We start from the raw sequence: 103,969 nt of genomic DNA on the forward strand, positions 1-103,969 counted from the left end.
TGTCATAGCTCTGTCACTGTCTCCATCTGTCGGTGTGAAGAAATAATGCTCTTGACTTCACATGCAAGTGAATTGTGCTCCAAAGGCATTTTCTTCAGTTTGAAGATGCTAAAACGTCAGCTTTTGGAGACAGAGTGGGGGCGGGGGGGGGGGGACTTTTAGTCATATTAGAGAGTTACTTAAAATTTATATATATTGTAGATATATTGGTTTGGTGCATGCCTTTAATCCCAGTACTCAGGAGGCAGAGTCAGACAGATTTGTTTGAGTTCCAGGACAGCCAGAGCTACATAGTGAGATCCTGTCTTGAGAAAAACAAAACCCTAAAATTAAATATATTAACCATACTAGATTCTTTATTTTATTCTTTAGAAAATATGATCATCTTGCCTTTTTTGCATCATAATGAGATCAGCTTCACAGCACCAAAAATATTTTAATAGCAAGAAATCTCCAAAATCATGACAGTCTTTGCACATTGAGATTCTTGACTTTTACATCATTGCTTCTGACTTGCTAATGAAGAGCTCAATATAGCTTCTGATGCATTCCAGATATTCTGGGTGGTGACTGGCTAGAAGATTACTGACATCACAACATACAGCTGTTGGTTTCTATTGTCTCTTAGTCCTCAGTAAGTGCCTTATTCTGCTTCTGGTGCCTGACTAATCGTGTGTGTGTGTGTGTGTGTGTGTGTGTGTGTGTGTGTGTTCGTTCATCTCTGTAGAGGAACAATGCAGAGCATCAGTGTATAGACACTATGGAAAATGTACCTTCAGTAACTCTGTACGATGAAGCAAATGTCAGGACAATGAAGGTATGTGATTCTGAACTCATTTGTTAAATACATATGAAAGGTAATCAAAAAGATAAATTATTATGTTTGTTTACTTAGTACCATAATTTTTATTAGTGGATATATGCAATAAAATCCAAAATTAGGGCATTTAAATATATTTATTTTTACAAAGATCTGTGTGGATTTAGATAGGTAAGAGTTATGTACTTCTCTGCAGTAATGCCAGTTCCTCCCTACACCTCAGATTTTCAAACAAATTTTTATATCGTGTGGATAGAGTGGTTTACCTCTGTGCTGATTTGTATTTATATATAGCAAAACAAATTGTCAGTTGAAAAAACATGTCTTGTTCAATTCCATTTTAAAACGAACATGTTACATGGCTTGTTCAATTTTTTAAATTTCCTTATTGAACAAATACAGTGTGAATGAGATCCTGGTTGGAAATGAAGAAACTGAGCACCTTAACTTTCAAAACTCATGTTAATATTTGTGCCCTTGGTTGGGGAGATGTAGGTAATTTTTAAAGTACTTAGAAAAAAAACCTACATCTGTCTTTCCTGTGATTGGCATAATGAAATAACATGTTACAAAAAAGAGGAGAAATGCCAGTCTATCTCTAATTCTTGAAATTATCCGATGTCTGAAAACTTTGACATCCACCTTTGTTTTCTGGTTCCTCAAAACTGGACTCTTACCTCCTGGGTTATGCTGTTAATGACAGAATGTCCCCAGGTATATAATTGGCTTATGTATAAAATTTTATAGGTAATTTTTTAAGAGTTTACTTGCTTTTTACCTGGCATTGGTTGAAATTTCATGAAGATTTGCAATTGCTATGGTATTTTTAAACATCTTCCCTTGTATAACATTTCTTTTGTTCTTAAGAAGTAACTCATTTGTTTTAGAGAATAGGTAAATCACTAAATGGTTGTTTATAAATATCATTTTTCTTCCTCTTTTTGTTTCTCCAGTTCTCAACTCTGTTTGTAATTAGGTTCATAAATACACTAGTACCTATTATTTAACTAGACTTTCATCAGATGTATCATTTCAACCTCATGCTCAGAAAATACCACTGCTTCTTTTTAAGCTTCAGGTTTTTTAAATTTTACATTGAAAACTTCAGAAAGAATAAAAGTTAAAATGAGCAGTACTTACCTTATATTCTTAACTGCTCTCACCCAAGCATCCTAGTCACTTTTAATCTAATCCCCGCCCCTGTTCCTTTGGGTGTCTTGTCCAGGGCTCTGGGCCTCTTGTCTTACATGCATCTCCCCGTAGTCTTCCATCTTCTTCCTCACTTTGTCTCAGTCAGTTGTCCATCTACTCGGTGGCTTGTCCTTCCCCTCTGATCCTGTATTAATTTCTTCTCTCCTGTTCTCCCCTCTCTTCCCCTAGCATTCACTGCTTTTCCTTTTCTTTCTCTTTCCCTCCCTGTCCCTTTCTTTTAGTCTCTGGTCTGTCTTTCTGGTGACCTGTGTCTGAGTGTGTGCTTCTACCTTTCTCCCCACCCTCTTCCGGGTCTCACCTGTTTGTCTGCACTTCTTCTGTCATTGCCATGTCTATAGCTCCTGCCTCCACTCCTGGGCTTGGGGTCTTTGTTTCCATTCCTCCCTCCCTGGCTTTCTCCCACTGCTTCAGTTTTCATTGGATGTAGATGTGCAGTTGATTTTATCCGTTATTGTTGTTGCTGTTTGGTCAGCAGCAGTTACTAGTTACATTTTAAGTTAAATTCTGTTCTCTTGCAAACTAGTTGGTAAAGAGTTATGATCCTAAGGTTATATATTTAAAATAAACAGACTTTTAGTCATTGTTCAACTTTCTTTTAGAACTTCATGCTTGAGACATTGTAATTAGATTGAAGTTATTACATACTGAGGATATTTTTGAATACTTTGTCTTCCCAAGTTGTACATGGGTAGGTCTTTAAGAGATGGAGGTTTTTCTCTTAGATGTTTTTTTTTCTATTAAATTTTCAGGTTTATAAAAAGTAATTAAAGTCAAGACACTATAGTTAATTCCCTCTTCATAATAGTGTTATCGGTTATGAATAAACTTGTATCTTTCAATGCCTTTATGACCTTTTTATATCATTTTAAATGCTGCTTTGACATATTACACTCCCCTCCCTGCTGCCGGAATCTAGCACTTATTACTTCTATATTCTTTTAATGACTCTACTGCTTTGTTAATGTCTCTGCTATATGATTAGATCTTTGATATGGGACATATGAAGTGCAGGTGAAATTAGACCAAAAAAAAAAAATCATTGTCTCTGTAAACCTTATCACTGCTCTATAGCTAACCAATACTCATTTCAATTGATTTGTGTTAATTTTGCTACAGAATACAGCCTCACCATTCCTAATCCCCAAATCCAAAATGCAAAATAATCTTTCTGAGCAAAATGATCCCATAAAGAAAATTCTACACTTCATCTCGTGTAAAAATCAAAATGAAAGGAACACTAAAAATATAAATAAAACTACCTTCAGGCTAGGTAGGTAGGTCAGTTAGGTAGGTAGGTATGAAGAAAGAGTGAGTGAGAGAGAAAGAGAGACGGAGACAGAGAGCACGCCTATTGGGTATGTGTGGTTGGTTGGTTGGATAGACATACATATATGCACATGTATTCAGGTGCCCAAAAAGTCCAGAAAAGGGTGTCAGAGTACCAGGAGTTGGAATTACAGTCAGTCATGATGAGCCACTTGATAATGGATGCTGGGAACGGAACGTAGGTTCTCTGCAAAAGCAGCAAATATTCTTAATCTCCAAGCCATCTCTCCAGCTCCAAAATATTATATATATATATTATACAAAACACTGCTGATCTCTAACAATTTGGACAATTTTATTTACTCCCTAAATTCCTCTAAGTCAAAGTTCTACAAAAAATAAAACAGTAAATTCAGTGGAGTAAAAGAAGCTCAATTAATATCTCAGTACGCAACCCTACATTCTCACTTGAGTAGAGCAGGTTTATATGCATATAAGTATATATTTCTTGGTTCTTGGTTCTCCAGATGCTTATATGTGACTAGCATATTATATTTTTATATATATATATTTTGCAAGATAGGGTTTCTCTATATATTTCAAACTGGCTGTCCTGTCATAACATTCTAAGTGCTAGGATTACAGATAGGCACCAACAGCTCTTATTTTATACATGCATGTTATAAAATGGTATGCATTATATAGTATATAAATATGTCATGTTAAATTATGTATAAATCTGATACTTATACAACTAAATGACATTTTATTATGTAATATACATATTTTTTAATGTATTTGTATATCTGTATGTAGCTCATATAAATCTATGGCTATACATTTATATAATATACATGCAGGAAATAAAAAACAAAGTTTGGTAAGATTTATGTAGTGCTTGTGAGGAACCATGAACCCCTAAAATCATGTGGACTCTGAATCTGCATGTGAGTGGAAACCTCTGTGCAAGTGCTCTGGTGGACTAGGAAGCCCTTGGTTTTAGTGTGGTTTTCAAGAATTTGTAATGGTCTAAGAATTGCCACTTTACCTGGTCTATAAATTGGTGTTCAGTCTGTCATTTTTAACTTCTTCTTTTCAAATGCTCCAGAGTGTGTGGCTGATGCCTACACTAGCAGACACTCCCACAGATGCCACACACTGTGATTTTCAAGCGGTTTTTGTTGTTTAGCAAAGCAGGGTCTTATGTAGTCCAAATGGGCCTTGATCTCTATGTGTAAGTTAAGGTGACTTTCAACTCTGATTTTCCTTCCTCCTCCTCCTTAACCACACCCAGTTTATTCAGTGCCTGGGAATGGAATGCAGTCAACAAACTTGAGCTACATCCCCTACCCAGACATGTCTTCAAAATAAACAGAGACCTATGATCACTGAGCATATGGTATCTTAGACTTCCACAACACAGGGTCACCCCGGGGAAATAACAACATTTTATATTGTCTCAGTACTTTTACAGTACTGTAGACCATGAGCAACAACAAAAATTGAACAACAGATGAAACAGTTATAAAATAACACAAAAGAAATTTACCAAGTATTGACAACAAAACCGAGGTGTAGCTAGAAACAGTAAAGGGAAGTCATTTAAAAATGTGAAACATTACACTCTTTCCATTCATTCAGCTTGCAGCCATGGGAAACTGAGCCAATATGACAGCAGTGTAGGTACTTTGGAGGGACTCTACAGGTTTTCCAGCTTCTCCTGCTTAGTCTGTCATGTGATGGATCCTCTAGCTACAGTGGGCAGCTGCTCATTGTCTGCTCTCAGCAGCATCCCTCACATAGTAAGGTTGTTTGTACTTCCCAGTACTCAGAGCTTTATAGTGTATGACGGTGGGTGATGGCAATAGAAAGAAAACACCTATTCTACCAAAGAGCTGTTTTTAAGCTATTTGTTACTAAATATAAACTGCAAAAGAAGAAACAAAACCTTTTGAGGCCCCCACCCCATGTAATCCTTAGAGATGCTGCCTTCAGCAAAGGCTGTGGTCTTTTTGTTAGAAAGAATATAATTGGCGGAGCAGCGCCCCGAGATCCCGTGTCTGTCTAGCTTCAACAGTGTTTGGACGGAGCAGACCCGGGGACTCCCTTTGTTAGCTCCCAGCACCTTTCACTATCTCCAGTCGCCAAAGTGGAGGCTGCAGTGAACCGCCTGGTCAGCTTGCACCTGCGGGCCTCCAACACCTACCTCTCTTTGGGCTGCTATTTTGACCAGGATGACGTGGCCCTGAAGGGTGTAGGCCACTTCTTCCGCGAATTGGCCGAGGAGAAGCGCGAGGGCGCTCAGCGGCTGCTCAAGATGCAGGACAATTGAGGGGGCCGTGCACTACTCCAGGATGAGCAGAAGCCATCTCAAGATGAGTGGGGTAAATCCCAGGAGGCCATGGAAGCTGCCTTGGCCCTGGAGAAGAGCCTGAACCAGGCCCTCTTGGATCTTCATGCCCTGGCTTCTGCTGGCACAGATCCTCATCTCTGTTGACTTCCTGGAAAATCCTGGATGAGGAGGTGAAGCTCATCAAGAAGATGGGCACCCACCTGACGAACCTCCACAGGGTGGCTGGGCTGCAGCCAGCACAGACTGGTGTGCCCCCGCCATCTCTGGGCGAGTACCTCTTCGAGAGGCTCACTCTCAAGCATGACTAGGAGGCGTCACCTTCCAAGGGGCTCCCTCCTCTGCTCTGCACCAGCCAGCCTCAGGACCTTCACCTGAACCTCTAGGCAGCTTTGTAAGCGCTCTGGAGCCCCTCCCAAGTCTTGGGACCAAGTAAAAATAAAGCATTTTGAAATAGAAAAAAGAAAAGAAAGGGAAAAAAAGAATATAGTTGGCAATTTAAGTAACACATTAAATGTTATAAAACAAGGTATTTGCTAGTTGTTTCATATTTAGTTAAGATTCTGTAAAAGAAATATCCTACACCAGAAAGAAACAGTATCATGTTAGATAATAGGAAGTTCCACATGTTGGTAAATTTTATTAAGCCACCAAAGAACCAATGAGTGGATTAGATAAATGTGCCAAAAGCTTAGTATGAACTTTGTAAGACTATGATGGCAAATCTTTGTATCTTTGAAACACTCTCAAAGGGTTTTTCATTGTGACCTTGAAATGCCAGTCATGGGTAAAGGGTGTAAAAAGATAACTTCATTCTCAGTACAAAAAGAACTATTAAGGGAAAGAGAATTTTTAAATTTTGAAATATCACATCATCAGAGTCTAGCTAAATTATCATACAAAGTTGAGTGTTTACAGTTGCAGATTAGCATAAAACAGATGTACATATTAATAGCATGAGAAATGGTTGACTAACGAAACAGTAATCCAGGTATGGTGCCTCATGCCTTTAATTCCAGCAGAAGAAGGGAGGGAGAAGATTGAGATTGATTATACTGATAATGGTGGTAATCTTTTATATATAATGCTGTGAGCCTTCAAGCATCAGTTAAGCATAAGAGGAGACTAGCCTAGTGTCTGTCCTGAATCAGCTTCTTAAACTGCTCAGAGGCCCACATGAGTCACCTCACAGGAATAAACTTACCAGGTCCACCATGAATGAAAAAGACATTTCCATTATTCTAGAAATACCAGGTAAAAAGCCAGCCAAATTATTCATTATAATACTTGTTTCTAATAACTTGATAAAATATAATGTCCTTTATTAGGGAAATAATAAACTACTCTCATTTATGAGATAACTCTGAGATTAAGACTGGATAATTAGCTGGGCATTGGTGATGCACATCTTAAACTTGGGAGGTAGGAGCATGTGGATCTCTAGGATGGAGGTCAGCCTGGTCTATATAGTGGGTTCAGGACATCAGAGCTACACAGAAGAAACCTTGTCTCGAAAAACAAAAAAACAAAAAACAACAAAAAAAAAAGACTGGATAAACAGATGTCTCACTCACTGATGAGTTCTCTCTAGCTGGTTCTGTACCTTAAAGCATCTCCAAATAAATACTATAGTATTATAATTTATGAGATGAATCTGAATCAACTCAAACTCAGTATGGAAACAGAAGAAAATATGTGTTCTCTCTTTCATTCTGATTATCTTGAGCTCTCCTCTCACTTTATCTACAACTGTCCAAGAATCTGAATCTCAGGAATATTCTTCATTGTTGTTTATTTCTTGAAGTTTAGTTAGATGGTGAGGCTAGTCTTTTTTTTTTTTTTTTTTACCCCATATAGTATTTAAAGGAGAGGTTACTATCTGCCAAAAGATCTCTTCACAGCCTGGTTTATTTTAGGCCTGCATTTAGAACAGACATTGCAGTCTCGCAGTAAGTTGTGTTTTAATAGGTTCAGACTTAAGCCAGAGACATTCTGCCATAACTGTTAGCAGAGATGTATTAGGAAGTGATTAACTTACCTTTCATTATATTATCCTTTGCCTTCATCTGCTAATAGCTAAACTCTTTCCACAAAATTCTCCATGTTCTCTGCAATAAATAGCCAGCACTGGGATTGCAAGTATGCCCTTTCATACTTGACATTTACCTGTCAAAAAAAGCCATCACTTATCTCTCCCATGCTCATGGACTTCCCTGCTCCCAGCTTGGAATTCCTACATAACCCTGCCATTTCGGCCATGTTTCCTTTACTTTTGTCTTCCTCTTTTCTCTCTTATGGCCATGTTTACTCTACTACTTTCTATACCAGCTCTGACTCTGCCAAGTACTTCTGGTTGTACTCTCCCTCAAATCTGCAATAATAATCTTCTCCTCAACCATACCTTGGAACAGTCGTGTCCTCACTTTATACATCTGGGGCTGAAACCTCTGGGTGGGGCATAAATGGACTTCCAAGAGGCCCAGCCTTCCAACTAAACCAAGTTGCTGATTTGACTCTCCTAATGAAAGTGGTGTAGCAAAGAAATGGCCGCTCTGTATGGGAAAAGTTCATTGCAAACTGCCAAGGCTGCGTTTCTCAGGAAAGCAGAGAGGAGTAACTGGGAAACATCTTGAGAATGGGCATCTGGAGAGAGGGAGCCTGTTAGCTGGGGCAGGAGGCTTTGTAGGGACTAAGGAAGCCTATAGGCTGGCATGGGCCTTGAAATGATGGTGGGCACCATAGGCATGTATTAATGGAAGAGCCATTTGTCCCTTTTGCTAGAGATAAGGAGAATGACGCCTTTTGGAAAGTGGGAACTAGTTTCCCAAGTCCCTGAGGGAATGCTGACTTTTGTCTAAATGCTAAAGTGGATTTCTTTGGGAATGTTAAGTGGATTATTACAGCCTTTATTCTTTTAAAGCTCCAAGATATACTCTTGTTATCCTGAATTACAGTCTTAAATCCATAATTGTGTTCTAGGTAAATCCATAGCTTTTGGAATTTTGAGTGATTCCTGAAGGAAGAGCTGCCATCTTCCCTGCTTCACTAACCTTTTGGTTTGTATAGTTAATACATCTCAGAATTATAAGTATTCTGACCATGGTTTAAGACAAGAAAGTAATACAACCATCAACAATAGCTTTTTAATTTCTAAATTACTATGGAGTATTCCATTTTCCTGTTCTGGTTGGTTTTTTTGTTTTTGTTATTTTTTTTAATGTTTTTTTGTTTGTTTTCATTTTAGGCCACTGAAAGGTATGATATATTTGATCCAAGACAGTCCATTTCAGCCCAAGAATCTACAGTGGTGACAAGGACATGGGACTCCTCCCGCCAGATTACTGTTGGTTCAATACAATTGACATCCTGGCTGACAACTGTGAAAAGGAACCTTGGGTTATTTTATTTTATTTTTGTGGAACACCACAATCCCAGATTCATAGGACACATCAGGTAATGTTCTTCAATTTCTTTGTGTAGCCAGTGTTCTTTACAGTTCATTCATAAAGAAATGGAAGGGTCTGAATATCTTCCTTAGATAACTGACCTTCTCTCTGCTTTGCAACCTGAATTGTTTTCAGAATGAGCCAGTGAACTTCTGGTTTGGGATCAATTACAGAAGGCGTTCTGGTTGCTTGCTAGAGTACCCTAGAAAATTGCCAAACTTACCTTACTTCAGGTCTCTGGTGGGTCAGCCCCTCCCTCTCACAAGTGCTGGACTGCCACCCTGCCTAAATAAGAGGTGGTTTTGTTTTTACGTTTTCAGTTCAGATTAGTCTATGGTTTTACAAATTATTTCTTTTTTAGCTTTCAAATGTGCTTACTTGTATTTAACTGTTAAAGCTTTTATGAGTGGGGGACCCGTTTAATTTTCCAGCTTGTTAAAGAGAAGACAAGACAAGTTTACTGGTATTATTATTTTTTTTTCAAACCGACTTTCTTATGAAAACTGTCAAAAGTATAGTAAGGTTGAAAGAATTTTACAGTGGGTTCATAAACCAACCACTCCTTGATTTTTGTAGTTACTATTTTTCATACCTTTTTGACCCACTTTCCGAGTGTCTCTACCTCTAGCTTTTGCTTAATCTCTGATACATTCCTGTTCCTGATATCTGGGATGAAATTCCTACTTTTTCTCTTAAATTCACTGCTTATATTAAATATGCTAATGTCTGTGATCTCTCAGAAAGTCATTTCATTCATTCATTCATTCATTCATTCATTCATTCATTCATTCATTCAATTCTTCTCTTATATATTACATCCCGACTGCAGTTTCCCCTTTCTCCATCTCCCCTCAGAAAAAAACAGGCCTCCCAGGGACATCAACCGAACACGGCATACATGGTATGCTACAATAAGACCAGGCTGGAAGGAGGAAAAGGGTCCCATAGTAGGCAAAAGCGTCAGTGACTTCCCCCACTCCCACATGAACACCAAGTCACTCAGCATGACATACATGCAGAGGACCGAAATCAAACCCTACAGGCTCCCCAATCTCTATGAGCCCCCATGAGTCCTGGTCATTGATTCTCAGAAAGTTCATTTGCTAGAGTGTATGATTATATGTGTTGTTAGGCATTGAATCACATGAGTCAAAAGATGTTAATGCTTTATTTATATTATAAAACAGAATTGTTAACCCTGACTCACAAATATGCTTTGTATAAAATGTTACTTTTTTATTCTTTTAATTAAATCAGGGCAATTTTTTTGTTTTTCTTTTCTTTTTGTTTTGTTTTGTTTTTATTGTTGTTGTTTGTTTTTCAAGACAGGATTTCTTTGATGCCCTGGCTGTCTTGCAACTGCTCTGTAGCCAGGCTAGCCTCGTACTTACAGGGACCTACCTGCCTCTGCCTCCTGAATGCTGGGATTTAGGGCATGAGCCACCACTGCCCAGCCAGGGCAAGTTTTAAAGCTTGGAATTTTCGGAATCTAGGTGTAAACTGTGACAGGAAGATACATTTACTGTTTGGCAATAGTGAATACTCAGAGTACAGAAGGATGTGGGACAATGTAGATGGTATTCCTTAAAGAAAGATACTTTAGGGGCTGGAGAAATGGCTCAGCGGTTAGGAGCACTGCTTGCTCTTCCAAAGGTCCTGAGTTCAATTCCCAGCAACCACATGGTGGCTCACAACCATCTGCAATGAGATCTGGTGCCCTCTTCTGGCCTGCAGGCAAACATGCAGCCAGAACACTCTATACATAATAAATAAAGAAAGAAAGAAATAAAGAAATAAATATACTTTAATGTTATACTTGAGTCATTATTTAGCCATCACTTCCCATCTTGATCTGGCTCAGGTCTCTTCTCATTATATTGTAACATTTTAAGGAACATCTACCCCATAATATTATAATCCTTAAAGGTAGGAATTTTGCTTTTGTTTATGTGCGTTCAGCATTATTCTTGGAAGATAAAAGTCACTTAGTTACTATTATGTAGTAACTGAATGTAAAGAATGTTTGAAACTAAATTAAGATTACTTTTCTTTCTTGCCAAGGCTTCAAGTTCCCTGTAGAATTCTAAAATAACCTTTGCTAATGAGGATGTCTGATATTGTTATAATAAAAGATGAAACTGAAACAATGAAGGATTTGGAGGCAGAAGTGAAAGATACAACCAGAGTTGAAAATCTTATTAAATCAGAAAACTATGGGAAGATTTTGGCAGAGAAGAATGAACATTGTATTGACAACAATATTGATTTGCAGGTAAGCAGCTTTCTCCATGGCTATAAATACCTAATATTCATTGTTTAAGTGTGCTTCTTTTCATATGGAACTCACTTTTCACATTATTTTATTTATTTGTTTATTTTCTTTTTGGTTTTAGTTTTTTGAGACAGGGTTTTTCTGTGTAGCTCTGGCTGTACTTGAACTCACTCTGTAGACCAGGGTGGCCTCAATCTCAGATCCACCAGCCTCTGCCTCCTGAGTAAAGATGTGGGCCACCACCGCCCAGCCACTTTTCACAATTCTAAAAGGGCAAGTTGACTTTTGGGTATATATTTACTAACTTATTTTTGAGTTATCTGGACCAATAGATATGGACCAAGTCTTAGGTCTTGGATTCACTGATATGGTTCACATGATATGATTCTTTACATGTGTGTGTAGCCAGTATGTTTTTATTGGCTTTCTACCTTTACATTTCACTCTTCCTGTACTGAAATTGATCAGAATTTAACCTAAGAGCTCTTAGAGGAGAGATAAATATAGTGATCAAACCTGCAGAAGATCTACTGGCAAAAACATGGTTTCTCATCCATCAGCCATTTCTGAGTAAAGAAGCTTGTGGAGAAGGGGCAGATGTTACTTAGTACTTTTGTTGCTGTGCATGCATGATAATTTAGAACCAGTCATTGAGACGGTTTTTAATTCTAGGCAGAGATTGGAAGCTTAAATTTGAGGAAATGACTGGACCCCTGGCTTACTTAGCCCTTAGGTGTACCTTTCCATGATTTGTCTAGTATGGCAGTCCCAAGGTAGCTGGATGAATTATGTGGCAGCTCAGGTGTCCCAGAGAGAATGTTCTAAGTAAGAAATAAGAACACTAAATAAGGCTTGAATCATGGCTCATATCTAAGAACCTCCTTGTCACCCTCTTTTATTGAGATATACAGATGATGCTGGCCTAGAGGAAGGGTGCTTGGAACCTGTCTATCAAATAGGAAAGAGTTTCTATTCATTTGAAGTCTACCACTCAAACATTCTAAAATGCCATCTTCAACATTAATGCCTCATTTACTGCCTTAGCTTTTCCAGGCTGTGACAGATACCTGAGAACAACAACTTAAATGAGGAAACATTTATTTTGACTCGTTTTCAGAGGTTTCGGTGTTTGGCTGGCTCCAATGTCTTTAGGCCTGTAGCAAGCAGGAGTACAGAGAGAAGAAAAGCATGGTGGAAAGCTCTTCACTTCTTGTCAGCCACTAAGCAGAAAGAGGTTAACATAAAGCAGCCTTGGCCAAGATACACCCTTCAAACGCACACCTATTGCAACCTGCTCCCTCCAGCTAGACTCCATCCCCCACAGTTCCTCACCTTACAACAGATGATCTGAGTTTTATGTTTTATGTCAGTAGACTGAGAAACTCGTTAGGATAGAGCCCTTACAGTCGACGTCATGGACACTCCTAGAAGTGTACCTTATTGACATCCTGGGTATCTCAAGCCATTAAAATTGAAAATTCAGATTAACCATCAGGAACTGGGGAGGTGCTCAATTGGCTAAGTGTCTCCTGCACAAACCATGAGGACCTAAGCTCATGTCTCCAGCACCATTGTAAAAGCCAAGTATGGAGGCATGTGTCTGTACTCCTGGTGCTTAGGCAGTGTGAAAGCACATAAGGAAACCCCTAGAGCTTGCTGGCTAGCAAGTTTGCCCAGTTCATTGAGAGGCCCTGACTCACAAAGTAAGGTGGAAAGCATAGAGCACCTGACCTTCGCTGTTGACATTCATGTGTGCATGTACATGCAATACACACACACACAGAGGTACTCATCATACTTATGAATAGAGAATAAATAGCCATGCATATAGGCAAAACATACATACATATTCATAACTTTTTAATTAAAAAATGACTTCAAACTAGGTGGTAGTGGCGCACGCCTTTAATCCCAGAACTCGGGATGCAGAGCCAGGTGGATCTCTGAATTCGAGGTCAGCCTGGGCTACAGAGTGAGTTCCAGGAAAGGCACAAAGCTACACAGAGAAACCCTGTCTCGGAAAAACCTAAAAAAAAAAAAAAAAAAAAAAAAAGACTTCACTGCACTCTCTGTTCTGCATCTAATGTACATTCTTATGGTCATGCTTATCAATAAGTGATTAACTCATTTCTGCCATGTCTGTGTTTGCTCTGAGAAATAATCTAAGAAACATTCGTGAACCACACCAAGGCTCAGTTAGACTGCAGGAAATTTTCAGTCCTGTGGTTTTGCATGTACTAGGCAAGCACTCTACCGCCTCAAAACCAACACAAATATTTATTAAGAGACTGTTTATTCTTTGTACTTAATGACCATATTGTTTGCCATATGTGCTATATAGTTTATTGGCTTTAAAGAGGGATTCCTTTTATTTTAATTCACCAAAGTCTATAAACTGTATCTTCAACTGTTTCCTTAAAAGTTATTCAGTATAAGAATGCTGACTTTTTTTCTTTTTCTTTACTTTTAAGACCAGGATACCTTCATTAAAGGAACCTGGCAAAAGACTTATTACAGTTGAAATAACTTGTTGAAGTAATAGGAAAACTAGAAAGTAATCTATTCTGTTTATATTAAACATCAGTACGAAATAATGGCTCTGTTTTAAGAAGAGTGGTTGGGCTAGAGAGATGCCACAGCTATTAAAGGCTAGGCTCACAACCAAAAATAAAAGAAGAGTGGTTCATTGTCTGTCTTAAGATGTTCACTATAAAACCAGCCTAAGCTACATAGTGAGACCTGTTTTAAAACAATAGTATGGCAATTCCCACATTTTATTATTAACAGTTAGGGGGTAGAAGAGTTTTTTGTTAACACATAGTGTTATGGTACCTGAAGAGAAAAACTTAGAGCCCCGAATAAGTCAACAGCTAATGGGACTGTCCCAAGCAGATTAGTGGGAAGGAGCCTGACCTCCACTTGGTTTGAGTTTTTAAAGGCAATTGTGACGTGTACAGAAAGACAGCTCTGGATATCTGTAACAAGTAAGCATTGTTACAGAACCATCAAGATAGCAGTTAAATGGATAGGCAGTTAACCTTTAGCTTAGGGCTCGTTGTATAGGAGTTTAGGGCTGGTCCAGAGACCAGTTTTATCCAAGATAGTTTTAGCACTGAAGTATTTTCAGGAATTCTTTCATGAGGTGGCATAACTATAGTTCAGTAGCATACTATAATAGGCCTGTTTTCAGGGTGTATAATTTTAGCTGATGTGTATGTTTTTTTTTTCTCCACATATAGTATCAATTACACTAGGCAGTTAGTTCAGTTTGTTTCTGTAGTAAACCATTTGATGTGACTCTGACATTGTGCTTCTCTGAATTACTTGCAATGCTTTCTTTCAAAGGGTTTGAGAGAACAGAAGCCAGACATGGTCAGAAATCCAAAGTAGGAGGATGTGGTGTTCCAGGTCATCTTGGCTACATTTGAAGTTTAAATCTAGCATAGGCTAATCCTTTTCTTTTTTTTTTTTTAAGTGAAAGATGTTATGAATTTTCCATTGATAGTTTTTTTTTTAGACTTATTTATTTATTTATTATGTATACAGGAGAGGGTGCCAGATCTCATTACAGATGGTTGTGAGCCACCATGTGGGTGCTGGGAATTGAACTCAGGAACTCTGGAAGATCAGTCGGTGCTCTTAACCTCTAAGCCATCTCTCCAGCCCCCTAGGCTCATTCTTTTTCAGGGAAAAGAAAAAGCAAAACACATCAGGGCATCCCTGAGAGTGGTAGAATAGGCAACAGATTTCTTAACTGATGAAACAAATGCAAAGTACATTTGCCATGTCAGGTCCAAAAGAAACTGTTAACATACCAAAGCACAGGCTGGCTCTCAGGGTCTCTCAGTGTCACAAGTGCCTTTTAACAGAGTCCATGCTGGCATCCTGGCTCTTTTCAGCTCCTGGATTTTACTTCTCTGGCTTCTCATTCCATTTCAACGCTACTATCTCAGCTATATATGTTCCTTTGTCTTTCTCTCCTTCTCTCTTTGCCCCCTCTCTCTTGCTTTGTTCCCTCTCTCTTGCCTCTCTCCATCTCCTTTTCTTGAACTCTCTCTCTCTTTTTTTTTTTCCAGAGCTGAGGACTGAACCTAGGTCCCTTCATGAAAAAAGTTGAATTTCATCTCAATTGAGTGATATTGGATTGGCAGTTAGTTGATGCTAGCACACAATATACACATGAAGGTTACTTGGCTCTTTCTCAGTTTATCTCCAAACTCTAGTAGCTGATGTCTCTTGCCAGTGTGTTTATCAGTTGAAAACTCAGAGTCCTTCAAGAATGTTCTATATTCTGCACCTTTTTGTTCGCCTAGTTTCTGTCTGCTCTTGGGTACAAACAGGATAAACTATATAAATTAGGGTTTGTCCCGTGAAGGGGAAGATGAATAGGAATCTCACAACTTAAGTAAAACATTAGCTCTCTGAACAGATGAAGATAGGTTTCTTCTGTATCCCAAGATCTAATCAATATTTATATGTATAATTCAGTCATTACTTGGTTTAAAGGGGCTTATTGGGAAATGTTATCATTTTTACTATTTTCTGCAGAGAAAATATTTTCTAGTTTCAAATAACCCTGGACTTTTGAATTATAACCTGTTTTTATGTTCAATAAAATAAATTGGAGTTTGTCTTTTGGCCTAAATTCTAATTCACTTAGTATTTCTTACTATGAGTAAGGGACTTAAAAGAGTTGCTACATTTTTACTGTCAATAAGGTTCTGCTAAAGGTAAAACAAGTGCTCCAAATAAATAAAATCCACTTTAAAAAAAATGATTGTAAATCAAACTGGAAGAATTCGTATTTAAAACCAAGTCTGGCTGCCAAACTCTCAACAGAATAAAAATAAATAAATGAAGGACATCTACTTTTATAAGCAGAAATCATTTTCTCTTCTCTGTGCTGTGTGCTGGTAAATGTGGCAGATTTTCTAGTATATATTATATTGTATATATCTTCTATTTGAAATGAAAAGAAATAAGTAATTTGATATAATAATGCCACTCTAGCACTTTATTTATATATTGATATCTTTCTTTCCTCTTGCTGCATAACAGATCAACCTAACTTAGAGAGTTGCAATGACTCCTCCTTAGGCGCTTACAGTAGACTTACTTGGGTTTTCTGCTTAAGGTTTAACAAAGCCAAAATCAAGAGGGTTAACCACCATGATCCTCTTTGGAAGAGCTTGGAAAGAATAGGCATCAAGGTGCATTCCTTTTCAGCAGACCTCAGTTCCAAAGTTGATACAAGGTCCATGTTTCCTGGGTAGCCTTTTTATCTTCTTTTATCAGTGCATTTGAATCCTTTGAATCTCTTTGACTTGACTCAACCAAAGAAAACTCAGCTTTTAAGAGGCTCATTGATGGGTCAGACTTACTCCAGTTTTAAATCTGTATCTTAGGGTCAACTGTCTAGGAGATAAGCTACTTCTGTAAAAGCCCTTCACAGCAGAGCCCAGCTTTGTGTTTCATTAAATAGAACAAGGATGGGGAATCATTCTTGGGTAATGTCTTTGGAATTCTGTCTCCCGTATCTGAATGTAATCTGTCACATACGTATGCAGCTGGAATGTGAGGTTACTGGACTACGGTTCGGAAGCTCTGAGGTTCAGTTGGACGAATTTGTAACTGATTCTGGACTATGAGACCTTAAGAGCAGTCAGGAATTGTGTCTTCTTTATTTCCATGTTTTAGATATGACTGACGGAGAGTGAAAAGCCCACTTGGCCAAGGGGAAGTGGAGAGCAAGTTGAAACTAATCCACCAACATGCAAGGAGTCCTCTTTGGCAGCACTCCCCTGTGCAAACGTAGTCAGACCATTTCCCTCCATAAGCAATAGTTCTCTTCTTCCTTCCTTCCTTCCTTTTTTTGTACCTGGCTTTCTGTGTCTTAGATTTTATTGTTAACTTGGTGATCTAGAGTCAGAATTGTAAGAAGACAGTGTTTTAATCTTTGAAGGCCTTAAGATCCAAAGTAGAGATTTTGACATTTTTGTACTCTGGCCTTTGTTTCTGTTGACCTCATACATAAGTCTTTTGGGATGTTAGTATACATAATGTCTCTCTCCATTTCTTAAAATGTGAAGCTTAGTAGCCTGAGGATTAGCTTGAATGTGTATTGTGTTTGATGCCAAATTGGCTCCCTACTACTAATGAGAATAGATGCCTGGTCCCTGCCCTATGAGGAGCTGGATTTGAAATGATAGATAAGAAGGAAGAGAAGGAAAGAGTTTAAAGTCTGTCTGAGTTACTAGCACTGTAGGCTCAAGCACAGGCTACAGCTAGTTGCTTTTGTGAGTCCTCTGGTAGTGTGACTAGTGATCTGACGGTTGTGCTAAACACCTTTATTGGAAGTCTGCCGTCCGTCTTTCTCACATGTCTACCATGGCATTGCCTTCCCCGAGACCTAGTGAGTAGCTTTCGTTACTCAATCTGGTGGTGTGTCCTTTACGTTTTACTGAAGAGGCTCAGCAGAGGAGAGGTGAAAGCAGTATAGACTCTGAGTCTTTGTACTATTCAGATGTTTCCATAGTGCGCTTGAAACTTCCCTGACGTCAGCTAATTGAAATTGCTGAGTGATTTGGTATGTCCACTTCCCCCAACATTGGTGAAAATGTTGTTATAAAATACTGAAGAAACGTACTTTATTTTGCTATGAAAAAGTCACCTTCAGAGTTCCATATTGTGTTCATTTAATACAGAAATTTGCTGATTTAAAGAAAATGCCAATCCACAGAGGGGTTTAGTAACTTCTCCCAGTGTGTGTCTGGAGGAATCAATACTCTTTCTCTGAACCATCTTTGATTTCCTTGTTTAGCAAACTCTGAGGTTTAGGTGTATGAATTAAGAAGCAAATTTTCTGTTTGAGTGTGAAATTTAATAAAATCTCTCTTATTATATATTCAGCGGCCCCCGCAGTCATTTGGACAGACAGGAAAAAGGTCTAAGGTATAGTAACTATTTGGTGTGCTGGCATGCCAAGGCCTTCCTTCATGCTTGATGAATTCTTGTTTTCATACAGCACTACATTCAGTTTAGTTTTCTCATCTTTTGTTTGGGGCAGAAAGCTTCTTTTGTTTTATTTGGGTTTTTTGTCTTGCCTAGTCGCTTTTGTGCATTGCTTTTAATTATCCTGGGCGGGGGTTTTTGTTGTTGTTGTTGTTTTTTAACTATAGAGAAAAATTACTTTCTCACCATTTGTTGGATTTGAAATTGGAATTATCCCCATTCTTGCTATTTCTATAATTTTTAAAACTAAAATTGTTTATTTTCACTTTCAAGGGGTTTTAGTGCTATTCAATGATATATCTAACTTACACATTTCATCTACTTTTTTATTCGTGGTGGAAACTAAAAAGAAATTTAGACACTCTCTAGGGGGCTTTTGAATATGCCCTAATTTATGAAATGTAGTGTTAATTTTAAATACTTCTCTTTAGTCAAGCTCAAAGTTAAAGCTAGTTCGGAGCCTTGCAGTGTGTGAAGAATCTCCACCACTCCCTGCAGCAGAGATATCACAGGAGACCCAGGTAAACAACAACAAAGCAAAACAAAAATTACTTGAAGACATGGTGGAACTGGAGACAGTCTTTGATATGAGTCAATGAAAGTTGAGTGTGAATGTATTCTTTCTTTCATTTCTGGTAAATAAAACTGATTTGATAATACTTGTTAAAATCCAGATGAGTTAGGAAAACTCTACTTCAGTCTGAGGCTTACAATAGAGATTCTTCTTTTGGGAAAACTTTTGAGATTATATGATTACCCAGGAATGTGACTTTAAGGAAGTTATAAATTAGCTGGCGGTAGTGGCACATGCCTTTCGGATCTCTGTGAGGTAGGGGCCAGCCTGGTCTACAGAGCGAGTTCCAGGATAGCCAGAGTTACACAGAGGAACCCTGTCTCAAACAAAGTAGGACAAGGAAAGTTGTAAGTTATTGTTCAAAAGTATTCACTATTAAAGTACTTTCAGTGATTATAATTATGATATAATTCCTCTTTTAATTTTGGGTTTTGGGAGTTTGTTGTATTCTTCTTGTTGCATCTCTGGGAACTGCCTATATCGTTTTTAAGGCTCTGGTTTTTCTTATGTTAGTCATAACTGCAAGTTGTCTTTGGTGCTGTCTGAATAGTGCTTTCAATTCTGCTGATGATTATCAGTGGGATAACTAGGACTGCTGGTGGGGGCTGCTGCTTCATAAGAGGGTTTAGGCAGCTTTAAGTTTCTAAGAAGCAAGACTACTAGTACTTATTTAAGAAACATTTTTTTTTAAATATTGTACATCTATTTTAAATGACATATTGTACATCTATTTTAAAATTTGAAATGTCATGTAGGAGTGGTGGGATACACCTTTAATTCTAGCACCAGAGGCAGAGACAGGTGGATCTCTTTGAGTAGGCTGTCCTGGTCTATATAGCAAGTTCAGGCCACCTAGGGGTAAACAGTGATCCCTGTCTCAAAAGAACTTTTGTCTCAAATGTTTTTGAAGCAAATATCAGTTGTACATTTGTTGATTCAAGGAAACCTTTTCTGCTTTCCCATGGTTTAAGTGATGATCTTGAAGAGACAAGTACATACTAAAGTTAGTTGTGACATGCATATAATGTGTCTTACTTTTTACAAATCACTATATTTTATTTCTAAGATGCAAGAAAAATTAAATTCTTTTTCATTGGAGCTATATAAAATAAACATATGTATGTATTTGATTGAATGCATTTAGCAATAACATTTTCCTAGCAAAGTCAGAAGTAATGTCAAAATATCTTACTGGGTATAGTTACCTTTAGAATTTTTTTTTTTTTTGGTTTTTCGAGACAGGGTTTCTCTGTGTAGCTTTGCGCCTCTTCCTGGAACTCACTTGGTAGCCCAGGCTGGCCTCGAACTCACAGAGATCCGCCTGCCTCTGCCTCCCAAGTGCTGGGATTAAAAGTGTGTGCCACCACTGCTCGGCTTAGAATCTTTTTAAGCTTAACCCTTTGGGCACTTTGTTTTATAGAATGTGATTGCCTTTGTTTTACAGAATGTGGTTGCTTCATATTAAACATTACATGGCTGGTTGTTAGTAAAGCTAGTGAGTTATGACATAGTCTGAAAGGGAAAAAAAACCAATAAAATTGTTCTTTGAAATAGCAATTTTTAAAAGTTCTCTTATGGGCTGGAAAGATGGCCTAGCAGTTCCAGTAAGGGAACCCAGATTTAATTCCCAGCACCCACATGAAGCTCAAAACCATCTTTAACTCCAGTTTCAAGGGATGTGACACCTCTTCTGTTCTCCATGGCACTAGGCATGCATGGGATGCAGAGATGCACATGCAAAACACCTAAAAATAAATGGAACAAAAATTTTAAAGGAATTTCATATTTTGTTTTTGTTTTTTTTTCTTTTTTCTTTTTTTTTTTTTTTTGGTTTTTTCGAGACAGGGTTTCTCTGTAGCTTTGTGCCTTTCCTGAAACTCACTTGGTAGCCCAGGCTGGCCTCGAACTCACAGAGATCCGCCTGGCTCTGCCTCCCAAGTGCTGGGATTAAAGGCGTGCGCCACCACCGCCCGGCTTGTTTTTGTTTTTTTTCAAGACAGTTTCTCTGTGTAACAGCCCTGGCTGTCTTGGAACTTGTTCTGTACACCAGGCTGGTCTCAAACTCAAGAGATCTGCCTTGATTAAAGGTGTGTGCCACCACTGCCCCGCTTGGCAATTTCTTTTATAAGTAAGATTAAAGAATATGGTTGTTCATGGAGTGTGTTTTGAAAGTTCCTTTCCTCACTCTGTTGACAAAGTGCTGTGCTATCTTAGCATCGTGGCATTAATGATCCAGGAAGTTAGAGGAAATAGGAAGGAGTGGCCATTCAAGAGTATATTGATACAGAGAAGTTTGTACCTTCTGAGAAAAACTATTGTGATCATTTTTTTTTTAATTTCCTTTTTATTTTACCTTATGTGAAAAATGTTGGGGGCATTGGGTCTTGTCTTAAAATACTACAGAAACCTATGTAGTAAAAATTCCTCTGAAAAATACTTATAGGATATATGTCAGCTCTTAGGATATATATTGATCACAGATTGTGTATGACATTTTAAAAAGTTACACTGTCCGTATAAGATGTCAGAATTCAGTTATTCCACTTACTATGTTTCTCTTAAACATAATTTTTTTCATTTGGTTAATAATCTCTTATTGCCTCTCTTTAATATATATATGAAACCTTTTTTTCATGTTTTAAGTTGACTAAAATGCACCTGCAAGGGACCTAGAAAATACGTGTTCTGCCATCTTTTCTCATCCTTGATACAATTTCCAACAATTTCCCTTCATAGTATGTTAATTTTTGGTGAATTAATATGGCATAAAACATTATAAAAAAGATTGAGAAGCAGTTATAAGAGAGATTTCATTCATGTGTGGTGAGAGTTTATAATGGGGAAATAACCTTAATCACAGATATTATGAATGCCATAGTAAAGAGTAAAGAAATTACAGCTTTCTGTGTACATGTTCCTATTATTTATAGTTAGAAGAGTTTATTTACATTGCCACCTTCAGCATTCAGAATGGGTTTTCTTTATGCAAGTACCTGAAAACAGGATCAGCTGATGACAAGAAACCAGCCTTCTCTACTAGAGTTGTAAAATATAGTTTGTCTTGATTAAGTAATTTAATATCTATAAATTAATATCTATGACTCAGAGGAAATAATTTAGAAGTGAAATCTGCTAGTCATTGGAAGCACCTTTTAGTCAGGGCCTAAGAGTTCAGTGTGGAGTCTTTTCTCCTACATACAATTCATTGGACTGTCCAATGATAGTAGTCAGAAGCTTCAAAGAAGGAAAACTCCTAAATGTTGTTCTAAAAATTAATTCTATAGCCATGTACAAATATCTGAAAACTGTGGGAAAAATAGAAACAGAACAAGTTTAGAAATAAATCAGAGTCCCAAATATGACATACTGTGTTTGATAAGCAAGACAGAGAAGGCAGAAAACAGCAGTTGGTCATCCTGGTAGACACTTCCAATGCATGGTGTTGACTGTATGTTCTGAGCATGATTCTGTCACTGAGCAGTATCCCCAGCCTCAGAAATTTGAACAAGAAATTTGGAAGAAACAATGAAAAAGAAAACAGTATCTAATTATCTTACTGTTTTATGTATATAACCGAAATTCTGATAGCACTTGTTTGGAAAATCATTTTGTGTGTGATGGAGAGGAAGTTTAAGAGAAATTCTGCTGGCAATAAGTTTGAGAATCCTGATGTTTGTATCCTCTTTGTTACTGACCACTTCTGCTACTACTATCCAGAAAAGTTAAGTAATGAACAAAAGTATAATTTAGTCTTTAAGACTATTCCACACTTTTACCTTTAGTTGAAATAGCCTGACCCAAATAGTTGTATATTTCTTGTAATGTTACCTGAATAAACATAGCTCAACATAATCTTTGCCTTTCAGGGTATATAAATTGATTTCCTGGTAATCTCTGCTGGCTCTAAAAATGCTTTAATGACATTATTTTCAATATAAGATTATTCTCCATTTGGTCTTTAACAGTATGGCTGCTTTATTGTTGTTACATGTTTCAGGAAGACACATAATCTTATTTGATATCTTTCTAAAATAACTGTGTAGTGATTAAAGGAGGCACAGTGATACATAAATCTCAAGTCAGAAAATAGGTGCCGTGATTTTGAAAACTTTTCTGCTTACATTTTGTCTTGTAAGAGAAAGAGAGTGTGCTTATATGGGATACTCAAAAAATTAAATTTGGGCTAGGGATGTAGCTCAGTTGGTAGAGTGCTTGTAGCATGCACAAAACCCTGGGTTCCATCCCTAGTAACACATGAATCAGATGAGACACACTTGTAATCCCAGCACTTGGGAGTTGGAGGCAAGATTAGACATTCAGGGTCATTCTCCTCTGTATAGCAAACCTAGGATACATTAGACACTATTTCAAAAATTTTGTTAATTATTTTCCTGATATTAACACGTTTCTCTTGTCATGGTTGATAATTGTGGTGAGCATCTCCACTGGAACCATAGGTCAAGAAGACCTGAGTTCTGATCTCTACGGTGTTTAGTAAATAAACATGTATTTTCTCCAGAACAATTTTAAAGGTCTGCTTTAATGGATACATTCAGATGAACATATTAGGTGTAGTTTTGGTTTTGGTTTTGAGACAGCACCTTACTATGTTCCTGGCTGAATTGGAATTCACTCTGTAGACCAGACTGATCTCAAATTCAGAGATCCACCTGCCTCTGCTTCCTGAATGCTGGGATTAAAGGCGAGCATCACCATACCTGACTGAACAAACTGTTTTCACCTTTTTTCTCAAGACACTGTTTAAGTTTCTTTTCTGTTTGTTTATCTTGAGATGGGGTTTCACTATGTCGACCAAGCTGACCTCGAATTCATGGTATTCATAGATTCGCCTGTCCCTGCCTGTGAGTGCTGTATTAAAGGCCCCATGCCACCACACCTGGCTTAAATTGATTGCTAATTTAGAAGTTTCAATTGGATAAAATGAAAATTTCTTGTCTTTTTTGTCCTTCATACAGTTTTGAGTTACTCAGGAAATGCCAATACTTAATATTGAATTAGTTTATATTTTCATGAAATAACTAATTTTTCCTTCCAACAGGAAAAAATTCAAATCCAGTTAACACAATCATTTGAAAAAGAGGAAAAGCCTTCAAAAGATGAAACAGATAAAGAAAAAGCCAGTGATAAGTTGCCCAGAAAAATGTTATCAAGAGGTTAGTAATTTATTCTTTTTTTTTTAGATAAAAGTTTAGTTTCATTATCAATAATTCTTTACCCCTTGAATAACACATGTCACATATCTATATTGAAAATGGCATAGCAGACCAGAGGGATGATGTAATATTTGCTCATCTGGTATGTCATGGGTATGTATGTTAAGATTCTCAAACCAAAAATTGTAACATAAATCTCAGTTACTAAGAAGAATGGTCATCAAAGTCCCTTTCCAGTCTCACTCATGTTCAAATGCCAGAATCATAGTTTGTGTTACATTGTTCAGTACAAAGAACTGGTGTCATATTAAGAATATTGTTGGAAACCCCAGAATGTTTATCTTCATAAAAAGTTTTAAGGATCATTGAGTACTGCAGTACAATAAAAATGTTCTTACTAGTTTATAAATGCTGTTATGTTGATCAATATTACCAGGATATTACATTTAAGGGATTAAATACACATGAATATTTGGGAAATTTTTTTAAAGCAGGCCTTTGGCACTGAATTTCAAGAATCTTAAGTAAGTAATTTTAGAACTAAAATTCTTCCAAATTAGTTTCTACTTATATACATTCAAGTGAATTAAGCTCTTTAAATTTGCTACAGATAGAAATCATTATCAAAATCATTCAGTTTTTCACCTAACTAACGTTTGAATATGAGTACATGAGGATCATTAAAGATCCGCATAAATTTAGTCTGACATTAAGTTTAAGAATGTGTATGTTCATGAAGTTATATCAGCCCATGTCATAAATATAGTGGTCATCTGCCTTTATCATAAATTTCTTTTTCCTACTTCGTCATTTTTTTTTTCTTCATGGGCATCTCATTTTACTTAAGATAGACATAATGTACAAAAGGGAAAGGGATTTGTGGTAAACAACTTTATACTGGGTTTTTGTGTTGTTGTTTTTTAGATTCCAGTCAAGAATACACTGATTCAACTGGCATAGATCTACATGAATTTTTAGTAAATACATTAAAAAACAATCCCAGGTAAAAATTAAATTTATAAGGTTTACATTGTTTCTAGAGTACCATAACCTTGTTATATATGTTTTCATTATTGAGTTCAAATATTAGGATAAGATTGTAGCTCTATGGAATATAACAGAAACATTTTAGTTTCTTAGGAATAAGATGTTGGTCTACTAAATGCAGATGTATAAATATCTTTGCATTATGCATGTTATAATAATGTGCAAATCATTCCTATTCTTTAGGAATTTTCAGAAATACAAGGTCACCAATATATTTAGACTCTGAATTGTGCTTGAGAGAGATTTAATCATGAGTGTCTTTCCGTAACATCTTCTATCCAAGTAAGAACTCTGTATACGCAACTCATTTTGAGTAAATCTTGTTCTTTCTTGTTTAGATTATAAACTTCCAATCAAAAGCTTTTTACACTGCTCATTTGAGTCAACATTTGAATTGGGAAATCCATTTTGCCTAGCATAGGAGGTGATTACTTTTAAACTTCCTGGCAGGGACCTTTAAGGACCCACAATGCACCTCATCAGCACTTTCATGGGGTAAAAGATGCCAAGGTTGAGAACCTTTTCTCCGGTTATTAGCTTAGCAGTGTGGTGTTATGTACCAGTGGAACAAAGATGAGAGGCAGTGTCAGCAGGAAGGAGCGCCTGGGAGGTGATGGGAGTAGTGCCTTTTGTCTCTCTGGGACATTGTTCAGTTGTGATTGTTGACTGTAGCTCTCATCAAATTTGCTTTGTCTACTTCTCAACTTGATTTTCAGTTTTGTACTTAGCTCCTGAAGGACATCCACCAAAATTAAAAATGGTCTCTTTTGCTATGAATTTGAAAGAAAACAAAGAAGGGTATATAGGAAGGTTTGGATGGAGGACAGGGGAGAAGGAAATGATGTAATTATATTGCAATCTCAAAGAAAATAATTTTTAAAGAGTGGTCTTACTTCAGTGATGAGACTGAAGGATCATAGGTCTGAAATGAACAAGAAGACAAGCAGTTCTGCATGACTCTTTCTTTCTTGTTTCAATTTTATTTCTTAGTACTCTCAGTAGAAAGATAGATTCATTAGTTCACTGAACAAGAAACTTATTGACATTTTATGTAAATATGAGGAAGATATTTACTGTCTCTTCTAGAGACACATGCTAATTAATTAAAGTATAATAAATATTGTAAAGGAGATTGAGCGGCTGTAAAAAACAGAAGGAAGGTCTAGGGACTGGCTCAGCAGTTAAGAGCACTGGCTCCTCTTCCAGAGGACTCAAGTTCAGTTCCCAACACCCACCCACATCAGGCAGCTCACAACTGTCTGTGACTCCAGCTTCTGGAGATCTAGCATCTTCTTCTGACCTCCGGGGGCACCCACACAGGATATATAGTCACACAATCATACACACACACACACACACACACAAAATAAAAATCTTAGAGAGAGAGAGAGAGAGTGTGTGTGTGTGCGTGTGTGCGTGTGTGCGTGTGTGCGTGTGTGTGTGTGTGTGTGTGTGTGTGTGTGTGTGTGTGTGTGTGTGTGCGCGCGCAACAGGACAAGCAGGGTATTGTCATTCATACTTGCTTTTTTATTTATTTTTGTTCTTCTAAACATAGCCCTGGCTGTCTTGGAGCTCAACTCTGTAAACTTGGTTGGCCTTGAACTCAAAAAAATCCACCTACCTCTGCCTCCATAGTGCTGGACTTAAAGGCGTGTGCCATCCTTGCCCAGCATGGTTGACATTTGTATGAGTGAGAAAGGAGGGTTTCTACAGATTACAGGTCATTGGCTACAATATGGAATCCTGTCTCACCATACAAAATGAAGCATAAACAAACAGCAAAGGACTCAACCTATGTTTTTTATTGTTATTGTTTGTTTGTTTTTCTGTCCTTGCAGATTTTGAAAACCATAGGTCATCAGGGATGTTTTAAAAGACCTGTGAATGCGGGCGGTGGTGGCGCACGCCTTTAATCCCAGCACTCGGGAGGCAGAGGCAGGTGGATCTCTGTGAGTTCGAGGCCAGCCTGGTCTCCAAAGCGAGTTCCAGGAAAGGCGCAAAGCTACACAGAGAAACCCTGTCTCGAAAAAGCAAAAAAAAAAAAAAAAAAAAAAAAAAAAAAAAAAAAAAAAGACCTGTGAATGCAACAGTGACCAATGAAAACTGTCCTCCTTGAAATGCCAGTTGTGTGAATTACTAACAGTTACTGGGCATGGCATGCTAACTTGAGTAATTACCGGATTTTAAATAGAACAAGAATGCTGTATAATGAGACTGGTGTTTCTTTTGTTTTGTTTTTGTTTTTTGAGACAGGGGTTCTCTGTGTAGTTTGGGTGCCTGTCCTGGATCTCACTCTGTAGACCAGGCTGGCCTCAAACTTCTAAGTGCTAGGATTAAAGGCATGCGCCACCACTGCCCGGCGAAATTGGTATTTTTAAAGAATACTTTTTTGGGGTACTTAGAGAGATTTCTTTGTCACAAAATACCATAAAGAAAGAGTGGCTGGAAACCATAACAAATAGAGAGGTACTACTAGGCTTGCTAGTAAAGTCCTGCAGTCTCAGCTACCCTAGAGACTGAGACACATAGATCACAAGTTCAAGGCTAGCTGGGAAGCCTTAAAATCTCAATATAGAGAAAAATTGTGAATATAACTCAGTGATAGAACACTTGACTAATATTCGTGAGCCCCAAGTTTTAATCCTTAGTATGAGGGCAGAGCTGGGGAGGCAGGTTTGAAAGGTATTCAGGAAATAATCATGTTAGGAACTGATGATTACTTGAATGTGGAATGCTACTGAGATTAGCATGCCATGTTTCTGACTGAGCTGATAGCCAGTCTCACAACTGAAAGTTAAGAGGCAGGCAACAGTAGAACAGGATGGACACTTTAAAGGCTCCAGTCATCAAGAGAACGAGTCAGCATTGTGTTACAGATTGTGAAGTCTCAGTAAAGATAAAGCTTAATAGGGATGAGTTTACCCAGAGGTATTTAAACAAATGATAAGGACAAAATTATCTTAAAACAGGTAGACATGAAGGGAAGGACTTGATCTCAAAAGCTGGCAGAAGAATCCTGAGGATATTTGGCCTAGATGTCAGCCAGAATGTTATAGAAATAATCTGCCTTCCCAGTGAGAAATCACTCTTAGAGATTAATATAAATAAAACTCTTTACTGAAAAAAAAACTTATGTCTGGCTGTGGCTAATGCCCAAAAGAAGCTCGCCTTGAAGATTTTGCTAACTTATATACAACTGAGGCTTAAGAGTTCACATATACTGTCATCCTTAAATTTCTTAGGTCCCAACCCCAGATTACACTTTAAACAGCTTAAACAGAGATGATTCTGGCTGCCTAGTTAGATGGGAGATTTACATAGCAAAGATATTTCCAAAATTATTTCTTTAGTACACCAGTGTTGTCCTTTCTGAATAGTTATTACCCAGGGTCTTCTTGCCCATCTGGTAGACTTAGGTATTTCTCCAGAGAGCTGGGGTCTTGATGGCAGGCCCTTTGTGCTGCTCCCTCGAGCTTCCTCCTAGACCAGTGGTTCTCAACTTTCCTAATACTGCAACCTCATGTTGTGGTCACTCACAACCAAAAAATCATTTTGTTGCTACTTCATAACTGTAATTTTGCTACTGTTATGAATTATAATGTAAATATCTGATATGTGACCCCTGTAAAAGGGTCATTCGACCCCAAAGGGGTCACAACCCACAAGTTGAGAACCACTGTTAGAGGCATGCTCATTGAGGATGGGTCTCATGGCTAGTCAGTCCTGGGAACAATTGTCTATATCCTGCCATTATAAATTTCGGGGTGTTTGGAGGGATGTGTTCTCTTAGCTAAATTCTGCTTTGTGTGATTTAATGTCTCCTAAGGAAGTCTATTAGGAAATCCTTTATTATATTAATTCTATTATTTTGAGTTTCTTCTACACTAAGACAACAGTTTCACAGAAGATAAAACAACTAAGAGATAAATAGATGTACCTGAAATATCCCATTAGAATGGGAAAGTAGAAAGCTGCTGGCTACCTTAACACTTTTGTCCTGCAGAACTGAGTGGATGCAGGAATAAATGGGAAGATAGGATAGACACAGCTAGTCTGAGGAACAACCAAACAAAACCCAGGGACATTTTCTATTATGTGATTCTATTTTTGTTTACAAATATAACAGCTTTTTAAATTATCTGTTTGACCTTTTTAATGTGTGGTTTAAGGCTTTTGGTATATTCACAGGTGTTTGTAGCTATCAAAGATTTTAGAGCTTTTTCTTCTCTTAAAAAAAAAAAAGAACACCCTTTATCTGTCACTGTGCTAATAGTAAAATTAATAGATTACCCCTGAATTTCTAATGTGTTTTCTGTTCCTATATTTTTCCCCTTCTGGACCATCATTTGAATCAACTTATCAAATACATGGTGTTCATTTAGTATAGTTTTCAGTGCTCACCCATATTGCAGCTTTACCTCTTCTGTATATGCAGTTTTATTTAAGCTAACGAATGGGGATATTTCATTTAATGCCTGATATAAGTTACTACTAATGTCATTGTGTTTGTAGGGATTTAATTTTTTGCTAAACGCCTAAACTCTCAAATGAAGCAGACGATTATTAATACTTGATACACAATTAAGTACAGCAGATTTCCATTAAAGGTTTCATGATTGAGTATGTCCTAGAGAATTCTAGTAAATGCTAAACATATTTTTCTATTACTGCATTTATTTACCTATTTATTATTTATTTGGTGTGTGTATGGGGGGTGTGCATTACATTGTGGCTATGTGTGGGTCACAGAACAGCTTGTCCAAGTTGGTTCTCTCCTTCCACCACATGGATCCAACCAGGTCCTTAGGCTTGGCAGCAAGCTCTTTACTTTAACCTGCTGAGCTGTTAGACTAGCACTATATTTTTATTTTTATTTTTAACTGTTCTGGGAATTGAACTTTGGGCCTCATGCACACTAAGCTGAGCTATAACCCCAGCCCTTCAGTTTCTTTCCTTTCCATCATTAAATCCTCTCATTTAATTCTCAGACTATTAAACTTTATTTAAACTGGTAAAGAATGAAGTATCTAAAATTTCTGTTGGTTGGACTGCAGAGATGGCTCAGAGGTTAAGAGCACTGACTGCTCTTCCAGAGGTCCTGAGTTCAATTCCCAGCAATCACATGGTGGCTCACAACCATCTGTAATGAGATCTGGTGCCCTCTTCTGGCCTGCAGTCATACATGCTGTATACATGATAAATAAATAAATCTTTAAAAAAATAAAATAAAATTTCTGTTGGCAAGAAATGTTTTCCATGACCTCACTAGCTACTCATTACACACTTGAAGCAAGGAACGTGAAAAAGTGTGTTTGACAGAGTTAACATTTACTGCCATAACTTTACACAGTGTTGGTTTTATAGCCACGTTTGAGTTTATTTATTTATTTTTTTTAATTTCACATGTATTGGTGTTTTGCCTACATGTATTTCTACATGAGGGTGTCAGATCCCCTGGAACTGGAGTTACAGACAGTTGTGAGCTGCCATGTGGGTACTGGGAGTTGAACCTGAGTGCTGTAGAAGAGCAGCCAGTGCTCTTAACTCCTGAACCATCTACCCAGCCCCCCATGTTTGAGTTTAATAAGTAGGAAAGTATTACAGGTAGCTATAGTGTGTAAACTAATGGAGGAAGAAGCAAGATTAATGGATTACTCTTGGTAAGAAATATTTTTTTTAAAAAGTAATTTGGGTTTGCTCACATTTAGTTTTGTGTTTTTATAAAGTACTCCTAAAAATTGCTTTGATTGGAGTAATGTTACATCACTCTATTTGTCACAAGATGCAGAAGTTTGACCAGGTGCACGAATCATTTAGTGGGAGGTCACCTGAGGAGCATTTTTGTTTTCTATTTGGTGAATTTGCCATGTTGCCTTTAAAGTTAGGGCTATCCCAATGACTAGGACACTGGAAACTCACATATTATTGCTCCTTTATTTAACTTTAAGTAGTTTTTTTGGTCATTTTGTTTGACATCCTTGTTTTTATAGGTTTAATGATAGCATGTAGTAGTTTACTTTTTAGCTTATGTCTATTATCAAAATGCTTATAACTTTATCAATTTGAAAATTTATGATCTTGAACTACTACAGTGAATAAAAAGCCAAATATGTAAAATTAAGACCTTAGGAAAAATTGCTTCTTATGTCTCTAGTACATCCTCCTAACAGTGGGGCAAGTTAGTTTAATCTAACTACAATCCATAGGCTACCATTTTAGGTAAGAAAAGCCTGACTTTCTATCGGTGGCTTATAAAATTATTAGATGTTTTTTCTCTAATTGCAGCACATTCAACCCAAAGAACATTTGAAATATCTTATTTCATATATAGAAAACCAATTTAAGTGTACTACTCATTCTTTTAAATAAACTGCTGCTTCTTAGTTTCTATCTTTAGTAAGACAGTTTATAAAAATGGAAAGATTACTGAAAGTTATATCACCTCAAAGTAATTTGACCCCAAAAGTTGAGATGAAAAAGATGATCTTCGGGGCTGAAGCAATGGCTCAGTGCTTAAGAACAGACTTCCCTACCTCCTGGTTCACACCGATGACTTCTGTCCTCCACAGGCACCAGGCACACACGTGGTGCATAAGACACACATGCAGGCAAAACACTCGCATCAGATCAAGTCAGTAAGTCTAAAAGTAAAAAGAAGACCTAACAGTTGATCAGAAGTCTGTTTCATGGGGGAGATTCTATGGAAGAAAAAGTCCTCTCTAGCTCACCAAATTTAATGGAAGAAGATTTTGTAAGGACTTTATGAAATAGTTTTACCTCATGCAAAACATAATTTGTCTAGAACCTGTATATTATATACAATCCATATATTTATATAATAACTATGATGCATGTTTTTAAAATACAAAAGTTTTAAGAGATTATAAAAGGGTGTTTGCGCAAACAGCTGAAGGAACAAGGTAGTATAAGAGGTCCTTAAGAAATGGGGTAGAACAGGAGTAGTCCACAATAATAAGAATTTTGTGAGTTCGTCTGGAAATGAAGCCTAGCTCATGTCTATCTTGTAGGAATATTGCAGAATTTGAATTCTAGGAGCAATGGGAACCTCTCACAGATTAAACCAAAGGAATGCTGTTGTTACTTGTATTCTTACAAGACTATTATTATGCATGCTGCACATAGAACAGGTTAGACCAGAACAAGGAAAATATTGAAATCCTGATTGCTAGGACACAGGAGTGTGGCAGTTGACCCAAAGAAAGCAAATAACATTTGCAGCAATAATTAACTCACTAGGAGAATTATATTGAGTATGGTGTGGGATGCAGTGATGTGTACCTGTAATCTGAGAATTCAGGAGGCTGAAGTAAGAGACTTAAATTTGAAGTAGGCAGGATTACATAATAAGACTATCTTTAAAAACAAAACACCAAGAAAATAATTTGGGCCTAAATGATACAGGTTTGCAATACCAGCTACTCAAGGCAGGGCTGAGGCAGGAAATCACAAATTCAGGAACTTTCTGGATCTCAGCTTGAATTCAAGTCCAGCCTGGACAAGTCAGTAAGATCTCGTCTTTTAAAAGAAGAGGGGAAAAGTCAGTAGGAAAAAGTGGGAGTAGAGAGATTGCTCAGTAGGTAAAGTATTTGCCACACAAACATGATCACCTACATTGGATCCCAGCACTCATGTCAAAAACCAAGCTTTAGGGGCTGCAGAGATGTTAGCTTGGTTAGGAGCAATTGGTGGAACAAGAATTTGGTTCCCAAGCCTCACTGGGCTGCTTACTGTCACCAGCCCCAGGGAATTCACTACACCTTCTGGCTTCCAAGAACCTCCACAGACTTGCATTCATACATACACATATATACAAATAAAATCTTTTTGTTGTTGTTGTTTACAAGACAGGGTTTCTCTGTGTATCCTTGTTTGTCAAGGAACTCACAGAGATCCTCCTGCCCCTGCCTCCAGAGTGCTTTGATTATAGGTGTGTGCCATCGTGTCTGGCATAAAATCTTTTTTTTTTTTTTAAATAAAAGAAAGAAAGCTGGGCATACCTGTAGTCCCAGTGCTGGGAGGTGGAGACCGGATAATCTTAGGGGCCCACAAGCCAGTCAGTCTAACAAATCTGAACTTCGGGTTTAGTGAAAGACCCTGTCTTTAAAAAAAACAAAGAGGGAGGGGGGGGGAGAAGAGAAGAGAAAAACAGTCGAGTCATCAAGAATGACAAGCCAGCTTGAAATCTGTGGGTGCGCATATATATGGGCATGCTCACAAGAGCAAGTATACATACTCTTTCTGATGCTTCCCCATCACACAGACACATAGGATGTAACCAATCTAAAGTTCTCATTCTGTCCTACCACAGTAAATAGAAGGTGGTACCATTTATTAAGATGAGGAATAGCAAAAAGAATCAGGTCAGAGGGCAAAATTGAATGTTACTAGAATTTGCATTGAAATGTACTTTTTTTTTTAATTTGGGTTTGAAATTGTTGAAATATTGTAAGCATAGTTTTCTCTTTTTTGTACAAATTATAAATGTATACGTTAACTTTTTGTTAAATAAATGAATAAAAGGTATTTATTATTCAGTTTGATGGGATTTGTTTTGCAGTACATGGGGAGGATCAAACTCAGTATTGATGCACGGACTTTTAAATGACCCAAGAAGAAGCTATCAGCTCTTGTGTTAAATTTTAGAAGGTTCTTCTCTGTAGTGTTTATTTTAGAGAACTCCTTGGGCCTTGCTTTCTTGAATTTAAAATCTTGACAATCTGTAAAGCTGTTTCTAACTAAGTTTCTGTGAGGCATTGTCTTTTGTTTCCCACGTGAACATGAATCTGCAGTGAGTAGAGGAAAACCCTAGAGCCATATTTTCAGTGTTTATGAACCAAGAGGAGCCAGGCCATGGTGGGTACATACCTTTAATCCCAGCAGGCAGAGGCAGATGGATCTCAGTGAGTTTAAGGCCTGCCTGGTTAACTGAGTGAGGTCCAGGACAACCAGGGCTGTTACACAGAGAAAAACCCTGTCTCCAAAACAACAACAAAAAAACCAAAAGACCCAGGAGGAATGATTCCATTGACTTGTTACAGCCTCACTTCCCTGACTAGATTGCTAGCCATCCAAAGGAACACATGTAGATACTTAATGGAGTACTGATTCATTTAGATGGTGAATGTCTTTGCTTCGTTTTGATTGTCTAAGATGTTTTCTCAAAATCTTAAAAATACATAATAGCAACTTAGAGAATGAGGATTAAGAATATTGGATTGCCTTAGGAGTATTTGTTACTATCAATAGCATCTCATGTTCTTTAGAGCACTATTTCTGAGGTAACATAGTTGAGCTCTTAGGATGTACACTGTCCTGTCCACTTTAATGTATGTCCACATAAAAAGTTACTAGAAAAAAAAGTCATGTTTCATTCTCTTAACTTTTCCTTTTTTAGGAAGCTTTTATATTTATAGCATCAAGCTTGTGATATCTCTTGAGTGTGTTGTTTTTAGGGAGAAATAAGCTATGTAAATTTCATAACCTGTTGACATTTATGATTACTTCATTGCTAAGTTTTACATGTAAGAGTCTCCATGTTTTCTTTCAGGGACAGAATGATGCTGCTGAAATTGGAACAAGAAATTTTAGATTTCATTGGTAATAATGAGTAAGTTCTGACATTTAACAAGAAAAGAAATTGTCTTTATAATTCTCCTTGACTTAGTAAATTAGCTGTTCTCTTCCTTCAGGTCCCCACGTAAGAAGTTTCCCCCAATGACATCTTACCACAGGATGCTGTTACACAGAGTGGCTGCCTACTTTGGATTAGACCACAATGTTGATCAGAGTGGAAAGTCTGTCATAGTGAACAAAACTAGCAATACGAGAATGTAAGTGTCCAAAGTTATGTTGTCTGTGGACTAATACTTGCCTTCCTACAGCACCTTCCATTTGCGATAAATTTCATAACTTTGTGTGATAGAGCCAAAAAGTATATTTATCTCACTAGGAACAAAATGCATACCTGGATTCAGATAAGGGAGAGGAGCCTTGTCTGAGACACAGCAACAACAAAAACCTTGGAGGACATATTATCAGCCATGTTTGAAAACCACTCTCTTGATGAATTTTTTTAAAGTTAATTTAGGTATCCATGGCCACCTTCAGGCAATTTTGTTTAAATACTTTAAAAAAAAAAAGAAAGAAAACATTGAGCAGGTTTTGACGTCCTTATAATCAGTCTACCAGTTTATTATCATTTCCACAATCCTGTTTTGTTTTGTTGGTTTGTTTTCATTTTTGTTTTTTTCCTTTTTCTACCTCACATCTGAGGAAACTGGAACTCTTGGTTAGTGTAGAGTCTTCCGCACTGCTGTGTTCCTTCTTGGGCCATATCTGATGTACTAAGGAAAATTTTTAAAGGATTAGAAGGAGCCCTTTGCTTTAAAAGTAATTACCTTTTAAAAAAGGCTGGGCTTACAGCTCAGTGATACAACACTTACCTAGAAATGTTCAAGGATCTGTTCTCAATCCCTTGAATAATAAAAAGTCCTCTAGTCTCATTCTCTGTAGCACTGGGATTATAGGCCTGTGCCAACACGTGGTGCAAAAGTATTCTCTGTATCATTTTCGTTTATGGTAGAAAGGCACCTCAGATGATAAGTAGCAATCAATGAGAAGTGCCATGAGTAATGTCCTTCACTTCATTATCATTTCTGCTTTTCCTCAGGTCAGATATCTCCCAGAGTCTTGTCTATGTATCATTCATCTCTCATGGTTTTAATTCATCTAATCCCTTCAGTTATCCTGGCCTTTGCCAGTGTAGGTGCCGTATTGCTTGTTGAAGCAAAATTTGTGCTCCTCAATTTCAGACCGTCTTTGTCAAGTAAATAGGTGTGTTTTGCATTTTAAATGACTATTCCTACAACAAAAATCAATAAAACTAGTTGTCTTGGATGGAAAATCCTCATTAATCTCTAGGGATTATTAGAAAATATAAATCTGATTTAATTTCATCATGTCTATCCATTAATCTTACAGAAACATCTTTTACCAATTAAACTTTTCCCAGTTCATTATATAATGACTAAAGTAGGATAGTATTCAGTAAAATACAGGTGAAACATAAAGTGACTAGAACTTACTCTCTTTAACCAGTACCTTTCAACATTACTCAGAGCTGCTGGATGCCCAAACACATGAACATTAGCAGGCATTTTGACTAACATTTTGACTGACAACTCTCTAAGGTTTTCAATACAGTGTAACCTCAGTTATTTGAATTCTATGAATGATGCCAGAAAAGTTTTAGGGTTCTGTTTGTGGAGGTAATCAAAAATTTAGTTAAGCAGAGATATTTTCGAATTATGGGTTAATGTAATTATAACTAACTATTTCAGATCATTGAAGTTACACTGTATTCTTACTTTATATCTTCTGGGATCTGAAGAAGGTTGTAAATCAGAAAACCTTAGAGATCTGCTCCACATTGAATAAAAACAAACTTACCTTTTCCTCATAGGGACATTACCCGCTCCAGCCTTGAACCAGTGGTGTTGTGGATGTCAACAACCGGGTGTCCACTGGGGTGTCTCAATGGAGCGGGAAGTTGCCGTTTGCAGGGCAGTAAATTCAGGCATCTTTAAAAGAAAGAGGTAAGACAGTCTTAAGGTTAGCTGAAATGCCTGCCATATTTTGTGTGGGAATCCAGCTGTTCTTAGAAAAGTTGCCAGGGCCTTGGTTAAACCCTAGAGTTGACTTTAGACTTAGAGTCTCTCACTCAAATACAGATGCCTCAAATAAGAAAATGGGACTTAGCACAGCTACAGCTATAGGTAATAATAGTAAATGAAGGAATCCTATGACAAATGGCATAGTGTCATGGTCAGTACTAAATACATAACCTTTCAAACTCCCAAAGAAAATAAACTTCTCATCATATTGGTCATGAAGCATTGTGATCTTACCTTCTCCTTTACTTTGATATGGATTTTTCTTTTTGTATCTGCTCTGTTTCATTCATTATTTTGCAATACAGATTTTTTTTTTCATCTTGTTTAAATAATTCTCATCTTTAAATCTCCTTTTGTATAACATGGGAGTCAGCTACAATGTTTTATTAAAAATTTGGTAGATTGAGCTGAGTGTGGTGGCACATGACTTTAATCCTAAGACTCAGTGGATAGAGGCCGGGGGATCTTCCTGAGTTTGAGGTCAGCCTGGTCTACATAGCAAGTTCCAAACCAGCCAAGGTTACACACTGAGACCCTATTACAAAAAGAAAAATCATTCTCTAGACTGAAACAAGTATTTATCCATGTTTTTTTTTTTATTCTATTTATAATGAAATGTCTGGTCTTGGTTTGCTGAAATGTCGTTGCTTGGGTTTATGATTAAAGTTTATTGATTGCCAGGCATGATAATACACACCTTTAATCCCAGCACTCAGGAAACAGAGGCAGGCAGACTCTGAGAGTTAAAGGTCAGCCTGGTCTACAAAGCAAGTTCTGGGCTAACCAGAGCTACACAGTGAAACACTGTTTCCAAAAAATGGATTTTATTCATGGTATTCTCATATTGCTTATTGTATTTATACATATAAATATGTATTTGAACTATACATAAAATATATATTGTATTCATATAAACATATATAGTTTTATATATAACTATAGGGAATTTATTAGATTATCTTTAGATGTATTAAAATGTTATATAGTGTTATATTTTAAAAGAGTAATTCCAATGTAAAATGGTAACTAGTCATAGAATATTGGTCGAATTAACTTGTTGGAGCTCAGAATATATTGGCAGAGGTCAATTTTAACATAAATATAATATCTAAGGCCCATAATCTTATATCTGTCTTCCAGGTCTTAGTGAAACTTGCAGCATTTCTAATGGGGGCGGGGGGGACAGCAATATGCTGCAGAATACATACCAAACTTCACAGTCATTCTTTTAGTGTCCAGTGTTAATCTCTGCATAAGAGCTTAACTTTCCTAACCTGTTTCAGTTAGTGTAAAAAAATAAAAAATTAAAAAAAAAAGCTATGCCCTAATGTAATTAAGACTTTGGCAACTTGAATACATTTTCAACTATTGTCTTAAATTTTTAGTTAAATCAGTCCAAAATATGATTGCTTTCATTTTATGGCATGAAGACTATAGGAGTGTAATGCATGTGATGCAATACTTTGCTTTTTCTTGGTTCCTGCATATAGATAACATAGACAGGATATCAGCCTTGGGGTCTGACTCCATGGGCTCCTACTGCCGCTTAGTTGTGTGCTTACCCTTGGACGTTTTCATAAGTGCTTTAACCTCTTGAAGCCCGGTTTCCTCAGTATTATTACCATGACCGAGTTCTGCTGGGTGCTCTTTCTTTACTATTCATTTCAACTTTAGAACAATCCTATAAGGTCAATGCATTATATAATTTCCATCTTACTCATGAGAAAGTGGAAAGAAAAAGATGAAATACTTATGCATAGCTTAAAGCCAGTACTGTGTTAAAAAGCTAGACCTGAACCCAAACAGTATGAGCCTATGCTGTTTTTAAAAGTACCTTTCCACTATCCTGTACAATAGTTTTTTCATGAGAATCTTATTATATTTGAGATCATAGTATTGTATCTTAAGTAGCATCGATAAATAGCAACATTACTTTTTTTTATTAACTTGCATATATTGTTTCACTTTTCTGTAAATTCTGTACATTAAAATTTTTGTTCCTTTGTCTTGTTTCTTTTTTTCAGACCTGATCAGAAATTTAATGAACATATTAAGGATGATAGGGGTGAAGACTTTCAGAAACGATACATCCTTAAGAGAGATAACTCTAGCTTTGACAAAGATGATAGCCAGGTAATCTGAAAAATGCTACATTATTTTAAGTGCAAGCTTTAATTATACCAGTAGTTCATTTTCCTAATAATCAACTGTTTTTGCCTCTTTAGATGAGAATACGTTTAAAAGACGACAGAAGAAGCAAATCTATAGAAGAAAGAGAAGAAGAATACCAGAGAGCTAGAGATAGAATATTTTCCCAAGATGTATGTGCTGACTTAGTCTTAGGACTTTGTGTATAACTACGTTCTAGTCCCCCCTTAAGCTATTGATATACTTTTTTTAACCATATTGGTTGCATACACGTCAGGTCATGTTTTTTCACTAAGCGTGTTGTTCATCTTAATTTGATAGTATATTGGAACAATACTGTAAAGTTTTACCAAAATTGAACACAGATGGGCTACAGGAATCAGTAGAGGATGGGAATGAGTTACTGTTTTTATAACTTTTTTTAAAGCTTGTGACTAACGAGGTTTTTACAACATCAGTAACTATAAATCTTCTGTTGTTTGTAGTGTAGTTAGCCTTAATAAATAAACGTGTGTCTCGTAAAATAAAGCTAGTTGATCTTTTAGAGTAATAGTCATTTATCTACTTCATAAGTGTATATTTGCCAAAAATGAATAGATTTGGTTTTACCAACATTGGTTGTATACCTGTTCTTTGCAGTACTTAATCCTTTTCAAGGATATGTAAATGAATGTAATATATGATTCCTCTGCCACAGATAGAAATGTCCCCTTTATTGAAAACAAAATGAAACAGTAAATAACATTAAAATTTAGACTATCAATTAAGAATTTACAATCTGTAATAAATAGTATTGAGCATTTATAATAAGTGCTATGCTGAACACTAAAGACCATATACATGGACAGTCATGATTTATATACTAAACAGCCCTCTGTGGTCAGTATTATCATTTGTGTTTTTACGTATAAGGAAACTGGGACAATAGGAAGCTATGTAAAGTAGCCAGAATAAATACACCTAGAAAAGGACTGAGTAGCAATTTTAATCCACATCTGCTGAACTCAACATCTATATTAGAGAAATGTTGTTCAGTGTTTTATAAGCTAGATGGCATACTGCCATTGACAGGTTGTCAGATAATATGGTATGTGAATCACAGAGACACATGAAAGTGTAATAGAGTCACAGTAGACAGAAGTTGAACTGGGGAGGGGAGCGGAGAGTAAGCTTCTGAGAACCCATAAATTCAAGTAGAAAATCAGTATTTGCAGAGGCTCACAGAAAGGGAAACCTTGAAATATGAAGAATTGAATGATGTAGAGTAGCCATAACATAGCCTGGCAGATGGCATAAGTAAGGAAACTTTAGACTGGAGAAATACTCAGGAACTTGGTCCTTAACGTTTGTTAAAGTAGCTGAACTTTCAGTGTGGGTTGTTTTGTCTTTCTGTAAAAGGCCATGTAATCAATATTCTAGGTACCTTGAGCCACACATTTGCATCTGCTCAAAACTGACTCTGATATGACAGCCACCATAATACATAGTCATAGTTGTGTTCCATTAAATCTTTATTCCTAGAAACAGGTGTGTGACTGTATGTTCCTGACCAGGTGTTCATATGTGCATGGATTAATGTCAGGGTCTTCAATTTGATTCCTTTGGTCCGTATGTCGGTTTTTATACCAGTACCAAGCTGTTTTTATTACTATAGCTCTATAGTAGAGTTTGAGGTCAGGGATGGTGATGCGGGAGTGTACTCTTAAAGTTACTGTATACCATTTTTCTTGTTACCATTGTTATACAGATGAGTTTGTGTATTTGACAAACTTTATACCTTTTTCTTTCTTTCCAGTCCCTGTGTTCCCAAGAAAACTATATTATTGACAAAAGGTAAGGAAATCTTTAATATCTATCCTGGTTCTTATCTAATTGATGCTAATAACAATTTAAATGTCTTATTAAAATGCCAACAGAATCCAAGATGAGGACACTAGTGGTACTCAGCTGAGGCGCCAGATATTTAGGTATTGATCTGCTTTCCTGTCAATGGTAAAAAAATTATATGTTTTTTTTGTTCTTTTTCCCCCTATTAGCTTTTCAATGTTTTATTTCTAAATTACAGAGTTAATAAAGATGCTTCAGGGAGATCAACAAACAGCCACCAGAGCAGCACTGAAAATGAGTTGAAATACTCAGAGCCACGACCCTGGAGCAGCACAGATTCAGACAGCTCCTTCCGGAACCTGAAACCTGCTGTAACCAAAGCCAGCAGCTTTAGCGGAATCTCAGTCTTGACAAGAGGTGATAGTTCTGGAAGCAGCAAAAGCATAGGCAGGCTTTCAAAAACAGGTATAAGTATCTACCTAGAACTGTATAGTCAGAATGTTATTTCTCATCACATGGTGCTAATCTTCCCACAATGTAAAGTTCCTTCAGCGCAGTAGACACCTATAAAGCACAGAAGGAGTGATGGCCACACCGACATTAGCATCCATTTGGTCCTGGGGATAGAATTACAAACTGAAGTAAAGCTCCTTGTCTATTGCTATATAAACTTAATCTCGTAGTTCAGTGACTCATTTCTTGTGTGGAGGTGGTGACTGGAAATTCTTCTTTGCTAATTTATGCTTGGAAAGCATGGCTTCTCACCTAGGATTGTTTAACATTAGGTGTGTCTCGTACTGTCAAATATTGGTGGTATTTTTCACGACTTACCCTATAAAGATGAATAAAATTACTGAGAAAATTTTGAAGAACTTTAAAACCAAAGGAAAATAATATACCTACAACTACTATAAATAGAAATTAAGATAATCTGCTGATTCTTTTGGTCATATCATTTTCTTTTGCACTACAGAATTTCATGTGTCTTTTAGGACTTTTATAGGTCTTTATTTTTTTTTATTTCAAAATAAACATAGAAGTCAGAAATGGCTATTTCTCCCTAGCCTGTTTGGATTAGGTTAAACGTACAGTAAGTGTTGTACTACATTTGGAAGGTATATTAAGACAGCAAAATTTTTTAATGCAGTATATGCTTTAAATTGCTAATGTTTGTGAACTGCAATTCTTACCTTAAAATATAAATCTATGGAAAATATCTTAGTGGATATGATAACATATTGCTAAAGACAGTAAATTTGATGAATGTTTTTAAAATTTGTATACTTACCTGTGTATACTTCAATTTGGTCCTAACTGAAGGAAAATAAATCTCTATTGTGAGGAAGTCCTTTAGAGAGTACAAGATTGACCTGCTTCCCTCTCCTGGATGTTGGAATTAAAGATGTGTACCACCATGCCTGGCCCAACTTAAAGATTTTAATAACTGGGGCCACTGAGGTTGCTCAGTCAGTCAGTCCACTTTCTGTACAAATCGGATGTCCTGAATGCAGATCCTAGTAGAAGAACTAATTCTCAGAAGTTGTCCTCTGACCGCCACATGCATGTTACACACACACACACACACAGAGAGAGAGAGAGAGAGAGAGAGAGAGAGAGAGAGAGAGAGAGAGAGAGAGAGAGAGAGAGAAAGTAAAAAAATTTAAAGAATAAGGTGCTATTTTATCTTAAGAGACAATGGTATGTTTTAATCCTTTAATAAAGTTAAAAGTGATCGAGTCCCCGTCCGTCCCCCCCCATTTCCCAGTGGTGGCACACGCCTTTAATTCCAGCACTCTGGCGGCAGAGGCAGGCAGATCTCTTGAGTTTTGGGACAACTAGGCCTGCCTCGGGAAAGAACGAAAGAAGGGTGTGAGGTTCAGGTGTCATTTTTATATGACTTGTAGTAAAAGGTTTCTTCAGAAGGCAGTGTGTAGTATAGTGTATTATAATTACTTACTCTGTTTGTTAGAAACTTCATCCCAGAGTCAGCTCCCTTAATAACAACCTAACTAAACTACAAGTACTATCTGAATCTGCTTGTCTATTTCATTGTTTCGTTGTCCACTTTCAGTCATTGTGCTTTAAACGTCAGTAACAGCTTCAATCCCTGTGAAATAGACTGTAGGCTTGAAAGTAGTCAAAATTCAATACAAAAAGTTTGGTAAGAAATAAATTTTATACTTGGAATGGTTTTCATACTATTTTGTCATTAGGTAAAAGAGAAAGGGAGTTGAGTTTACATTATAGGAAGATGCTGATTATAAATCAAGATGAAATTCTGTAGTGAAACTTAGCAATTGCTTTTCAGTAGATAACTTATTATTTCTATCATTTTCCATGCCGTTCTTAATCTTTCTGTGTTCTTATAGATAAGGGTTTCTGATACATGAGGTTTTGGGCATTTGCCTGTGCTAAGTTCTTTTTCCTGGGGAAATTGTAATCAGTATATTCCTAAGTGTTACTCTAAAAGGTAAAATGTGTATAACATGTCCTTTTGAGAGTGTCAATAGTGCGCTTTTGTTGGCTGTCTGTGGCTTGTGTTACTGTAAACATGGAAAATTGCATGCTTTGGCTGTGACTTTCCCCACAGTTTCTGTGCTGCTGCTTGCTGTATTAAACCTATTTATGCGGGTAAGCACAAAAGAACCACTCAGCAGTAAATCATAGTAGCCACTGCTCTTCTGTTGTAAGTGCATGTTGTATAATATGAATTGTATTGCTGGGTTTTTTAAAGCTACATTTTTATATTGAATTTTCTTATTTAATTCCATGTTTTTCATTACTCTTCCTCTAGGATCTGAGTCTTCAGGTAGCGTAGGGTCCTCTACAGGCTCTCTTTCTCACACCCAGCAGCCTCTCCCAGGCTCAGCTCTTGGCCAGCCTTCTCATGGCACACCTGTCATCTACCCGGCAGCCAGCACTCACAGTTCTCTCTCCTTTGACGGTGGCCTCAGTGGGCAAGGTGCATCTCCTAGCACTAGCTTCCTTTTGCTTCCCTTGGAAGCAGCGGGCATACCACCTGGCAGTATTCTGATCAACCCACAGACAGGTGGGTATCCAGAGAGAGAGTGTATTTCAGTTGGCATAGCAGGGAATATCTGAAAATGTGGGTACTTTTAAAAATGAATTGTTTCAATGTGCATATGTTATCAGCTTTTTCATTTTGATAAATGTGTCATTTTCCTGGACACTTTAATAGAAATGATTAGGCTATAAAATGTTAAAAGTTTTATTCATATTGTAAGAATTTTCTCCATGTGACACCTATGATGTATAGTCTAAATAATAGCCTGACTAAAATTAAACAACAGTTCCTTCCATTGAAGTGAGTCAACTCTCTTTGAGAAAGCTTTATGTGGTATAGCATTTTTATTCTGTAGCAAATAATACACACTTTATGAAGAAACCAAGTGGATAAAAACCTATAATATCCTTGAGAATATGGTAATTGCTTTCTACTTAAGAAGATCTAAAAGATACTGTTTTTAAAATATAGGTAGCTGTTGTAATATTGACAATGTATGTTCTTAGTCCTTGACGCTAACTACTAATTAATTTTATTAAACATTTACGTTAGACCATATCCAGTTGGATAGGGTATTGCTCTACACCCTACTGAGCTCGTTATAATCAAAATGTTTTCTGAAGGGCAGGATAGATGAATCAGTCATTTAAAAGCTCTGACTTCTCTTTCTGAGGACCCAGGTTCAGTTTTTATCAACCACATACTCATACTTTAAATTCATCGGTGACCTTTATAATGGCTCTTTTTTTTTTTTTTTTGTTTTTTGTTTTTTGTTTTTTCAAGACAGGGTTTCTCTGTGTAGCTTTGCGCCTTTCCTGGAGCTCACTTGGTAACCCAGGCTGGCCTCAAACTCATAGAGATCAGCCTGCCTCTGCCTCCCGAGTGCTGGGATTAAAGGCGTGCGCCATCACGCCCGGCTATAATGGCTCTTTTTTGAGAGAAGGTTTTTCTTTGCGCCTTTCCTGGAACTCACTCTGTAGCCCAGGCTGGCCTTGACCTCACAGAGATCTGCCTGTCTCTGCCTCCCAAGTACTGCATAATCTATTGCCATTAAACTGATTTCATAATTACAAGTTTGAAGCAGTAAATTATTTACATTTTCAGCCTGTTTTTTAAAGTTAAATATATTCAGTATAGACTATCACCTAGATTATTTCTCATTCTGTTGAAAATTTTTTAATAGTTTCCTGATATTTTGGAGTCGGGCATTTTCCGTTTAAACTGAAATGCATACCAACCCTAATGACCATGGTGAGCTTAGGCTGAGGGATTGCTGGGTCTTTTGAATGTTCTTGACCCTTTTCCTTTGTTTATAGTAGCTGAACCACAGTCCTGTGATTGAATGCCTGGAGCTGAATGAGATCCAGAACTTAAAACTTTTCAGAAAATACTGTTTTCGTTTTATGTGTTTTGCTTGCATGTATGTTTATGCCCCATATAAGTGCCATGTCTGCAGGAACCAGAAGAGGGCATCAGCTCCCCTGGAACTCGAGTTAAAGATGGCTGTGAGTTGCCATGTGGCTGATGGGAACCAAACTTGGGTCCTCAGGAAAGGCAACCAGTGCTCTTAACTACTAAGCCTTCTCTCCAGTCCCTCAGAACATATTTTGATTATCCAGTGGGCTCCGTAGGGTCTGAAACAACACCTTGTCCCCCAAACCAGTACCAATCGAATATTTATACTAAGGAAACAGTGAAGGTTGTTAATAGCTTCATTTCAAATCGAGATATTTCCCAAGCTAAGGAAAACTTTTGTCTTAAGGAACTGGGAGTTGTGATTTGTGCCTAAGGGATTTATGGATGTGTTTTATAAATCAGTAGTGATAAATCAGTAGTGACAGTTTTATTGTCAATCCCTGTTGTATATTGACTTTTTCCTCCTTTTTCACCTCTCAGGTCAGCCCTTCATAAATCCAGATGGAAGTCCAGTTGTGTACAATCCTCCTATGACTCAACAGCCAGTTCGAACCCAAGTGCCTGGTCCTCCACAGCCACCTCTGCCACCCCCACCACCTCAGCAGCCAGCAGCCGGACACATTTTCTCACAGGTGCACAAATCCATGATTATATAATGCTAACTTCACCTCACTTTGCATATGTAGGGCTAATGACTGAGATAACCAAGTAAGTATCTCTTACAGCTTTAATACTCTGCTCCCGATGGTGTCCCATTCAGTAGTCACAGGAAGAAAATGTTAAAATCAAGTACTTTCAATTAATACTGAAAATGTACTGGAAAGGTGGGAGTGGTTTTTATCTCATGGGATTGACTGGTGTTTTATCCCTGTTTTACAGTAAGAAGTAGACAAGAGGTAGAATAAGAACAAAGATCGCTCATTAGCCTAGGGAGCAAAGTGAGTTATTAAGGTTGAATAGCTCCAACAGAAGAAACTGCACTGGACTGCTCAAGCCATGCAGAGTACTCTGTCCTCTTGTAAGGATGGAGTGGAGTGGGTGACTATTCTGGGAGTTGAGTCTTCATTTTTTATTTTACTTAATTACAGAGTGTGCGTGCATGCGTGTGTGTCACAACATACATTTACTGATGAGAGAACAGCTTTCAGGAGTTGATTCTTTCCTTCCACCATGTGTGTGTTTTGGAGACAGAACTCAGGTTGTCAGGCTTGTCAGCAAATACTTTCACCTGCGGAACCATCTCTCAGGCCTCCAGAGTTGAAATACTAGATATATTTTTCTTTCTTTTTTCTTTTTTTTTTTTGTGACTGGGTCTCACTACATCACTGCTGGCCTAGAACTCACTATGTAGGCCAGGCTGACCTAGAGCTCACAGAGGTCAACCTACCTATGCCTTGCAAGTGCTGGCATTAAAGGTGTGCACCACCATGTCTGTCTTTAAAAGCTTTCTTAATCATTCCTTGAATTTATATAAATAGAGTGTATACGTATGTATTTACATATTCTTTTTCCCCCTAATAATTTGTTACCTATAGAGAGCTTGAACATATCAGTATAATTCCTGTTTTCATGCCAACTTTTAAAAGATGTATAGCATATCAAAGATAGTTTATATATGTACTCATACACCTTTTTCTTACAAGACCATTATAATTATTCCACTGGTGAATCCCTTCTAACATAATTCTCATAAGAGATATGTAGTGATAAGATTGACCCAAAGAAATTCCATCCCATTTTCTCACAAGATGGGTCATTTTTACATTGGTATTATATGATATTATAATGTCATGTGGGGTGAAGAACATAGGTAAATAGGTGAGTTGCTCAGTCACATAGTGTGAAAGCAGTGAAAGCAGTTGGTCTCTCTACAGATAAGACTCGAGCCGGCAAGTCCATGTTTGCTTTGCTTTGATCTCTAAAATGGGGCCTAAGAGGTTTTAGGGACACTTATAAGAGCATACAAAAACATCGGTATACCTAGAGGAGCCTGCACACAGCTCCGCCAGAGACTTGCACATGACCTTCTCGACTCCATTGGGTTGCACACACTCCTTCCTTGTCCTGCTGTGCCTTTGCTTCATTCAGCTTGCTTCCAAAGACTCGTTTGCTGTTGTATTTGCTTTTGTTGTCTTTACACTACTATGTATTGCACCAGGAGCTTTATAGAACTGACTTCCACTTTTGCTTAATTTGATGGAAATAAGGTTAGTACAGATTTACAAATTTCAAGGATTTCTTTGTGGTTATAGATCATTGTCTGCCTTTCAATCCTCAGATCTGTGGCTAAGATCAAGTGTAGACATAACTTTGTCCCATGTTGTTATGAGAACACCCTAGGTGAAGGTGGTTTGGAACAGAGGCATTAAAGAGCTGAATTCCAGCCGGGCAGTGGTGATGCACAACTTTAATCCCAGCATGTGGGAGGCAGAGGCAGGTTGGTCTCTGTGAGTTTGAGGCCAGCCTGGGCTATAGAGCAAGATCCAAAGGCACCAAAACTACACAGAGAAACCGTGTCTTGAAACACCAAAAAAAAAAAAAAAATTATTCTTTTCTGGTTGGAGCGATGGTTCAGCGGTTAAGAGCACTGACTGCTCTTCCAGAGGACCTGGGTTCAGTTATCAGCACCCACGTGGCAGTTCACATAACTGACTATAACTCCAGTTCCAGGAGATCCAAGATCCTCACAGAGACATACATGCAGACAAAACACCATGAATGCACATAAAATAAAGAAATAAAACATTAAAAGTAATAATAATCACTTTTTAAAAGGATTATTCTTTTGGGGAACATTATCCAAAGCAGGATTCATTTGTGAATATACAGTTTTAACTGAATAGGTTTTTATCAAATAAGAATTACCTGAGTTCTTTATCTACTTGCTTATCTGGCATAGTAAAAAAAAAAAATCACTTTATCTTAGTTTGATTTTTCATCTATAAAATAGATTACAGTTGATGATCACCTAGTTGGAACACCTTTGGAATGCAATATTTTCCTGTATTTGGCTAAAGATTCTAGTATCTAATTTCTCAGCTCCCACCATGAATTCTTATAATAAAAATACATTTAACATTTAGCATCAAAGGAAAGGTTTTATTTTTCCTACACAAAAGATGTGTTTGTGTGTATGTAGATATGCTTGGTCCTGGTGTGGTTATTAAGATTTATTTATCTTATGTATATGAGTATTTAAATTGCCTGTTGATATGTATATATACCATGTGAGCGTGTGACACCTGTGGAGGTCAGAAGAGGGCATCAGATCCCCTAGCCTTAAAGTAACAGATGGTTGTGAGCCACCGTGGAGGCTCTGGGGACTGCACTGGGTCCTCTGCAAGAGCATGTGTTCTTAACCACCGAGACAGCTTTCTAATCCCTGAGGTGTTATACTTAACAGTTTCTACTCACAAAATGGTTAAATTTTAGGAACATTGTCTCTGAGAATTTAAAACATGTTTTATCAAATAGAAAAGTTGGTACAGATACCATATAACGTTACAAGGTTTTTATTTGTAATTTAGTAGTATAGAACAACATAAACATAGCACAGCCCCTTCATAAAAATCAGGAAATAAGAGTCAGAAGTTTTGTTTCTCTTGTAATAAAATTTTAAATGGCTAATTATCTGTTTCTGTTAATCTGCAAAAAAAAAAAATTTTGTGACATAAAAATTATGTTCCTCATTATGACAACAACTTGAGCCTAGGTATGTTCTTGCTGTGTAGAGTTCTTTATTTGATGCTATTTTTCTTGTTGATTCTCTTATATTTTTTAATGACTTTATAAATGTTAAAGCTGTTGCCCTGAAGTGTACATTTCCATGCTATGCAGTTCTTGTAACATTTTCTTCTGACTTTAACTGTTTGCCCCCTGTTATTCCTAGCCTGTTGGTCCTCTGCAGTCCTCTTCTCAGCCTGTTCAGTGCTCTCCAGCCCCCTACCCATCCCCGCTCCTGCCAGTCTCACCCACCCAGCAGTACTCCGTGGTACTGTATCTCTTTTCACCTCATCGTTACTATGGGCAGTGTGTATGAATGCTTCAGACTGTGGTCAGTGTGGTATGCTCTTTTCGTGTTTATTACAGCCTGGTATATAGGTAACAAGAGTGTTTTCTAATCCCTATTGATAATTTATTCCTTTTGATAAGACAGTGATTATATCATCTTATCATAGTAACTGTTTAAAACTTGATATTCCTGATTTTTCTAAAGGGTAATTTTTAGTACAAATGTTTAGAACTAAATATTCTTAGATATTTTAGTTACTTTTCTCATTGAAGTCAGTTTTGAATCTATCTAGTCTTGGAATGGCAGTGTCATAGGGTTTCTGTTGCTCTGATTAAAACATCATGACTAAGCAACTCTCAGGGGTCACACTATTTCTGTTGGAAGTCAGGGCATGACCTCAAGGCAGGAACCTGTAGGCCCGGAACCGAAGCAGAGGCCATGGAGGGTTGCTGCTCACTGGCTTGCTCCTCATAGCTTGCTCAGCCTGGTTTCTACAACCCAAGACCAGCCGCCCAGTGCTGGTACCACCCACAATGGGCTGGACCTTCCAACATCAGTCACTATTTAAGAACAAGCAACACAAACTTGCCTGCAGGTCAGGCAGGTTTTTTTTGTTTTTGTTTTTGTTTTTTGGTTTTTGTTTTTGTTTGGTTTTTTGGGATAGGGTTTCTCTGTGAGACAGTCCTGGCTGTCCTGGAACTCACTGTGTAGACCAGGTGGCCTCCAACTCACAGAGATCTGCCTGCCTCTGCCTCCTGAGTGCTGGGGATTAAAGACATGCGCCACCACCGCCCGACTGTTTTTTTTTTTTTTTTCAATATATTCATAACTTTTAAAATCTTACTAGTTTATACTGTAGGTCAGTCTTATCAAGGCATTTTCATAATTGAGTGTCCCTCTTCCCACATGACTGTAATTTGTGTTGTGTTGACAGAGACCTAGTCAGGACAGGCAGCTTTCCTTTTGAGTTCATATTTTGTATTCTTTGCCCAGTGCCGGTTAGGTACAGTTGGTCAGAACCAGTTACTTTAGATGAATTGTAGCCTGTTTTACAGAGGACTTTATCTGATTTTATTATCAAAGATACTTGACAATTTCTGACTCTAAAATAATACCCTTAATCCAGAATATATCCTGAATTATAACTGTCAGTGTCTGTAATATCTCAGGCTCATACTACCAGGAATTAGCTATGTGACCCTGAAACATTATATCTTTTTGCATAGCTCCATACATGAAGTAGCTTCTACCTATAAAAAAAAAAAATGCTTCCTTTAAAGTGAACTTCTGACAGCTTGCTTGCTTTTATTAGGGATAGTCTATGTTGGTACCATTAATTATCCCATGTTGAAACTGTCAAATCAAATTATAAACTGTAGCTGAAAAACCGTTCTCAATGCTTTTTGGAAGCTGCTCTGTTGAGGGTGCTTTCCTTTTGAACTGGGCAACCTTATTTGCCAGATTTCATCTCTGAATGATTTTTTTGAAATAACTTTTTAGCCTACAGGAAAGAGAAATAGGATTTTTTTTAATGACTCTTGACAGTGGTATGTACATGTAATACCTCTTATAAGAATATTTAGCCATATTACTTTGTAATTTAGAACTATTTTCATGTTTAAAAAACATTTTCATGTGCTGTTAGTCTGTTGCTTCCTGTGAGCAGGTATTCCATTTTAACTGTACTGTCATTTGAGTGACCGATGAGAGCTAATACTTACACTGTCAAGTTAGTAACTATATGTTATACAGCCCATTAAATCATAGCCCTGCCTTGGCTGGATACCACTAGTTGCTTACCAATGATCTAGAAACAGGACGCTTTGATTTATAGTCTTCTACAGTTTAATTAAGTGACAGACTAAGAAACACTCAGAACAGAAGTTATTAAAGAAAAGGAATGACTAATTGGATTTTGATGGTTGGAGATACAAAAAGGCATAGAACCTGAACCCTGCTTTCTAGGAAGAGAAGAGTTATTTAAAAGTAACTTTCCTTCAGAAAATGTGGATTATATAAGAGTGTTCAATGTTACTTCTGAACCCAAGTCAGCATTGAAAATTCATTCATATATATATATATATATACATATATATATATATATATATGTTATGTTTTTATAAACTTAAAAATGCATCCTAATATTTTCTTCATGCTATGATTTCCATTAGGTATATTTTCTAAATAATATGTAATGATAGCATTATAACATACCTTCTCTCCTACATTGGAGTTCTCATTTTCTTGAACCTGTTCTCTTATATCGTACCTGTTTTACATACATCTGATGTTCATACATACACTGCTATAGCTTGTTTAAATAAATATATAAAGTATAGGGCCTGGAGGATCCAGCTTAATTTGGTAGAATACTTGCCTCACTTGAACAGGCTTGAGTTCTGTCATAAACACAGCACAAATTGGACATTGTGGTTCACACCTGTAATCCCAGCACCCACGAAGTGGAGACAAGGACGACCAGAAATTCAAGTCATCTTCAGCTACATGAGTTTGAGACTAGTCTAGGCTACATGGGATACTCAAATAAAATAATATATGTGTATATATAAATTCATTGGTAAGTTTGGCCCATGAATGAAACTGACGGCCAACTTCTTTTCAACAGGATAACCTTGGCTCTCAGTTCAGCCACATGAGTCTTGCCCGCCAGCCATCAGCTGATGGTTCCGACCCTCATGCCACCATGTTCCAGTCCACGGTGGTTCTTCAGTCTCCACAACAGTCTGGTTACATTGTGACGACAGCACCCCCACATCCTCCTCCACCACCTCCACCACCTCCCCCTCCTCCTTCCCTACCACCTGGGCAGTCAGTCCCCACTGCCAGTTTCTCTGCCTCTGGACATCCTGTCAGCCAGCCTGTGCTCCAGCAGCAGGGGTATCTTCCTCAGCCCTCACCACAGGTGTGTTGCTTTTCCATGTTCTCTCTCACACAGGAACCGCTAACTTGGGAACAGTTTGTGAGATAGTATAAGCAAAGCCCTTAGTTACCTCTGTAGATTGTCAAACCCTTGGAGAGCAGCCACATGACAGGTGGTAGCTACAATCCAGTTAGCTAGCTTAAAGTATTTGTCCTTTGAATTTTCCTCTGGCTCTGAGAAGTGTGCTTTGTTTTCCTTAATTATCTTATGAAAACATTGTGAGTGTATGTGTTAAAGTTACTATTGCAGTGATAAAACATCATAACCAAAAGCATGTTGGGGAGGAAAGGGTCTATTTTATTTGGCTTACACTTCCACATCATAATCCATCATTGAAAGAAGTCAGAGCAGGAGTTCAAAACAAGACAAGAACCTGGAGGCAAGAGCTGATGCCGAGGTCATGGAGGGGTGCTGTTAACTGGCTTGTTCATCACAGCCTGCTCAGCCTGCTTTCTTACAGAAGCCAAGACGCCTTGCCCTGGGCACCACCCACAGTGTGCTGGGCCCTTTTCCTATCAATTACTAATTAAGAAAATGCCCTACATCTGGATGTTATAGAGGTATTTTCTCAATTGAGGTTCCCTCTTTTCAGATGACTCCAGCCTCTGTCAAGTTGACATAAAACTAGCCAGTACAGTGTAAAAGAACTAGAAAGTCTGTATCACAGCATTGCAAGACCAGACCAGGTTGAATAGAAATAACATCATCGTGACAACTTTTCAGTTCAGAAAGAAAAATCTCGTCATTTACTTCTGTCTTAATATTTCTGAGTATGTTTTGCAGTTCTCTTTGGGGCGGGGGAGTGGATTCGAGACAGGGTTTTGCTGTGTAGCCCTGGCTGTCCTGGAACTTGCTCTGTAGACCAGGCTGGCCTTGAACTCAGAGATCTGCCTGCCTGTGCTTCCCGAGTGCTGGGAATGAAAGTGTGCACCACCACTATGCCTAGCTGTTTTGCCCTTTTCATTAGATAGATATTACACAGTTTATTAAGTATACTTGACGCATTTAATGTCTTTAGCTGTTTTTATAAATGGGATTGTTTTTAAATTTCACTTTTTTGTTGTTGTTGTTGTTGTTCACAATAAAGAAATTTGAGGATATTGATCTTACACCCTGTGGATTCCCTCCCTCCCTCCCTCCTCTGTTATTTAGCGATTTCCTCTGAATTGAAACTTTCCCTTGTGGTGGGAGGAAGGAGGCTCATACACTCAGAAAACTTGTCAAGCTTCTAAAACTGCGAAGACTTACAAGGGCCTCCCTGATGTTACACTACCACGTGCTGAGGGAGGAGCCTCCCCAAGGAGGCCTGTGGTTGTTCAGGCAGTGCCAGTAATAATGGTTTTCATAAGTTGTCCCCCATGCTGCAGTGGGGTTTTCAGTGGTGCAGATCACATTTAGTCATCCAGCAAGCTTCTTGGGTTCACTAAGCTAGATGTGGGTGAACTCATTTTTTTGGTCTGTGGGTGCCTTCTGGAGTGTCTGTCTGTCTGGGGTGAATAGGCATTTGTTTACATCTCCCCAGGGAGAAAGAATCACACAACACCTTCCCATGGATACTCATTTTCATAGTATATTTATTGGTTTTTTGTTGTTTTGCTGGGTCCGTTTTTTTGTTTTTGCAGGTTAATTTGTTTTGAGTTTGCCTTTCCTTAAACAGCCATTTTTAATCCAACCAATGATTTTACACTTACTTGGGAAACACTGTACCATTAAGCTACACCAGCCTTCCTATAGCCTTTTTTATTGAGTTATTACAGTGAGGCTTTTGGTTTTATAGCTGCTTAGAATTGTGTGTGTGACAGATGACTTCTCCATACAAGTTTCCAATGACTTTTTTTTTTTTAACTGCAGCTAAACTAGGTAAGGTTAGTTTAAAAGAAATTTATAATAGGTATAATGGCACATTGCTTTAATGCCAGTACTCAGGAGGCAGAGGCAGATGGATCTCTGTGAATTCAAAGCCAGCCTGCTCTATGTACAGAGTTCCCGACCAACCACAGCTATATTGTGAGACCCTATCTCAAAACAGTGAAGAAAAAGAAGTGTGTAATGATATCTGAGCATACTATCTAGGAGGTGTCCTAGTCCTCTGGTTCGTACAATCTTTCCACTCAGACCCTTTTCAATTTTCCTTAAACCTAAGATGTATGGGATAAAATGTTTCAATTGGGGGTGGGCACCGCACAGATACTTTTTTTAATTTAGTATTTATTTATTTTTTAATTACATTCATGATATTCATTAATTACACTCATGATATTATTACATTTGTGGTATTTGTTGATTACATTCACAGTATTCATTCAATAACTATATTTATGATATTCATTAATTACATTAATTGTATTGATTTATTACATTCATGATATTATGTCCTGATACTACTATCCATCTGTGGGACCTTTCCATCACACAAAACAGAGAGTCTGTACTTAGGAAATCATTACTTTATATTCCTTTCTTCTCTGTCTTGAGATAACTTCTAATCTTTCTGTCTCTATAAATTTGTATATTCTATAGTAATACAATTCTATAGTATTTGTCCTTTTTTTAATGTAAAAACATTTTATGTACAACTTCAGGAGAAATAATACACAGATAGCTTGAACATAAAATTAGGTTATAAATCAAAAGTCCAGGGTTATTTTAAACAGTAAAATATTTTCTCTGTAGAAAATAGTAAAAATGATAACATTTCCCAGTAAGCCCTTTTAAGCCAAATAATAGCTGAATTATACATATAAATATTGATTAGGTTCTGGGATACAGAAGAAACCTATCTTCATCTGTTCAGAGAGCTATGTTTTACTTAAGTTGTGTAAGTGAGATTCCTATTCTTCTTCCCCTTCACTGTTTGATTTGCAGCACACATTTTTCTATAGGCTAATCCATAATCTAAAGAGATTTTAGCCCCCCCTCCTGAAAGTACAGCCACCATTTTCTTTCATCAGCTTGATACTACAAATTCTTATCCTAATAGTGAAATGTTTCACTAAAGCTTGCCCAGTGATTGGGCAAAACCAAAACTTATTATAAGCTACAGTCGTCCTAGGGTCTCCCCTGGTAGGTAGCCTCACTGGATCTGTGGTTTGCAGTCTGATTGTCCTTTGCTTTATATCTAGTATCCACTTATGAGTGATACATACCATGTTTGTCCTTCTGAGTCTGGGTTACCTCACTCAGGATAACATTTTCTAGTTCCATTCATTTGCCTACAAATTTCATGCTGTCATTTTTCTCTGCTGAGTAGTACTCCATTGTGTAGATGTACCACATTTTCTTAATCCATTCTTCAGTTGAGGGGCGTCTAGGTTGTTTCTAGGTTCTGGCTATTACCAATAGTGCTGCTGTGAACATAGTTGAACATGTATCTTTGTGGTATGATTGAGCATTCCTTGGGTATATGCCCTAGAGTGGTATGGCTGGGTCTTGAGTTAGATCTGTTCCCAATTTTCTGAGAAACCGCCATACTGATTTCCACAGTGGTTGTATAAGTTTGCATTCCCACCAGCAGTGGAGGAGTGTTCCCTTTGCTCCACATCCTCTCCAACATAGACTGTCATCAGTGTTTTTGATCATAGCCATTCTGACAGGTGTAAGGTGGTATCTCAGAGTCATTTTGATTTGCATTTCCCTGATGACTAAGGATGTTGAGCATTTCCTTAAATGTCTTTCAGCCATTTGAGATTCTTCTTTTGAGAATTCTCTGTTTAGCTCTTTAGCCCATTTTTTTTAATTGGATTGTTGAGTATTTTGATGTCTAGTTTCTTGAGTTCTTTCTACACTTTGGAAATCAGTCCTCTGTCAGATGCCCCACAGACACTTACTCTCTACACTTTAACCAGTTGTGGATCTCCATGATGGTCTCTGTTGCAAAGAGTCTTCTTTGATGAGGGCTTAAGAGCTACGTTTATCTGTGAGTATAAGGGTAAATGGAGTCAGCTAGAAATGATAATTACTTTAAGAAAATGTCAATCATGGGTTCTTCCTAGGGTCTTTCAACTTCTCCAGATACAGGTAGTTGGCTAGGTTTACTGTGCCAAGCATGAACTCCCTCCTACTGAGTGGGCATTAAGTCTAATTAGATATCTGCTGGTAACCCCAAGATAAAAGTCCTGCTGTTGCACCATTGGGGATATTTTTTCAGGCTGTCATTGTAGGGTTTACAGGTGGCTAGGGCTATGGATTACTTTCCTCCATTGGCAGCTTGCATAGCACCTTTGAATACTATGAGAGCTAGTCCCCAGGAAGGAGGCTTCCAGATGAGTTCCAACTCAATTTCTCCAAGCACTGTGCCTAAAGTAGATTGTGTCCTTAGCAGTGAGGTCTTATCTTCAAGGTCTGGTAGGCAGCCAAGGAAAATGATAGTTTTCAGTAGTTTTTCAGCAAAGCAAACGTCGTTTTATAAAAGAGAAATATGAAACAAATAAAAGTAACATCTAAATGTGATTAGTGGGCACATTGGTAAATGTCCTTTGTTCTGTTTTGTTTGGTTTGGGGAAGTTGTTTTGTTTCTTAGTTGTGTTTTGTTTCTTAGTTGGTTTGGCTATTCAAGACAGGGTCTCTCTACATAGCCCTGGCTGGCCTGGAAGTCACTATACAGACCAAGCTGGCCTTGAACTCACAGAGGTATGCCTCCCTCTGCCTCCCGAGTGCTAGAATTAAAGGTGTTTGCTACCATGCCCAGAGGAGGCTATCCTTTTAAAGATATCTTAGAGCTGAACTTTATAGTTTTAAATTTATTTAAGTACAGTTTAATTTTAAAAATTCAATTGATTTGCAGTGGGTTGGTACTATAATTACTGCTCATTGCATTCTGATGTGCCTCATGGAAAAATTACTTTTCCAAGTAAAACTAATTTTTGTCCTCAATGCTTATGATTGTAGATGCCAGCCTGTTACTGTGCTCCAGGCCACTATCACTCCAGCCAGCCTCAGTACCGCCCTGTCCCTTCTGTCCATTACAGTTCACATCTAAACCAACCACTGCCACAGCCTGCACAGCAGACAGGTGAGTCAAGTTCTGATCCCAGAATTTTCAGTTATGGACATTACTGTTTTCTAATATACTTCAGTCTTTACATTAAGATATTATCATGCTCAGTCTTTGAAGATCTCAGATATGTGCGTGTGAGTGTGTAAGCCAGTCACATATAAAGGAGTGGGAAAACCTTACATTTCTCCAGACATCTACACAGATTTGTATGATAAAGGGATGAGAGCATAATAGGAAGGTTCTGCATGGCCAAGAGTCTTGTGAGTAGCTATTGGATCCTTGCTGCTGTGGTATTAGAAGCCCTCTTTGCATCCTATTAATTACCCAGATAGAAATGGTAGAGAGACATTATGCAAGGTGGCCTCCATACAACTTACCAGAATCAAAGAACAAAGCCTGCTAAATTTAATCATTTTGAATTTTAGCTAAAGGATGACACTTTAATTTCAAAGGTGCCTGTTTGATAAACTGTGTTCTTGCATGTATTTCTGTCTCATCTCCAGTTTGATAATTATTTAGTGAAAAGAAACAAATAGAATCTAATACTAAACATTAAAAAAATATTAAAACTCAATCTTGTTTCCTTTTTGCCATTTTCTTCAAGAACTTACTGAATTGAACCCCAATCTCATTTTTAAATACTGTTTTAAGAGCTAAGTAGTAACTTAGCAGAGAGAGTGTTTACTTTGCACACTTGAGCACCTGAGTTTAGTCTCCATGACCTGTGTAACCACGGGCACTGTGTAATACTTGTAATACAGAACTGACAAGGTCGAAACAGGTGGATTTCTGGGACTTGATACCCAGCCAGCCTGGCCTAATTGGTGTATTTAGAGCTCGTGAGAGACCTGTTTCACAAAAACAAGGTTGATAGCTCTTGAGGAACCATACCCAATGACGAACTCTAGTGCACACACATATGCACTCATACATGCAATTCCACAGACATATAGAAAGCTGTCTTAATTGATTCTAATTAACTCACTTCTGTTTCCACCCTGGTTGTTTCTTGTTACAAATATTTAGTAAAGTGTTTAGCTAAAACCTTGTGTTACATAATTTGGAGAATTGAATTTAGAGTTTAATACTGATTTTTATGGAGCATTTTGAGCTATTTGTCATTGATGGAGATAGAGATTATGTGCAGAGGCATTTCAGCTCTCCCTGCACAGAGGAGTCTTCAGTACTGTCGGCTTACTCTTGAGAGCTACTTTTGGCCTGGCCTTCCAGTAAAAGTACTCTTGTTGCTTCTTGTGCTGCTGCAGTCACCAACTTCCGTTATAAGAAGAGTCATAATTACCCAACTCTACAGCCAGTCTTTCATGGAAGTTTTCTTGTTCTTAGTATGCAGGCTCTTCCCTCTTGTGTGTGGACTAGTCCTTACATTGTGTGTACAGCATATCTTCTTTTCTATAGAATTTTGAACATCATCTGACTGCTAACTAAGCTGCAGTTTGTTCTGTTTCATATGTGACTCCTTTTAATGTCAGGTTTTCCTGAAAGAATAATATAACCCTTTTCAAAAATATAAGCAGTATATAACCTCAATTCAAAAGACATCAAGAGTTGTTCCTAGCTGGCAGGATGGCTCTAGGTAAAGGTGCTTACTGCACAAGCTTGGCAGTCTGAACCTGAGGCCCATATCTTACATAAAGGTAGATGGGGAAAGAACCAGCTCCACAGAGTTGTCTTTGGCTTCCACACGTGTGTTGTGACACATCATATAACCTCTCCCTCTCTTTACACATATGCACACATCTTACAATAATAAATTATAACTTTTTTAAACGTTTTTAAAACTGTTCATTCTGAAGCCGGGTGTGGTGGCACACACGTTTAATCCCAGAACTCAGGAGGCAGAGGCAGGCAGATCTCTGTGAGTTCAAGGCCAGCCTGGTCTACAGAGTGAGTTCCAGGACAGCCAGTGCTACACAGGGAAACCCTATCTCGAAAAACAAACAAAAAATTGTTCATCCTTGGGAACATTGATCATAATATTGCTCATTTAACATCACATACACAGTTATTTTCCAATACAAATGATATTCTAGTCGGGACCAGTGACATATGCCGCTAATCTCAGCACTCCATAGGCTAAGGAGGAGCACCACAGGGTTATGGTACACTTGAGTTACATAGCATCTTTTGTGTCAAAAATTAAAACAAAAACAATAGCAAAGAAAGCATTTTTCTGTGATTTCTGGGCCTGAAAAATAATTGACTTCTTATATATATATTTTTTTAACCTTCCAAAATTATAACAACTGGTTTGTTTTTAATTATGTTTTTTTCTCCCGTGGTGCTGGTAATGGAACTCAGGGCTTTGCCTGTGCTAGGCAGGCATTTGCTGCTTAGCAACATTCCTACCTGTGATGACTCAATAATTTTATAAAAAGTAAATTGAGTTTTGGAGAGATGGCTTAGAGATCAAGAGCACTTGCTGCTCTTGAAGAGGACCCAGGTTCTTTTATACTGGTTCAGTCTCATTTAGCCCAGGGTGGGCCTTGAACTCCTGATTCTTGCTTCCTCCTCCAAGTGCTGGGATTAAAGGTGTGTGCCAACACGTCCTGGCCTCTATGGTTAATTAGTGGCTAGCTCTGCCCTCTGTCCTTCAGGCAAGCTTTATTTGTCAGAACACAAAATATCACACAACAGTTGGTTAAGATGAAAGTAAACCAGACCGCATGTAGCCAGCACAGGTGCAGAAGAGGACAGCCTGTCCTTCCATAGTTTCTGACATTGACAACTGGGTGTCAGCATAATAAGTCAGTGTGTTGAAAGCCCGTTCTTTCCTTTATTTTCTGCATTATCCTAGTAACTTATAGCTTGATTTAATTATGTCTCATTCTGTTTGAAGAATAAAAGGGAAATCCTCACAAATTCTTACCTTAAATGACAAATATTTTTGTTGTGCCTATAAGTGTAATAGAAAGTTTCCTTTAAGAAAATGTTCAGCAACCAGAATCAGAGATATGTTGGTAATTATATTGGCCTCTTCATAGATCTGGTGAAAATTTGAACTGTTTTTAACAAAGCTATAATTTTTTTTGTTTTGTTTTGTTTTTTGTTTTTTTCAAGACAGAGTTTTACTGTGTAGCCTTGGCTATCCTGAAACTCATTCTGTAGACCAGGCTGGCCTCGAACTGACAGAGATCCACCTGCCTCTGCCTCCAGAGTGCTGGGATTAAAGGCATGTGCCACCACACCTTGCTCAAAGTTGTAATTTTTGTTTGTTTGTTGAGACAGGGTTTCTCTGTGTTGCTTTGGAACCTGTCCTGGAACTCGCTTTGTAGGCCAGGCTGGCCTGGCACTCAGAGATCCGCTTTCCTCTGCCTCCCCAGTGCTGGGATTAAAGGTGTGCGCCACCACCACCCAGCATCAAAGTTGTAATCTTAAAAGTGTGGTTTGCTAACTTTTTATTCCTGGGCTTTATATCTGAATCCTAATAGAAGAACAAAGAACTAAAAGATAGACAATTTCTGTTTCAATTTTTTTTGTTCTGTTTACTGATTTCTGCCCCAATTTTCATATGTAAACATAGTTTCTGTCTTTTCTTTCAATACATTTTCTTATTTCCTTACATTTATCATTGCAACTGATTAAAATGTAAATTTTACCACTTATTTTTTGAGTCTTGTCAAGCATGCTTATGTATACTAGAAGAACTCAAGAAAGTTGATGTTATCTTTGATTTCATAAAAGAATAGGACTAATCTTTTATCCAAATAGTGAAAAATTGCAGCACATTTTCTTTGGCTTGGCACCACTAATACTCAAATGCTTATATATATATGACTTTAAAGAACATTTCCCCCTAAATTAACAAACTCAGCTGAGTCAAATCAGGTGGTGGTGGAGCATGCCTTTATCGCCAGCACTCAGGAGGCAGAGGCAGGTGGATGTCTGTGAGTTGGAGCCCAGCCTGGTCTACAGAGTGAGTTCCAGGACAGCCAGGGCTACACAGAAATGCCCTATGGGTTTGGGGGCGGGCATTCTTCTGAGACCACATAGAGTATGGACAATAACGGATTTACTGCTGTTTTCCTCTTTGTGGAATAAATTATCAGGAAAGTCTTTTTAGATAAAATGCTTTAGTGTTCTAACCATATCTGTGCCAGTGTACTGACTCCTTGAGAATAAAATTCCATGTACTGTGGGGCCCCAACTAGAGCAGTATTAGCATAGGGGTGACAATATTCTTGGCTTCTATTGTGAATACTGTGGTCACTCAAAATAAGATTGAATCAGCACATGTCAGCAGACACTGATGGAAGCCCTGAAATGCATGAAGCTTCCCAGCAATACAGTGTATAATGTGAAAGAATAGCAGAACTGTTCATCAGAATCCCAATTAATGGCCCAGGGTCTGTTCTTTTTCTATTTTTTAATAGAGCTTATTTTTATTTGTTTGTTTTATATGTATGGGTGTTTTGCCTTCATGTATGTCTATGCATTACATTCGTACAGTGCCCAGAGAGGCCAGTAGAGGGTGCTGAGTCCTCTGGGACGGGAGTTACAGGCAGTTGTGAGCCATCAGTGGAGGCTGGGAAGTGAACATAGGCCCTCTGCAAGAGATGCTCTTAACTAAGCCATCTCTCCAGCCCCCCCAGTCATTTTTAACTAGTGCTAGTTGTGTTAGTTATAATGCCTGGGACTTTCAGTTTGCTCATTTACAAAATTAGGGTGTGTTTATTGTATTGTCTAGCCTCTGTGGACTCAAAAATTGGAAGATTTGGTGTTTCTTTTGAGTGTTTCTGGTTTAGAACAGTGAATATTAGCTGGGCAGTGGTGGCACATACCTTTAATTGATCCTAGGAGGAGGGGGCAGAGGCAAGCAGATCTCTGAATTCGAGGCTAGCCTGATCTCTAGAGCTAGTACAAGAACAGCCAGGGTTATGCAGAGAAACCTTGTCTTAAAAAAAGAAAAAGGAAAAAAAAAAATCAGAACTGACTTAAAATAGCTTAGTGTCTTATTGTTACTAACTGCTGTTGTTTAAAAAAAAAAAGCATCTATTTCAAAAGATCAGTAATTTGCCAATTGGGGTACTACAAATTTATTATTTTAACCCTTAGCTTAAAAGGTACACCTTGAATACTGTAGAGTATAATGCATGTGCTCTAAGAAGTTTAAAGAAATGGCCCCACAGGTGGTGACTGTAGCAGAGACTTCAGGGCCTGGCTTTATGATACACAGCTGCTTTCATTAGGACTCTTGAAAAATCTGCAGCTTCACCATATGTGTTTACTATTTTACAATAATTGGCCTTGTCCTGAGCTGTTGGATTCGGGGCCGTAGCACTGTCTGAGAGGTGTACATTTCTCACAGTGAACCGGTCTCTTTTTCAGCTGCTTCCTGGCTTCTTTTTACTCATTCCCTTTAACTGTAATTGCCTTTTAATTTTACACCATACTCAGAAATAAGGGTTTGAATTTAAATGACAGCCTTGGCTTCATAATAATTTTCCTTTAAAAAATACAAAATATTCAAAAGAGCTATTGCTGTCATTTCTTTTCCAAAGCATATTTAGATGGCAGATTTGGTTTGGTTTGCAGCTTATCCAATAAAGTTTAATGTCCTAAGCATTCCAAACTCACTAGTAAACATCAAATTTGTCTCTTTCCCTCTTGTTATACAAATTTTTAGGGGCATAATTATTCATTAAAACATGGACCAAATGAACCAAAGATACCCACATGTATTTTAAGTTGCTTAGGCTCGTACCAAGATAGATAATTCAATTTTCCTCAAAACTCTTACTATTGCATGCCTGTGAGAAACAAAATAATTCTCTGAAACTGAATCAGATTTTAGTTTTATAACCAGCTCATAAATTCAAGTATCATTGAGCTATATCTTCAGTCTTAATTTTTCAAGTAACTCAGAACCATGTGATTATATATTAAGGTTTGTTACCAGCAGACTGATAGCATAATGAAGAGCCACACTGTATAAGGAAAACTTTAGAATGTGCAGATTATAGGCAGCATTGCAGGCCACAGATTTGAAAGTACGGGGGATTGAGGGGAGCTGGGAATGTAACTTGCCAGGGTGCTTGCCTTGGATGCATGAAGCCCTGGGTTCCCTCACCAGCACCACATACGCAGCGTGTGTGTCTTAATCCCAGTATTTAGGAGGTAGAGGCAAGAATATCAAGGTCATCCTTTTCTTAAAGAGTTTGAAGCCAGCCTGGGATAATTAAAACCGTGTCTCAAACCAAATAATGAATATAAATAAAAGTAACTATAATGTGAAAAACTAGGGAGAATCTACACTGTTGGGTGAGCTGAAGCAAATCCTACTGATAAGAGATTCAGTTAGCCACACAGGGACTGTAACAACAGAACTGATTGTCTCTTTTGACAATTTTTGACCCATATAATAGGACCCATATAATTGTCCTAGGTGGTGGCCCTAATTTTACTTAGTTTGTTGTTGTTAATTCTGTGAGCATTTCTTAGTTTTGCATGAGCTGCATAAAATCAGAAATTGTATAATAAGTACAACTCCACCTATTTCCCTTCCCCTCTCCATTAAATCTGCTGCCACTGAAATAAGGAGCAAATGTATTTGGTAAGTACTTACAGGTTTCCTTGAGTTGTCTGGGATTGTTATTTAAATAACTAAGAGCTATAACGTCTGTGGTTGAGTTTTGCTGACCTTTCTGTTGAATTGAAGCATGATAGTAGAAGGATTGGCAACTGTGTCTCTTCCCAAGTACAAGTAAGAACTGGCTTTGATTGAATTTGGCCTGTATACCAAATAGTAGCAGACAGAAGACATGCCTGGTTTATAAATTTAAGATTCTACTAAATTGCCATAAAACACCTAGTTCAAATAAATTTAGATTCAGCAAAATTACTTTTTTAAAGCTTAACTTTCTTCACAGTGCTTCTTTTATACAAGTCTGATCTGGAAAAAAGTGTTAATACTGGTAAGGAAAATACATTTAGATTCCTGGTGGTGTCATGTTGTTGAAGCATTTCTTCAATTTGTCTCTATCTGATTATGGCTAATCTGTTTTAAAGGATGCTTTCCATTAATACAAATTCTAGCTCAGGTCACCTATGATAAAGTAGATCTAGCTTGTTAGCACTGTTTTTCTGCTGAGCACTGTTTCCTTCTTACTCTTTACTGTTGAAATGAGAGGGAGTTAAACATAGAGTAGGATCCTTTGTAATCTTCCAGGCCATGCTTGAGCCATCAATTCAAAATTGTTCTCTCGGCTTACAAAACTTGTTGGTGCTTTCCTCAGAAAGCCTTGGCCGCAGTGCAGTCCTTCACAAAGAACAGTAGTGGTAGAAGCACCCATGTTAAGCCGGGCGGTGGTGCCCCGTGCCTTTAATCTCAGCACTCGGGAGGCAGAGGCAGGTGGATCTCTGTGAGTTCAAGGCCAGCCTGGTCTACAGAGCGAGTTCCAGGAAAGGTGCAAAGCTACACAGAGAAACCCTGTCTCGGAAAACAAAACAAAAGAAAAGAAGGAAAGCAAGAAAGAAACACCCATATTGATAACTGGATATTAGTTAATTCTGTTTGGAATCACTCACTATTGGTGGCTTTCCCACCAGATTGACAAATTCCTATAAAAGATACCTTGCTTTTCCTCTAACTTTCTCTCGTTTCTAAATAAGTCACAGAAGTTTAAAAAAAATTTTTTTTAATTTCTCATATACTGAAACTACTTTTGATAAAGAACAATTTATGTTGTACTGGGGGGTCTAGTGTATTGTGTCAGGATACTAGAAATGCTCGTATAGCAGTTTTTTTTTTAACCCAATGGTACTTTTCTTTCTCTAGGAATCTACTTCTTCCTTATGCTCAGTCTCATACTTGGCAGTCTTCAGACTATTTTAAAGTTACTGAAACTATGTGCCCTTTCCTCGTGTCTGAGATTAGATAAGGAATTTGAAACACAGAGCCACTTGTCAGAGGTGACACTCCTAATAAACCAAGCTTGGGCTGCTTTGTTTAAACAAAAGTTCAGAGGAAATTTCAAGCAGTTTGAACACTGTTTCAAGAATATGAATTTTATTGAACATAAGCACCTAAAGTGAGGCATGTATGTCCTTAATGGTCTAGTATTATGGGGTACTGAGTGATTAATAACAGAAAAATTCTTATCTGTGTTTGAAATACAGTATTATGCCCCCCCCCCATGTTTTTAGTGTTTTCCATGTTTCTGACTTCCTTTATGATTTATATACACTTTGACCAACAGGTCCACAGTTATCTTGCATTATGGAAAGTCCACTAATCTTTTAGTATCCTGCTCTTTAGAAAGTATAATACAAAATTACATACTTGTTAGCTATTTCCTGGGTTTTAGAATTATTGGAATGAAAGATCAAACATTTCATTATGATTTCAAAAATAAACTCAAATATCTTTCCTAATAGCATTGGAACTTCCCTCCTGATTATTAGTATTCTAGAGGATAATATGTTAAATGATAGTCTTAGCTGTGATAGTCTTAGAAAGGTTGTTGTAAAGATCCCTGATGTCCCCTACCAGTGTGGTTCAAACCTGGTGTATTTTCCTGCCTTGCTGCTAAGGGAATGGAAGCATTCTGTTGGTGGTGGGAAGTCACTGCTTCTGACAACCCCAACACATGAAGTAGAGTGGCTCCCCTGCACACGAGCTGTCCTCATTAAAGCAGGCTTGGCCCCACTGAGCCTGTGGGGAAGACAGCCAGCATCTATGAAAATCTTCTATAGACTCACGCAGAATATGGCAGCAGAGTTCTTCTTTCCAGCCAAAGCAGCCTCAAGCAGCACTACAAATCTGAATCCTTAGGAGGGTGACTGTAGATTATAGGGAAGCACTGAAGACTGGAGACACAGAGCTGCATATGGCCTGGGATCCACTATCCTCTGGGCTTCCTCTCCCTTTCCTAATTGTTTTCTAATGAGAAATCTAGTCTCATGAGAGGCAGAAGTATAGCTCTGAAAAATGCAGGTCACAAACCATGCCAGGATTGTGGGGAAAACAGTGAGGACAGCGTGGGCTGGTTGTGTCAACTTGACTCTGGTGCCTTTTTAACTTCTATGTTCACGTAGCTGCTTGCTGGACTAACTGCTTACTCTGATTTCTATTTTGATAATTATGCTTGTTTTCACAAATACTCTTCAATTCAAATGAATAATTAGTTGACTGGCTGGTTCACTTCATTTATAATTCTGTTTTCTTGCCAGGCATGGTGGCACATGCCTTTAATACCAACACTTGGCAGGAGACAAAGACAGGCAGAGGCCAAATTTGTCTACATTATGAGTTCCATCCAGGTCAGGTAGGGCCTCATAGTCTCTATCTCAAAAGAAAAAAAATAGCAGTAGTAATAATAGTAATAAACAAAAATGAACTCTAGATTTTCCTACAAGTAAACTTACCTAGAAACTTAGGTGTTAAACTAGAGTAGATGTCTTCTCTAAGCAGAATTCTCAGAAAATCAAAGCTCTCAAATCCTACTTACTTGAGTATTTCTGTGGTACTCATTCACTTCAGCACATGTCCTTGGGGAAGGTAGATCTTACATGCAGATCCCAGCTATACACTGACCGGCTTGTGACCTTGGACTAAGGTAGGAAACTGTGCCTGTGTTTCCTCACCTGAAAAGGAGGAGAGTTGTGTCTCTTTGAAATAATGGTGTCTGTGAATGTGGAATGAGGTACTTCCTGTGCACAGAGCAGTGCTGACATGTATGAATATCAGCTTTGGATACCTTTGAAGCAGTGAGACATCTCATATTCTAAATGAAAAGGCATAGGAGTTTTGGGCTGAATCTTACTACATGCTCTCATCCTTAAAGTGTGTCAGAGATCTACTAAGTTATTTTCTTATCCTTTAATTGTTATAATTAAGGTCTAAGTGTTTTGTTGTATGTTGTGTTGTGTTATGTTTTGTTTTGAGACCAGGTGTCACCTTGGCTGACCTAGAACTCACTCTCTAGATAAGTAAGGCTGGTCTCAGACTCACCATGATCTGTCTGCCCCTGCCTCTTGAGTGCTGGGTCAAAGACATGTACCACTACACCTGGCTTAATCATGTTGTAAGAAATGTATTTAGGGGTGGAGAGATGGTTCCGTGATTAAGAGCACTTCCAGAGAACCTGGATTCGGTTCCTAGCACTCACATGGAAGCTCGCAACCAACTGTACATTTCACTTCCAGGGGCCCTGATGCCCTCTTCTGATCTCCTTGGGTACTTCATGTACATGTTGCACAGAACATTGAAGCAAAACATCCAAACACATAAAACAAATAAATCTCAGCAAAAAAAAACCTTGTCATTTAAAAATAAATAAATAAAGATCAGTTTTTTTGTTTCAAAAAGAAAATTTAAACACTTCCTTCCCACCGCTTTGTAAAATCTCTCTTAATCTGATTTAGAAGCATTAAAGAAAAGGCAAGGTTAACCACACAAAGAACAGTAAGTGGTGATTATAGATGAATATTTTCCAAGTTTTTTTTTCTTAATATTCTACTATGAGTATCTTTTATCATCACCTGATTATCCCATTTGTTTCAGAAATTTTGAAATAATTGTTTCAAATTGTGCATATTAGATTCAAATTGAAACAACTTCATAGTCTTCCTAATCAATTCAGTAGCTCATGGTTAATTACGTGAAATTTGTGTCTCAGCTGCTGGATAGTTTCCTAACAGAGGTTTAAAGTACTAGTGAACCACAAACTTCAGACTGATGGGATTTGTAAGTGAAGGTGACTAAATATCCTCTACTTCATAAACTAATGTTACATTAAAACTTAAACTGTTTCCATCAGAAAACATTCACTAAAATGGTTTGAGAAACTGGCCTTTCAGCACATAGTAGTCCTGTTTCTGCTCTAAAATGTATTTTTCCCCATTATTTTAAGTATACATGCTGAGTGTCTACATTTTTAGCTGAGTGATGGTTCATATTAATTGCTTTATTCTGAAAGGGCAGTGGTAGGTGTTAAAATTCCTTTCTTTACTCTTAAATGGTATTATCATCCCCCCCCCCCTTTTTGTAACAGTATACACAAACCATGAAAGGAAGAATTAGCAAGAACAAGTTCATGTTACCAGTTGTTTTGAAGGATGGATGTTCTATAAGGTAGTGGACAGAACTGGCACATGAGAGCATCTTAAGGAAAAGACATTGTCTTTTAAAGTGCCTATCATTCTTATTTTTTATAAATCCACTGTTGGTCATGGATGCATTCACTGTTTATGCTGCTTGTCAATGAAGTATTAATGTACAAATGTAGACTCATGAGTCAGTGGGGTAAATGGATTAATTAATTTCTATCCAAAGGTAGTGTGGTCCACAGCACAGCCATACCATCCTATTCACACTGGTTCTTCTCTGACCTCAGAAAGAGAAGTGTGAAGCTCAAATTTGATTACCAGATACGATGAAGTGGGAAAGACCTAGCCTGTATGTGGGTGTACCATCCCAAAGCCTGGGGGTAGAAAGGAAGGGGATGAGGGGGCTCTGCTCCTTGGCCACCGATGTGAGCTGCTCTGCTCTGCCTTCCCTCCATGATGGACTGAAACCTCTGAAACTGTGAGCCAAATAAACCCTCCTCGAGACAGAAGTGTAACTCGGAAAACTGGCCCCACTCTACTCAGTGTTTCTTCACTGGGATTCTCTTCTACCTTTATTGTGGGCCATTCAGTCCACACACTGTATCTGACTATTACAGACCACTTTCTGTTCATCAGACAGGAATTTTTCCCCTTTATTCCAGCCTTTTTTTTTTTTTTAACTTTTTGTTGGAATATTTTTTTCTTTAAGACAAATCACAGACATTAAGTGAGTAAAGTACCAGTAAGAATTCTTCTCCCTCTTTCACAAGACTGTTCATTCTCCAGTTTCATGATTTTATTGTCTCAATGGCATCATTTCTTAAAGATGGTCTCATTCTCATTCATGTCACCCCATTGGCAAGTACAATACAAGTTCTCCTCTGTAAATGGACATGCCGGGTCAGGTGTTTTAGATTTGCTGTTACCATTAACTCCAAACATTAATGATACTAATTTTATATGTCTGTATATGACAATTAGTAAAAATGGAAATGGGAATTTAGTGACACAGATTCTGTAATGTACTATCCAGGTGATCCTTAATAAACTGTAAGGATAACATTCAGACTAGAAGTTTAATTCAGTGGTTCATACGTTACTTAGCATGTGAGAGGTCATGTGTTCGATTCTCCAGCACTACTCTAAAAACCAAAAAGTTAGTATGTAGAATACTTGCTGTTTATTGGGGAAGTATGACTATTTAGTTTTAAATACTTACAAAGTTCAATTATATCACAGTGAATTCTGCCAGGGAGGATGTGGTGTGTGTGTGTGTGTGTTTTGAAACGTGGCATCTCAAACAATGTTTCCTGGTGGTTTCCCGTTTTTTGTTCCTGTCTTAATTTTTTAAGGACAAAAATGTGTCAGTGTATTTGTGTTAATAGTGCTTACAGTTTATAAATTTGAAGTGTTTGTTATTTGATGAACTGAAGGTAGGCTGGAATGTCATTAGGCCAAAATGTTTTTTTGCTCTCTTCTTCAGTCCATGTCCAAACTTAAGCAGTACAGGAAATGCACAAGAGAAGAAATAGTTGACAACATATTATCAGTTTCTTTCTTATAGAGAAGAATCTAGAATATACATTTTAATCAACAGCATTGATGCCCCTGTTTACATTCAATGCCTGAGGTTTTGGTATACTTCCTCTCACTTTAGAATTAAATGAAGATGAAAATTAAAATTTATTGATCAGTATATGGTGCAGTCAGAGACAGTCTCACCAGCCTTTGCCTGCTGACATTTGCATTGGCAGCACTGGTGTTCTTTGTAAAAAAAACTTTTGTCAGTGCCCTGAAGCTAAATAATGACTTGTTTTCAATCAATTTCTTTTCTTTTCCTTTTTTTTTTTTTAAATGAAAGCATTTTTGGTAATGTTTAGAAATCTTTCTTTACACTAATTGGTATTCACAAAAGAATGTTCTTAGACTCGGGAACAAAATAAAATTGAGATTCAAAGCTCATTGTTGTAGATTCTTAAAAGTAAGAAGTTTACTTCATAAACATGTTCTTACCACTTAAGTTCCCAGTCACGTTTAATCTTCTTAATGATCTGGCTCTCTGTCAGATGAAATCAGCAATACAGCCAGAAAATGATCCTTCAAAAGAACTAACTGGCTCCATTCACCTTATGTTTCTCACATATTCCTAAAGAGATTCATGTCTTGGTGTGGTTTGTTTTTGTTGGTTCGTTTGTTTTTTGTTGTACTACTAAAAAAAACAACAACAACTTCAAACCATTCTAAAATCCTGTCCCTTACACATGCACAATCTTTGTTCCCCAGCAGGGCCGCTGATGACATGTGACTTCTACAGTTGCATCGGTACACATTCATTCCATCTTTAATATTCTGCTCTTATCACATGAAGTTTTTTTAAAGGGATGGTACATATTTACCTCTCAGACAGTGCTCTAACAAATCATGTCGGCATCCTGATCCTCAGAAACTCGTTATCATTAAGTATTGTGATACAAACTAATTAGTGCTTGTCCTTTGTTAGCCAAGACTGTGACCCATAGAAGAAATCTTTACACATATTTTGTTTGACTAGATTTGGGGGAGGAATGAATTTTATTTCATGGTAAACCTTATAACTCTTACAATAGGCTTGGAGATTTGCTGATAAAGTAAAATTCTGACACTTTGAGTCATACAGGGCTTGCTTAAACTACAGAAATACACTATTACTTACAATAAACTCAAAACAAGCTTTAACCCATTTTACCGTTACAGGTTATCAAGTTATGCCCAACCAGCAGCAAAACTACCAAGGAGTAGTTGGAGTTCAGTCACCCCAGAGTCAGAGCCTCGTGGGAGGCCAGCCAAACAGCACTGGAACTCATATCCAAGGAGTGGTCATCCCCTACCCTTCAGTGCCATCATATCAGGTATGTTTTCTCTCACCTGCTGTAGGGATAGGTGATTGCAGATCAGCTGAGTCTATAGCTGGAATCCTAGCACTTGAAAGGCTGAGGCAGTAAGATTATAGGTTTGTAAAGAAAGCTCAGCCTGGCTGTCCAGAGGGTTCTTGCTTCAAAAAAATAAAGTAAAATGCATGACTACAATATATTCTGTTCTTTTGTGTCTGCTTGTTTTTAGTTTTTGGGTTTGGTTTGAATTTTTGAGACAGTCTTATTACTGCACCCTAGGCCAGCTTGGAGTTCACTGTGCAGCCTGAGCTGGACTCAAGCTTATGGTTCTTCACAGGCATGTGCCATCACACTCTATTCCTTTAGTGTTAGGGAAATGCTTCGTAAGACAGAGCATTATCATCCTAAGAATTTTGTTAGTTATTTTAATTTCATTTACCCTCACTTTATTACCTTATTAATACTCAGAATATTTGAACGATATCGTTCAAATATAAGTTTTGCGTGGTACTGTGTTTCCATCTGTACAGCTATTTAACAAGTGTTCTGCTGTATTGTTCACTTTCCTAGAAAGCCTTCTTTGGGGAGAAAAAGGAATAGGAAGGAAAATAGAAATGATAATAAGTGTTTGCTATAATAAGTATGGTTTTGCCGACCATAAATCTATGTTTGTAGAATTTGTATGTATGTACAGTTTCCCAAACAAGACTACTATTTTCTTTAGTTCTAAAACGTTATGCTTTATTGTGTATTTAAAATGCCATGGTAGGCTAGTCGTGGTGGCTCACACCTTTAATCCCAGCACTCAGAAGGCATAGGCAGGCGGATCTCTGTGAGTTCAAGGCCAGCCTGGTCTACAGAGTGAGTTCCAGGACAGCCAGAGCTATATTGTCAGACCCTGACTCAAAAACAAAAGTCATGGAAGGCCAGGCATGGTGGTACACATATTTAATCCCAGCACTTGGGTGGTAAGGGTAAACAGATGTGTGTGGATTCAAAGCCAGCCTGGTATACATAGTGAGTTCCAGGTCAGCCAGGGGTACTTAGTGACACCTTGTCTCAAATAAACAAACTCCATGACATTTTCATTTTATTTAAATCAAGGAGTTTGTTTTGTAGATCTAGAACAGAAAGGTTATTGTTTCCCATATTAACAGTTTTCTTTCCTGTGGATTTTTATTATTGTTTTTGTTTTTGTTTGTGTTTTTGTTTTGAAGAAAGGATTTGTTTGTAGCCCAGACTGTCCTGGAACTCGATCTGTAGAATAGGCCAGCCTCAAATTCACACTCCCTAATGCTGGGAAATTTGCTTTTCCTTCTTTTTTCTTTCGAGAGTGCTCTAGTTTCCTTTCTGTTGCAGTGATAAACACTGTGAATGACCAAGAGCAACTTGGAGAGGAAAGGGTTTGTTTCATCTTACAGCTTAATAGGCCACTTATCAGAGAAGGAACTCCAGCGGGTAGGAACGTAAAGCAGAAATCGTGGAGGAATGCTGCCTTCTAGCTTGCCCCTGGGCTTACTTACATCCCTATCTGTCTTACACAGTCCAGGCCCACCTGCCCACAGTGGATGGGTCCTCATAAATCAATAAGTTACCGAGAAAATGCCTTACAGCCATGCCCACAGGCCAGTCTGGTGGATGTAATTCCTCAGTTGAGGTTCCCTCTTCCCCGTGTGTCAAGTTGACAATAGAAACTAAGCAGTATAGGAAGTAATTTGTAAGTGGGTTTAATTTATTAACCTGCATGTTTTCCACAGCTAAGGAATGGAATGTTAAAAAAGAAGTCCGAAGGTTATTGTTATTCAAATAAAAATGAAAACTTCTTACCATGAAGAGAAAAATGTTCATAGATTATATCTAAACATAAGTAAACAAACTGGTGATCTTGTATAGATGAGTAGCAGAGAGATCACAAAGGAAGCACTGAGCATGTGAAAGAAAGGCCTGCTGCCAAAGGTGGGGAAGTTAAGAACCTTTAACTTCTGGTCATGATGGTGCTTGCCTCAGAAGGCACAGGTGGATGTCTGTGAGTTCAAAATCAGCCTGATCTACATATTTCCAGGCTCGGCCAGGTTACACAGAGAGATGCTGTTTAAAAATAACTTTCAACTAATTTTACAAGGAAATTAATTAGTTTACAAGGCATAAATTAGTTGTAAAGATATTTAGAGGATGGATAAGAATGTAAGCAATTATATAAGCATATTCTATATAGTTCCAGAAAATGTTAAGTATTTGCAGTGTGAAATTATCAAGCTTTGAAGTCTATTGCTAATACACAGGAATTGCTAAAAGGAGATATATCATGAAAATAGTTTTACATCTTTCTTCTCCCTCATTTCCTCTGTGCCTTTTATAAAACCATCATTCTTGACTTAGTCACATAATCTTCCCCATACCTAGACAGGCAGGGTTGGCACCAAGCAAAAACACTGCCTTCTACAGGTCTGTGGTCTTACAGTCTAATCCAGAGCATCAAGCATCTCTGTTCTGCTGCCAGATATTCATGTAAAAGAGATTTGCCCTTGGTTTTTAGGGACTCACAGTCTATTTTCAGAAATGTCATTTAAATAAAGTATAGCTTTGTTAGTATAGTTTTTTGTTGTTGCTTTTGGTTTTTGGTTTTTTGTTTTGTTTTGTTTTTTCTTTTTTCTTTTTTTTTTTTGGTTTTGTTTTTTTTTTTGGGTTTTGTTTGTTTGTTTGTTTTTCGAGACAGGGTTTCTCAGTGTAGCTTTGCGCCTTTCCTGGGACTCACTTGGTAGTCCAGGCTGGCCTCGAACTCACAGAGATCCGCCTGCCTCTGCCTCCCGAGTGCTGGGATTAAAGGTGTGCACCACCACTGCCCGGCTTGTTTTCTTTTTTCAAGACAGGGTTTCTCTGTATAGTCCTGGCTGTCCTGAAACTCTTTATAGACCAGGCTAGCCTCAACTCGCTGAGATCTGCCTGCCTCTTCCTCCCAAGTACTGGGATTAAAGGCATGAGGCAACCACCACCCAGTCAATTTAATAATTTTTTTGAGAAATCCACGGGGTCTGCTTAAAGGGTAAAGGAATTTATTAGGAAGGAAGACTCGCTACAGGAGATTTATCGGAAGGTACTGGAAGGCCAAAGTATAGTCCCATGCTGTTCTTCCGCCTGAGTCATTCCAGCATGAGGCCACACCCCAGGGGCAGGTACTTCAAGGTCATAGGTTGATTCGACAGTTACCTGTTACCTCTCTAGGGGGCGGTGCTTCAAGGTCATAGAACAGATATCCAATACTAATAGTTTTTAAATGGAGCTGGATGTTGAAATAGTTCCTGTTTTTTGTTTTTAGAGAGAGCATGTTTTTGTAGTTTTGGAGATTGAAGTATTATGCTTGCACTAAAGCATGCATTTTTTGCAAGTTCTTTATCATGTTATATCAAGCAGTCCTCACACTGGGTAAATGTGAAGGTAATAGAGATAGTGTTGTGGCCAGCTGAGAATGGAAGCTTCCTTTGTCATGTTTCTACTACTGTGGATAGAAGAGTACAAAGGGATAAATTATCGTCTGGAAAACAGGCCAGGTCAAATGATATGTCCTTAACAGTGTGTGTGTTCTGAAGCCAGGCGTTTGTTGTTGTTGTTGTTGTTGTTGTTGTTTGATTTTACATCATCTCCCTGATCCCTTGCCTCCGCCTAGTCACTTGCACCACACCACCAGACCAACTCTACTGTGTTGCCCAGGTGAGGTACAGGGCCTGCTCACCTACAGTTGGTGAGGGTGGGGCCAGTTCTCCCTAGAGCTGTAGCCAGTAAGGGGCATGGCCAGCTCTGTGCAGCCCTATCCTCACTGTTTTCAGTGTGAAATCTCACCACAGGCTGGGGCTGGGGCAGGGCTGTGGACCTGGACATGGCCTCTGACAGTAAACCCATGCCGGGGCAACACCATGTCCCTGGGTGGCAGTACAGGCTACCCAGATCTAGTGGCAGTGCAGGCTACCCAGATCTATATGGCCTGCAGATGCTTAGCCCTTGGGCACTAAGATGGCCCTTGTTGGCAGTTCAGGTCATTCTGGCTGGAATGGACCTAGTGGTAGTGGAAGCTACACATTCTTAAACAGCATCCCTTTCTCTTTCTTTTGGAGTTCTGATTTGTTTGTTTGTGTGTTTGTTTGTTGAAACCAGATCTAACTATGTAGCTCTGGCTATCCTAGAACTCTATGTAGACCAAGTTGGCCTTGAACTTACATAGAGATATGCTTGCCTCTGCCTCTTGAGTGCTGAAATTAAAGGCATTCACCACCATTTCTGGCAGATTTTTTTCTTGTTAAAAATATATTTGAGTGCTAGAGAGATGACTCAGTCCTTAATACTGCTTCTTGTATAATTATCAGGACCTGAGGTCCATCTTCAGCACCCACAACAAGGGCAGCAGTGCAGTCTTGTGGTTTCAGTGTTGGGGAGATGCAAAGAGCACGGAAATAATCTTAAAGCATTATACACCTCCTTAGTAAACAAAAAGACTGAAATGTGAAGTGTTTTACCAAGATGAGTGAATCAGACACATAGTTGTTCGTTTGTCTGTTTACTTTGTAATAATTTCACCCAAGGGAAAGTAATTAAGAGTTTACTGTGTATTTTGAGATGACTGATTACAGGTTGCATTTTAGAAATATGACTTAAAGTTAATTAACCTTTTTTTTTTAAGCTGGGTTTCACTGTGTAGTACTGACTAGCCTAGAATGCAGTAAACTTTAGAGAAATTACTTAATTCCAGTCAACTTATCTATAAAAAGGATGTTGCTCATCATAGTTGCACACACCTGTAATCCAGTATTTTAGAGACAGAGGCAGGAGGATTACAGCAAATTTTAGGCCAGCCTGGTTTGCACTGCAAATTTAAGGCCAGTTAGAATAGCAAAACCCAAACAGCAACAAAAAATTGCCAAGAATTTATGAAAGTAGGTTTTTGGGTTGTTGGAATGTTTGGTTTTTTTTAAGAGGCTTCTTATTTTGTATTTTTTTTAATTATATATATTTTATTTTACAATACCATTCAGTTCTACATATCAGCCATGGGTTCCCCTATTCTCCCCCCTCCAACCCCCTCCCCTTAACCCCAGCCCACCCTCCATTCCCACCTCCTCCAGGACAAGTCCTCCCCCGAGGACTGCGATCAACCTGTTAGACTCAGTCCAGGCAGGTTCAGTCCCTTCCTCCCAGACTGAACCAAGTGTCCCTGCATAAGCTCCAGATTTCAAACAGCCAACTCATGCAATGAGCACAGGACTCGGTCCCACTGCCTAGTTGCCTCCCAAACTGATCAAGCCAATCAACTGTCTCACCTATTCAGAGGGCCTGATCCAGCTGGGGGCCCCTCAGCCTTTGGTTCATAATTCATGTGTTTCCATTCATTTGGCTATTTTTTTTTCAATAATTGAGTAAAACTGAAATTTATTATAAGCCACAGTCGTCCTAGGGACCTCCATGCTATATATATATAGCCTCTATGGTTCTATGGGTTGTGGTCTGATTGTTCTTTATTTTATATCTAGAATCCACCTATGAGTGAGTACATACCATAACTGTCTTTCTGGGTTTGGGTTACCTCACTCAGGCTGATTTTTTTCTAGTTCCATCCATTTGCCTGCAAATTTCATGCTTTCATTGTTTTTCTCTGCTGAGTAGTACTCCATTGTGTATATGTACCACATTTTTTTCATCCATTCTTCCGTTGATGGGCATCTAGGTTGTTTCCAGGTTCTGGCTATTACAAATAGTGCTGCTATGAACATAGCTGAGCATGTATCTTTATGGTATGAATCAGCATTCCTTGGGTATATGCCCAAGAGTGGGACGGCTGGGTCTTGAGGTAGTTCGATTCCTAATTTTCTGAGAAACTGCCATACTGATTTCCACAGTGGTTGTACAAGTTTACATTCCCACCAACAGTGGAGGAGTGTTCCCTTTGCTCCACATCCTCTCCAACATTGGTTGTCATTGGTGTTTTTGATCGTAGCCATTCTAACAGGTATAAGGTGGTATCTCAGAGTCGTTTTGATTTGCATTTCTCTGATGATTAAGGATGTTGAGCATTTCTTTAAATGTCTTTCAGCCATTTGTAGTTCTTGTTTTGTGAATTTTCTGTTTAGCTCTTTAGCCCATTTTTTAATTGGACTGTTCAGTACTTTGATGTCTAGTTTCTTGAGTTCTTTATATACTGTGGAGATCAATCCTCTGTCAGATGTGGGGTTGGTGAAGATCTTTTCCCAATCTGTTGGCTGTCTTTTTGTCTTATTGACTGTGTCTTTTGCCCTGCAAAAGCTTCTCAGTTTCAAGAGGTCCCATTTATTAAGTGTTGTGCTCAGGGTCTGTGCTGTTGGTGTTTTATTTAGGAAATGGTCTCTGGTGCCAATGCGTTCAAGAGTGCTTCCTATTTTCTTTTCTATTAAGTTTAGTGTAACTGGATTTATGTTTAGGTCTTTGATCCACTTGGACTTGAGTTTTGTGCATGGTGACAGATATGGATCTATTTGTAATTTTTTTACATATTGACATCCAGTTATGCCAGCACCATTTGTTGAAGATACTTTCTTTTTTCCATTGTATAGTTTTGGCTCCTTTGTCAAAAACCAGGTGTTCATATGTGCATGGATTAATGTCATGGTCTTCAATTCGATTCCATTGGTCCGTATGTCAGTTTTTATACCAGTACCAAGCTGTTTTTATTACTATAGCTCTATAGTAGAGTTTGAGGTCAGGGATGGTGATGCCTCCAAGGGTTGCTTTATCGTATAGGATTCTTTTAGCTATCCTGGGTCTTTTGTTTTTCCATATAAAGTTGAGTATTTTTCTTTCCAAGTCTGTGAAGAATTGTGTTGGGATTTTGATGGGGATTGCATTGAATCTGTAGATTGCTTTTGGTAAGATTGACATTTTTACTATGTTAATCCTACCTATCCATATTATTTGTGGCTATTGTAAAGGGTGATGTTTCTCTGACTTCTTTCTCAGCCCTTTTATCATTTGTGTATAGGAATGCTACTGATTTTTTTGAGTTGATCTTGTATCCTGCCACTTTACTGAAGGAGTTTATCAGCTGTAGGAGTTCCCTGGTAGAGTTTTTGGGGTCACTTATGTATACTATCATATCATCTGCAAATAGTGAAAGTTTGACTTCTTCCTTGCCAATTTGTATCCCCTTAATCTCCTTTTGTTGTCTTACTGCTCTAGCTAGAACTTCTAGTACTATATTGAATAAATATGGGGAGAGTGGACAGCCTTGTCTTGTTCCTGAATTTAGTGGTATCGCTTTGAGTTTCCCTCCATTTAATTTGATGTTTGCTGTTGGCTTGCTATAAATTGCTTTTATTATGTTTAGAAATGTTCCTTGTATTCCTATTCTTTCTAAGACCTTTATCATGAAGGGGTGTTGGATTTTGTCAAAGGCTTTTTCAGCATCTAAGGAGATGATCATGTGGTTTTTTTTCTTTCAGTTTGTTTATATGGTGTATTACATTGACTGATTTCCGTATGTTGAACCATCCTTGCATCCCTGGGATGAATCCTACTTGGTCGTGATGGATGATTGTTTTGATGTATTCTTGGATTCGGTTTGCCAATATTTTGTTGAGTATTTTTGCATCAATGTTCATGAGGAAGATTGGTCTGTAGTTCTCTTTCTTTGTTGCATCTGTGTGTGGTTTGGGTATCAGGGTAATTGTAGCCTCATAAAAAGAGTTTGGTAGTGTTCCTTCTGTTTCTATTGTGTGGAACACTTTGAAGAGGATTGGTATTAGTTCTTCTTTGAAAGTCTGGTAGAATTCTGCACTGAAACCATCTGGTCCTGGGCTTTTTTTGGTTGGGAGACTTTTGATGACTGTTTCTATTTCTTTAGGGGTTATTGGTCTATTTAAATGTTTATCTGGTCTTGATTTAATTTTGGTATGTGGTATTTATCCAGAAAATTGTCCATTTCTTCCTGGTTTTCCATTTTTGTGGAGTACAGGTTTTTGAAGTATGAGCTGATGATTCTCTGGATTTCCTCGTTGTCTGTTGTTATGTCTCCCTTTTCATTTCTGATTTTGTGAATTTGGGTGCTCTCTCTTTGCCTTTTGGTTAATTTGGCTAGGGGTTTGTCTATCTTGTTGATTTTTTTCAAAGAACCAACTCTTTGTTTCATTGATTTTTTTGTATTGTTCTCTTGTTTTCTATTTCGTTGATTTCAGCCCTCAATTTGATTATTTCCTGGCGTCTATTTCTCCTGGGTGAGTTTGTTTCTTTTTGTTCTAGAGCTTTCAGTTGTGCTGTTAATTCATTGGTATGGGATTGCTCCATCTTCTTTATGTGTGCATTTAGAGCTATGAATTTTCCTCTTAGCAGTGCTTTCATAGTGTCCCATAAGTTTGGGTATGTTGTACTTTCATTTTCATTGAATTCTAGGAACTCTTTAATTTCTTTCTTTATTTCTTCCTTGACCCATTGATGTTTCAGGTGGGCATTATTCAGTTTCCATGAGTTTGTGGGTTTTCTATAATTTTTGTTGTTGTTGAGGTCTAACCTTAAGGCATGGTGGTCTGATAAGATACAGGAGGTGCAGGTGGTGTCTGTGTCTGAGAGTGCCTCTCTTGTTCTAATTTTTAGTCTTGGTTTAGTAGTGGTTCTTGGTTAAATTGGTGCTATTGTGCTATTTCTTCAGGGGCAGGTGATTTCAGTCGGTGAATTATATACTTATGATTCTGGTGATCTGGTTTGGTGGCTGGGTAGCGCCTTCTTCTGTGTTCCCAGGTCACGTTTTGTTCATTTGTCAACTCCTCAGCTGATCTTGTTTCTTCAGACTTCAAACTGTAGGCATCTGAATCCTCTCCCAGATGGGTTTCAGCTGAGCAGGGTAGTCTCACCAACACCTCCAAGTTGTTGGGTTTCACAGGATCAGCCGCTGGGCCCTGGGTTGTCCTCAGACGAAGTGTTCAGATTCGTTCTGGTTCTGACCCACGGAGATAGCTTCTTCCCCAGGTGTTGGGGTTAGGGGCGTCCCTGTTCCAAGCTGTGTCTGCTTGTCTCCGTCCCTGTGCCTGTCTGCCTCTGCGGGCTGCCACCGGACCTGTATGTCTCTGCCGGCTGCCGCTGGGCCTGTATGTCCCTGTCGGCCGCCGCTGCCGGGCCCGTCTACCTCTGCGGACCACCTCTGCAGGCCTACCTGCGTCTGCTTGTCTCCGCCATGGGCCTGTCTACCTCTGTGGGCCGCCGCTGGGCCTGAATGTCTCTGCTGGCTGCCGCCGGGCCTGACTGTCCGGAATGTTTTAATGAGATAATACACCAAGCACTTGGAACCTGGCAATAAGTGCACTGTAGTGTTGACCTTCACTATCACCATTACCATCACTTGTGACATTATCACTATCATAAGTTTATATGTTGGGTTTATTTAATAAAATCACTATATCACACTATAATTTTATGGTACAATTATAAATCAGGAAACCTTATGATGCCTGTGTGGTTTCTGATTTAGAAGCTGGAGAACTGAAGTAGAGATCTAACATGACTATCCAGTTTCTTGTGGAGAATTGAAAATCCACTTCCCAGATGCTTGCTGAGCTAACTCCTTTAGGCGTTCAGAGCAGTCTCTCCTTACCTCTGCTGGAAACACACTTGCAGCATTTCTGAGGTGGAACTGCAGTGTCTCATGGGTAGTTAAGTGAGGGTGGCCAAAGTTCCATAGCCCTCACTGTGACCTAGTGTGCATCACTGATACCCTCCCTGCATCCTTGTCAGCTTTGCCTGAGGGAAATGAGATGTCTCTTCCTTGTCACATGATCATCCTCTGGCTCGGGCATTCTTTTTTAAGAATAAATCATACTTTTCAAAAATCAAATTATGTGGTTCGTGTCAGTCAAAAACAGTAGCTGGCCCAAGGGCACGTAGACTATTATGGTGGTACTGTGGTGACCTTTTCTTACTAACAATACTTTACAAGTTTATAGGAACTTAACATGAACATCTACAAGATTTAGATTTTCTATTTAAATTGTCTTTCAAATTCTAGGTTTCACTGCCTCAAGGTTCTCAAGGAATTGCCCATCAGACTTACCAACAGCCTGTTGTGTTCCCTAACCAGTCTAATCAAGGGTCTCTGCCCACGACAGGGATGCCAGTCTACTACAGTGTCATTCCATCTGGCCAACAAAGCAATTTAAGGTGAGTGTGACTCCAAAGCCTACTCCTGGCTTCCCACTGTTCACAGGAGCATTGTGTGCTGCACCACTGAAAGTTGACCAAAGGGCTACAGTTAAATAAATTACAAAACAAAAGGTGTGATGCTTTCTCGTTTTCTAATGATTTTTTTAGATTTATTTATTTTTATTTTATGTATGTGTGTTTTTCTGCATGTATGTAAATGCAACACATGTATGCAGTGCCCAGGGGAAGCTAAAATTGGCATTGGATCCCCTGGAACTGAGGTTACAGATGGTTGTGATCCATCAGGTGGGTGCTGGGAACTGAACTTGGATCCTCTGTAAGAACAGCTATGTTCTTAACTGCTGCATTATTCTGGAGGCCCTTTTCTACTAATTTTTAAACATTCGTATGAGCTGATTATCCCAGCCCATTTGAAAATAGAAATTTACATGGATTTAAAATCTTTGAAAATGGAGTGTAGAAAGATGGCTTCGCAGTAAAGAGCACTTGGTGGCTCACCACAGTGTATAACTCCATAGCTTCAGGGGATCTAATGCCTCTTGCCTGCACAGGTACCTGTACTTACGTGCACTTACGTGCCCACTTGCAAACACCCACACCTAGTTAAAAATGAAAAGAATAGGGGATGGAGAAATATCTCAGCAGTTAAGATCACTTGTTGCTCTTCTAGAGGACCTGAGTTTAGTTTTCAGCACCTGTTTCTTACAGCTAATAATTGCTTATAACTCCAGCTGGCTTCCACATAAATAAAATAAATCTCTTTTGGGATATTCCTGAACCCTTTATGACTGACTAATGGTAATTTGCTTATCCCTAAAAATACTGTCCCTCCCTTTGACAGTGTATGGTGAAGCATTATTCTCATTAATCTTATCAATAAGAAATCAGGAGTCGGATATCGGGGTAAAAACCTGAAAGATCAGAGAAGCAGAGGAACAGCCACAGTCACTATTTACCTCACCAGTTCCTCTGTCCAGAAGTGACTGAGATCCTCTCTCTGCCCCCACCTTACTACTTCCTGTCTCCTCTCTCTACAGTCCTCCAAACATCTATGGTTAATTTTGGTTGCCTAGTGGCTGGCCTCGCCCTCCAACTCCAAGCTTTATTTGTCAGAACACAATCAGAATAGAATATCACACAACAGTATGGTAGCTGTTCTCATGGGTTCAGCTTTAGGGCTGAGGTACCAGCAAATTGACTGAGGCTGAGACTCAGTCTAAGAGTTTGAAGAATGACATACAGAGCAGAAGCAGTACAAGGGGGGCTGAGAAGCAGGCAAGGCTCCTGTGTGTCCATTAATGTGCTCTGAACCTCATCATTTACTGCAGTAGCTAGCATGCATTGTCAGCTTGGTGCAACTCAGAATCCCTTGGGAAGAGAGTTTCAACGAGGGAATGGCTAGATCAGACTGGCCTTGGGCATGCTGGGGGTAAGGGTGGAGTTGTCTTGCTGGCCTCAGTTGATGTGGGAAGACTTACCTAAAAGGGGGCCCACACTATTCCCTGGTTCCTGAATTATTTGGTTCTTTATGTTTTGTTTTGTATTTTTCAAGACAGACTTTCTCTGTGTCGCTCCTACTGTCCTGTACCTCATTCTGTAGACCATGTTGGCCTCAAACTCAGAGATCCGCCTGCCTCTGCTTTCCAAGTGCTGGGATTAAAGGCGTGCGCCACCACCCAACTGGGTCCTGAATTGTAGGAGTAGAAAAGGCAAGCTAGTTGAGCGTGAAGCACACGTGTATTCGTGTCTCTTAACTGTGGATGTGATGTGACAGTTTGTGTCAGGTTTCCAATGCCTAGACTTCCCTGCAATAATAGAGTGTAACTGGGAATAGTGAGCTTTCTCTCCTAAGTTGCTTTTTTGTCGGGGTGTTTAATCACAGTACCAGCAATGAAAGTAGAACAATTATCAATCAGCAGAAAAGTAAACAGTTAGATGAAAAACTAACTATAAAAGGTCGTCACTCGTCATACATGCAACACAAATGTCAATTCTACTTCTGCAAACTAAAAATTTGCAAACCCTTTCTCTGTCCTGAGATTGGTTAGTAAAATGAGGCCATTTTTTCATAAATGAAACTGCCCTTTTAACATGAAGATTGATGTCACAGTCAGATGTCATATCATCCACCAAAAAGAATTGAAGGGCCTGAGAGGGTGTGGCTCAGCTGGGAGAGTGCTTGCCCCAGCATGTGTGAAGCCCTGGGTTCTACTTAAACCAGGTGTGGTATGCACCAGGGAGGTGGAAGCAAGGTCAGAATGAACTCTTTCTAAAGCTAGCTCCATTTGTAGAATGTCAGAGCGTTCTTTGCTAACATATCAGAAAACATTAGTAAAACAGTCCTTCCTATGTTGGCTAAGGCTGAACAAAGTTAAAGATAGCTATACTCTTCTGAGTTTTTTCCATGGTCCTGAAGTGCTTTTGTGAGGGAAGGTCAAACTACAGAAATCGATAGGATGGCGGAGTTTTAGGATTTTCTTTGTTTGCTGTCTTCAGTGCTTTCTTTCAGATAGGATAACTCTTAACAGTATGAGGAAAGGTGAGAGAGGAGTATGCTGCCCCCATCTCTGGGTGTATTCAGCTTTGTGAGCTGAAGTAAGCTAACTGCGTGTGGATACTAGACTGCCTTTCCTATAACGAAGCGGCCTTCCTCTATTCCACCTGTAGATAGCCCAGTCAGGGCTGGCATGGGCTCCACCTGAAGAACGGAGTGTGTGTCTTGTCACTCTTGCGTCTAGACAAATTACAGCAGTTATTTGGCATCTAAGTGTATCATATACAGAATTAAGGAAGGATCTTTCTAGGTAGAAATTTGTAATTAGCAGTTTTTAAAACAATAACACTCTTTACAGAAAATGTTACTTCTGCTTCAGATGAATAAAGACCACAATATTTCTGACATTATAACCATCTATTAAAAGTTCCTAACACTTAGCCTAGAAAGGAATAAAAAGTAGTAAAGCATAAATCCTCAGCTGTGCCAGATGACTATTGTCTTGAGGTCTGTACAACATTGTGCCTATTAATAATCGTGCCTTTAATAGTTACAACTTTTGGTTTGTTTATTTTACTTATTACATGAGTGTGGTGTGGTGTGGTGTGGGCACACAAGTGCTATAACACATGTGTGGAGATCAAGAAACCTCACAGTGAGTAGACCACAAGCATGTGAACAAGATCAGGTGAGGGTATCTCTGTGGGCCAAGGAAACCTGAAAAATCCTCCAGACTGTTGCCTAAGCTGTATTATTTCTATAGGTCACTCATATTCATGTAGTATGTTCTGGGCATAATTAACAGCAGAATAAGTAGTGGGGGGGCACAAAAACCACTATTAACCTCTAAGCCATTTTTCTAGCCCCTCAAATCACTCTATTAAACCCTCCCTTTAATTACTTTCTCTTTCCATTTAATGGAAATTCCTGGCTTACTTTCACTTAAGCGGCAAAGCTAATTGTTATTAAGGAATCATCGGCCTGAAATCCATATGAATCTGTGTGTATGTTGCCAGGAACTGAACACAAAACTTTAAAAATGCTACACATTGTTAACACCATTTGGGGCATTTTTAAACATGTAAATGTAAACAAATACATATAGAATCCCCATGTGTTCACACTTAACACTTATCGTGACTATTGTACTTTCATCTAAACTTCCGCTTCTGCCCCCTCCTATAGTATTTTGTGGTTTGTTTGTTTTTTTTAGATTTATTTATTTTATTATTTTATGTGTTTGCATGTTTGCCTACATGTATGTGTATGCACCACATGCGTGCCTGCTATGCTGGGAGGTCAGAAGAGGGCATTGGATCCTCTGGGACTGGGATTTTAAGACAGTTGTGAGCTATGATGCTGGGAATGGAACCTAGGTCCTTTTCAAGAGCAACAAGTGATTTTTACCACTGAGCCAACTCTACAGCTCATCCTTTAGATCCCAGGTATCATCATATTATTTTATTCATGAGCATTTCAGTATATTTAGCCCTAAAGATTTTTTAAATTCATATGTCCATCATGCCATTTCTTTTTTCTTTTTCTTTCTTTTTTTTTTTTCAATTCTTTACATAAGAAAATATAGCCCATACATGTTTTGTAAATTCTGTATGTGTCTTAGGAGCTGCCTGTCTCTGGATTTGACTGATCATATCTATCTTCTGACATGTATCTGTGTTTTCTAAGTCATTGGGTAATCGAGTTCAAAGTAATGTTTTTAGTACAATTATATGAGACAGTTCCAAGAAATTATTGTGTTATGAAGTGATCCTTACTGAAAGATGGCTTAATGGCTTAATGGAGACTGACCAGGCTGGTATTATAGATTAGGATTGCTGACCAATCATCATCCTGAAAGAATTTATAAAGGGAAAAATGTGAAGATTTATAGTAAACTCATATTAGTTTGACTCTAAGTGCTATTCAAAAATATCTCAAGAACTTAAGTTTTTGTTTTGTTTTGTTGGTTTTTTGAGTCAGGGTTTCTCTGTGTAGCTTTGCACCTTACCTGGAACTCACATTGTAGACCAGGCTGGCCTTGAACTCACAGAGATCCACCTGCCTCTGCCTCCCAAGTGCTGGGATTAAAGGCACTTGCCACCACCGCCCGGCTGGCTAATTGACTTCTATGTTTGCCTGTTTTTATGTTAGAATATGTCAGAGTGTTTTGTTGCCTTTATGTTTACTACGTTTTTCCTTTTGTTTATTTTTGAGTTGGTGTTTGTTTTTCGAGACAGGGTTTCTCAGTGTAGCCCTGGCTGTCCTGGATCTCGTTCTATAGACCAGGCTGGCTTCGAACTCAGAGATCCCATCTCTGCCTCCTGAGTGCTGGGATTAAAGACGTGCACTACCACTGCCCAGTTTACTACATTTTTCAAGAAATAACATTTTTTTTCTGAGTTGGAGTATTGTCAAATTGCTCATTTTTTTACTTTTGAGATTATAATTTAAATGCATTTCTCCTCTCTTTTCCTCCCTCCAAGCCCTCTCATATGCCCCTGCCCCTCTCCTTCATATTCACCTTCTCTTTTATGTAGTTCCATGAGCTCTACTCACACTATGTTTTATTTATAAATTAGTGACTTCTTTTTTTGTTGTTTTGGGTTTTTTTGTTTTTTTCCAGACAGGGTTTCACTCTGTAGCCTTGGCTCTTCTGGTTCTCGATCTGTAAACCAGGCTGGCCTTGAGCTCACAGAGATCCACCTGCTTCTGCCTCTCTAGTGCTCGGATTGAAGGCATGCACCCCCATCCAGTGTGACCTCTTGTTTTAAAATCACTATTTGAACACTACAACAGAAATGTTAGAATAATGGTAAAAATTTTAGTGATAGGGTTAGGAATTTGATTTTCGGTGTCTCAGTTGGTGCTGTGAATGTAAAGTGATTTTTACTGAGTAATCACAGTTCAAAAAAGAGTTAAAATGAGGTTTGACTCCTGCCTGCCAGTTTGAAAAATATATCCATTTAAATAGATTTGGAGGAATGTTTATTTCAGACTTTCAGTCATCTGCATTTCATTGTACTGTTTTCTGTGTTTGGTGTTGAATCCTACAGCTCTGCAGTCGGTTACTTACAACATCCAGGGTCAGAACAAGGACAGTTTCCTAGAACCACGTCGCCATGCAGTTCTCAACAACTCCAAGGCCACCAGTGTGCAGGTATGTGTAGACAGCTGACGCAGAGGTCGTGGTTCATTTGAGGAGAGCTGAGTGGTTTTTAGCTCTCAGAGTGCTGGCATACAATACTCTCAGATGTCTCATGTTCTGTGTTGAGTCAGGTTGGCATGTGCAGCTCACACCTTCCCTTTCTAATACCAGGCCCATTCTTCTGCCTTCATTTTCAGTGAGTAAAGGTGCCTGCCGCCAAACAGGATGTCCTATCTGAATTTGATCTCTAGGACCTACATGAGGGAAGCCGACCCCTGAAAATAGTCCTCTGATCTTCACATGTGCACTGTTGAGCGAGACAGACACCCCTCCCCTAATAAACACTTTGCTAATTGTGCAGTACAGATATGTAAACAAGGGTCCCTTCTTATTTCTCTTGTATACATACCATTGCCAAAGTATTTAAAAATATATTTATATTGTGTGCGTATGCACACACAAAGACACATGCATTGAGTAATGGCACATGTAAGGAGATAGGACAACTTGACCTCTGGAAGAACAGCCAGTGCTCTTAACCACTGAGCCATCTCTCCAGCCCACTAGCTAGCTCTTATAACTTAACTCAACCCATTTCTATTAATTTGTATATTACCACATGGCCATGGTGTTACTCCTTGGGCAGTGGGCTGGTGTCTCTGCCTTTTTTCTCTCGCTGTCTCTTTAGGATTTTCCTACCTGGCTCCATCCTGCCCTGCCATAGGCCACTGCAGCTTTATTATCCAGTGGGAGCTACACATATTCACAGCATACAAAAAAACATCCCACAGCAGTTTGTTTTGTTTGTTTGTTTGTTTGTTTGTTTGTTTGAGACAAGGTCTTAGTATAGCACTGGCTGTCCTGGAACTCTTTGTAGATTATGCTGGTCTCAAACTCACATAGATGTGCCTGCCTCTTTATTTTTGCTAACATACTCACAAAATTTGTCTGTATTTGGAAAACATGTATTTTAAAAGTTAGGAACATTTAAGTATACATTTTGTGCTGTTCTTTATGAGGTCCTTCCAGATATTTAGGTCTGACGAATCCCCGCTGCTGTTTTAGAAGTTCTTTGTTTGCTTGTTTGCTTGTTTTCTTGAAAGTTTAGATTTTCGCTTATTTGAAATAGGTTCTCACTACATAAACCAGGCTAACCTAGGCATGATTCTCCTGCCTCAGGGTCCCAAGTGCTGGGATTCCAGGCTTTGTTTTAATGCCTTTTTAAACACACACCACTTATATGTAGCGCAGCTACACTGAGAGCTTAAATCTAGCTTGTATACATAGTTATAAAACCTAATTCAGAAATGTGAAGTTAATGTTGTTTTCCTAGTGTTCTGAAATAACCGTTAGCTGCTGAAATGCAGTTTCCGTGTACTCATTATCCTGATTTCCAGCTGTGCCACAGCAGCCACCTGGTGGAGGAATGGTGATGATGCAGCTCAGCCTCCCAAACAATCCACAGTCTCGGGCACATTCACCCCCACAGTGGAGACAAAACAAGTATTACTGTGACCACCAGAGAGGGCAGAAGTGCATGGAATTTAGCAGCATAGACAATATTGTCCAGGTAAGAGCTTGTGTTTGTTATCTGAGTCAGAGTCTCACTGTGTAGTCCGTCCTGTGACCTAGAAATCACATTGTTCTACTTGTCTCTGCCTCCCTGAGATTAAAACTATAAGCCACTACATGTGGTTTGGTTTGTAATTTAGAAACAACCCTTTCATCACGTATGATGATAACACTGTATTTGAAGTCTTTCTATGATTAATAGGGGCATTTGAACAGCCCTTACATCCAGACGTTTATATCAATATTCAAATATTATTTTTCAACTTTTAAAATGAGATCTTCTATAGCCTAGGCTGGCCTCAAACTCTTGATTCTTATACCTCACTTTTACTTTCCAACTTATTTATATTCCAAATAAGTTTGACCTAAAAATGTATCAGAAGAGAGCTGGGCATGCTAGTTCATGTCTTTAAATTTGCAGCATTCAGAAAGCTGAAGTAGACTTGCAAGTTTGACAGAGAAAAAGAATCAAAAACCAGGTGTCTTCATTACGTTTCTATTTCTATAAAGAAACACCATGACTAAGGCAATATATATATATATATATATATATATATATATATATATATATATATATATATAATTTTTTTTTTTCTTTTTCTTTTTGGTTTTTTTGAGTCAGGGTTTCTCTGTGTACCTTTGCGCCTTTCCTGGAACTTGCTTTGTAGACCAGGCTGGCCTCGAACTCACAGACATCCACCTGGCTCTGCCTCCCAAGTGCTGGGATTAAAGGTGTGTGCCACCACCGTCCAGCTCACATTAAGACTTTTTAAAAGATAAAACAGGAGAAAAAAAGATTTCAAGTATATTTGATAAAATCATAGCTGAACACACAGACAGTTCATATATAGATTTGCTAACAGACTATAAATAGCCAATGACCATTAAACAATTAAACTGTGTTTATTTGATTTGGGGTGTGTGTGTGTGTGTGTGTGTGTGTGTGTGTGTGTGTGTGTGTTTGTGTGTTACTGAGGCGTAGGTCCAGAGCCTAATGAATGTTGGACAAGTAATCTAGCACTGAGCTTCACTCTGATCTCAAAATACTTCATATTTCAAATTGGGCAAGTTCAGTCAGACATAATTTAAAATGTTAGCAAACACCTAGCTACAAGCTCTCTTAGTGTTTCTGGGTTGTAGTATAAATTCTTACAACTCTTTTTGGAATGCCAATTGGTGACATTTTCCCATTTTCTAAAACACAAAGTACAAAGTCTAGTTCACAAATCCACTTTTAGAATTTTGTCTAGTAAAAGATGGTACAGCAAGCCAGGCACAGTGGTGATACATGCTTGTAATTTCAGTTCTTAGGATGCTGAAGCAGAATAATTATGAGTTCAAGGCCAACCTGGGCTTGAGCCCCTATCTCAGGGAGAAGAAAAAAGTCTTCAAAATAATCTTTTGAAATGAGTCTTCAAAGATGTCGGAGTTCTGAAAGAGAAGTCGTATCAGATCAAATGAACTGGATCACCACAGGAGCTCTATCTAGCTCAGGACAGTTTGGGTTCTAGTCTGAATTCCAGAAATATAGGAGATGTTACTGCCTCTCTGTTATTAAAAAGGACGTTATTGGGACATCTGTCAAAATTTGAAAGAACTCTGTGGTTTGGATCATAGTATTATGCTATTGATGTCTTAGTGATGGTCCTGTGGTTTTATACGAAAATGTTGGGGACTGGAGAGATGGTTGATTAGTTAAGAGCACTGGCTGCTCTTCCAGAGGACCTGGGTTCGATTCCCAGCCACCCACATGGCAGCTCCCAGCTGTCCGTGAATCCAGGAGATCTGATGCTCTCTTGAGGCTAGCACATAGTGCTATAAGTATATGCAGGCAAACTACCTGCATACATAAAATAATAAAGCATGAAGTGTCATTATTTTCAGAGAATACACATTAATTTCTCCTAAAGGAGTATCATGAGCTGCTCACTCAAATTATTTTCAGAAAAAAAAAAAGTGCATATGTTGTATGCTACATCATCATTTCAGTCAGTAGTGTACAACATTGGTCAGGAGTGTCATGGTCAGCTATGGATGTGGCTAACTGGTAGAGTCCTAGGATGTTTGCGGTCCTAGGTTCAATCCAGTATTGCCTTCCAAAGAAAATAGATTATTTTGGAGCTCAAAAATTCCTGTCACCTAGCATTGTTTCAGTGATCTTGTAAGTGCACTTTAATGCTTATATAATGGTGGTATAACGGCATATTTATCAGAAGGCTCTCACATCACAAAGTCAGATAATTGTTAGAGAAGAAGCAAATGAATAGAAAGAAGATACAACCTGAATAAGGCATTGTATACCCTGTAAGCCAGCACACAGGAGGCAGAGTTGGGAAGATCACCAATGAGTTTGAGGCTAGCCAGGGCCATACTGTAAGACTGCCAAAAAGAAAAGAAAACATTAGCACCATTTAGGAAACTTAGAAATCCTTTGCATGTATTATATTGTGACTATTTTCCAAGTATGAAATTATTTTGAAATGAAATTTTGTAAACATTTAATTTAGAGAAGAATGAGATAGGTATATATTTTTCTTGCAAAAGCAACATCATTGCCAAGTTACAAAACAGGTTTCAACAATGGTCTGTTCTCATTTTGTAATAATGATGTGTGAATGCATATGCATAGGAATAATCTGTTGCTGGTGTTTGAAGGTAAAGATTATTCATAATGATTTAACTTTTGAAGCAGGTATCAGTTTATAATTCGATGAATAAAAAATATTTTGTCCAAAAGGAAATTGTGCAACAGCCTGCCCAGTGTTTCCTAATTTCCCCTCTGCTGTGATTCCAGCACAGCCCTCAATTGAGCAGCCCCATCATCTCCCCAGTGCAGTCACCCGCACCAGCTCAGCTGTCCACCCTAAAGACCATCCGTCCGTCGGGACCACCGCTCTCCATCATGTCCCAGTTCGCTAGACCTTTTGTTCCTGGGCAGGGTAAGTGTTCATGAAACTAGTCACAGCTTCAGAGAGCTGGTAACCATCCTGATGACACCTGCCACTCTTCTCTGTGTAACTGCATACATTTATTTATTTTGTGTGAGTATGTGCATACATGTGAAAATCAGAAGACAGCTTGCAGGAGTTGCTTCTCTCCTTCTACCTGTTCCAGGGATCAAACTCATGTTATCAGCCTTGGTGCTAATGCTTAATTAGAAACATAGTAATTCCTCCATGGTAACAGTACACAATGTTTTATGTTTTTAGTTTGTTTATTAAGAAATTGATTCAGTAAGCATTATACAAAGTTTAATGTGCCCCTGTTCTATGAATAAAGAAAGTTCTTTAAAAAAAAAAAAAAAAAAAAAAACTTTAATCCAGGTAGTGGTGCACACCTTTAATCCCAGCACTGGGGAGGCAGAGCCATGTGAATGAATCTCTGTGAGTTCGAGGCCAGCCTGGTCTACAGAGCGAGATCCAGGACAAGCACCAAAACTACACAGAGAAACCTTGTCTCAAATAAAATAAAATAAGTGAACTAAGCAGGCCATATGTAAATCTTATTCATTGTTTTAAACAAAAATCTAGGAATATAAGGATCCTAATTATATGAAATTTGCCTGCTGATGAGTTAATCTAATCTGTACGTTAGAAATCAGAATGTGGTGGAAATGAGATGTAGAAGTAATTGGTAAGGAAATAATAGGATAGCTCTTGGGAGAATGCAAATATCCTTTGCTATTTTGTAGTCATGGTTACTACACTACTGTTAGAATTTATGGAACACCACACTTCAGAGATCTCTACCTCCCAAGTGATAAGATGAAGGGTGTGTGCTCCCACTGCCTGACCTCTTTGTCTAATTTAGTGGCTGGCTCTGTCCTCTGATCCCCAGGCAAGCTTTATTGGGGTACATAATATATCACTACACATGCAGATATACATGCACACTCATGATTTTGTACATATTTTTGAAATAAAAAATTACTAAATTGAAATGGTGATGAGCACCTAGTCCAGCCTTTTATAAAGAATCATCTCTGATTATTGCCAACTCAATCTTAACATATTGGAAATAAATTCTGTCATATACAACCAAATGGGCGTGCGCCACCATTGCCTATCAGGTGTCAAATTTTTAAGCAACTTTCTATGAATTCTAAGCTTTTGAACATTATTGATTTGTATTCATTTCACCATTGTGACATACTCAACTCTAACTTGTGTGTGTCTTCACACTTTACATTGTGCCTGGGTTGTGTCTGCTCTGCAGACAGAACTTAGAGGAGGATGTGATAGGTATGTCCTGCCAGGGAGCTGCTCAAGTGCCCCCATCCAGTTCATCAGAACGGTTTCCCAACTAGTCATGGATGCAAATCCCAGCATTTGGGAGGTATAGCAAGAGGTCGTCTATGAGAGCAAGGCCAGCCTGGTCCACATGGTAAGTCTAAGCTAGCCATGCTGCACTGTCAGACCCAGTCTCAGGTTGTTTTTTGGTTTTGTCTTTAAATATCTGGGGTTACAGAAATGACTCAAGAGTTAAGAGCACTGTCTCTGTCTCTGTCTCTCTCTTTCTTTCTTTCTTTCTTTTTTTTTTTTTTTTTTTTTTTTTTTCATTTATAAAGACCAGACATTTATTTTCACAGTTATAGAGGGTAGAGGGTCCAAGGTCAAGATAACAGCAGGGTTGATGTCCAGTGACACCTGCTGGTAAGAGCACTTTCTGCTCTTGCAGAGGACCAGGGTTTGGTTTCCAGCACTCACATGGCTCACCAACTTCATTACCTCCCGTCCGAAAGGATTCCCCTTTCTTCTGGCCTCTGCAGACACCAGGCACACACATAAATACAAATTAATAATAAAAGTAATCATTTTTCAGAAAGAAAGAAAGGATCCCTGTTGGCAGGCAGGAAGTCTGTGCCCCACTTCTCTGTGTCAGGATGCTGTTGAAGGAATGAGCCTAAGATGCCTTGTACACGCGTCCTTGGCACTTGGTGATGGCTGAACTGCTGGACTCCTGTTAAAAGGAGAGTACGGATGAAAGCAGCACTGCTTTCCTGCCTTACTATGACAGCAGTCCGTGTGAGTGGAAGAGAGCCAACGCAGACCTGCGTCCTGACGGCCACACCCCTGTGGGTTTAGTTGGCGAGCCAGGGATGCTGAAAAGCCAAGTCATTCACTCTCTCTAAGCAAGTACTTACTAAAAACACCCAAATCAACCAGCTCACAACTGCCTGTCATTCTGCTTCCGAGGGAGTCCAACACCTCTGGCCTCCTGGGACACCTGCTTTTCTATATACATACCCACATAAGGACACACACATGGGCATACTTAAAGTTAGTTTTTAAAAATACTAAGTGAGGGGTTGGGGATTTAACTCAGTGGTAGAGCTCTTGCTAGGCAAGTGCAAGGCCCTGGGTTCGGTCCTCAGCTGGAGGGGTGGGGGTGGGGGGCAAAATAACAAAAAAGACTTAAAAAAAATACTAAGTGAAAGGCTGGCAAAATGACCCTGCATATAAGGACACTTGACTTGGCTGCCAAGCCTGACAGCCTGAGTTTGATTCCCCAGGACCCACCTAGTGGAAGGAAAGAATGGACTCCTGCAGGTTGTCCTCCACACTTGTGTCATGAAAAGTTTATGCCCACACAGTAAATAATAAATATAAATGGAAGGACTTTGTTTTTAAGTAAAGGATGGGGCTAGAGAGATGCCGTCTCAGTTAAGAGTGAGTCCTGCTCTTGTTGAAGACCTGAGTTTGGTTCCCAGCATCCATATTGGGCAGCACATCAACAATGTAACTCCAGCTCTAGAGGATATGGTACCCTCTTCCAACTTCCTTGGGCACCTGCACTCATATACACAGAACTAAAAATAAGTTGGCCGTTTCTGGTGTATACTTTTAATCCCAATTCTTGGGAGGCAAAGGCTATTGGATTTCTTTGTTCTTGAGGCCAGCGTGGGCTACATAGGTAATAAAACCCTCAAAACTTTTTTTTAAGTAAATGCATAGTTTCAAGGCATACAATGTAATTTCTCTATCCCTTCTCCTATTCTCCTGTCCTTACCACTCAGCCCTCTTTTGTAACCCTGCCAACAGTTAGCTCTTCTCCTTTCAGAAGCTTACTCTGGCTCTTTGAAGAAGTTAAGGAACTTTTTCATTTTACAAAAAGTACATCTGTCTCAGTAAGATGTCTCTACAGTTAAAAGAACTTGCCTCCAATTCTAATGACCCTAAGTTCAATCCCTAGGACCTACATAGTAGAAGGAGAAAACTAACTTCCACAGGTTGTCCTCTGGCCTCCACACGCCCTCATAATTTATTTAGTATTGGCACACATACAAACACACAAATAAATTTTAAAAATACACCCATATGTATACTTGTTTCCCACCAAACATGTTTTCTATGTTTATCTTCTTTCTGAACAGTTAGCAAACTCTGGTAAGTACATTACAGCCAAAAAGAGGGAACCATTAAAGTGTTTTTAATGACTTTCAGGAGATGCCAGGTATCCACTGCTTGGCCAACCCCTGCAGTACAACCCTCCTACTCTTCTGCATGGACACATTCCACACCAACAGGTATGATGGGCATTTCCTACTCCACAGACTTGGTTGCTAGACACCCTAACTGTTTCTGAGAACGTCAGAGGTGCTGAGGCCAGCTGTTAGCACTGGCTAAGTTCTGTGAAGGCCTCAGCCAGCTGCTGAGACTTGTTAGCACTGGCCCAGTGTAGGACAGAGCAAGGGACAAGGTGGCAGCTACTCAGCTCAGTGGTGCTTCACTACTGACAGCAGAAGATAGGGGTAGCCACAGGTAGAGCACCCCTGTTTATGAAAGACAGCCTCCTGGAGAGGTCCTAGTGAGCTGAGAGGGAGAGGCCCAAGGCTACGAACCCAAAGTTTGTTTAGGTGCTGTGTTTTCAAATATGACAACTTTATTTGCAACTCTTCCTGGTTTCCTAGGGTCAGTCTGGCAGCAGGCATGGAAACCGAGGACGCAGACAAGCTAAGAAAGCTGCATCCACTGACCTCGGAGCCGGCGAAGCAGGTGTGTCCATAGGTAGTGGTCTGAATACTCATTCCACCACACCATAAAAAAAAATGGGCTCCATTCTTCCAGAGTTCTTTTCAAAAGTTCCTAGAAATTACTCCATCTCCACCTTCCGTTTCTTAGATATGATGTGAGCGTATACATAGTAAGGCCTTGGCAGGTAGCTTTAGGAGCAAGAAAGAGGGCCACAGGGAAAAGATGTGTCTAGAGGAACAGGGGGAGAAAGGGCTCATTCTCACCATCAGAAAACAGTCAATGGGAAGTTGTCTTTCTGTGGTAAAGTGCTTTTGCCTTTATACTTCAGTAGTGCTGAGCAGCCGTGGATAGGGAGGGCAGGTGCTGTTCTCTTTATCTCATACTGGGAGTGGGAAGCTCAGAAAAGGTTTGCCCAGTGAACCTGGTCTAGAGAATGCCACTGTATAGTGCTATACCTTATCTGTCAAGACTGAGATCAGTACCTTGGCACTTAATGCTGAGGTGGAATGATTTTCAAGAGAAAAGGAGATTTTGTGAGTTTTCATAATGTCATAATGGGGGGGGGACAACATTCTTGATCCAGCTTCCCTGGTGGTAGGTATGCATTAACTCTCTCACCTTTTCCATGCTAGTTGTTGGCAAGGTCTTAGAAATCACGGAACTACCAGATGGAATAACTCGAATGGAAGCCGAGAAGCTTTTTGGGGAACTCTTTAAAATTGGCGCCAAGATCCGATGGCTTCGGGACCCCCAGTCTCAGCCCCAGCTCCGTCGTCATCCTCTGTGCTGTGGCAGTGGGGATAGCACTGTCAACCCCGAGCGCTCTAAACCCAGTGACCTGGCCTCTACCTACACTGTCCTAGCCACGTTCCCCTCCATCTCAGCTGCACAGAATGCACTGAAGAAGCAGATCCACTCAGTGAACAAGTTCAAGCTGAGAATGAGCAAGAAGCACTACGACTTCCACATCTTGGAAAGGGCAAGTTCTCAGTAAACCAGCCACCTTTGGACCCTCTAGAATCCCCTGTCCTCTCCCATCTGATTGGCTTGATATGTGGAGTGGATGTTAATATATAGACTCCTGGGATGTGCGGCCACATGTTACAGCTTTTGGAAGAAAAGCCAGGGACCCAGTAAAGGGAGGGGGAGATATCATTTCACCCCAGTGACTATAGGAACCCACACAGGAATGATACAGAGATAGCAGCTTTCTCTAAGGAAATGCTGTTCAGATGCCTCGTAACTTTTATAGTTATTTTGTTTTATATTTCTGAATTCTTGTATCAGATCCAAAGCTCTATTGTACAGCAAATACAGCAAATTATTCTTCAAAGTGATTATAACCAGTTGCAACCTGTATTTCTTTTTGCAGCCAGCACAGTGTGAACCAACTCAGACTTTGGGAGAAAAAGAATGCAGGAGTAGAATAACCAAGTCAAAACCATGTCAAAACTATCCTTTGGGGGATGCTGAGGGTGCTAAGGAGACCCACAACTAGACATTACTCCTCCACTGAATTGCTAAACACAGAAAAGTTTTCCAGGAAATCCAGAACTCCCCAACAGAGTCCTTCCTTCTTCATTTAGGTAGTATGGCCATTAAGTGTAAGGTAATTATGTTCTCAATGCCTCTTAATCAAACCACTTAGGTTACAGAGAAATAGGAATCATCCTAGGCAGGAAAATTATTCCACTTTTTTTTAAGTGTCCTTCCAATAACTAAATGCCACTCATCTGCATCCTCCTCTGTGGATATTTTATCTCCTGAGGAAATGCACTTGACGAGTGCTGACAATTTCTTAAGTGGTTTCATTTTGTTTTCATTGTTTGCAGCGGATTACTGGACATCCAAGATTCATTGCACTTATGAACAAGGAACCTTATTTTCAGTTTCTGTGTAATTTTGCAAGGCTGTACAATGTGCTGATGCAAGCCTTTTTCAGTTCAAGAGAATAAATGTTTACAAATGTAGACCCACTTTGTCTTTTTTCAATTAGAAGCCTCTTTAGGGGCTGGGAAGGTGGTTCATCAGGTGAAAGCACTTGTTGCGTATCAGTCTCTAGAAACATAAAGGCAGGAGGAGAGAACCCACCAAAAGCAGCATGAGAAACAACAGTATCACAGTTGACAACAGAAGAGGACCTACACTCCCATTCAGGCTAAGGGAAGTTACTTTTCCTGATGTCACCAGTGAGGGCCTTGTGACCTGTGAACAGTGGAAAGAGACCTCAGAATAAAAACCCACCCTCCTTGTGTGCTTGGTGTGAGTCAAGGCAGCACATCCACACTACTGCACAAAGCAGCTAAGTTATTCTCCACATCAGCAGCAGGAAAATGTCAACGTAAGACTTGAGCAGAGGCCAGCAGGGGGTCTTTGTGAAGGTGGTCTGATCCTTGCATGCCAGCAGTCTTCATGCTCCAGTACCCGGCTTCTCGAAGCTGGCCCCATGTCTGCGATTCTCGAGGCTTTGAGAGCTGATGATGAAAGAAAACCTCAAGCTCCCACTTACATTTGAACCCATTAGCCTTCATAGCGTCAAACTCTGCAGCTGCATTGCCCCCTTGGGCCTCATCGGCTCATGCAGCAGAGCGCATTGTTGCTGACTTACTTCTAACTCATTCATTCGCGATTGATTTTTTTTTTTTTTTCCTGGCATAGGAATATTGGAAAGGCATAAAGGAAAGACAGGAGGAAAGCCTGAGTCAGAAACACAAAAGTGGTCAAGGTAGTTCTTTGGGAAAGAGGAAAGGAAGCATTGAAATAGATAAAATATTAGCAAAGTGAAGTTCTCTTGTTGCTTAAGAAATTTACTTGTTTAACACAAACCTTAAACCATGTGTGGTAGTGCATGTCTATAATCACAGCACTTGGAAGTTGAGGCAAGAGTGCCTTTTCCAGTTTATGTGGTAGAAGGAGAGAACTGACTCCTGCAAGTTGCCCTCTGACCTCTGACACACTGTCACACACACAAATAAGTCCTCCAGGTTAAGGATGTAGCTCTCTTGGCACGATGCTTGCCTAGCATTCAGAAAGCCCTAAGTTTGATGATCCCCATCACCTCATAAACCAGGTGTGCTGTTACACACATGAAATCTTGGCACTAGAGAGGTGGAAACAAAAGAGTCAAAAGGTCATCTTTGGCAAGTTTGAAGACAGCCTGGGCTGCATGAGACCTGGGGCCACCAACCTGAAATTTTTGCTGGTCTGACTTGAATCAAGTCTACTGTGATGGGGGAGGGGTTTCATATGCTTTCTGAAGACAGGGATAAAGATGTCACCAAGAAAGCCTCCATTGACTGGGAGTGACCATCCTCAAAAAGACTGGAATACAGGGGTCACATGACAAAAGGATGAACACTGTACAGGTAGAAACCTCCAACCTCTGTTTACACATTTCACTTAAGCCTCAAAATAATTGAAGCCAGGCATAGTGGCCCAAGACTGTAATTCCAGCACTCAGGAGACAGGCATGATAATGGTTGAAAGTTCTCTACCAGCCTGGTCTACACAGTATGATTGTCTCAAATAACAATAATGCTGGTATTCCTGGATCAGAAGGATAGCCCATCGAGTAAAGGCACCTACCACCATGCCTGACTATTGACTAGTCACACCTCAAAAACCTCACACCTCAGAAACCACACTGTAGAAGGAGAGCAAACTCCTGCAAGTCATCTGGCCTCCATGTGAATACCACGGCAGGCCTGCAACCCATATTACACATACACATGCATCCACATGAAGAAGTAAGTGTAAAACATTAATGTGTTACAATAACACATTAATGTGTCACTAAGTGATAGTCCAGTGAAGCTTGAAGAAATTAAATGTAAAATGTGGTCTGGACAGTGCACACCTATGATTCCAGCACTCAAGAGGTGAAGACACAAAGATCCAGAATTAAGGTTATCCTCTGCTATACGGTTCATCATGAGACTGTCTTGAAAAACAAGGATTAGACATCAAATTAGCCACATGTTATGGTTAGGACAATAGAGGCTGATTTATCATATACTATGTAACATGCTTGGATTTGATCATATACAGTAGTCTCTGGTTTCACTTATGGCTTTAGTCGCCTGTATTCTAAAAATATAGGGAAATTTCCATTAAAAAGCAATTTGTGTCTTTTAAGTTAGCATCATTCTGAATACATGGTTTGTGATGAAACCTCATACCATCCTGTTCTGTCATTCCCAGTAATTGTACCTTTTTGTGTAGGGTGCCCACCCCAGTATGCTACCCACCTGTAAGTCATCCAGTTATCTCAAATAAGAGCACTGCTGTGAAAGTACTTCAGAGCTGGTGTTCAAGTTGCTCTTTTATCACCTAATATTTTACCCCCTGTGGAAAGCCTATAATATTTTAGGGTCAGATTTTTTTTTAATGCTGAATGCCGTTTATTGAAGGAGGGAGGAGGTCTTAAATACAGGCTTACAGCACAAAGGGAGAACCCCAGAGGGCAGAAGTTCGCTACGATGTTTTACAATCTTGCATCTAAGCTGTTAATGCCCATTATGCAGGATACACAGAAAAGGAACTTCCCATAAGCATTCAGGAGGGTGGAACCTGGCAGGGAATTAGCATAGGGAGGATATCAAGGTGAAGGTCAGCAAGCAGGGCAACAGTTACACAAAACGGGGGTCAGGGCCCTACAGGTCCCCCTTTTACTAAAAAATGAGCTTCTGACTTAGGTTGCATGGGACGTCAGCAGGTCACCTTACCCGTCATGGAGATGCCTGCGCAGGCCACACAGTCGCTCTGTCTTAGGTTGGTGAGTGCCCCCCAGGAATTACCCATCTCTGAATACTCATTATCATACAGGCTCAGTTGTGTGTGAGCTGCAGAGTTTTTGCTGCCAAAGATCTCAAAGTGGGGGTTGGGGATTTAGCTCAGTGGTAGAGCGCTTGCCTAGCAAGCACAAGGCCCTGGGTTCGATCCTCAGCTCCAAAAAAAATTTTAAAAAAAGATCTCAAAGTGGTGTTGGGCTTGCAATCTGTGTGTTCGACACAGAAAAGACCCAACAGAAGTCCTAACCCACCCATAGCCAGTAGGCTAAAGGCAACTGAGCCATTCCCTTTCTTAACGAGCCTTACTGCAAATTGGAGTCCTTGTAAGATGGTATCCCAAAAGCGAGTGGAACTTGAGTTTATAATGTATATAACTATTGAATTAAATGTATCATGCCCAATAGAATGAAAGATTAACTAATTGTGGTAGCTACTTTTGCTGCCAGGGTCTCCACTGTGCTAGCTGTAGTAACCAATTATGAAATGGCAATCCCAGAAACAGTAGCAGCTGTGGCCGCCACTGCTATAACAGCAACAATGGCAGCAGCAATGTCAAATTCTCTTCTGGAGCACGAACCGCCAAGACCCATTTTTCTTGATCCCAGCACAACTTAAGCTGGCAGCTCTGCAAAAGAACAACTAAGAAAAAACAGGCAGCTCACAAGGAGCAGAACTAATGGTCTCATAATGGCTACATTCAGGCTCATGAATTTTAAGATATCTTCAAAGGGGCTAAATGAATTTCAGGAGGCCAACAAATGTTGCACAGAGCCACTCCTGAAGAGTAGGTACTACACCAGCTTGAAGAGGATTGTGAAAATGAAAAGGCTTAGCTGGCATGCTACTGTTAACAAATAGAGGTCAGTGACCTTCAGGGTTATCCTTAATCTCCAAGGTGGGTGACACGTTCTCAAACATACTTGAAAAAGCAGTTACCATACATTACCTTCTGGAGAATCCAACTGCGTGGCTACAGTTCCTAGGCTTATGTTAATGTTTGCCAAAGCTGCCATATTGGGCTCTCAACCCCCATTGGCATCAGAAGGGGAGAGTATTTGGCCCTGCAATTCAAGAGTAGTGATCCTAGGGACCACCAGAGATGTAGTTCAGTTGGTAGAGAGCAAGTTTGCCCAGTGTGCGTGAAACTCTGGGCTCCATCCCCAGCACTGCATAAGTGAGCTATAATGGCACATACCTGTAATCCCAGCACTTCAGAGATGAAGGCAAGAGGATCAGAAATTCAGGGTCATCCTCACTGCAGAGTACCTGTGATATATCTGTACATCTCTAGCATAGAACTTCTCAAAAATTACATATATTTGAGGTGGGGGGACCTGTGCAGTTGAGAGAACAGCTCGGGTCTCTTCTACCACACAGGTTGTCTGGCTCAGAGGCAGGCTTCTTTACCCAATGAGCTATCTTGCTGGCCCCAGAACCAAAATTCTAAGTCTTATTAGACACTATCACCTTAGAAAACTGGGGTAAGGTTCTCATCTTTACAATCCAACATCATTGCCTGTACAGTAGGTGTTGAGTAATCAGTCTACAAATGCAGTAGACTTTTTGGCTTGTCTGGACAATGGCACCAGTCACTCTCCATACGCAAATAGGCCGAACTTTTCAACAACACAAATCTTGCCATGTCTGGCAACTCCATCATCACAAATCATGGGGGGTGGGGGGGAGGTAGAGAGATTGCTGAGCAATGCTACTCTGTCAAAAGGACTGGAATTCAATTCCCTGTACCTACATCAGACAGCTCACAAAGACCTGTAGCTACAGCTCCAAGAGTTGTGTTTCGGGTTTGCTTGTTGTTTTTTAATATCAATATTGGGGATGGGGATTTAGCTCAGTGGTAGAGCACTTGCCTAGCAAGCACAAGGCCCTGGGTTTGATCCTCAGCTCCAAGGGAAAAAAATTTTAAAAAGATCAATTTTATTTTTCTGTGTATGTGGGTACCCACAGAGGTCAGAAGATGTTGGATTCCCTGGCTAGAAGGAGAGATACCAGGAGGTGGTGAGCTGCCTAATGTAGGTGCTAGAAACCAAAATCAGGCCTTCTGCAAGAAAGAAAGCATTCCTAATCACTGAGCAATCCCCCTCTTTGAGATAGTCTCTGTGTAGCCCTGGTTGGGCTGGAACTATGTAGACCAGACTAGTTTGGAATTCCTAGAGATCCACCTCTTGAGTGTTCGGATTAAAGACTATGCCACCACATCCAGTGCTCCAAGGGAATCTGAAGCTCTCTTCTGGACTTGTGGGTATGTACACATACATTCAAAAAAAAAAAAAAAAGCACAGACATTTAAAAAGATTTTTTAAAAAACAAATCCTCCTAGGTTTTGCCAGCTGGGGTCCTTGCTCCCCCCCTGACCTTCTGTTGCTATTTTTGATATTGTTTCATGCAGCCCAGGCTGGCCTTGAACTCATGTAACCAAGGAAAACTGAACTCCCAATCTGCCTGCCTCTACTTCCCAAGTGCAGGTATTACAGATGTGCACCACCACACTGGGTTTTTTGCTATCCTGGTCAGGTGGTAACTTGTTCTCTCCCTGCTAAGGCTCTGGTCAAACTGAACTATGACATGTTCTGTCTCCAGGGTTCTATACAATGGTAGCTACTTCAAACTGGAATTCTTCTAGTCTGTGGCAAAGATTTTTTTTTCTACACCAAACTGAGATGTAGTGTGGTCTTTAAACCCTGGCACTTGGCCAAGACTGTTGTTCCAATCTCATCCAGCTAGGTGGGCCCCTTCCAAGTGTCTCTGGGCCATTGCTAACAGTGGAGGTGGAAACTAGTAATTATTAGTACCGCTAGAGGGCCTCACACAGTACAGAAAGGCTTGCAGACTGACTACATTTCTTAGGGCCATCTGGAGAAGTTGCAAATTGCAGATAGACATCTAATAGACATTTACAGAACACTACAAAAGTGAGGAAGTCCTGAATTTTTTTTAGAAGCATAAATATTTATTTGTAACGAGTTTGTGTACAGTGTTGAAAATCTACAACTTCTTGTTAAATTCACATTTGCACTTCCCCTTTTTAAACAGACATTTATAATCATCATTTTATACAGATACAGATATGTAAATACAACATCGAGTTCAGTGGTCCTTCAGCATTTTCCACTTTGTTTTTTTTTTTTTTTTTTTTTTTTTTGGAACATACAAAACAGGTTATAATTCCAAAGTCCTGAATTCTTAAAGGACTGTATGGAGCAGAACCCCTTGCATCCACACCCCCTTTCACTATTCTGTTGCATTCATCTGTCGAGTAAGAAAAATGCAACTTGGGTAGGTTGGGAAATGGTGGGTGGGTAAAGTGTTTTTGCTGTATAAGCATAGTGACCTGAATTTGATCCCCAGAACCCATTTTTTAAAAAAAAGAAAGGCAAGTCGGTCCATGGTGGTGGTGGCGGCCATGGTGGCGGCACAGCACACCTTTAATCCCAGCACTCAGGAGGCAGAGGCAGGGGTATTTTTGTGAGTTTCAAGGCCAGCCTGGTCTACAGATCAAGTTCTAGGACAGGCTCCAAAGCTACACAGAAAAACCCTGCGGGGGAGGGGGGGGCACAAAGCAAGTCCAGGTGGTGGTGGCACACACCTTTAATCCCAGCACTCGGAAGCAGAAGCAGGTGGATCTCTGTGAGTTCAAGGCCA

General features: G+C 38.9%; 1 protein-coding gene, 1 non-coding gene and 1 pseudogene across 15 annotated transcripts; all 3 read left to right on the plus strand.

Moving 5' to 3' along the window:
• The first annotated feature begins 760 nt into the window (after positions 1–760).
• LOC143267880 (ferritin light chain 1-like) lies at positions 761–7,906 on the plus strand (annotated as a pseudogene).
• A 1,054-nt stretch (positions 7,907–8,960) lies between these two features.
• R3hdm1 (R3H domain containing 1) lies at positions 8,961–97,489 on the plus strand. 14 transcript variants are annotated; one of them, XM_076547273.1, is made up of 27 exons: positions 8,961–9,101; positions 11,156–11,366; positions 18,276–18,317; positions 18,809–18,898; positions 24,011–24,125; positions 25,050–25,128; positions 34,741–34,800; positions 34,883–35,023; positions 38,890–38,998; positions 39,091–39,186; positions 40,809–40,846; positions 40,930–40,980; positions 41,079–41,305; positions 43,635–43,889; positions 45,762–45,913; positions 49,171–49,272; positions 51,920–52,216; positions 57,122–57,245; positions 71,031–71,185; positions 81,180–81,331; positions 86,882–86,985; positions 88,371–88,543; positions 91,340–91,484; positions 94,989–95,071; positions 95,456–95,540; positions 96,152–96,502; positions 96,896–97,489. In XM_076547273.1, the coding sequence occupies exons 2-27, from the start codon at positions 11,196–11,198 to the stop codon at positions 97,015–97,017; spliced, it is 3,519 nt and encodes a 1,172-aa protein (XP_076403388.1). In that variant the 5' UTR covers positions 8,961–9,101; positions 11,156–11,195; the 3' UTR covers positions 97,018–97,489. The 14 variants fall into 14 exon arrangements, with proteins under 14 accessions (XP_076403388.1, XP_076403389.1, XP_076403391.1 ...); XM_076547274.1 differs by having other exon boundaries at positions 96,152–96,498; positions 97,352–97,489; XM_076547276.1 differs by having other exon boundaries at positions 41,079–41,257.
• A 2,909-nt stretch (positions 97,490–100,398) lies between these two features.
• Positions 100,399–100,471, plus strand: Trnaa-agc (transfer RNA alanine (anticodon AGC)). Its single transcript has one exon. It is a non-coding gene; the product is annotated as a tRNA-Ala (tRNA).
• The last annotated feature ends 3,498 nt before the right edge of the window (positions 100,472–103,969 follow it).

Source organism: Peromyscus maniculatus, chromosome 11 (assembly GCF_049852395.1).
Source record: "Peromyscus maniculatus bairdii isolate BWxNUB_F1_BW_parent chromosome 11, HU_Pman_BW_mat_3.1, whole genome shotgun sequence".
In the NCBI taxonomy this organism is placed as follows: Eukaryota; Metazoa; Chordata; class Mammalia; order Rodentia; family Cricetidae; genus Peromyscus; species Peromyscus maniculatus.

Bases quoted from the DNA above. Each gene is read 5' to 3' on its own strand.
- R3hdm1 (XM_076547273.1), top strand. From the start codon at position 11,196: ATGAGGATGTCTGATATTGTTATAATAAAAGATGAAACTGAAACAATG. The intron at 34,801-34,882 runs GTAAGTTCTGAC...CTCTTCCTTCAG, and splicing joins GATTTCATTGGTAATAATGA to GTCCCCACGTAAGAAGTTTC. The intron at 45,914-49,170 runs GTGCACAAATCC...TGTTATTCCTAG, and splicing joins CCGGACACATTTTCTCACAG to CCTGTTGGTCCTCTGCAGTC.